A 131,168-nucleotide genomic window follows, 5' to 3' on the forward strand; every position below is an offset into this window, starting at 1 on the left:
ACTCCAGGCCTCAGGGTCACCCATTCCCAGGCTGTCGGGCTCCGGGCGTAACCTGGTTAGCTGAAGCACCCACCGACACGATCCCAATTCGTTGGGCTCTGGGGTATTTTTACTGCAGGCTTGTGGGACCTTCTACCAGTGACGGAGCCTTACAGAGCAATATCCTTATTCTCCTTTATTACCAGTTACCAGCCAGAACACACCCGCTCGGCAGCCAGAGCTCACCACTCCCAGCAAGGCAGACAAACTCCTCCCGGGTGGGGCCAGTCAGGATTAGACCATCTGGGGACTCCAGTCTGCCCATGCGGTGTGCAGGGTGCTGAGCTCTGGCAGATCTGACCTGGGCTGTGCCCTGGAGTTCGGGTCAAAGAACTCCCTTTGGACCCCAGTCATACACAGGAGTTAAATGTGGGGCCTGCTGCGCCGTGCCTTGGCCAGTCATTTTCAGCTGAAGTACCACAGAACACGGATCCTAGCCGTACAAAACAGTTCTTAACCAACCCTACCCCACCACCTTCGCTCATTGACATATTGCATCCTTAATTTGCAACAGACACAAGCAATCAACGAGCCAGACAGAAACCAACCGAGAAGTGGAAGCGTCAGAGCGAACAATCCAAAGTGCAGATTTTACACCCACAAGAGCTGATTCCTGGCCCGCCAGGTGCCAGCAAACCAGGTTTGCTAGAGATCTTTCTTCCCTGGTGGCGGCAGGTGCTGGGGGGCGGCAGCACCTTCGTAACAGCCCCATATTACAGTGTGTGATGTCATGCAGCTGTGCCCACCTGCAGCTGAGCTCCTGGCTGCTGCTGCTTAGCCGAAAAACCAAGGCCCCAAATCTTCCACATGTGGGGCAGCCCCGAATAACCTCAACACTCCGGTGCCCAGGGCAGCTTTTATTTATTTGCAGGGGAAGGGACAACGAGGGAGCCGGATTATTTTCCACTTCCCCAGAGTGTGCTGGGCATTACACAGACAGCCCTCCCCGCCATGTGCTGGGCATTACACAGACAGCCCTCCCCGCCATGTGCTGGGCGTTACACAGACCCTCCCTCCCCCATGTGCTGGGCATTACACAGGCAACCCTCCTCACCCAGTGTGCTGGGAATTACACAGACCCACCCCTCCCGTGTGCTGGGCAATACACAGACCTGACCCCCCCATGTGCTGGGCGTTACACAGACCCTCCCCTCCCGTGTGCTGTGCTGGGCACTACACAGCGCCGCCCCCTACACCAGCTCCAGGCGGGTGGAGAGTGATGCCCGGCGTCTGGGGCTGGGGCGCTGCCCATCCTGCGCCCGGCCCACACAGCCGGCGTCACTGGCCAGCAGCCGCAGCTCCCTCCGGAAGCGCACGCCCACGAAGGCGTAGAGCAGGGGGTTGAGGCAGCAGCGGGCGAAGGCCAAGGCGCTGGTAACCACCAGAGCCAGGTCCTTGCGGCGGCTCTGGGCGCAGCTCATCTCCCGGCTGCCCAGCAGGTCGGCCGTGTCCAACAGCACCACCAGGCTGTGGGGCAGCTGGAGAGCCACGAAGACGAGCACCAGGGCCAGGATCACCCGCAGGGCTTTGTGCCGCTGGAAGCTGCGGGCAGCCAGCAGGGTGCGGGCCACGGCCGCGTAGCAGGAGGCCATGACCAGGAAAGGCACCGCAAAGCCCAGCATGACCTGGGCCAGGTTGGTGGCTCCCCGGGCTGCCCTGGAGACGCTGGCAGGGAAGAGCACCCGGCAGAGCTGGAGGCCCTGGTGCTGCTGGGCCTGGCCGTAGACGAACTGGGGCAGCGCCAGCAAGGCGGAGAGCAGCCACGCCAGCCCGGCCGCTAGCCAGCCGTAGCAGCGGGCCCGGGGCCGCAGGCGGCAGGCAGCGGGCGCCCGGACGATGGCCACGTAGCGGTCGACGCTGATGCAGGTCAGGAAGAGGAAGCCGCTGTAGAAGTTGAGAGCGTAGAGACCCTGCAGGGTCCGGCAGGCGTCCGTGCCCAGCATCCAGCCCTGCAGCACCCCCGCCACGGCGAAGGGCAGCGTCAGCAGCAGCAGCAGGTCGGCCACGGCCAGGTGCAGCAGGCAGACGTCGGTCATGGAGTGGGCCTGGCGGTAGCGGGCATGGGTGAGCAGCACCAGCCCGTTGCCCACCACGCCCAGCAGCGAGAGCAGCAGGTAGGTGGCGGGCTGGTAGGTGCGGGCGAAGCCCTGGACCGACGCCTTCTCACACAGCTCGGGCAGGGCGCTGCCCTCCCCCGGGTACGGCCCATCCTCCCAGCTGTAGAAGTCGGTGGTGACCGGGGGCTCGGCCGCCCAGGGGCTGGGGCTCTGTGATGGGGAAACGTCGTCGTGAGCAAGGGGCCTCACAGCACAACACAGCACCGCAACACAACACAGCACAGCTACACCACACATAGCTCTCCCCGCGGCAGGTGTGAAAGGGTCCTGTGTTGCCCCATTGCCCTGCCCTGCACAGACACTTGAGAGACCAGCCCATTCTCTGTGGCCCGCTCAGCTTTGTCCTCTGCAGACGCTGCCAGCGCTAGGGGCAGACTAGTGCCGCTGGGTTGTGGGTTTGTGTGATGTGGGCACCTGTCCCACTAGGAGCTGGGCTGAGACCAGGCGCCCTGGACCAGCGGGGAGATGGAGCGCCCAGCACTCAGCACCCAGAACCGGAGCTGCCCGGCGCTCAGCACCCAGAACCGGAGCTGCCCGGTGCTCAGCACCCAGAACCGTCCGGAGCTGCTTGGTGCTCAGCACCCAGAACTGGAGCTGCCTGGCGCTCAGCACCCATGCAGACACTGACTCAAGCTGAGGGACTGCTAGAGCCTGAGCACCTGTAGACTGGGTGCCCGGGAGGGGCAGGGCGTCTGTCCCATGAGAGCGTCACATCAGGGCCCCACAGACAGGCATTGGGGGTTCCAAAGCCAAGTGGCCCAGCTAGTGATGCTGGGCTGACTGGCAGGAGGCATGGACACACGGACAGACACAGACATGGGGACCTTGCTCTTCTTCTCGGGGCAGGGCAGGGGGGTTTCCCAGCGGCTGTCTGATCTTCCCCCGGTTGGTGGCTACCTGAATTGCTAATACAGAAGTTTTGGGGGAAGAACTGTGTAAAAACCGTTGTGCTCAGCCTCCTTCCCCCGCACCCCAATGCCCAGGGATGTCTCCGGACGCCGGGGGCCAGCTCTGCCTGGAGACCCCGCTATGGCCCCGTTTCTGTCCCTTGCAGCCCAGACCTGTGGAGCCAGAGCCCAGCTGCTGGAAATTGGCAAATTCAGGGAAACTGCCGTGACGTGCAGCAGCAACCTGGCCCTGGCTGCAGTTTCCTTCTGACTGGGCCCCAGGATGAGTGGCTGCAAACCCCAGCGCTTGGGCTGGTTTCCCTTCCCCAGCCTCGCGCAGCCCAGGGGCCCGACTCAGCCGCCCAATTGCGGGGCTGCCCCGAGGTGGCTCGGAGCGGGACTGAACACAAGACCTGCATGGGGAGGTAGGATTTCTCAGTGCCCCTGAGACCCTGGACTGGAGCTTTACCCTGCCTCTGCCAGCACATGGGACCTGCAGCATCTGAGCCCGGTGGGCTGTGCAGACGCAGCTTTGGACCCCACGCCTGCAAGGAATGCTGTGCGGGTGCCGGGGTCAGTGCGGCGTTCACTGCTGGCTCGGGGCCCCGAGGCTCTGTGCGTGGACCCAGCCCAGATGGGATGGGCTGGGGGATCCCTGGTGGCCCACATGGGACCAGCTGCTCATGACTCAAACCCACACTCGGGAAAGCCAACCAGAAAAAATGGTTTTAACTCAAAATAAGCAAGAGCTGCTTCCCGGCCCCTGCCCAAAACGTCCCCGAGCCCCTCACCTGGTTGGGTGGGTCCAGCTCTTCCATGGTGCAGACTGACTCTTTCGAGGCTCTGCCGCGGCCCCTTCCTCCGTGCGACGCAGCCTGTGGTTTGACCACGTGGCCTGGCTGATACCAAGAGTGAGCTGAGCCTCCGAGACCCGGCCCCCGCGGGACCTGAACGCAGAAGGGACCACAGGCTGGGCCAGGCATTGAACAGAGCACAGCTGCTCCTGGGCACCTGCCGGGCCCTGGGTGCGTGGCCTCCGGGCCCTGCCATGGGGATGTGCAGGCCACAGAGCGCACAAGCTCCCTGCAGATTGACCCAACCCCCCCAGCGCATGTTTGGGCTGGGCCGAGGGAGAGACTCTGGCCAGCCCTGGGTATGCAGGGCCTGCCGGGCCCGGCTTCTCCAGCCAAAGGGAGGGGTGGCCATTTGTACCGGCTTCCTACTGGCCCATGGCCAGGGCTTGGGTGCTGGGGCTGAAACGAGCCGCTCATGAATCGGGGCCATTTACTGAGCATAACTTGCCTGGAGTCCCATGAGGAGCCCACAGACCCGTGCCATGGACAGACTGGGAGCTCGTGGGGCAGGGGCCACTTGGATGCTTTGAGCTCGTGCAGCGCCCAGCACAATGGGACCGTGCTCCAGGACAGGGCTCCTGAGTGCTACCGTAACGCACCTAATAACGTGCAGCGCCCAGCCCCAATGGGGTGCGGGGCCATGACAGGGCTCCTGTAGCACAAATAACACTAATCACGCCAGCCCTCGGCTGCTGTGAGTGTGAATCAATGGAGCTGGGCTCTGGCTCGCTGCTCCTGGCCACGTGACAGGGACTAACCGTCTGTAGCGCAGCCAGGACTGGCTCTTTCTCAGCACTCAACTCCACGGAAGAAACAGTTTGTTCTTGGCACACGGGGCAGCCGCTGTCATCACAGCCCCCCAGCTCCCTGGGGGCCCTTCAGAAGAACTCGCCTCTGGCGCTGCGTCGGCCCAGCAGGGAGGTCACCCCCAGATAGCCCCACAAGCGTTTATCGTTCGACAGCCCCCTACAAAAATTCATAAGCTTCTATTAACACGCAGAGCAGGGCATGGCCGGGGCGGGCGGAGGGGGGAACTGCTTTTCTCCCCATGCCGGGAGCAGATCGATTTCAGCCAGGAGTAGGCGTTCTGCCTTTTGCAGTTGTAATCCCACAATCCCCCCTTTCTCTGTGGCTAGTCATCTTTGCAATGACTTAGCCCTGCTTTGCCTTTCAGACCCACACGCCCCAGCTGCCAGCGCCTGTCCGCCAGCCGGCGTGGGGTGCAGAGGAACAGGGTGGCATCCCTTGAAATAGTTCGTGAACCCTCTACGGATGCTCACCGTGTTCTGAGTGTCCGAAACCTCTCGAACCCCTTCGGAGCAGCCTCGTGCATGTCGCCAGGCCTGGTGCAGCCAATGCACATGGGTCTTCGGGCCCCACCGGGCCTGTGGGGTTCCTTCATTTAGCTGTGTTGTGTAAGGAGCAAACAACACAACAGAGCAAATCAGCTGCTTGGCTTTCGAGCGGGGCAGTGGGTCTGCCCCCCCCCCCCCCCCGCACCAGTGCCAAGGGGTAGCTGCCCTGTCCTGGCAACAAAGGGGGGGGGGGTGCCTGACAGGGGCCGCGACCCTCCCCACCATGGGGGACTGCAAAGGGGCCTTTATTAGTTGGGGGGGCAGCCCAGCTCTACGTGGACCAGCCTGCACAATGACTCATTCTCTGCCCCCCATGGCTGCGTGCTGGGCTGGGGACAGCCCCCAGGCGCCATGGCGGGGCGGGGCTGCAGGCAGAGGGGCCACACCCGCTAGATCAGGAAGGGACGGGGGGCTGGGGGGTCGATGGGGCTGGATTCCAGCTGCAGAGATGGGGCCAGAGGGGAATGGGCTTCTGCACCGCCCAGAACGGCAGCTCCCTCGCCGATCGCCTCACGCCTCTGGGGGGGTCTGGAGCCCCCTCAGCACCAGGCTGGGGCTGCGGGGATTGTGGGCACCCCCCTGCCACTCAGACAGGGGCTGGGGCCCGGCCAGGTGGCTCCAGCGCCCCACACCCCCAACCCAGCCCACAAGCCAGGAGCTGCTTCGCGTCTGAGTAACTAACCGTGTCCTGCCCACGGGGCGGCTGCACCTGGGACTCTCTGTTCTCTCTTTCGACCACCCCGGCTTTGTGTCTCCGACCCGGCCCTGCTGACAGGAAGCAGCCACGTCGCCCACCGCCGAGAGGCCCCAGACACCCTCACTGCCCCAGGCACAACCCCGCCTGGTTCCAGTCCCGGCCCCGGCCCCCGTCCACCCCCGGGATACAGGGCTGAGCCCCTGACGGACAGGTGCATTCGGCTCCCGGGGCGCAGCCCAGCTGGGCTTGGATCCCTGGGGCTCCGTGGATGCAGGCAGCCAGTTGGGGCCGGGGCCAGGGCCCGCAGGAGGGTGGGTGGGGGCATGGCCAGAGCAAAGGGACTCAGCCAAACCTGGCGGCCCAGGGCAGACCCAGGGCAGAGAGAGCCTCAGGGGGCCGGTGAGGATCAGGGAGGCAGGGCCAGAGCTCAGGGCAGAGCCTGGGGTGGGGGCGCAACGGGGGGGGCCCCAGGGGTATTTCTGAGTGACAATCAGCCCGCGACTCCCCCAGGCGAATGCACTGAGCTGGGCCTATGTCCAGCCTGTCCCCCGCCTGCACTGCCTCCTTTCCCCTCCCTGCCCCCACCGAGGTGGGGCCCAAGGGCTGGCAGTTTGGGGTGCAGTGTCTGTTTCTCCTGCTGTCCCTGAAGCTGCTGTTGCTGGCCCGGAGGCTGGCCTAAACCCCTCACCCGCCGCCCGGGGCCTGAGAGCCGGGGTCCCCTCGCACTGAGGACCCGGCGGGGCCCCTCTCCGGATGTAGCCAGGGAGAGTGGCTGGCCCCGCGGTGGCCAGGGAAAGCCGGGCTGAGGATGCCACGGCCAGGGCGGGGGGTGGGGTTCTTATGTAGGCCATGCATCCTGCGTGCGCCAGCCCCCCCGGGAGCGCGCCCAGCCCCGGGAGCACAGATGACAGCGCATGGTTAGGAGCCAGCAGACTAAATCCCAGGTCTTTGTGCACCAGTGCAGAGAGACAGGCAGCCCCCAACCCCACAGGGTTTAATCCGCTTGTTGATTACAAGCCAGAGCCACATCTGTCACGCGGCTGCTTTGCGAAGGGTGCGTCCCCTCTCGCCTGCCTTCACTCCCACTCTGCCCCCCGAGCTCCCCGCTGGGAGCCAGGCCCGGGCCGGGGTCAGGGCATACGGCCACCCAGGCTGTTGCTTGTGGTGTCGCTGGAAACACCCCGAGCCCGGGCAGGCGAAGCTGCATCCCAAGGGCTGCCGGCTGTGGCGAGCGAGCACCCGCACGCCCCGCAGGGTCCCTGCAGCATGGCCTGTGGCAGGCCAGCTGGGCCAGGGGTGGCCGTCCGGGAGAGAAAGGGCCAAGCTCAGCCTGCAGCCTCCTAGGGCAAGTCAGCGTATCAAGGGTTAATCTGGGCACAGTTTTGGGGCTCTCCACAACACAAGCCCTCTCCCCGCGGTCTCTGAAGAGGGCGTTCCTGCTCTGGCCAGGGGCTCCCCATGCCTTCCTCGCAGGCTCCGGAGGAGGGAGGGGGCGATGGAGCTAGGCCGGAACAAAAGCCCAACGGAGCCTGGGACAAAGAATTGCTCATAAGTTGGGGGAGTTGGAGCCAACGCGCCAGGGGCCAGGGGGTTTGCTCAGACCTGGCCTCGGGTCTGCCGTGCTGCTGGGCAGGGAATGTCCCAGGCTGACGTGGCAACGGGCCGGGAGGGTCGAGAGACGGGAGGCAATCACCGCTGTGTGCGGTGACTCGGTACAGATAGTGGGATGCGGCTCCCTGACCCCCCCCGACTCCCCCCCGTGTTTATTGGGGGGAGTCATGGACAGGGGTAGACTGGAAAGGGCTTTACCACCACGCCTGCTACCCACCCCCTGAGCCCCACCAGGCCCCGGCTGGGCTTTCGGCAGCTGGTGCTGGGAGACACCCTGGCCAGACCAGGCCAGGCAGGCGCCGATGACGTCGCCACCTCCACCGCTCCAGCTGAGTCCTGACCAGCTCAGACGGGGGTTCCTCTGTCACCCCCTCGCGCCATCACCCTTCCCGCCTCCTGTCTCCCCTCTCCTGACCCTCCCTCTCCCGCTCCCCCTTTCGTAGCAGAACCGTAACCCTGCAGCCAGAGGCAGCGAAAAGCAATACCTTACGCAGCCCAGCGCTGGTACGAGTTTGCCAGGTCTCAGAGTGGCTGGTCAGACCATGTGATGTGCCGGCGTTTCTCCAGCACGGGTGCGAGGCGATGCTGCATTCCCTACCTGCGCCGGGCGCGTCTCTCCCCGTTCCCGTCTGCGTGTCTCATTTTCTAGGAAACAAGCGCCTAGAACCCGGCTCAGCTCCCCGCTGCGCTGCGGCCCCAGATGACATTTATTGCCATTTTTCACAGCATCCAAGAGACTGGCTGAAGGGTTTGCCTTGTAACCCTGCCCTGCTGCTACAGGGGAGAGATGGTCAGCACAAAACCCGCCCGTAACCCTTCCCCTTGCCAGTGTGCGGCCTGCTTGCCGTCAATTACCCTCTTGCTCTGTATCTGTAACAAAGGTTAGAAGGTGGCTGCCGGTGGCTCTTCTAGTGCCACAAAACGCCACACGGAGCTGGGCAGGCTTGAACCAGGGACCCACAAACGCCCGTCCCATCGGGCCTGAGCCACACACCAGGCTGTTGAGTCAAAGCACAAGTGCTGTGCAGTGTGGCCAGGCAGCGCTGGCTGGGAATGTGGGAAACGGCCCACTCCTGCTCTCTTCCCAGACAGCCCTGCTGACTCGCACCGTGGAGACGCTCCAAGGCCCCTTGGATTCTGGCAGCCTCCCACGCTGGCCTGGAGCACGCTGGCCTGGCAGGCGCGGCTCAGCTGAGAGCGCTGCCCCTGGTGCTGCATGCTCTGTCTCCGGAGTGGGGCTGATGCCACAGACGGGCCCTGCGTTACCGAGTGGGATGGCTCCTAGGCCCTGCCCCTGAGAAGGGGGGCGGGGGTGAGCCAAAGGGCTGTTCTCTGCATGAAAGAGCCGTTGGTCCCTTTGGTCCCTGACTGTAGCTGCAATGCAGGAGGGCGTGTGCATCTCCTCCGGGACAGGCTGTGCCACACAGGGCACGGCCTGGCGGCCAGTCTCAGCCAGCAGAGATTTAAGGGTGCAGCACCCAGAAGGGGGCCCACGGCTGAGCCTACCGCACCCAGGACGGGGCCTGAGCAAGATAACAGGGCAAAAGTTTTGCACTGCAGAGCTAAGACTGGGCAGGCCATCCTCACCTCGCCCCAACCCTTTGCCTATCCCCAGCAGCTTCCCTGCCGGGATCCCAGCACGCCGGGCAAATGCCTCGCCCAGGAGCAGGAGCAGGTGAAATGTTCCCTTTCACTAGGGCAGTACATAAAGCCTGGCTCCCCTCCCGCGGGGTGGGGCGCTGCCTGTGCTGAGCCACGCGGCGGGCTGCCCCAGCCGGTAGGAAGGGTCATGGGCATGGCCTGCCTTTGTTTCACTGCTGAGGTTTCCGGTTCCTGCTCAATCACTGCTTGGTGCTTGTCTGTCAGGCAGCGCCTGGGCCCATGAGTGCAATTGCCCTGTGAGTGGGGACCCCCGGGGCAAGGCAGGAGTGGGCACCAGGATCCAGTGAAGGCCGGCCCCAGGGCATTCTCAGATCCTTGCAATGGCATCTCGTCCATGCACGCTTTGTACCGAACCAGGGCCGGTCATGCCCAGTGCAGCCCCTGCCCGACCCCCACGTCCCCTGGGTCTGACCCTGATCCCTGCTGAGCAACAGGGGCGCGCCAGGCACCTGGCGCGTGTGCAGCACGGGAATGCGGCTGAGTCCTGCTACGGGCATTACCACCCAGGTCCCACCCTCGCCTGCTGCTGCGCCCGGCTTGGTCTCCCGCTCCTGCCCTGCAGAGCTGAGTTCTGCTCCCTGCACAGATTGCTCACAAGCTGGGTCTTCCCCAGCCTCTGGGGGCCATTCCCCACTGGTGTCTGGCTAACAAACGAAGCCAGAACAGAAGGCGGCTCTGAGTCGTTTCCTGCCGTGTGGGCGTGCGCCCAGCTCTGCCATTCCCTGTTGCTGTGAAGCCAGCAGAGGGTGCATGAGAGCACCAGGTACATCCAGCTGCCAGCCCCACACAAACCTGGAGCTCTCTGGGGGGTCATTGCCCATGACAGCGGCACTGATGCTGCCCAAACACAGAGGTTTCTCCCCGACGGTGCTCCAGGCAGACCCAGCTGCAGAGCTGTAACTAGGGCCGTTTAGCGCCCGGGGCGAGCAAGCAGATTTGTGTCCCCTACCATTTTTTCCCTTTATTTCTCCGCCCCCGCCGTGGCTTTGTGCCCTGGGCAGCGGCTCCGTTTGCCCCCCACCGGCAGGATGAGAGGCCAGGGCACCTCTGCCCAGCGCCATGCGGACCCCGACCGGCTCAGCCGCACAGCCTGGCTCTGGCATAACGCCCTGCCCAGCTGCAGTGCCCATCCGCCCTGCCCAGCCCCAGCAATGGGGCCCACTTGCCCTGCCCAGCTCAGGGCAGCACCAAGACCCCCAGCCGGGGGCTGAGAGTAATGGGAGGGGGAAGGAGGGAGTTGTTGCTGTGGGCAGCAGCATGCACAAAGGGGGACAAGCAGGGCACAGACCCCCCAATAATTGGCAGGGAGGGCGCACACTCCTCTGGGGCCCAGACAGGAACTAACAGCTCGGGGCGGGGGGGACACAGAACGGGCCCCTCCAAGAGCACAGACATTTCAATTCCTGCACACGCCTGTCTGTGGGGAAGAGACCCAGATGTCGGCACTCCTGGGCCACGTCCCTATGGAGGGATCCTCTTGCAGACCCGCCCCCTGCCATGGACTCCTGGGCCTCCCCTCCCACCTGCCGTGCCTGGCCTCACCAGTTACGTCCACATGGACCCCGTCCCCTGCCCTGCTTTCATCATCCGAGTCTGACACACCTGCAAGGGCCAGGCCCAGCCCTGCGCAACCCTCTGCGCCTCCCGCCTGACGTAGCACCGGGGGTGGGGGGCCAGTGGGGTTCTCTGGGAGAGGATCCCTGGCTTGGGGGCTCAGCCCCTCTGTGCCCTGACCCTCAGCTCTCCGGGCACATCGCTGGGCCCCCCGTCCAGACACAACTCCTATGAACCAGGCACACTTCCCTGCCTGCTCCCTGCGCCCCCATTGTGTCCGGAACAGAGGCAGCCCCCAGAACAGACTCCCCCAGATCCACCAACAAGGCGCCCTGTGCCTGGCCTCGTCCCCAGCCTGGCCTCAGCAGGCAGAGGGGGGGCAGCACCCCAGGGGGAGGCACAGCCAGGGGCAGGGGAGCTGCCAGGAAAAGCCTCTTGTTCCTCGGAGCCTAAATGTGCAGGGGGAGGAGCCATTTGGGGCAAGCTTGAGACCTGCGAAAGAGCTGGGCCCCCCCCAAAACCCAGCCCTTGGGGGGTCTCCTCCCGGGCACCCCAGTCATTGGCCACTTCTGAAAACAGGCTCAGCTGCATGGAAGTGGGAGCTCCCCACCCCCTGTGCCCCCCATCCCCCTGCTCCGTGTCCTCCGTGTCCATCCTCCTGTGCCCCCCATCCCCCTGCTCCGTGCCCCCCATCCTCCTGCTCCGTGCCCATCCCCCCGCGCACTCCTCCGCCCTCCCCGCCCGTCCCGCCCGAGACGCCGCTGCAGAGCGGAGCACGCGCGGGGCCCGGGGATCGGCGCGTGCAGCAGCTGCAGCGTCGGGCTCGGGCGGCAGGCGGGGGATGCGCCGCGCGCCCCGGGCTGAGCAGCGGCACCAAGACCGAGACCGAGCCCGAGCGCTCCCCGGCCCGGCTCCGGCTCCGGCTCCAGCATGGGCAGCCGCCTGCTCTGCCTTGTCCTCGCAGCCTGCGCGGGGGTCCTGCCGCTGGACAGGCGCTGCCCGGCACGTAAGTCCCGCGGCCGCGGGGATCTGCCCGGCTCCGGACCGCAATGCGGGGCGCCCTGCCGCAGCCAGCCCCGCCGCCGCCGCGCCGCGCCGCTCCCAGCCCCGAGCACACCCCGGCCTCCCTGGAACTGCCCTGGGAGCCGGCCCCCGCCGCTGTCTAGGCAGGGAAACTGAGGCACGGCCAGGGGACGGGACGGGACTGTCCCAAGGTCACCGAGCCGGGTGGTGGCAAGGTCGGGAATAGGAGCCAGGAGCCCTGGCCCCAGCGCCTGGTCCCCCACTGCGGAGGGCTGGGACCGGTCCCGTTCTCCTGCCGGGGATGCGGCGCAGCCGGCGGGTGGATGCTCAGCGGCCGGGCCCAGCCCAGTGCAGCACCTGCCTGTGCTCGCTGCAGCCCGGAGCCCAGCCTGGCTCTCCCCAGCTCCATCCCTGCAGCGCTGCCCAGCCCAGGGCGCCGGGCGGCCCACCAGCCCCTGCGGGCAGCTGTGAGCACGTTACTGCTCCCCGGCCGGCTCCCTGGAATCAGCCATTGCCTGGAGCTGAGATGCTGCGGGGCCGGGGGCACGGCGGCACGGCAGAGCCATGTGGCCCTGGCTGTCTCCGGCTGCCTGGCCCTCTCATTTTGCTGCCCCTGTGCAGTGGAGCCCGGCTGCAAGGTCATTGCCATGCTGGCTGGTGTGGGGCAGCTGGTGTGGGGTGCCAGGGCCTCTGCTCTCAAAGCGGCTCCCACACGCCCTGCCTTTGCGGTGGGTCGGGTGCTCAGCAGTGCCCCAGGGGGGAACCACCCCAGGCCGGTCCGGACAGTCTGGTGGGGCTTTTCCCTGCAGCTGCTCACAGTGTTTTGGGCCTGGGCTGAGCTGCCATTTGCCTGTGTCTGTGAGTTCCTGCCCTGTGGGCCTGGCACCCTGCTCCAGCCACAGCTCCGGGAGCAAGGGGAGCGGGCCAGGTCCCCGGGCAGCCCCAGGCTGGGGGCAGGAAGCATTGCTCTGGCCCTTCTACAGTAAAGAGTGGGCCAGTGACGGAGGGTGGGCAGGGGGAGTCGGCCCCATGCTGGCCCCGGGATCTCTCCCCTGCTGCTGCTGCAGGCAGCAGCTGAGCCGAGCCTGCAGGGCGTGGCGGCACTCTGCAGTGGGAAGGAAGAAGAGGGCGAGTAAGAGCAGATGGAAGCGGACCAGAGCCACGTGCGAAGCCGTGTGGGCACACTCCCCAGCTGAGCCCTGGGGCCCTGCCTGGGGCAGACCCACGGTCAAGGTCTCTGGGGCACGAGCTGCGCTGCCTAGTGCTAAACAGCCCCAGCGGGCACCATCCTGCCCTGCTGGCTGCCCTGGGACCATGGCGTCTCACAGCCCCCCACAGCTGGCCTTGCCCTCTCCTGCGTTTGGGGCAGCCTCCCCCTGCTGGCTCCAGGGGCCTGGAAGTGGCCGGAGTCTATAGCTCACTGTGGAACCCCTGTGAGAACATGGGGGGCGACACGGCACGTGGCATAGACTGGGGAAGGGCTCCAGGGTAGCAGCAGAGTTGGAGGGAGGGATGCACAAACGCTGGGTAATCAGTGCATAGATCATGGGGTTTGGTATGAAAATCTTCCTGGGCCCCGTGTTTCTCTCAGTCCCATTCAGCCTGCAGGGAGGCTGGCAGCACCAGGGGCTTCTCCCCCCCCCGCCCCCCCGGGCCCATTGGGAGTCAGGAGCCTTTCACACTTACTTTGCTGGCTATAGGAGCTGCCTGGCCCATCGCGTGTGCCCCTCATTCCACGGATCCCCGCGAGGCCTGCTCCCAACAGACGGCCTGCCCCGGGGCCTCTGGCACCTCCATCTCCAGGGCTTTGTAAGGGGCTGTCCCGAGCCGTAGCCAGGCTGCAGCCTGCCCCTGGGCCTGGTTCGGCATGCCTGCGGGCGCTGCATGGGGAAGGAAGGGGATGCATGGCATGACACGGGATGCTGGTGAACTGGGGGGGCTAAATGTGTTGGGAGCTTGGAGCAGACTCAGCCCACAGGTCCCACAGGGGGGCCAGGAGCCTGGCCCTGGGCTCTACTCTGACCCGGCACAGCCAGGGGCTGAGCTGTCACAGGGAGGTGCTGGGGGGAGCTATTGGGTTACCCTCCCCCTGCCAGGGGGGCATCTTAGCTACTTGCCTGCACTGGGCAGCTGCTGGGGTCGCAGAGACTATCAGCCGTTCCTGTCTCATGCTCTCCCGTGGCCCCAGTGAGTCCCTCCTGCCAGGGTGTCCAGACCTGCCCTGGCTGGCAGGCTCAGCCGAGGGCTGACGGGGGGTGAGGAAGGGAGGGTGCCCCACTGGAAGGACCAGGCTGTGTTGCTGCCCAGCCAGGGGGACAGACATGGGTCAGGCCCAGCGGCCTCAGGGCACCAGCGGCTGGTTTTCAGCTGGCGACAGGCAGCAGGGCCCAGGCCGGAGCCGGGCCAGGCCAGCAAAAGGCTTTAACGCAGCCTCTTCCCTACAGCGCACTGTTACGACGAGCTGGTCGCGCCCCTTTACTCCTCGTCCATCGGCGCTTCCTCCCGCTACAGCATCTTCTACTCGTCCAGCTTCGCCCGGCTGCACAGTGAGTCCTGCCCGCCTGGGCCCTGCTGGCATCTGGGGCCCAGCAAGCCTGTCCCCGCCACTGTGGAATCACTGGAGACCACCCCCCAGCAGTGGCCTGGATGCAGATGCTGATGGCGAAGGAGGGAGGGTCCCCGCATGCTCCAGAGCCGGGCCTGGGCAGAGGGGGGAAGTTAGCAGGGTTCCTATGGGACCCGCCCCTTATTTCCCCTCTTTCAAAGCCCAAACAAGCCTGGATCTGGCCACGCTGCTCTGGGGTCCTTGTGGCTGCTGCGATGGGTCCCCTGGGGCAGCCCGCAGATGCCCTTGTGCGGCTCTGGTCCCAGCACCCAGGTGCCTCTGGCTCCATGTCTGAGCTGAGCAGGGGGCAGAAAGGCAGAGCCAGGGGTGGCACCCGGCTCTAACCAGGCCCCTCGCGCAGGCAGCAGCGGCTGGTCTCCGGACCCCAGTGACAAGCAGCCCTGGCTCCAGATCGACCTGATGCAGAAGCACAAGATCAACGCGGTGGCCACGCAGGGGACGTACAACACGTACGACTGGGTGACGCGCTACATCGTGCTGTATGGGGACCACCCCAGCAGCTGGAAGCCCTTCTTCCAGCTAGGGAGTAACTGGGTAAGGCGCCACGGCTGCTGCATCGGGGGCGGGGGCTCCCGTGACCACCAGCGCCTTGCCGGGGTCCTGAGCCCCCCCGTCTGTACGTGGCTCTGAGGGGACGGGACAAACATCGGTGAAATCCTGCCCAGGCTAGAGGAGGGAATGGGAGCTGCTGACTTTCTCGCCCTGTGGCACAAGAACGAGAGGAGAGTCGCTGATAGGGGGACGTTCACAACTGATCCAGGGGGGAGCGCTCCCACCACTGGGGTATTGACCTGTGGAACTCCTTGCCACATGATGGCGGTGAGGCCAAGAACTCAGCAGGGCTTCAAAGGGGGGGGCTGGGCGGTTATAGGGTTACCACAGTTCATGCTAAGAGACGTGGGAGGGAGCGTCACTCCTGGCCCAGGCCTAGCGTGCGGGCCACTGTGGGGTTCTAACGCCTTCCTCTGAGGGGCTGGTGCTGGGCCCTGCCGGAAAGGGGACAAGCCAGGCTCGCAGCGGCTACAACCTAGCAAGGTCTGTGTCTGGCCCCGGGGGCTGGGTTACCCCTGGGTTACCCCTGGGGAGGGGTGGTGAGGCTGCGGGCTCTGTTTTGACGGGGGGTCTCTCTCCACCAGACGTTCTTTGGGAACGTGAATGAGAGCGGCGTGGTGCGCCACGACCTGCACTACCCCATCCTGGCTCGCTACATCCGCATCATCCCCCTGGCCTGGAACCCGCGCGGCAAGATCGGCCTGCGGCTGGGCCTCTACGGCTGCCCCTACCGTGAGTGAGCCGGGCTGGGGGAGCCACCGGCGCCAGGCGCCAGGGCCGGGCCGCACTGCAGGTTCTCGCTGAGAGCGTAAAGGCTCTGAGCAGGCAACTGGCTGGGCTGGCGCTGGGTCTCTTCCTCGCAGGCGGGCATGGGGCCCCCTGTCCAGCCCAGCGGCTCTCGGGGGATATGGAGGTGAAGTAAAATGGAGCCCGCCCAGCTCCCCAGGAATCCGGCCCCAACACCCCACTCCCGGGGCTCCGGGGGACCCACTCCCCGTCCTCCCACTGCCCCCTCCTGGCCTGTAAAACACCAACACAGCCCTGGGGGGATTAGACAGGGACCAGCCCAGGGCCCCCCTCGTGACCCAGGGTAGCTCTGCAGACTTCTGACCTCAGTTTCCCACGGAGTCCCCAGAATCATTCACCTTCACCAGAGCCTCTTAAACCATCGTCCCCTTCGCTGGGGTCCAATCGTCTCAGGTTTGCCAGCTCCCCTTCCGGATCCGAGGTGCTGGGCGCCCAGTGCCGGCTCCCTGGGCTGGAGACTCCCTCCGGGGCGGGGGTGCCCAGTCCTCCTTGCTGGGGCCCGGTCTGGGGCCAGGCTGCCTCTTCTCAGCAGCTCCCTCCTTGACTGGGCTGGAGCCGCCTGACCGCCCTGGGCCCTGCCCAGGGGATCTAATCGCCAAACCCAGCTGAGGGTGTGGGGAGCTTTTCCATGGCGCCTGGGCCTGGGCCTGGGCCCTCCAAGGAACAATGGCCTGGGCTCTCTCTCTACCTGCCCTGCCAGGCACCACCTCTTCTCTGGGCCCATCTTCCTCTGCCCCGGGTCTGGGGTCTGCTTTCCCTTACTCCAGACCCCTGGAACAGGATAACTGGCCCCTCCCGTCACTTTAAAGGTCCACTGCCTTGGTATAGACACCAGGAAACTCCCTGCTTGCTGGCACTTCTGGGCCAGGACTCCCGGCTCACAGCCCAGGAGCTGGCCCTTCCGTCAGCTGCGCCGTCTGCACTGCAGATCACACGCTATTTAAACCAGTTCGTTCTCAACCTTCCCAGACGACTGTCCCGCTCTCGGGAGCCTGATTTGTCTCACCTGCCCCAACTTCCCTCTCACTTAAAGACGACTTGCTTCCAAAATCAGACTGAAAAATCCAGGTGTCACAGCACCGGCTCAGGGAGCGATTTCGGACTCTCTCATTGCTAGCAGATCACTATGAAATGAACCAGCTGGAGTATAAATATTGCACTCCCGGTTCAGCCGGTAGTGTGCACACCACAGAGCAGTGTGAACAAGTCAGCCTCTGGATGAAAGCTGAGTTGGTACGGACTTCGCTCCTGCTTTTGACCTAGCCTGTTGTCAAACCAGGCAAGTCTCCAGCTGAGCTGATGCACCCGGGAAGCCCCCGTGTGCCCCGGGCTACATGTGCCCCTGGCTGAGAACCACTGTTTTAAACCCACACACGTTCATCCCAGCCACGGGGTGCGCGCACTAGCCAAGCCCACAGCCTCTGTGCCGGTTTAGTCCTGAGAATTGCTCTAGCGAGAGCAACACATGTGAGCAGGGCTCGGGGGGTCACCCCTGCAAGACCTTGTCTAGAATCCCCCGGCGCTAGGGCGGGTCTGACATCAGTGGAACCCGTACAGCCAGCTGGCAATAAAACAGTGGGAAATAATGACTGGGGGTGAGACGCAAAACCCGGCAGGGACCTTCAGGCTTTCTCGTGTGGCCAGCCAATCCTGACACTTCAGCACAAACTTGACACAAGTAGAAACCCCCCAGTAGCGGTTTACAGACATCGGGCGACACCTTTTCTTTCGCTGCCTCCTACAGTTGGGAAACCTGGCCTGGCCTGGCCTGGCTCCTGGGTTCGAGAGGCTGTGCTGTGCTCAGTGATTGGCACAGCCCCGTGGGAAGCGGGGCTGCACAACGCAGGCAATACTGAAGTGGCTCCTTCCTGCGTCCTTCGGGCTGCAGGGGCAGTTATGCCGCCCAGCTGCCTTCGTTCCCAGCAGGCCAGGTTTCCCCGGACAATATTTAGGCCTCTCAGCTGCTCCACTTCTCGGGGGGAGCGCAGGGGCAGGGTTGTGAATTCCGACTGGCGCCCTGGCCCTCTGCACCCAACCTCGCTCTGGCTGGGGCACCAGGAGCTTGTTCTCCGCAGGGCCGGGCCCCGTCTGGCTGGCTCCCTGCAGGGAGGCTGGACTGGTGGCGGGTGCAGGCGGGCTTGGCCCAGCATCCCTGGTGAGGCTGCATCTCGCCGCCCAGGCTCTGACGTGCTGTACTTCGACGGGGACGACACCATCGCCTACCGCTTCCGCGGCAAAACCGTCCGCACCCTCCAGGATGTCTTCACCTTCAGCTTCAAGACGCTGGAGCGGGACGGGCTGCTGATGCACGGGGAGAGCTCCCAGGGCGACTACATCACGGTGGAGCTGTCGCAGGCCCAGCTCCTGCTGCACATCAGCTTAGGTGAGGCTGGGCCGGGCGGAGGGCAGGGGCGGCTCCACGCTAAGGAGGGGCGTTGGGGATGGGGGTTAGGAGGAGCTGCGCAGTCCTGGGGCGGCAGGGCAGCGGGGCAGGATGGGGGGCAGCGGGGCGGGTCTGTAGGGCGAAGGGGGGTTGGGTGGCGCGAGAGGGGTTGGGATGACCCCTAGCAGCACGGGGCAGGCCTGGCGCCCCTCCCTGCCTACAGGAGGGTGACCGGCCGCCCTCCCCAGGCAGCAGCCCGCTGCTCTCCGGCCGGGGGCACACGACGGCGACGGTGGGCAGCCTCCTGGACGACCAGCACTGGCACTCACTGCGCATCGAGCGCTACGGGCAGCACGTCAACCTGAGCCTGGACGGGGAGCTGAAACACTTCCGCTGCAGCGGGGACTTCGAGCAGCTGGACCTGGACAGCGAGGTGAGCGCGGGGTCGGCCGGGCACTGCTGCACAGCTGGGCTGCAGAGTCGGGGGCGGGGGGCTCCTGGGGACGGCCCGGCTGGGCACTAGCTGGAGGGAAACGCCCAGCTCTGCCCAGTCTCCCGGCCCGGGGGCCAGCATCTCTGCCAGGAGCCGTGCCGAGGGGACAGAGGTGCCGTGCTGTCACCGTGGGCAGCGGGGCCCGGTGGGTCAAGCTGTGGCCGTGCAACGTGCTCAGTGCCGGGAGCAGGGGCTAAGCCACTGGCAGCTCATTACCAGGCCCCTCCCTGCCCCCCGGGGCTCTGTGCTGGGAGGGGGCTAATGGGGATACCCCCATCCCTGGGAGCCTGGCCCGTGGGGTCCTCTCCCTGCCTGGCGGTGCCGGCTCAGCCTGATCCCTGGGCCCCCACAGCTGTTCTTCGGCGGCGTGATCAGTCACAAGAACCAGAGCCTGCTCTACAGGCAGAACTTCCGGGGCTGCATGGAGAACATCGTCTTCAACGGCGTCCACCTCGCCGACCTGGTGCGCAGGAGAACGGCCAACGTCCGCTTCGAGGTGTGGGGCGCAGGCAGCCGGGGGGCAGAGGGAAAGGGGCCGGGGGGCGTCCTGGGGAGCAGGGGGAGCGCACGGGGGGTCCCCTTGGCCTCGACGGGCGCTGTCCCAGGACGTGCTGCGAGGCAGGCATCTCCGGCTGCCAGGATGAAGCCCAGTGACCCGAGCCCGGATAGGATTGCAGTGACCACGTGCCAGGAACTGGCTGCTCTGGCTCTCAGCCAGCCAGCCCCAGATCAATAGCAGCAGGTCAGCCTGGGCCTGGGGCCATCAGCTGCTGTCACCAGGCCGGGGCCAGTTCAGTGCGGAGGCCTGTCTGGCTCACGAGACGGGCCACAGGCTGAAATGTTCCCCAGCAGCCTCTCAGGGAGGGTCCTGCCAGGCAGCCGGTCTTCAGGGAGGTGCCCCAGGCCCTGCTCGGTCACCCCTGCCCACGGCGCCCTTGTGTGATGGAGATCGGGAGGCAGCCAGGGGATCCAGCCCCCAGTGGTGAGCGGCTTCTGGGAGCCAGCCCCACGTAGCGGCAGGTCGTTTGCAGGATTCTCCGCAATCCTCCTGATGCCCCAAATCCAGGAGGGGCCAAGGGGGCAGCGGGGTTCCCTGGGGAAGGGGGTGCTGCCTCTGGGCCCAGGGGAGGCCTTGGACTGGCCCCCCCATGCCCTGGCCTCGGATCCTGCCCTGGGCCATTCCCGGCTGTGTGGGAGTCGATGCTGGCACCAGCCCCTCCCTCCTGCACCGGGCCCAAGGCCCAGAGCCGGCAGCATCCTGCACAAGCCGGGGCTCTGCTGGGACATGGACTCACCCAGCAGGCAGCGGAGCCTCCCCCTGAGAGCAGCTCCCTGGCGAGGGGAGTCCCAGCTGGGCCCTGCCCTGCAGCGGGGTGCGTTACTGGCCAGCCCTGGGGATTCAGGCCCTGCCGGGATCCCCGAGAACCCCAGGGCAGGGCCCACTTCTGGCCCGGGCAGCAAGAGGGGAGGCGGCAGTGCCAGGGGGCTGGGCTCTCACCAACTCTTGTGGGGTCATGCCCAGGGCCACGTCAGCCACTACTGCCAGGACCAGCCCTACACGCCCATCACCTTCGCCGGCATCAACAACTACCTGCAGGTGCCGGGCATCCCGCGCCGGAACCGCCTCTCTGTCAGCTTCAAGTTCCGCTCCTGGGACACGGTGGGGCTGCTGCTGTACACCGGCTTCGCCGAGCACCTGGGCTCCCTTGAGATGGTGCTGAGCAACGGCCAGGTCAACGTCTCCATCGCCCAGCCTGGCCGGAAGAAGCTGGAGTTCGCCGCAGGTTCCTAGATTCCCCAAGTTAATCCCCAGAGCAGAAACACAGCCCCTTGTGAGACCAAAACTGCCCAAGAGAGACTCCGCCAGGACCCCCGGTTTCCTATTCCCGTGGTTCATTGCTCGCCCCGTGACAGTCTCTACCTTGTGTTCAGTCTGTCTACGCTCAGCTGCCAGCCTGGGACCGTCAGCCCTTCCTCTGCTAGCTGCAGAGCCCCTTAGCCAGCGTCTGTCCCCCTCTAGGCGCTTTCAGGCTGGGATCAAGGCACCCGCAACCGTCTGCTAAGCGAACCAAGCGGGTCCGGGGGAGGAGGGTGGATCGGCAGGGCCTGTCTCCCCCAAGCGACTTGCTGGGGTTTCAGGCCCCCCTCGGGTGCAGGGGGGATGGAACCAGCCGCCTGCGTGCCCACGCGCACCCCCTCTTCCCCTCCCCGCCCAGGGTACCGGCTGAACGACGGCTTCTGGCACCTGGTGGAGCTGGTGGCGCGGGACGGCTCGGCCGTGATCACCATCGACGACAATGACGGGGCCGAGTTCCGGGTGGCACACCCCTTCCAGCTGCGCACCGGGACCCAGTACTTCTTCGGAGGTGAGCAGCCCAGGCTGGGGGGAGCAGGATGGGGGGCGGACAGCAGGCAGCACTCACCCCACCCCACCCTACCCCACCCCTGTGTGTGCTCCAGGCTGCCCCAAACCCGCCGCCATCACCGGCTGTCGCTCCAACCAAACAGCCTTCCACGGCTGCCTGCAGACCATCAGCGTGGACAACCAGCTCGTGGACCTGGAGCTGCTGAAGCAGCAGCGGCTGGGGACGTTCTCCAACGTGCTCTTTGACATGTGCGGCATCTCCGACAGGTACCGTGCCCCACAGGTACCCAGCCGAGCCGAGCCCGGAGCCAGGCTGTGTCTGCGCTGGGCCATTGGAGCAGCTGCCCCAGAGCCAGCCCTAGCGCACATGTGGGGCAGGCGCATGGGGCTGGGCCTAAAGGGACCTGGGGTCGAGTCTCTGCCCTGCCACCGACTTTCAGCCACCCCATTTCTGCTGTGTTCAGACAGCGACCTCCTCGGGGCAGAGCCTGCCCGTGCAGCGCCCGGCCCGACGGGGCCCCCGCTTTCAGTCAGGGTCCTGGCCGGGCTGCGTGTTTAACACCAGCCTGAGTGCGACTTGTCCTGGGTCCGGCTGTGCTGAGACGGGTTTGCCAGGGCAGCTCTGCCGATGGCTGGAGTCAGGGCAGACGCCCTCGGCCGGGTGGCTGGAAACCCTGCGGTCCCTCCCCTGCGGTCTGTGCACCTGGCCCGCCTCAGCTGTCTGCGTCCCGCCAGGTGCACCCCCAATCTGTGCGAGCACGGTGGCCGCTGCCTGCAGTCCTGGGACGACTTCACCTGCGTCTGCGACCTGACGGGATACAAGGGAGAGACCTGCCACAAATGTGAGCCCGGCCCTGCAGCGGTTCCCCCGTGGCTGCCCCAGCCCCGCTCGCCGTGCTAATCGCAGCCTCTTGCTTTGCCCGTTCCAGCCCTGTACAAAGAGTCATGTGATGCATATCGGCTCAGTGGGAAAACGTCAGGGAACTTCACCATCGACCCGGACGGCAGCGGGCCCCTCAAACCCTTCACCGTCTACTGCGACATCCGAGGTAGCCGGCCGGGAAGGGGAGACAGCCAGGGGCCTGGGAACGGACCCCGGGAAGGGGAGACAGCCAGGGGCCTGGGAACGGACCCCAGCCTTTTCCCTCTGGGGGCACCAGCTCCCACCTCGCCCTAGGCAATGGTGACCAAGCGCCGTCCCCTCATGCAGCACCAGTGTGCTGGGGTCGCAGCCCAGCTCCTGGAGGAACTTGGCCCAAGAGCGACTGTCCCTGGCCTGCAGAGGGGCCCTCAGAGGGCCAGTGGTAGGGAAGGGGGCTGCCCCCATCCCCCCCCCCCCCCCGAGTGAGGCAGGACTGGGCTGGGGGGGGCTGTCTGGGGCAGAGGGGCTGTTCTCTCGCTGACTCCATCCTTTCTCCCCACGCCTCGGCCCCAGAGGATCGGGCCTGGACCATCATCCGGCACAACCGACACTATGCCACGCGGGTGACGGGCTCCAGCCTGGACCAGCCCTTCCTGGGCGCGGTGGAGTACTGGAACGCCTCCTGGGCCGAGGTGGAGGCCCTGGCCAACGGCTCCGAGTACTGCGAGCAGCGCCTCGAGTTCTCCTGCTACAGCTCCCGCCTGCTCAACACGCCCTGTGAGCATCGCCGGGGCCGGAGGGGGTGGCCCTGCCCTGCCGGGGGCTGCCCTGCCGGGGGCTGGAGGGGGTGTTTGTCTCTGCCCTGCCCTGTGGCGGGGGGCAGGTCATAGGGGAGTTTCCGGGTCACCGCCCTGCGCCCGGAAACGAGTGGGGGGCTTATGGTCCTTACCCCTCCCTCTCCACCTCCCCCGGGCAGGGGTCCGGGCAGGCGCCATCTAGGCCCTGGGGCTGCTTTCCAGCCAGTGGTACAGGCCAGCACCCCCAGGCTGGGCTCGCTGCCCCCGTTGCACCCCCAGCCCCACACCGGCAGGCTGCGCCCCTGCGCTCGCCTCACCCGCGACTCTGTCCTGTCCCCAGACGGGCTGCCCTTCAGCTTCTGGATGGGCCGCCACGCCCAGCGCCATTACTACTGGGGGGGCTCCCCGCCGGGCGTCCGGCGCTGCGCCTGCGGCCTGGACAAGAGCTGCGCCGACCCCCAGCACTTCTGCAACTGCGACGCTGACCACGCCCAGTGGTGAGCCCCGGGGGGGGACCGGCAGCAGGGGGTGGCTGTGAGGGACGTGTGGGGAGCAGGGCGGGGTGGCTGCGGTGATGTGGCAGCATGGGGCAGCGTGGGGGTCGGAGCAGCAGCGTGGGGCGGGGTGTGGGACAGTGCAGGGGGGGACAGAGCAGCACGACGCAGTGGGGCAGGGGGTGAGGAGGCAGCAGAAGTGGAGGGCAGGCAGGGGGCAGGGGAGGAGCAGCAGCGGAGGGTCTCCTGCCCCTCTGACCCGGGCTGTTTCGCCCCCCCGCCGGCTCCAGGAGGACGGACAAGGGGCTGCTGAACTTCGTGGACCACCTGCCCGTCACCCAGGTCGTGGTGGGAGACACCAACCGCTCCAGCTCCGAGGCCCAGTTCCTGCTGGGGCCGCTGCGCTGCTACGGGGACCGTGAGTGCCTGTGGGGGGCATGGGGGCGGCGGGTCTCTGCCCTGCGGGGCGCTGCAGCGGGGCTGGGCCCTGGATGCCCCCTTGCTGGCTGTGGGGCCCGGATCCCACCCTGGCCCTGCTCTCTTCCAGGGAACAGCTGGAACACCGTCTCCTTCAGCAGAGGCAGCTCCCTCCTCTTCCCCCCCTTCCAGGCCAACCACAGCCTGGACATCTCCTTCTACTTCAGAACCAGCGCCCCGGCCGGGGTCTTCCTGGAGAACTCGGGCTGCCGCAGCTACATCCGCATCGAGCTGAACAGTAGGGCCGGGGCGGGGCCGGGGCGGGGCGCGGGGCTGGATCTTCCAGAACTCACCTGGAGCCGCCTTGGGGCTGCGGGTCGGGATTGAGGGGCACCAGCAGAACCGCCGGGGGAGGGGGCAGGTGACCGGGGCCCAGGTGGGGGCGGTGGGTCGGGGTTGAGGGGTGATGGGGGCGCAGGGGTGGATGCTGCTGGCAGGGAGCCTCCCGGGCGCTGACATCACCTGCTCCCCAGCCACCACGGAGCTGGCCTTCGTCTACGACATCGGGAACGGGGACGAGAACCTGACGGTGAAATCCCCCGTCCCCTTCAGCGACGACGAGTGGCACCAGGTGAAGGCCGAGATCAACGTGAAGCTGGCGCGGCTGCGCGTGGACAAGCTGCCCTGGGTGGTGCGGGCGGCCCCGCCCCAGAGCTTCGTCCGGCTGGAGTTTGACAGGCCTCTCCACGTCGGTGAGCGCAGGGGTCGGCCCCGTGGGCTGGTCCCAGCACATGGCTCAGGGCCCCCCCCCAGCCCACCAAGCCAAGGGTGGACGGTCCCGCTCCTCCGCTCAGAGACCGGGCATGCCCCGCGTGAACCCAGGAGTCCTGCCCCTGGCATGGCTGGTTTCGAGCCAGGCTCACGGCCCCACTGGGCTGCCCCCAGCTGCTTTGCCACTCAGCCAATGAGGGGTGTCCCGGATTTAAAGGGGGTTCTGCTCAGGTCTTCGCACCAGCCTGGGACAAGGCCCCCTTTAGCATGCCAGGCCCTGGCTCCCGGGTTTGCAAGGGGAAGCCCCGCAGCTCCACTGCTCCAAGAGGGTCTTTGGGCTCCAGCCCCCCCGGCAGCTCCCCATGGGCCCAGCCCCTGGCAGAGGCGTAACCCCTTTGGGAGGCGGGGCAGCCCCGTTCAGAACCCGCTTGGTGCAGGGTCAGTGGGAATCCAGGAGCCAAGCGATGGAAAAGTGCCTGGCAGCACCCCTGCCCCGACCCTCGGGGGCCAAGCTCCCTTGTCCCGACACCTCAGCCTGGGTCTCCCCGGGGTTGGGCAGCTTCCCTCAGTGCCCGGGCTGTGCTCGCCCACTGCCTCTTGGAGAGCAGGGCAGCAAGACAGGCCAGCACCCACGCCCTGGCCCCGAGGGGATGGTGACCCCAGGGGGAGACGTGCATAGCACGAGGGGGGCCAGAGTCAGAAGAATGACCCGGGAGAGCAGCACCCAGCTCACAGCCGCCCAGGCTTCAGCTTCCCTCCGCCCCTGCAAGACCTCCCTGCAATCCCCCCACTGCAGCTCCCTCCTGCCAGTGGTTCTGTGCCCCCTTTCCACGCTCCTCTCTGACCATGGGGCTCCCCTTCTCCCACGCCAGGGGCCCTGCCTCTCTCCTTTTTCTCTCCCCAAAGTACCTTTCTCCTCTGGCTTGGCAGACGCAGGCTGGTGCCCGCCCATGGAGCAGACTCAATAGGGCTGGGCCGGGCCTCACCACCGCTCCTTGCTGGCTGAGCACCACCCACAGCTGTGGGGCAAGGATTGTTGTTACCAGCTGTTTGTGGTTTTGTTTGATGTGATCCACAGGGAGCTGCAAATCTGCTTGGCCCTTTGGCTGTGCTAGGCAGCTGGCAGGATCTCCAGGCCTCCCCCAGTGCCCCCTTTTCCCCCAATCCTCCTGTTCTCCTCACAGAGTCAGCGTGCGTGTAGCAGGGGCTAGTGGTGAGAGCAGGACTCCTAGGGTCTATCCCCAGCTCTGCGAAGGAAGTGGGGTGTAGTGGTGAGAACAGGGGGGGCTGGGAGCCAGGACTCCTGGGGTCTATCCCCAGCTGTGCCACTGACTCCCTCTGCGACACTGGTCATGTCCCTTCCTCTCTTAGTGCCTCAGTGTCCTCATCAGGTGAGAATCGGGGCCTCTCCTGGGGGCTGGGGTGTTCCCAGGCTCTGAGCTCCCAGCAGGGCCCCTAACGAGGGGCAATGGCCAATTGCCCCGGTGGAGGCAGAGCTGTGGGGCTGTGCCCATCCTGCCTCGGGGTCACTGGCCCTGTGACCAAGTCGACCCCAGCCTGGCAGTGCCGGCCTTCCCCATGCTGCGGCTGGTGTGCCCCAGGCCTGACGCGCTCTGCCTCCCGTCCCAGGCTCGGCCGAGCACCGGCTGCATCCCTTCCTGGGCTGCTTGCGGGCGCTGCGCATGAACGGGCTGACACTGAACCTGGAGGGCAAGGCCAACGAGACGGAGGGCGTGCGGGTGAACTGCACCGGCCACTGCCAGCACCCGCGGGTGCCCTGCCAGAACAGTGGGCTCTGCGTCGAGCGCTACAGCTACTACACCTGCAACTGCAGCCTCTCCGCCTTCGACGGGGACTTCTGCAACCGCGGTGAGCGCCACCGCGCCGTGCTGCACCGCCCGGGGACTGCGGGGGGGGGAGGGGCGTGTGGGGTCAGAGCCGCCTGCCTGCAGGCCAGAGTGAGTGGAGCTGTACAGCCCGGCTGTGGGGCAAGCTTGCTGGGGGCGCTGCGGGGTCCCAGGGGCTTGGGAGCAGGGTAGGTCCTGTAGCCTGGGGGGGGGCAGCTGTGGAATGCAGCCCCCCCACCTCGGGCCAGGTCCCCCTCACTCCCGCCGTGCTCCCCATGCAGACATTGGGGGCTACTTCGAGCCGGGCACCTGGGTGCGCTACACCATCCTGTCGGCCGCGCTCTCCGCCGCCCGCGAGTTCGCCAGCCTCGTGCACCAGCCGCTGCCGGGCTACAACCTGACCAGCGAGGAACTCAGCTTCAGCTTCCGCACCAGCGCCGCGCCCGCCGTGCTGCTCTACGTCAGCTCCTTCCGCAGGGACTACCTGGCCGTGCTCATCCAGGAGGACGGTGAGCGGGATGGGGAGCCCCTCCTCGCCCTCCTTCCCGGAGCCCTTCCCCCAGCGGCCGCCTCTCCCCGCCTTCCCGGGGCTTGGCCCAGAGCTGACGCCCCCTCCCCGTCAGGGATGCTCAGGCCTGGCGTGTTCCCGGGCGCATGGAACCACGGGGCGTCCCCCATCCCCGCCTCGCCCCTGGCCTGGGCACCATCACCCCTCGGGCCCGGCTCATTGCTCTGGGCCTTGCCTTGGCAGGGATCCTGCAGCTGCGGTACCAGCTGGGCACCAGCCCCTACGTCTTCCCGCTGAGCACCACGCCCGTGACGGATGGGAGACCCCACCGCGTCAACATCACCCGCCTGCACCGCACGCTCTACACCCAGGTACGGCCGGGGCGGCGGGGGCCCGTGGGTGCTGGCAGGGAGGTGGCTGCCAGGCGGGGTTGTCGGGGGGGGAGGGGGACTGGGGCTGTGGCCGGGACCCCGGATCACAGGGGGGCTGCGGCCGGCGGGAGCTGACGAGCGGGCTCGCTCTCCCCCCAGGTGGATTACTTCCCCGTCACAGAGCAGCAGTTCTCCTTGTTCGTGGACAGCAAACTGGACTCGCCCAAGAACCTGTACCTGGGGCGCGTGATGGGTAGGCAGGGCCCCGGGGCACTGCCCGTCTCCCCCTCACCCCCCAGGAACTGCCCTGCCTCTGTCCTTGCCCCCCAGGGTCTCCAGGGAACTCTCCTGCCCCCTCTGCCCTGGGGCTCTTCTTGGCCCCCTCCAGCCCCCTAGAGTTTCTAAGGAACTACCCCCCAACTTCATCCAGGGCCCTGGGGTCATGCTGGCTCCTGATGGGAACTCCCCATCCTCTGCCCCCCAGGGGAAGGGCCCTGCCCCCTGGCAGCTCTGGGGCCCCTGGCGATGGTCACGGTGGCCAGGCTGGGAACTCACCTGCCCCACGGCTCATGGAAGCTGAAACGCCCTAACCAGCCTGCTTCCCTCTCCCCCTTGGGGATATCCCTGGCCCCCCCCAGCTCTGGCCCCATGCATGGGGGAGACGTGGCCCCAGATCCCCATTAACCCCGTCTTGTCTGTGGCCCTGCAGAGACAGGCGTGATCGACCCCGAGATCCAGAAGTACAACACGCCCGGCTTCTCCGGCTGCCTGTCGGGGGTGAAGTTCAACAGCATCATGCCCCTCAAAGCCATCTTCCGCCCCGGCTCCGCGCTGGCCCCGTACCGCATCAACGGGGAGCTGGTGGAGTCCAACTGCGCCTCCATGCCCCTCAGCGGCATGCTCATCCCCCCCGAAATGGACCCCTGGTACCTTGGCACAGGTAAAGACCCCCACATGGGTGGGTTGGGGCCAGGACTCCTGGGTTCTATGCCCAGCCTCAGCTGCACCATGCACACGCTGTGGGAATGCAGCAGCCCTCTCGCCTCCTGTCTGCCCCATGGCTGGGCCCTGCAGCCCTGGGCAGCTGTGCTGGGCTGGCGGAGCAGGGCCCAGGGCAGGTCCTTGCATTCCCGCCCTATGGCTGGGGTGTCCTGGCCCCAACACCTCCCCCTGAGGATGGGCAGGATGCATGTGTGCTCGGGGGAGGGTGCTTGACCCCCCACCGAGCCTTTGCCCTGGTCCCTACCTGTCTGTCTTTGCTCCCTGGGGTCCCGCTGATCCCGCTGCTCCGTCTCCTGCAGAGTTCCCCCACGTGCACGACGACGGCTGGGTCGGGATCGTCATGGGCGGTGAGTGACTCGGCCGGGCGTTCGTGCTGCCCCACTGCTGCCCTCACCCCACGGGGCTCTTAGACACTCGGGGGGGGGGGGGGGGTGTGGGGGGCTGGTGCTGCCAGCTCAGTTCACGCGGGTGAGCTGAGAACTCGGTTCCGGCTGCGCTGGCCCCGCTTGGAGCAGCTGGGCTGGGCCCAGCCCCGTCTCTTGGGGACGCCCCGGGGCGGTGGGGGGAGAAGCCCCACCCAGCCTCGGGCTCAGGCCACAGCTGCCAGACGCACTCACCCTGGTTTCCTTCTCCCCAGTAGTTGTGACCTTCCTGGTGCTGCTCCTGGCCGGGCTGCTGCTGCTGTATCTCTACCACCACCGCTACAAGGGCTCGTACCACACCAACGAGCCCAAAGCCGTCCAGGACTACCACGGCCCCGCCAAGCCCCTGGCCCTGCACAAGGAACAGAACCTGCCCCAGATCCTGGAGGAGGCGAAAGGCGAATAGCCACTGGCTGGGGGGGAGGAAGGGGTTAATGCCTCCGGCGCTGGCACCAGTCCCCGGCTCTGCAAGGGTCTCCTGCATGGTGCTGGAGGGGACCGAGCGCTGCCGGACCAAAGGGCCAAGCAGCCCAGAACTGCCAGAACCCAGCCCCAGCCTGGGGCGGCAGCTCGTTCCCCCCCCTGCCCGCGCTGTTCTGACCGCTGCCCAGGCAGGGGCCACGTCTTCCTCCTCGAGTCACACGGCGCCCAGCGCCCGGCTCGCGCAGTCACACACCCCGTGCACCCCGCGGAAGGTAGGTGACGCCTGGCCACGCAGAGCAAACCCCTGCACTTGCCCCTTGGACCCAGCTGCTCACATCTCTCCTGGCCGCTTGGAGGGGATGGCAGCCCCGGTGATGATACAGGCTCAGGCACCCCGCCCGGCACCACCATCTCAGCCCAGGTCGGGGCGCGTTTGGGGGGCTGCCAACCCCCTGCCTTCTCAACGTCCCCTTGGAGGAGACACGGTTGAGGCCATCTCACACTTTGTAACAGGCACCTGGGCTGCCAGGCTGGTCTTCCACGGGTCCAGTTAGCGACGCTCCCCGCTAGCTTTCCCCTCGCGTACGCGCTTAGCAAAAGCCATGAACTGCCCCCAGCAATACAGCGCATCCGAAGGCGGCCCCGTTGTGCCTTCGGAGCCGCTCCCGTGCAATATCCCGGCTGCTACACGCACTGGCGCTCGCTGTCATGCACGCGCACCCCCACACCTTGCTCGGAGCTGGGGCGGCTCCTGCCATGGCTGGTGCCGGCCAGTCGATTACACACACTCATTTTTTTATTCTCTGTTTGTATAAAAACCAAAAAGAACCAGTGTCGCTGTTCCACGTGCGAGAGTGTCCTGGGCACGGGCCGCAGCCTGCCGCTTGGGGGCCGCGGTTCTAGCCCCGCTGAGAACAGCCCGCCCGGCGGAGCGCCAGGGCACCCGCTGCAGCGTGATGAGCCGGCGGTGCAGAAATGCACTGATTGACCCCAAGGCCTGGCTCCACTGGGCAATTTATTTTTAACCAATGTTTTGTTGACTGACAAATAAAGGCAGAATGACAGAGTTCAGCACACCCCAGCCTTGCGTTTGCTTGCGGGGCGGGAGGTTTTCCCTGCACGGGGGCGAGAAACGGGTCCTTTGCCGGCAGGAGGCAGGGGCCTAGCCCGGATGGCACAGTCCCCGTGTTTCCACTGCGGGCTAGATGGGGGAGGAGAGGGTCAGATCCAGGCCCAGAAACAGCCTTGGGGGGAACAGGGGCCAGTGGAGGCTACACAGCTACTTCCTTGACCCATGGAAAGCTCAGAGCTGGGGACCACACACCAGAGCCTCCCCCTCCAGTGCCTGGCCTCTGCCCCCAAGAGGCAGCGAGTCAACAGGGAGGCGTCTGGCTCAGCTGCAGCAACTGCCGGCCCCACCAGCGAGCGCCCGTGGAGCCAGTGCCTGTCCCCCTCAGCGGCTGCTGCGCGGGGCGAGTCACTGGAGCACCAGGAACCTCACATCCCCAGCAGGGCAGTCCCGGCAGGGCGCCCCACAGCCAGGCCCAGCTGCTAGAGATCAGCAGCTCCAGCTCGCTCCCGGCTCCCTCAGTGTAAAGCTCAGGCCAGGCCCCAGCTCTGAAGGCGACTCGCCCACCAACCCCCCCCCCGGCCCCAGCCGCTGCAGACAGGCCCAGCTGAGGCTCCAGCCCTGCCGCGCCCCCCCTTGGCAGCAGGCTGCGCGTGGCCAGCAGCCGGGGGCTGCGCCCGAGTCGCGGCACCCCCCGTTAGCTGCCATTAGCCCCACGGCAGTGCGGGAGCAGAACAATCCTGCAGCCAGGGGCCCACGGGGCACCTTTCGGGCAGGACCACAGAGGATGGTCCAGCGTCCTCCTGTCCGCACGCTTGGACGCTCGGTGGGCAGCAGCCGGGGGAGGCCGTGGTACGAGAACAGACGCTGGCGGCAGCCCCGGGGGACATTCACCATCACTTTATTAGGACAAAGGTTACAAGCCACATCATCGTTAAAGTGCTTCTAATTCACCAGCAGCAGGCCCCAGACCCAGCCTCTGGCCAGGCAGACAGCCAAGGCCAGGCGGGCACCAGTCACTGAGGGGGCGGGCGGGGGCGAGCAGCAGGGCCAAGGGGCGATGGGGAGGGGGTGGGTCTCACTCACCCCCACGGCGTACAGGGAAGGAGTTGTGTCTAACAGCCACACCCAGGGCCCACGCCCCCCCTCGCTCTGATTCCTGCTCGGGGACAAGGTCCTGCTGGATGAACTGACACCCCCACCCCCGCTGGCCGGCCGGCCGGGCTCTGGGAGGAGAGGGACAGCGCAACGCCCCAGCAACCTGCCACGGCAGGATGGTAGCGTGGGCTGGCAGGTGTGTCCCCAGAGCCGACCCGGGAACAGCCCCAGGAGGCTTACGTTAAAGTGCTCACTATTTCTTTGCATGGGGTGCTGAGAGCAGGCCGTGCCTTGCCCCCAGTCCAGGAACCACCTCCGGGGAGCCTCCCTCAGGTCTCCCCTGCTGGGGTGGGGTGGGGGGTGTCACTGTATTTACAGCAGGCAAAGCTCTCAGTGCTGCACACGCCAGGAAGAGACGAGCTCTGTGCAACGGCCGCAGCTCCAGCCCTACGTGGGGAGCCGGCCCAGGACTGGTAAAGTGCCTTATGTGTATTGAAGGCCCTGTATTACGTGTATTGAAGGGGCAAGGCCCTGGCCTGGGAACCTGCTGGCTTCATACGGGGATGCCCCCGCAGGGCTGGAGCAAGGAGCTCCCGTGCGGGGCGGGCCGGAAGCGTCGCAGGGCAAGGCAGGCTGCAGGCCGACAGCTCTCTGCTCCCACCGCGAGGCCGATGCTTGCACCCCTGCCCTGCATCACAGGAGGCTGCACTCACGCCACAGCCTGGAGCAGCCCAGCGGCACCCAAGGGCTGACAGGCTCTTGGCCTCCCTCCCGGGGAGGTTCCGGCACCGGGCTCTGAGGCAGGAAGAGACCCCCCCTCGCTCCGCAGAGCCTGGCCAGCAGCGACAGGGAAAGGGCCCCGTGCCTCTTGCCTCCGCACACCCACCGTCTCCTGTGGCAACACCACGATGAAACCGACTCAGCTCCTCCTAGCAGGACCCGCAGCGCAGCGGCTCTTCGCACAGGGCCCCCGAGCAGGCCCAGCCCCACACCTGCGCTGGGAGCTCAGAGCTGCCCCACAGGGAGGCAGGGCTGAGTCTCTGCAGGGTCTAACCAGGTGTGAACAGCGGAAGGCAATGGAGGGGTAGCACCGGAGACACACCAGGGACAAAAGCTCACTTCACTGGCTACACTTCAGCAGAATAGCATCAACCCCCCCACAGCTGCTCCCCGGCCACGCAGGGAGTTGCACGCAGGGCCCTGGGGCTGCAGATGCAGGTGGCAGCTCAGGTGGGTTTGTTCTTTCAGCAGCTGGTAGAAAGCAAAGACTGAGCATTTCTTGGCCACTCCTCTTCCTTCCAGTCCAGCGGCCTGTCTCTGGAGCCCTTCCAGGCCAGGAGCGCACAGACGCCAGGGCCCAGCCTGCCCAGCAATGGGACCAGATTCCTGCTGGGACCAGATTCCTGCTAGTCCCAGGCAGCGTCTGGCTCCTGTTCCTTCCCTGGGCATCTCCTCAAAGCTCTGCTGGCTGGAACACAACGCTCGTGACACAGCAATGGGAACTCAGCAGTGATGGAGGCATGGAACAAACACAGCAGCGCTTACAGGGAGCAGCGGCAGCGAGCGGGGGGGCTGCCGGGGGACTAGATGATGTCCGTTTCCCTTTCTATGCCGACGTACTTCAGGGCATCAGCCTGGCTGTACCTGCAAGAGAGACACTGGCACCTAGTCGCTTCCCATCACCCTCGGGAATCAGCCTGTCTTTACAGAGAAAGCTTCGACCGCAGGCCCGAGTCAGCCCGCCCCAGCTCACCTGTAATCAAAGAAGAGCTCCTCCCCCGCCTGGATGGCTCTCTTGGCAAAGATCCCTATCCGGTGGTCTCCGTTCACCATCACAACTGCGGCAGAGAAAGGCGTCAGGTGCTTGGCTCCCAGCCCGGCTCTCACCCGGCACCTCTGGCACCTGGCTGAGCGCCGAGGGAATCTCTCGGGGAGTGGCTGGCCAGCAGGCTCTCCTATGGCACGCATCTCCCACTGGGAAGCTGCGAAGTGCCTGGCTGAAGGGGAAATCCAACGCGTGGCCCCCCCAGAGCTCAGACACGGAGGATTCTCCCAAGAGGAGAACGGGGCGCAGCGCTCTTACCTTTGGCGTAGCAGTTGGGGTTCACCGAATGGTTGGCAAAGCGGATTTTGTTTCCTTTGCGGGTGGCATCAACAACAAAATCTACGAGGAACGGACAGGACAGAACGCTGCAATTCCCTTGCTGACCAAGATCTGACTGCCTCAGGGGCTCAGCTAGACATCCCCCCCCCCCCACGCTGTCAGCAAGTCAGGGCAGAACTGCCCCAGATCCAAGCCAGCACAATGGCGTCTCCACAGCAAGCCAGGCACGGAAATATCCCCGTCTCTGGAGGGCCTTGGCCATGAAGAATTTATTCCTCATGAGACGCCGCCTGGGGACACATCACCCTGCTCACCTGAAAGCCGGCAGTCCTGGAGTCACTTCCCTTGGCTCCATCTACACTGATCCCATCACCTCCGGAGTCTGATCACTTTTGCTGGCTGCTCACACAGCCGGGAGCCAACATGTACGCTCAGGAAGGGACAGTCCCTCAGGTCACGGCTGCTCTCCAGCCCTGGTTGTGTCAGTGCTTTGCCTGTCTACATTTTTATTCTGCCCTCAAGACCACTGAGCAGCAGCAGCTGCCCTGGCCCTGCTGAGTGCAGGTCCCAGGGAGCTTGGACAAAACAGCCTGGCCCAGGACTGCAGAGGAAGGAGTCCAGGAGCTGTGGCCTCCAGGGGAGGAGAAACTAAATCAGACAATGGGAAAGTTCACAAGTGATACCAAAACCACATCACCTGGACAAGCCTGGGGCAGACCATCCATGCTCTGCCGCCGTCTGCTCCTCCCTCCCCATGGCCTGCCAGCCCGGCGGCACTGCGCAGTGGGGCGACAAACAGGGAGGGCCATGTCCGTGGCACTGCCCTGTGCCCCACCCAGGAAGTTACCGTTGTTGAGGTTGAAGAGGAAGCTGGACATGTACTTGTCATAGACCTTTCCGCGCCGGTCAGCCTCGTCCTGAGAAATAAGCTGGAAAACGGGCCGGCATTACACACGAGATCCCCCTCAGTGTCCTGCAGGGGATGGTGCTCTCTCCAGGCCAGGGACCAGTCCCTCCACACCAGGGCAGAGGCTACTGGCCAGCTGGCGCAGGGAGAACCCCCGGGCACATGCAGCTCTGCACAGCTGGCCGGGCAGGAATCTATCGCAGCCTCCCTCTGGAGCTGGCGTCCAATGTCAGACGAGGCCTGGCTCACACGCAATGCCGCCTTGCACTCCTGCGACACGTGCCGTCCGAGTCTCTCTGTGCTTACCAGAGCCAGGAACAGCTTCCCCATTCACAGCCTTTGGGCTGGATCTGCAGAGGATCCCGGGCACCCAGAGCACCCAGCCGTGTCAATGGGTGGCTGATTGGCCCCCTGCAGACCGGGCCCCCCAGGGCTCAGGCTGGACTCCCCAAGCAGGGGCCATTTTCAGAGTCTTGGCTCAAGGTCACACGGTGAGTCTGGGGCAAAACTGAGCCCTGCTGAGCCCCAGGAGCGAGTGAAGGCTAATGGGTTTGTTTGTTTATTTCAGCCTGACTCGATGCACCTTTAAGGGGGGATAAGGTCTGAGAAGAGCCATAACTGCACCCCAAGCGGCAGGGGAGGGGACGCTCCGTGCTGTGAAGAGCGTGGGAATGCTGCCCCCCTGGAACGTGTCTGGTCTGCAGCACACCTGGCCCCCGCAGCAACAGCCCGCAACAGCTTCCCAGCAGGACACGCGCATTCCCCAGAAGCGTCTCCCTAGGGAGCAGAGGCACTAACCTCCCCACAGTATTCAGAGATAAACTCATTCTTCTGCACAGATTCCTTGATGAAAGTCCCCCAGCCAGCAACATCAGATGGCGCCAGCAGCAAATGCTAGAGGCAAGAGACGGAAGGTGTCAGTCTGCAGAGCCGCTGCCCAACGGCGTGTGCAAAGGAACGAAAACGAGCCCAGAGCCAGGCCCGCGGGGAATCAGCTCCCCGGCCCTTAGTGACAGTGCATGCATTCCTGGCGTTATCGTCGAGTCCATCGGGACCAGGCCCCATCACAGCTGGTGCTGCACGCAGGTAGGGGAACAACCCCAGCCCCGGGAGCTTACCATCCCAAACGACAACCCCGGGAGGGACGGGGAGCCAGATGCAGTCGCTATGAGCAGTGGCCCAGGGCTCCTTAGAGCCCCTTTCCTTGCAGCGTCATTTGTTCTGTTGAACCCTGGCCTGTTTTCTAATGATCTGACCCTCGCCCTTGAGGGGGATCTGTCCCTCCCTGTGCCCAGGTGCAGGTGATGTGCCCGTCCCCAGACCCTGCAGTCTCAGCGGCTCTTTTAACACTGGCCCTTCCCCGCGTTCACATTCGTTCAAACTTGCCTTTGAATTGAAAAGCAATTTGAGAACAAAAACCCGCCCCACCCTTAGCTTCACTTCAGCTCAGGCCTGGTCTCTGCAGAGGCTGCACCTTTGGAAGCCCGGATGGGACAGAGCAGCAGGGACGGATTTTCTCCAGCCACGCTGATCTGACGGCCGGCTGTCAGCAGCACCACGCCTGGGGAGGCAAATACCTTTTTGAGGCCGCGCTGGATGCTGCAGTTCTTGCAGGAAACCACCTTGCAATCCCAGTGCTCTGCTGCCCCGCAGGTCAGGCACAGGTCGGGATCGCACTCCCGCACGGCCAGGTAGCACGGGCACTGCTTGGTGTTGCACTGGGTCTTGCAGCGGCAGCCCGGGAAGCGGTTCTGACCTGCAGCAAGACAGACCCACATTACACAGGAGGTAACGGACGACAGGAGCTAGTGGTCTCTGTGGTGTACCGAGGGTCTCCAGTGCCCAGGGGTCGAGCCTACATTTGTGCCCCCCGCGCACAGGGCAGGAGGAGTCCTGGCACCGCCCCCCAGCTGCCCCTGGGAGTGGGAGTCTGTACCTGCAGGGGGGGGGCACAAATGCAGGCTTGGCTCTGCTGCCCACCCCTCCCCACACTCACCTGCCACGCGGCGCCAGGCTCTCCAGCTACAGCCCCACAGCCTATTCGCAAGTCCTTGAGTCTCTGTCCTTGGTTAATAAACGGATTCTAGGTTTTGTTAGAAATGCAGCTCAGTGCCGCGGTGTTAAGTCAAGTGTGAATCAAACAAGCTGGTGTGAATGCTGCTTCTTGGGACTCAGGACCCTGGTGATTACTGAGTGTCCAGTGACAGGGCTGGACACGGGAGGGGGCGGCAGCGTTTCGGAGGATCTTGGGGCGTGGGTGCATGAAGAATTAACATGCAAAGCAAAGTGGGGGCTGGCAGAGCCCTGGGGGGACTGTTTGGGTGGGTAAGAGACGGGGCGTATCTTAGAACCATAGAACCGCACGGGTCACCTAGTCTAACGCCCGCTACGGTGCGTCTAAACCAGCCAAGGAAGATGGCTGTGCAGCGAGCTGGCCACCCGTCCAGAACCAGCAAGGACCCTCACTGAGGCGGGGGGTAAGACGATGACTGGACATGCTGAGAAAGCAGCACATCGGCAAAGAGACAGGCCGGCTTGCCTCTGCCCAGAGCTGCCCTGCCAGCCGGGGAACAGAGAGAAGTGAGGCTGGGCTCTGCACATTACATTGTCACCAGGTTCTTCACCCAGAGGGACGTAGAGACACAGCCCTGCAACGGGGACAATGCAAACCCCGGATAGCACCACTGGCAGCCTCAGGCAGGCATGTTCCCTGCGCCACCCTCTCCACCTGCCAGCACATCCAGCCAGCTCGCTGGCGAGGCGAGAGAAGGAAGCACTCAGAGTTCTGCATGAGCACTGCAGGGTGTGGAGGAAACGCTGCAGGGCGCAGAGCCCTAGCGCAGCAGGACAGCCAGTGACACCCTCCTTCCCCCTGCCCCCCACCCCGAGATTCCAAATGCAGATACCTGGCCCCAGGAGGAGGAGAAGCACGTGCAACTCTTCAAATATAAACAGCCCTCTGAAAATATCGAGTGCCAAAGCCGCACTCGGCATACCGAGCTGCTCCTCAGAGCAGGGGGCTGTGGGGTGCTGGAGAGGACGGTGCGGATGGGAGTTTCATTACAGAAGTGTGCATCACCCACTGGCACCCCATGATTTACCGCGGAGCACACCACTTCCCCTCTGACGCGAGCAGACTGCTAGCCAGTCCTTGTGCGTTTACAGGTTCCAGCCACCCTGCGTAAGCTGCCTGGACATGGACCGCGATGGCCCTGCTGTGACGCCCCGTTAGTGCGCCTGCGCGGGTAGCGGGTGACTGGCTGTGCCCCGCCCGGCCCAGATGCGTCCTTACAGTCAGGGTTGCACTGGCAGAACTTCTCACAGAAATTCTGAGTCATGATGCAGGGGCAGGAGCTGTCGCAGGGGTGGTCGGGGTGGTCGCAGGGCTGATAGTTGTACACCTGGGTAGGTGAGTTATCTACAAGAAGAAGAGGGGAAATGCCATGGTTACTACCTGTGCCCTGCACACACATGGACGAGGCGTTACTGTGCACCAGGCTGGAGCATCAGAGCAGGCAATTCCCACTTCTGCCGGCGGAGAGCAGGCCCTGCAGCAGGTAAGCCTGCAGCTCGAGCAGAACGCCCTCCAGACCTGGCACGGGATGCGGCTCCTCTGCGGCTGACCAGCCTATGCCAAATCCCAGCCCCCCAGAAAAGAGACGGTGCTCCTTGCACTGACCCAGCCCCAGGATGCTGCCAGTGGGACCAGCCAGAGTCAGACATGACCCAGGCGGGGACCCAACAGCAGCCCTGGCTCCTATCAAGGCTGCTGGCTTGCCACTCTCGGGGCTCCTCTGCTGGGCCGTCAGGCTGGAGAGAGACTCAGCTCTCTCCACTGCGCACCGATGCTGTGCAAAGCCAGGGCCATGCCAGCAGCCCCAGATCGTGGCCATAGCACATGGTACCTTTCTTCAGCTGGATCTTCCTGCAGTGCGCCGCCCACAGCCTGAAAGAAACACAGAGAGGGCGTCTGTGGGAAACAGAGCTGGCTGCAGGAGCGTCCAGCGAGAGCGGCTGCGCCCGCATGCCTGAGGCGCCCAACTAGCTCAGCAACTGGAGACGCAGGAGCCCAGTGCCAGCCACGGTCAGCGTCATGCGCTGGTAGCTACTGGCCACAGGTGAAGAGAGAACAGCACCAGCCCTCCCCTGACATCTGGCTCAGCCCCACTAGAGACAACAGCTCGGCAGCTGCATTAGGAGCACGCGCACGAGAAGCGGATTAGAAGCCAGGGGCTCCCGGACTGACACTCTCCTGCAGCACCTGGAGCCGTCCCCAGTGCTGCCAAGCTGTTTCCACTGCCTCAGTTAACAGGGGCCACGGCTAAGGCAGCATGCAGCCTGCTAACTAGGATGGCGGCCAAGGGCCAATTCCAGCCCACAGCACAGGCGGCTGGGAGACAATGGGAAGCGTGTGCAGATGGGGATTAGCAGGAGAACTGGCAGGGCCAGCGGAGGCTTTTGCTGCATTTTAAGAACACGACAAGCTTGCTGAGCACTTGCCTGTGCTTCCTCTTCTTCTTCTGGGACGGGTTCATCAGCTCGCTGGCCGGCAGTTTCATTAGAAGGGATTCTTTCACTGCAAACTGGAAGACCTACAAGAAAGTTCAGCACATGCAAGTCATATAAAGTGCAAAGTGATGAAGGGAGCATGGCTGCCAGCCCCCCCGACCCTGCCCACGCTGAGCCAGTGGACACTGCTGCTGCGGTTCACTTGGAAAGCAAATCCCTCCGTCTTGCCAAAACACATCAGCTTCAAAGCTCGTACTCTGGGGAAGCTCAGAAGCACCAGCCTGCGAACAGCTCAAAGCTGCATGTGATGGCAGGGCAAGGACAGGGACAGCTCTGAGCAGTGACAGCTGCTGCTAACTGCTCCGAGGGCTGCAGTACGTTTCACCGCTCGGAGCGTGTGTGTCCAGCACTAAACTTCACAGGACCTTGATGTGCCCAGAGGAGCTGCGCAATGAAACCTCATTTTTACAAAGCCTGGGCTGGACCCTTCTGCTGCTGCTCCTCATTCCCAGGCCCCATCGCTCCTCATTTGTCACTGCAGCTGGTTCCAAGATGAGGTGTGAGCCCTGCCAAGACTGGTGGCTGATAGCGCGAGGTGCCTACGCAGCACATCCAGTGGAATCCAGCACAGGCCTTGGGCTCCCCTAATGCTTCGAAAGAGAGATGGGAAACGACAGACGGGCCAAAAGAGCAGCACAAGCGAGTCCAGGCTGGGGAGATCAGACAAGGAAGAAGCAACTTTGCAGGTGCTAAAGGGCATGAGCGGCATTTCCAAAGGCCCTCCAAAAAATGCACACACAGCTCCCTGCACATGCAAAAAAAAACCCTCAGGCAGGCTGGGGCATGAGCTGCTGGCAGGCCCTCCTCTACGCATGGCCTTCTGAAAACCTGGCCCTGGCTAGGAGAGAGAGGAGTTGGGGAAGCCCTGATCCAGGCCTCGCAAAGCCTTCTGAGTTTACTCCACAGCCAAAGGAAGCGAAGCACGCAGGCTGGGCTGGCGGCAGTGCCTGAAACCACAGCCAAGCAGTCAGAGCAGTGGGATGGTGGAGATGGGCCAAATGGTGTCATCACACATGAGTATGAAGCACAAAGTCCTCAGCTCTGCAGAGGACCAGGAGCAGGCTAGTGTCGGAGGCCGAGGCAGAATCCAGTGCCTTGTGGGGCTATCCTTCGTCCACGGCGCGCTCCTCCCTGTGACTGCCACATTAAATAGAAACAGCTAGCTGTGGCTGACACTACCAGAGCAAAGATGCAGCCTGTGTGCTCCGAGGCAGAGCGGAGGGGAGTTTCAGACAGCATGGCACATCAGACTACAGCACTGCGCCGAAGCAATTCCTCGGGGCACACGCAGCAGCCCTCCAGAGCCTGGGCGTATAAACTGCAGTTATCTCACTAGGACCCTCAACGTGTGTTTCGTCCCGTCTCTCTGTGGCACAGACGGCAAACCAAGAGAAAGCACCGGTCCCATGGCTTCCCTGCCCTCCCCGCAACGTGCATGCCTGCCCAGGGGCGATAGCGGCCACGTGAGGATGCCAGGCCGTACCTGCTTGCAGGTTTTCGTTCCCAGCAGCTTGGCTATTGAGCAGAAGTTGTTGAAGTAGGTGCCGTGGAGCACACGGAAAAGCGACTCCTCAGCTCCCGTCCACTCGACAGGTTCTTGCGGCGCCTCTGCCACAAAGAGCTGGGAGGAGGCAGGGCTGAGCTTCTGCTTGGTGGGGGTCTGGCTTCGGGAGTTGGCCTCTAACAAGACGCAGATGACAGGAAACAGCGGTTAGGGCAGTAACAAATTCAAGAGACAGCCATGCTGGGGAGCCCTACCATGCCCCCCATTAGCCCTGCCTCCAAGCCTCCCCACCCTTGGCAATCTTCCCTGGGGAGGAGCGCTGCAGAGCTCCCGCCTGCACCCAGCCCACCTCCTGCATGTCTGTCTGGGGGTGGCCTCAGAGAATAACGCAAGCTCCCTCCTTTCCATGGCCCCACCAGCCCCAGACCAAGCCATGTGGCCCAGCCGGCAGGGCAGCCCTCTGCCCCATTGCAGAGGAGGCCTGACTTGGGATGGCCACTGACACACAAGGCCGGAGCAGACATCTGTGGGTCGATGCATGGACAGTCTGATGAGCCCCATGCTAACAATCGCCCCATTTGCTCCTGCTCTCCATGGCTACTGGACCAAGCCAAGGAAGGGGAGGAGCTGGGCTAATAGGTACAGCTAGGAAAGCTGCCCTGGCACCTGTCCAGCGCCAGCTCTGCAGAGCCCGGACCCAACCAGCTACCCACCCGCAGAGGGGTGCTGCCAGCCCTCTGCTCACACAGCCACCATCTCAGTAAGGCCAAGAGCTGCGATTCCTCTGCTGCCGTCTGGGACCCACAGCTGCCTGCAACATGGGGCAGGGTACCGGCAGAGTTCCCCGGCACAGAACGGCATTGCTTTCCCAGGCTGCCCACCACCAAGGGAGCAAGGCAGGCAGCAACTCATACCACACGGGGGGCAGGGGCTTGAGTCCTTCAACTCCTGACCAGCCACAAACCCAAAGCACCAGCTGCAGGGGTCTGTGGAGGAGAGATGCGAGGAGCCGGCTGGAACGACTGGGCCTGCTCACCAGAACAGGGGGGCGACACCCACCCTTCCCATGTTGCTAAGGGGGCGGTCCCAGCACACTGGAAGTGGAGGGGTCTGTGGACATGCGAAGGCATCATACCTGAGGAACTCGAGGCCCAGTCATTGCCTGTGTCTCTGTCGCTGTCTCCCTCCCTTGTCTCAGTGACGGAGGAGGCCGAAGGGTTTGAGCTGGAAGCACTGACCACGTGGTGCCTACGGCGCCGCCGACCTGAGCATTTGGACCTGGGGTTGTGTAGCACTGCAAACTCCTTGGCTCCCTCCTGCAATCAGAAGAGTGCATGGCACACAAGGCAGGCGGCAACCGGGCTACGTTACACAGCCCAGGGACTGCAGCTCTTCAGACGAGGTGCCAAGGTGATAGGTGCCTACGGACGCCATGCAGCCTTCGACTCCTCCTGGTCAGCCTCTCACTCTGTAACCTTCCCCCTGCCCGGGAGGCCTGGAACCCCCCTCCCTGCTGGACAGCTCCTCTGCACCTCCAGCAGCGCACCATGTCTCTCAGCTAAGCGGTGAGCGCCCAGGAGCAAAGGCCATGCCCCCTGCATGCATGTACAGCGGCACTGTCCTTTCCAGAGCTGACTCCTCTCCTCTGCGCTGCTTGCCAGTGACCCTGGCTGTGCAGTGGAATTAAGGAACACAACTGGGCTGCACTTGTAAAGGTTATTTGAAATACGGCTTCCTCTCTGCAGAGGGAGGGGATGAGAAATTCCCCTGCTGAGCACTGCACAGTGCTGGGGGCCCACCCAGCATTGCAGGGTCTCACCTGTTTGTGACCAGGGCTGCTCTGCGAGTGCAGCTTTGTTAACGCTGGTCTCAAATGAGGTTTTCATTGGACCTGTGCTCACCAACCCATCTGCCTGACCCCAGAAACCCGGGAACGGTGCAGTCCTGCAGGCCAGGCGGGAGGATATCCCACAGACGTACCAGCCAGAGGAAACAGTCTGTCCCACAGGGATCTGCCTCGATCTTGATCTCTCTGCTCTTCCGTTTATAGACATTAGGAGTCGCATGGAAAGCTGAAAAATATAAAGTACCTTCATCATGTTAGCAACAGGCCCCTTCGTCCCCACAGCAGAGGAGGCAACAAACAGCCCAGCAGGCCTGGTGAAAGGAGCTGAGCTGCAATGCCGACTGGTGACCATGGGTCCTATACTACTAGGGAACTTCTCAGCTGTGCCCCTTGGCTCTCACAAGTCAAGGAAACCTAGTTCTGTGATGCTGGAACACCCAGGAATGGGAGGTGCTAGGAAAGAGAGAGGCTTTACTTTTAAACTGACACACAAATACCCAAGAGCTGCTGTACTGGAGTGTTTTATAACACAGTCTAGCTGAAGAAACTCCTGTAACTACACAGCAATCCCCAGGAACATGAAAGCTCCAGGTCTAACTGGAGAATCAAGGCTCACAAGACTTTGGCATGACAAACTGGGCCCAGCAACTAGTTACGACAAAGCAGAAAACCCAGTAAGGCAGCAAAGTGTGGGGGCAGGTGCAGACCACACAGTGTCTGAGTGGAACGTGTCAAGTCTGTGCCGACTAAGAGAAAACCCTGCCAGCTGTTAACGGGGAGGACTGGGACTCACCATCTACTTGGGTTAACCCTTCTGCCCGTGGAGATCAGTGGGGAAGATACAGACTAGAGGCCACTTCTCCAAAGTGCTCAATGATGCAGTGAGGTGCCTCGCTCCATCTGTAGGTGCCTAAATGCTTTTGTCAATCTGGCTCTGGGTCTCTAGGATTGCAACACCTACGCACTGCAAACATCAGGAAAAGGCCCAAGCACCCGCCCAGCAGTCTGGAGTGCGGTCAGCACACTCATTGGAGTGGGGCAAGGGAAAGAAAGGAGTAAAAAAATCATTGAGAAATGGTGGAACAGGCGCCAGAACCTCCGGGGGAGTTTCCAGGTGTTGCAACTTACGATGCAGAAAACAGTCGTATTTGAAGCAACGCCTGCAGAAGAGCGTGTGGAAAGAATGCAGAGACTGCTCCCGCTGGACTGACTTTGCACATGGCCCATCAATGTTGGGGGTGCACTGGGGGGGCAGCACATTCGGATCAGACTGTTCAGTGAGTTCCCTGTACCTGTTTTAAAAAAAGACTGCATGTGTATCTTCCCAGTGGCAGGACACGCTGCTCTATGCCACTGCTACTAGCCGCTCGGCTCTGGACGCTGATCAAACTAGGCATGACGGGGCTGAGTTCAGGGTGTTAAAACAGTCAGAACTTGGTTTTTCCTCCCAGCAAGCTCCCATTAGGCTACTTTCATTCTGCTCCCCGGAAGCCTTTGTATGGTGTTTCCCCTATTCCTGTAGAGGCTAAGTTCTGTGTGTGACAGATACGGCCATTTCTTGCAATATCCTTAGGAGACCTTACTGAATCCGTTTAAGCATCGTTGGGGCCCGCTGTATGAAATTAATGCTTTGTGATTATGAGGAGCCAGGCTCATACGTAACCTCTCGAGGGGCAGCTGAGGGACTCCAGGGACCATGCTGAACAATGGGTCAGACAAGAGTGGACTCTTGGAACCGTGTGACGTGCTTTTCCTGGGCAATAGCTAGGGGTGGTGAATGCAAATTCCCCACCTCTGGTTATGCAAAACCTCAGCCTTTGGAAGCTGCACCCTGAGGGGTGGGCTCTTGTCTGCTGATCACCTGGTACGTGCTGTACAGAGGAAAGACTGAACTAGTCCTGGTTGTTCTGGTTGAGAATCTGAGACTTGTAACCTGGGGAAAACCTAGCTCTGGGTTCTGAAGGTCTGACACTATCAGAGCCCGAGGCAGGAGTTAGGGTGGGCTCTGCTAAGCTTTTTAGCCTGTGTGTAGGTTCTTTTATTGTTTTTAATGTCTTCTCTGTAATGCTTTCACCTGAAGAATAAATGTGTTTGCCTAAAAGGCCAGCATCTGGCCTTTGCTTTCTCTTCAGAGGCAATGAGTACCTTAATTGCCACAGCTACAAATTCCCACACTCTTGTAAGCAATCTGTCTTACTGGGGAGAACATTATGGCATAGGCAGGGAACTGTGCAGCCTGGAAAAGCCATCAGGAGGGGCAGAGAGGCAGATCTCTGTCCAAGAGGGGTGATGACTGAGGAGCGGGGAGCCTAGCACAGATGCTCTGAAAGGACCATAGAGGGGGAGGTGCAGGTGTCTTGTCAAAAGCTGCAATGGGTTCTGCTGGACAATTTAAGCAGGGAACATCTCCTACCGCTCTTTCATATCTTCCGGGAAGCCGTTCTCAGGAAACATTGAAGAAATAGCACTGAAGATCATGTCATTTGGGAACTGCTTCTTCGAACATTTTTTGTTGCCTAAACCAAAACAACAGACAACTCCTGAGTTAAGCAGGCCTCAAAAGAGCCTTTCCCTTTAACGGATCTCTTCGGGAGAGGGTTATTCCAGCGGATGCTTTGGATCACATTTTAAAAGGCAGAGAGATAACCACACAGCATCCAACAGATAATCCTTCCTTAGTCCAGCAGCTAGGTTAAGGAACATACAGTTTCTGTGCAGCCTGCCCCTTCTACCGACTAGCAATACCATCAGCAAGTCTCAATGATGATTCGTAAGGGAAAATTACTACTCATTTGTAGTGCGAGGGGACTGTTATACATGGACCCTTCACCAAATGCTGGAGGGGATTTAGAGAACTAGGACTCTGCTTAGACAGTAGCTTTATTCTTGGATGTTTCACAAATGAACTAAAATATTAGAGAGAAGATGTTTTAATTGTGACCGTCAGGACCTTACAAACAATGCTTTCAAGCCTCTGCATCTAAGAGAGAAATTCCCTACTGCTGGTGCTGCTCAGATCACCACATACAACAGTCAGAGATGAAATCCGCTGCTAAATCGTCCTGAGATTATGCAGCACATGTGAAAATCCCACTGTTCCAACTTCCCTCCACTGCACCCCACACCCAGGAAACACTCCAGCTAGCATAAACATGCCCCAACGCTTTCTAACTGGCATGACCCTTTTTAACGTATTAACAATCACGGTGACTGCAGGAGGGCACTATGCCTGCCGGGTGGCATGGAGGCCCCCAGACTCTGTCCCAGCTTCTGCTCCACACCTACCTTCCATTGTGATTCGTTTTCTTTTTCTTGTGACTGGCAACTCCTCCTTCCCATCCTCTTGTTTACCCTCGACGTCATTGAGTCCTTCCTCCTCCTCATCCGAGTATTGATTCAGCGCGTCAACTAGCTCCAGGAATACAGCATCGCTGATGAGGACCGAACCTGTAATCATCTCTGAAACACAGCAATGTCAGCCACTTCGTGGGCAGGCTGCAATCGTCCAGCCCCGGGACACACTGCTTTGTTCGGAACAGCAGCACTTCCACAGCAGGATTTTGCGAAGACAGGGTGTGTACAGAAGCCAATTCTAATGCTTGAGGAAGTGGGGGGGAGATGCCGACTGTGCATCTCACTTAGCCACACCTGGCAGCCAGCCCCTCCTCCCAGCTGAGCAATAATTGCTATAGACCAGTGTTTCTTAACCTGGGGTTTTAGAGGGGTCGCAAGTGCAGAGCTGGTATTGGGGGTGGCAAGAAAGGCAATTGCCTGGAGCCACAGGGGCGCCATGAAACTAAGTTACATGCCTCAGCCCCGTGGGGGTGGGACTCAGGCTTCAGGGGTACAGTAGTTTGGAAAGGTTAAGAACCACTGCTATAGACATAGATACTCACTAATTAGGGGCATGGCATGGGAGCCGGCTTTCAGTGTCTCCTGCCTCCAGGCTGGGCCTTGTGATGGGCTAGGCAGCTCAGTGGCAAAACACACAGGCTTTTCACCACTGAAGAACTGGATCCAAGTCTTGGCTCAGGTCACAAGTGAAATGAGTTTGCTGATCTCCCCCTGCCATCATTACAAAGCCACCCCCATGTGGCAGCACAGATGGCAGTGTCTGCTCAAAAGAAGCCCAGGACCGGACCTGAATGGGGTGCTGAGGGCTGGGATTGATGTGAGGGCAGGGAAACAGGACCGCACCAGCAGGGTGCTTTGCTAGCTCCCTATTCTAGCATGTAAAGGGACCCGAGGCAGCGCTTGGTTATTGCTACAGTTCTTTGGCTCTTTCACTGCTCTGAAATCCTTTCGATGCTCCCTGCTTGCAAGACATTCAGTGGGAAATGGAGAGCAACCCTTTGCCCACGTTACCTTCCTCTCCGTGAACTTTCCCATCATAGTTATTAATCAACTCTTCAATGAAGGTTTCATCTTCCTCCTTCACCTCATCTCCCATGTAGGGGATATTGCACAGAACCGTCTCATCCTCCACCTGCAAACAGGTCAAAGCCAGTCAGTCAGCTAGCGCTCCCTGACATCCAGTCAGAAGGCAGCCTCGTGACTGCTCTTCCATTCACACACACTGCCAACACGCGGTTCTGCAAAGACTTGGCCTTCCAACATGATGCCACAGAGACTTCACTGATACCCTGCAAACCGGCCCAACTGCGAGATACTCCGTAACCATAACCCCAGCAGAAAACAGTACCCCCTGCTATAACAGAAGGGTCATGTCTCCAGGGCCTAGAGATGTTCAGAGACAGGAAAAAAGCCGAGCAAGTGGTCGAATAAATATCAGGGAGCTCATTCTGCCACAGCTGCCTTCCCACTGGTCTTAGGGAGTTACTGCAGCAGACAGATATATATATTCACACTCTTGCACCAAGCAAATGGGACGGTAGGGGGCAGGTTAGATGCACATTGACGTTTGTTTCATATATAATTTTAACCAAGCAGCCAAGAAGGTCACAGCATTCATGCTATGCCAAAAAATGCATTTCAATCATTCTGTGCGGCCCTGTTCTCTAGCAACTAACCCCATTAGGGAGGCTCAGTCACATAGTTAGAATCTGCCTAAATTAACTGTTGAATATTTAATATCTTTTTTTTTTTTTTTTTTTTAAACAGAAACAATTCTACAGTTAAACAAAAATCAGCCACTAAATTCAGGCACTGAATCCTGCAAAGGCAGCAGTCAGGCCCGTCCAGCCCTCAGGATTTAAGGGGGAGCTGGTAAACCAGCTCTCCTATTAGGGGATACAGCATAACACGAGACAAAAATATCCCTTTCCAACATCTCTGGAGCAATGGGAAACTCAAAGAGAGCAGGCTGCAGAAGGTATCTGCAACCTCAAGCGTGCAGAGACAACGTATCATCATCTCAAAGGTCTCACACCACAATGTGCTTTCACATACCATGAAATTCTGCTGAAGAGGGGACCAGGAATACATAATAGGCACCAACGCTACTGTGTTCAGGGATCTCATGAAGATAGTCTGGCTTGGGAATCCGGGGAAATTGCTCTCGACGGTACTCTGGAGAGCAAGCAAACATAGGGATGATAAGGAAAGGGCATCTCGGACACAGCGACTGCAGGACAGGAACATATCCTTTGAACTCATCCCATAGGTACAGCTACTGATGTGCTGAGATTTACCGTCACTCACATTCCTCCCTTGACATTAGCCGCAGTGTTTTCTTTTTGCCCCCACTTCTGCAGCCTGGGGAGGGTACAAGGCAGATCAGAGGCTGACAGGCAGCAGAGCAGAGAAAGGTAAGCTCTCTTCAGCCTTCCTTGCAAAGCCTCGGGGTGTAATCAGCACGTATGGCTCTCCAGCCATTTCCACCTCATCCTACTATACCTGTTTCAAGAAAGGGTGTCCACTGACTGGCTTCATTAGTGGGACTGGCTGAACTCGAAGCTTCTTCCAGTCTTCATTCAGAATCTGAATTTTCTCTTGAACCTTTGCAAAATTGGCCACAAACAGAGCCTGAAATTAGAGAGAGAAGTGCTTCAAATTCATAAAAGCAAGTTTAGATTCGGGTTGCTGAAATCCCTGCTAGGAATCTGTGATGCACAGCAGGCTGTAGAGTCAACACAGCTGCCACTTTCAACAAAGCCTCTGTGGAAGTTTGGATATTATCCCCATTTTACAGGCAGGGAACTGAGATTCATAGAGACTACTAAGTGACCTGCCCAAGGCCATACAGAAAGTCTGTGGCAGAGCAAGGACTGAACCTGGGGCTCCCCAGTACCAAGCTACTGCCCTAACCACCGGATCACTCTGTCACAAGGAACACCAAAGATGACTAAAAACAAAGATTCTCTACACTCTGCACAGACACCATCACAGTCTAATCTAATAGCAGAATGTGAACAGTTAAAAAAAAATCCACAGATTATAAAGCCTGAAAGGATCATTCTGGTGGCTCTTCTCTGAACCCTCTCGACTTTTTCAACATACTTCATGAATTGCAGACACCAGAACTGGACGCAGTATTCCAGCAGCTGTCACAACCGTGCCAAAGACACATCATCTCTCTACTCCTACTAGATGGTCCCCGGTTTATACCTGCGAGGATTGAAGGAGCCCCTTTGGCCACAGAGAATGCATCTACCTTCGCTCCCATGTTTGCCTGAAACCTCTTGAGTTGCCGCAGACGCATATATTCAGACTTGACTTTCCTTTTCCAATAAATAATGCACTTTGATGTTGGAGGAGCTGGGATTTCCATTTTCCTGTAAGACAGAAAAGAAAGGATAATACCCAGGCATCAGAGTGCTTCTTTTCAAGCTTCCTAACAAAAAACTGTGTGCTGGGATTCAAAATGCATCACAAGTTTATCTGGAAAAAAAAGTAACTGCGTCAGCAGGCCACATTGATTCTATTTGTTTATGGAATAATTATGGTGCAAACTGTACCTAAGAGAGGCACAGAAAGTTCTTAGAGCCAAGAGGGAACTGAGTGCTCAGGACAGAGCATACGCTGTGCAGGGGCCTCACCTCTCTGTGCCCCTAGGATGGCTGGTCCCAACAGCACAAGCCTGGGTGACCTCCTTTTCCACTAAACACTCTGAGCAGCTCCTCTGCTCCCAGGGCAGGAACATACGGAAGGCAAAGATGACACAGACTGGAATGATTGCTTGTACCGCCCAGTGACCCTCCTAGGTCAGCTGGGGTCTTTCCCCTCTACCGTTTTCCTCATGGCACAGAGCAGGCCAGAAGTGTTTACTTCTCCTTCTCCTCCTCCTCCTCCTCCTCCGCAGAAGTGCACAGTGAAGGGTTATTTGTTAAAGATGCTAAACGTTCTCTGAGGTAGCCAGAACCAAGAAACCAACAAAACCAAGAGCCAACAGCCCACACCAAGAAGAGGCTAAAGGGGCCGTCCCAGGGACTGCAGGCTTGCAAATCACACTGCTGCATGTTTAAATCACCTGAATGTTCACCCAATGCCAACTATGCACACTTCTTCTTGATCTAGTCTTGGGGGGGGGGGGGGGGTGTGTGTGTGTGTGTGTGTGCAAGATCTCAACACGTGACAAACCTGGCCGCAGCCCGGTGAACGAACCTGTTCTGCTATCTAATGGAAGGAGTGGTGTCTCTCTCTCACACACATGCAATGCAGCAACACTACACAGGGCTCTGATCTCATGAAAACTGTATGTGGAAGCCTGGTTCTCCCTCAAGCAGTATTGCTGTTCCAGTTCAGCCAAGATCCCAGAGACACATGTAGGGATCTGGCCATCTCACGTCCACGGCAGGCCCAGCAAACCGGAGCTCACGGTGACAAGGCGGAAGTCTGCGGACAGTTCGGATTCGGAGCACACGAGCAGGTTTTCAGGGTGATATTTTCGCTCTCCTTTAACCCGCTGGGATTTGACTGGGGTTTGACTGCCTGCTTGCCCTCGGGAGCAGCGCCAAAGCCACATCCCAGCGCTCCAGCATCTCTCACACCAGGCACTGCCACGCCGAAGGAAGCAGAGCCTCCTCGGGCAGCGTGTGCCCTTCCCTGCAGCCTGCAGCCAGCCTCCTGCGGGTGGGGCTGGTGACTGCCCGGCCCGGCCCGGCCCAGCCCAGCCCGGCCCAGCGCCGGCCCGAGGAGAAACACGGCTGTCACGGTGCACTGCCCCGGAGCTGGGAGCCGGCGGCAGAGTTACGTGCACCGGCAGAGCGGGGAGCCTCGCCCGGACCCGGACCCGGCCCCAGGCCGGGCCCAGCCCCACAGCCCCTGACCCCGCCGGCACCACACGCCTGGCTCGGCCCCACCTTGTCACACACCGTCCGAACGAGGGGACGCGGCGTGGGACGGAGCCGCCCCGCCAGGGGACGCGGCAACCCTGGCCCCCGCTCAGGGACACCCCAGCGCCCCCCCCCCCTGCACGGACACCCCCAGCCCAGCACCTGTCCGGCCCCGCCCCGCCGACCTGCCCCCCCCCGACGTGCCCCGCCCCAGGTGAAACCAGCCCGACAGACCTGTCCCCCCCCACACACACACACACACACACACACACACACACACACCCCGCCCCCCCGCGCTGAGCGCCCCTCCCCCCGGCCCCGCGACTCACGCCTCATCCATCGCGCTCTGGTGACCTGGAGAGGCCGCGGCCGCACCACCACCTCCGCCTGCTCTGCGCCTGCGCCAAGCGGCTCGCCCCGCCCCTTCCGCGAGGCTCCTCCCCGAGCCGTATCCGGGCTCAAAGCCCCGCCCACTTCCGGAGTCTCCGCCTCCGAGGCCGCGGCAACCCAGGGGCCCCGCCCATGTGAAGAGACTCCGCCCCCTGCGTCGACCGTCCCCACCCCGCCCGCCTTGGGATGTACCAAGTGGAGGGGAGGAGATCGTACCACTGGGGACAGTGCCACTTGGCTGGGGGGGCATGGGCTGTACCACCGCGGGCGGGAGGGGTCGTGAAGGACATTAGAAATAATCTGCCCAGGGCCCTCTTGTTGCGGTGTGTCCTGCGTGAGCGCGGTGCCTGCCAGCCCCTGGCTGTACCCCCCAGCCCGGGAGAGAGCCCAGGAGTCCTGACCCCCAGCCCCACCCAGCCAGGGGAGAGAGAACCCAGGAGTCCTGGCCCCCAGCCCTCCCCCAGCCAGGGGAGAGAGAACCCAGGAGTCCTGGTCCCCAGCCAGGGCGAGAACCCAGGAGTCCTGACCCCCAGCCCCCCCCAGCCAGGGCGAGAACCCAGGAGTCCTGACCCCCAGCCCCCCCCAGCCAGGGAGAGAACCCAGGAGTCCTGGCTCCCAACCCCTTCCCTGCTCCAAGTTCCTGGACCCCACACCCCTCCCAGAGCTTGGCATACAACAAAGGAGCTGGGGCTTCCAGTGGCTGGTCCATGTAGAGGATAGCAACCTACTACTGCTACCAGTTACTGCGTTTGCTCAAGAGGCAGAAGTCTATGTAGTGGAGCTCAAGGTCCCAACTTTGCTGATGACCCATGTGGGACCAATTAAGTTTCACAGGATGAAATTTGCTGTTCTTTTTTTTGTTTGTTCTTTTTTTAAACTTAGAAAATTACATACCAATAGTACACTGACAGAATGTTAGCCATGCTCTCACAATGCCAGAACTCAAGATTGCTCATGCAATTTTACCTCTGGCCCCATGTGCATATGCACTGCAATCTGTGTTACAGTCTTTAGTGACATGATCACATAGTATTTTTTCCAGTGCTTGACCTTGCAGCTATAGCTATTGGGGATGTAACGGAGTATGCCCAGCCTCGTACCATGCAGATCACAGGTTTCCAGGACACAATTTTTGGAACTGATGGGAGTTGTAGGAGATCTAGTTTAGATTTTAGAAACCCTGGTTTGGGTGGCTTTGGTATACAGTATTCTTTCCAATCCGAGGGGTGGTTTCCATGGGCCTGACCAATATCTCATGCTGCCTGGAAGATTCACAGGTGAAGAAGTCGCAGGGTTTTCTGCTCGTTATTAATTCCTGTAGAGCAAGTTCCTGTTGAGACAGAGGGGATTTAAAGCTGACTGTGAGAGACAGGCAGTCTCATGATGTTATGGTAACACCACATGCCTGGATTTACTCCAGTGACAACATGCACCTTTGTCAGAGTTCGCTCTGGCCCCTGCTCACAAGCTGTGGAGAATGGGGCTCATCTGATTTTGTAATTTGTGCTGCCCTTCTGGTTGGCAGCATTAGAGGGCACATGACACCAACTTGTTCCTGGCTCCCAGGTGCTGCTCTTTTGTCAACAAAGCATGACGTGTCTTGTGTGCTGGCCGCCTGAGAGACACCTCTGATTAGGAGCCAGATCAGCCCCCAGAATCAAGCAGCTGGGGGCTGGATGCAGGTTGTTCTTGTGGTAGCCAGGCTCGGCTCTGGAGTGCACTTCCTCCATGGGGCCGACAGAGCCTGAGTTTGTTGATCTTTTGGGCATGGTCAAGGGCCCATCTGTTTCCTTTGGCTCTTGTGGGAGGGGCGGGAGGGTTGGCTGGGCTGCTGTGTCTGAGATTCTTTTGTTTCTAAGCTTCTTTGCTGCATGTTGCCCTTGTGCCTGGAGATGAGGTATTGGGAGCATCCGACGTGCTCACGGTAATGCAATAACTATGCCAGGTAAAGGAGTTGCACATCACGTCCACAGGCCTCGGCCTCCACCCTTCAGGCCAGAGTCACAGCTCAGCTCCTGGGAATGAAGCTGAAGGCTGACCCCTCGTCTCCACGCTCCTCCTCATTCTGCTCCTTGCTCAGCCTCTGCCCTGGCAGGACCTGGATATTCTATCACTCCTGGCCTGTACTGATCTGTGCATTTCAAACCCCAGCCCTATGGCCCAGGCTTGGCTGCGCTCAGCACCCGCCATGCACCTGCCCTGCTACGCTTTCTGAAATCTAACCCTCAGGGTTGCAGCAGGGCACAAATCATGCCTAGGCCTCGTGCTGGGTCCTGCTCCGGGGTGAGGGGCTGGAGGGGGGCCTAGGCCTCATGCTGGGCCAGCCTGTGGTGAGGGGCTGGGGGGCCCCGTAGGCCTTGTACTGGGCCCTGGCCAGGGGTGAGTTTCCCCCCAAATTTGGAGTTGAGAGAACTGGGAACAGGGGTGGGCGGCAGGTCAGCCATTCAGTTGCTGTTTGTGTAATAAATTGTATTGCTTTGAACTGCATTCAATGATTGGTGGGTCAGGGAATCGCTCAGCACCCCGCAGTGGGGACACCCTAGCCCCTGCCTTAAGGGACCATGGCAAGATTGGGGGTTGAGCCCCAGGAATCCTGGGCCCAGCCTTGTCGGGGTTACAAGGACCCCAGCACACAGGAGAGTGGAAGGGGAGCCCTCGAGGTCAGGCGGGTCTCTGGGTAAAGAGTGGGAGCAAGGACTCAGATCCTTTTGCTAGCCAACTCCACCAGTGTAGTGTGTGAGCCGGGAAAGTTCCCCACAGCAGCGGGCCCATTGCCCGCTTACACAGAGCTGCCTTGAACTGTTACAGTTATTCCCCTCCCTGCATGCGACCAGCTGTACTGGAATCAGCATATTTATCGTGGTATCATTACATCCACAGTGGGGGCTGTAGTGTTCGCATGATCCCAGGGCGGTTCAAGTGGTACAACTTGCGTGTGGATAAGCCCCAAGAGAAGTCAGCCTGACTGACTTACCACAGAGTCAGAGACCACCCCCTGGCTCTAAAGCGTTGGTCTGAAGCTGTAGCCATCTATCTCCAGATGTGCTTACTTCCTAATTCCAGCAGCAGCAGCCGCCTCATACTGCAGAGACTTCTGCAGCTGTTTCTGGATGGTCTTCCAGTGCTCGTCCAGCTGCTGTCTCAGCGGGAATTGCCCTTCTCCCCTGGTCCCCACAGGGTGCCGTCAGCAACTGCCTCAAGTTTTACTTTAATTCTCTCACCAGTAAATCTGCCATGAAGAGTCCTGCTAGGAAATCTGAGCAGCCCATACTGAGCAAGCAGCCAGGATCCTCCGTCCTGGAGGAGCCCGCCCCAGCCCCCACTTAGAATAACAAACCCCTGCATTTCATTTGAAAAACTCTGTTTGCTTTGGTGTTGGGTTTCCAGCATGCCAGGCGAGGGACTGCGTTAGCAGCAGAACCAGCGCTGATTAATATCGGCTTGTATTGCTCTCCCAGGGAAACAGGAATTATTTGTGGTACGGTATCGCCTACAAAGATCTGCCTGTGTTTATATTTTGCTTTATCGGCTTCAAAGCCGTGTTTTTCTTCTGCCTGGTTGATATGGCTGAGCATGGAGGATGTTTGTGCCTTTGTGCCCTTAGCACGGTCACGCTTCCAGCGGAGAGCAGGAGCCAGGGCTAGCACTATTAACGCTGCCATTGTCCGTGCAGCTCCCCAGCCTGCACCGAAGGCAATGGGAGCTTTCTGCCTTTGGCTTTGGTGGGGGCAGGAGCACAATTCCTGTGTATCTCAGAGCCCTCCAAGCTTGCAGTCCTGCAGCACGCCCCCTCCCACAAACCAAACAAACCTCCCGGCTCTCGCTGTTCCCGAGGCTCCCAGCCTGGCTGGTGCCCTGTGACTTGCTATCCATCTGCACATCTGTTCCTCCTGTGAGGAAGCTGTGCATATAAATCATTCCTAGCTCCGAATTCTTGCAGCAGCAGGGATCTAAATGAGAACTGGCTAGAGGTTAAACCACCAGCAACTCAGCACTGCAGCAGCCTGCATGGCCGTCCCTGGCTTTGTTGGGGTGCCAGGGGTCTCTGGGGCACATCTCCAGCTGAGGAAGCACCAGCGCTTTGGGGACTCACATGGAAATGCCGGTTTGACAGTGCGAGACAAGCCTTTTGTGCTGCCAGGGCTGAAACGAAACACGTTGGGAAGGGCAGGGGGTAACAACGTCCCTCACCCTCCTGTATCTCAGGGGCTGCCTGCCCTGGGGAATTTACCAAAGTCGCTATTCTGGAATAAGCGCGTCCACACAAGGGCTCACTCCAAAATAGCTCTTTGGGTACATGTTCAGGTGTAGACACGCTCTCGATGCAGGTGATCAGTGAGCGCCGAGGGGGCTGGAGGAAAGTCTGCACTGCAGGGGGAGATCATTAGTATCACTGCTTTTTGCAGGGCCTCCCGGGGAAGAGACAAGGGTCCTCAAGGGCTTGGTGCATGGTTGGCTAGAACCTGCAAGCCAGAGTAAAGAATGGGGCTGTGCAGTGTCGTGTGGGCTGCAGGCTCAGAGGTGGCTTTCTTGCATCGCAGCGCTGCCTCCTGCCCCTCTGCAATTATGGGAGCACAGAACCCCGCTGGGGCTGGGACGGGCTGGCTGCACCGCCTGGCTATGGCTGTTGTCACATGAAACGAGCAGGAGGCTGGGCTGCAAGAGCAAACGCAGCCCTAAGGTTTGCTTTCGGCCTAGCAAGCGGCACTGGAGCAGGAAGTGCCGCATGTGTGCGGCTCCAGTCAGGGGACGCGATTCCTGCCTGGCGCGGCTGGGCTGGGCTGAAGGTCACAGGCATGCTGGGCTGAGATTTCAAGTACAGCAAGCTGGCTCGGCTAAGAGGCCTGGCCGCCTCGCTCAGGATGCACCCAGCGCCGAGAGGCAGCCAAGGCCCCGGGAGAGGGGCTCTGGAGAGCCTGGGGAAGTGGAATCCTTGGTGCCCGCACTTTAATAATGAGTCCAGCTTTGCATCTTCCCCCACCTTCCCCCCAGGATCTCCTCGCCCTCAGCCACCAGCTAACCCCGCCTCAGCGCGGTGGGGCGGGTGTAGAGAGGGGCCTCAGTTTCCCCAAGGTGCCAGACTGAATCACTAGACCCTGCTGCCCTCCCTCCCCGCTCCAAAGCTCCACAAGACAGCCGCTGCCACCCTCCACCAGCACCGGGCCAGGAGGGTGTCACTTCCATCCCAGGACGCCCTGGTAGAAAAACTCTCTGCGCTTTCACTCAGACTGCTCCTTCCTCACCCTGCAGCCAAGGTCTGGGCCACTGAGCGAGACCAGCCCTTCCCGTCGCCCCTGCGCAGGCTGTCAGCACGTCCCTGCGCTCCCTCCTTCCGGGGGGCACGCAGAGGGCCAGCTCCTTGTCCGCCGCGTGGATGTGTCCCTCTGGTGACTTGGATGGCGCTGAGCCCACTCACACAAGCCCAGGACCTGGTTTCCTCGCTCTCTCCCATGGGCCCCTCTGGCCCCTGAGCTGGGTTTTCATCACCCTCCTTTGTATGTTTTGTTTGGACTTTTCCTTCCTCTCGGGAGTGAACCCGAGCCCTGCTGACGGTCCCAGCTCTCACCCGCGGGAGCTGGTTGCTTCCTTTCACGCTGCCTGACACGGAGACACAGGGGAGGGCAGGCGCTCCCAGCTGCTGACGCGATGGAATTCTGCCCCATCCTCTCGTGCACCCTGATCTGAGCCGCTGGCCCTCTCCCTGCTCAGTGGCGCATGCAGACGCCCCGTCATCACTTTCAGGGCATAGCTGTGGGACACCGGGGGCTGCTTCTTGCAGGCAGGATTGTGATGTTTGCCCGCTGCTGGAGTGATCTCCCGTCCCACCGATCCCGACGTACTGGGACACCATCCTCAGGAGCCTGCAGAGATCTTGGCCTGCTCCAGTGCGGTTCTTGTGCCGCACACCACGGCAGCGTTAAACACCCCGCGTGATGCGTGTGGCGGGGGCTGGAGGGGTCGCAGGATCATTTTGAACTACCGGGAGCCCACTTCTCACCTGCCCTCCAGCCCTCGTACGCTGCTCTGGCAGTGCCCAGGGGTGTTAAAGTGCCTCCTTGACAATCCCTCCACGGGGGCCTCCTGGCTAGCAGACTCTGCGCTTCCCCTGCTCGCAGCCGATGGATGGGGATGGCCAGAGCGCACCACGTCAGGGCCAGTCGAGGGCATTCCATGGGGAGCTCTGAGGTCGTTCTAACTTATACCTGGGGGCTGGGCAGGACCCTGCCTGGCCCTGAATACAGACAGTGCAAATGGGCTGAACTGCTCCCCACCCCCACTCCAGGTGCAGGCACCTGGTCCCCAGACCCCTGATAATGACCAGCTGCAATCCCGGTAGGGCCAGCCCAGCTCTGTCTCTTCCCGCAGGAGATAGATTTGGTGCCCTGGGATTTTCCATGGGTGGATTTCTCACCCTCCCATTGTCTTTGCTCTGTGTAGCTCCTACAGACGTGGGGCCTCCCCTCAGCCAGCGTCCCAGCTCCCCAGAGGCCTGTGCTGGTTCCCTAACAAAATGCAGCACTAGGAAGAGATTGGCGTGGGTGACCAGAAATGCATCGTACCCACCACCCGGCAGCCTGTCCCGCAGAGCTTTCCTCTGCCACCCACCTGGCCCCCTGCCCCATCCCTAGCAGAGCAGGCTGGCTCCCTCAACTCCCCCCTGTAACGTTACCCACAGTCTTGAAATCTTACTCGACCTCTTATCTGATGACTTTCAAAGCTTCGCCCCCAGACTGGAAGAACCTGCCACTTGCTGAGCAGACGTTTGCTCTGCACTGCGCCCTCCCATTGGCTGTGCTGCAGGCACTAGACGGGTGATAAGGGGCTGGGATATCTGGGGAGGGCACTGCCCTGCCGCTAGTGGGAAACTGCTTCTGTGGAGCTCTGCACTCTTTGCCCTGGCCCCGGCAGGAGGGGAGAATGCTGCTCCAGCCACAGCAACACCTCCGCTTCTGTCTTCTCTTCCCTCTTCTGCAGTGGGGTAAGAGCAGCTGCCCCCTTGCCGGGTCCTGCCCTGCCCTTCAGTCGCAGCTGGAGAAAGTCAGCGTGGGGGTCAGATTTTCCAAAGAGCTCAGGGCCGGGCAACTCCTGCGGTCCCCTTACAGTCTGATTCCCTGCGCTGGGTGGCGGGGAGTCCTGGTGGCTGGCACAGGGCGCTGTGCTGCTTGGGGCTGGCCCCTGGGGCCCGTATCCAAAGCCCTTGCGAGCGCACGGGAATCCTTCCGTTGGCCTCCCGGCGGCATGCGTGTGCCACGGAGAGACACGTTCATTCATCCTGCGACACAGGCAGGCCCTGGGGGTTTCCATCCCCTGCATGATGCCTCAATCTCCACCCGGCTAGACCCGCACCCGGCTCCCACCCTCCCCCTCCTCAGAGCCCAGGCAGAGGCGATATTTGCTGCACGCCTTCCTCAGCAGGGAAAACATCTGTCTGCTCAGAAACCGGCCTGTCAGCTACAGCCATGGGGCTGCGTTGAGCTGAGTGCTTGGGCCCTGCCCCACGGCAGGACTGCCCCACGCATGGGGGCTCCTCCGGGCCCCAGGCGAAGCCCCAGCCTGTCTTCTTTGGCGTCTCCCTCCAAGGCAGAGCCGGGAACGGCCCTCACGGCAGGGGCCTCCGCGGGCTGATCTCAGCGGCAGCGGGTGACAGGGCTGGGCGTGAACCGGTCTGTGTGGGTCCCAGCACCAGGACCCACACGTCTCTTCCTGCTGCAGGGTGCGGGGAGCTGACCTACGGAGACCTCGAGGAGGAAGGTAAGACCCGTGTTCACCTCCCAAGGCCAGACCCCTGGGGACATCCTGGGGCCCTGCTCCTGGGCTCCCTCCTTCACCCTGCGCCACCCGTGGCCCCTCTACCCCCGGCCCGCCCGAGGCGGGCGCTGTCAGAGACGCTGCGCTGCAGGCGCGGGAGGGTCTCCTTCCCCGCCGTAACCAGCTCCCCCATGGCCTCCACTTGGGGCTGAGGGCACCTGGCTACATGGGGCCCCCTGCTCCTGCGGGCCCTTCCTGGAGGATTTCCCCCCGTCGTGCTCAGGGGTAGAGCAGCCTGGCCGGGATGGGGGAGACGGTGCCCACACCGGGCAATGGGAGTTGGACAGAGGCACCTGACCAGGCCCCGCTGGCTCACGCCCTCCCTCCCCCGCGGGCACTGACCCTTCCTCTCTGCTCTTCCAGGTCATTACCTGTATCTCGAGGAGGATGGTGAGTGATGCTGCACCCACCAACGCCCGGGTGTCCCACCCCCACCCGCAGCAGGACTGGGGGCCCCTGCGTGGGGTGGCACCGAGCACGTGCTGCACTCCGGCTTGGCCGCAGAGCCAGGCAGGGGTGCATGCCCCCGGGCTGGGTGGAGAGAGGGCACAGCTGGCCGTGTGCAGGGCGCCCACCCCGCTCACAGCGGCACAGGAGAGCAGCTGCGTGCCCCCGCTCAAGTGCTCACTGGTGGTGCCTCTAGCTGACGGACACCAGCCCCCTGGGCGCAGGCCCAGTAACCCACGAGCGGCTGTCACAGCCCCGGGCCAGCAGGTTGCTGACGCTGAGGCTCATTCTCCATGCCCCAGCCCTGGCTGGTGGCAATTTCGGATCCTGGATCTTCCCAGGCCAGCCAGCCCACGCCCGAATCTGCGCTGGGAGCTGATGTCTGGCCAGGCCTCTGGGCTGGCGCGCCCAGAACAGCGTCTCAGGCACATAAACCCCAGGAAGCTAGGGTCTGGGTTGGGCTGATTCTGACGCCACCTGCCTCCATGAACCATGGGCCGATGCAAGGGGCACTCTCGGATCCACTGGGCTGTGCGGAGGGGGTGGGAGCTGAGCTGCAGGGGAGGGAGGGTTTATGGAAGGAGCAGGCAGATGCAGGGTGGGGTCATTTATTCCCCCCAGCCTATGTGTCTTGTAAGTAGCTGGGGGCAAAGCGGGCTAGGCTGGTATGGCAGTGCCAGGGCCTCTGCCCAGGGCAGAATTCTGCAGACGGGCCCTGCCGTGTCTCCTCCAAGGTGACTAACAGCCAGATCTCTTCCCCTAGGCCCCTTTGCTGAGGCAGACGGGTCGGCCCACTGCAGGGACACCTACCTGGAGTGGATCTCCCTGTACTGCTGGACCACCTTCCATGCCGCAGTCATGGTCACGCCAGAGCGGAGCCGGTGTCAGTGGGACCAGATCAGCAGGTCTGGATGCCTGTCCGCCCCAAACAGATCCTTGCTTACGAGGCCCTCTGGGGCTGGGAGCTGCGTGCATGCAGTCCTGGGACAGGGCCAGGTGCCGGGGCAGAACATCGCCTCGCTGGGGTTTGCTCTTAGATGGGTTCCAGGACCCCCAGCAACTCGGCTCGGTAATGATCCCGCAGGAGAAGGGGATTTTCAACCGAGTCAGCGCTGCCTGGTGTCCCGTCTCCCTGCCCACAGCAGTCCGTGCATGGTGTGGTGCGCAGCTTGCTGAGCCCAGTGTCAGCACGCTGAGAGCAGGACGCATTGTGCACACTCTCCGGTGTGTGCAGCGCGCCGTGCGGGGCGCGGGCCGCATGCTGGTGGCTGCGTTGCAGCGGTGCTGAGTGCATGTGGTCTGAGGTGCATGGGGACCCCGCGGGTGCATGGCACCCATCGCTATCATAACCGGCTGCACGGTCAGTGCCCACTTTGGGGATTGTTTGTGTCACCTCGATGGCTGCCACTGAGTCCAGCCATGTGGCCACGAAGCCCCAAGCCCCACAGACCCAGCCATGCTCAGCCTCACGTCCTCTCCTCTCCCTCTCAGGATCTACAGCGACCTCTCCAACTGCACGGCGCTGATGGCCGAGGCTCTGTCCTGCCCCTGGCCCAGCCCTGCTCTTGACGCCTTCTTCCTGCAGATCCACATGGAGAATTTTACCAACTGCACCAGGCCTGCCGGCTCCCGGCCCAGTGAGCCACCCCTGGGGCCTGTCGTAACCATGGCCACCGTGCCCGTCTGCCTGACCCTTCTCCTGACTGCTCTGATGCTCCGGAAGGCCAGGAAGGCTGAGCCAAACCCATAGCCACACTGGCCGGCCCCTCCCTGCAGCACCAGCCGTACTCAGCAGACAAAGGGCTTCTTCTCACTCAGTCCTGGGAACCAACTGGACAGGGGGAGAGAGGGTCTAGTGGTTAGAGCGGGGGCTGGGCACCAGGACTCCTGGGTTCTATCCCTGGCTCCGGGAGGGGAGTGGTGTCTAGTGGTTAGAGCAGGGGAGTGGGTTGGAGCTGCATGGACATGCATGAAGCAGGCCCCAGGTTCAGTGGGGCAGCGATCACAGGCTTTGCCCACTCCCCCAAGCCGGCTTCCCGTCAGCCTCAGGCCGGCCCCTGACTCGAACCCCCCCCACCTCCCGGCAGGAGCCAGGGGATACTGGTTGGCTGGCAGGACGTGGGGGACAGAGGGGAGCTGGAGCCCCTCGCTGCCAGGCCGGGCGGAGGAGAATCACGTCAGCAAGTGGCCGCACAGCCCTGCCTAAACTCCAGCACTGCGGCTGACATCAGAGGGTGTTTCCTTGGCAAGGAAACTCTCTGCCGAACTTGAGCCACGGCTCCAGACAACAAAGAGCAGGATCCAGGGGCGCTAACCCCTGAACCCGCCCTGAGCAGCTTCATGCGCTGGGGCGTGATCCGTTCCAGATGCGGCGGCTTTCCAGTGAGTGGGCTCGGGGTGTCCTGGAATGAGTCCTATGGCGCAGCCCAGAGATAATTGGCCCCTTACTCAAGGCCATTTGCAATGAACGCACTGAGCGATAGTATCTTCCCAGAGCAGGGAGGTTCCTGTTAGCTGCGATCCGTTTGCCCTGTCGTTTACACACATTACAAGAGTTCCAGAGACTGACTTTTAAAGGGGAAACTTGGGATTCAAATTCTGTCTCAGGCCACAAGTGACATGAGTTTGGCTGGTCTCAATTTGATCCCTGCAGGAGCACATCACAGAACTACTAAACAGTTTCGTGTCATTCTGAATTGTTCATTTCTGCTTGGGGCTGGGATAGCGCGGGGGGGCCCAGGGTTGGGATTGGGGGGGGGGGGGGCGGAATGGCAGAGCTGAGGGGGGAGCCCAGGGCTGGGATAGTGGGGGTGCCAGGGCAGATTTGTCATCACAAGTAGCTGTTAGCACCTCACCCCCACTTTAGTGAATACTAACTTCCCTCGGGGGGGGGGGTGTTTCCCATGGTGCTGTGAGGCCTCCTGGCGCCCCGGGCAGGTGTCCCAGTGCTGCCATGTCACGCTCCTTTCCGCAGGGCTGGGGTGTGCCGGGGTCTTGTCCCGGCGGAGGGGGCGTGGGCAGGTGGTGTTTGCAAGGACGGGTGCAGTGCTGGGCCATGCAATTCCCTGAGCCTGCCCCGGCCCGCAGCTCGCTAATGGCAGTGCCCGGCCTGGGCTGTTACACTTTCCATGGCCGCTCCCTGGAGCCAATGGATTTCACAACCCAGCCCAGGCAGGATTAAAGGGAAATATACAAGTAAACAAACAGTGGGCCTCCTAAAAGCTGATGTGCCGTGAAGGGAGCGGAGCCTCTCCCTCCTGCCCCAGCTGCGAGGGGTGAGGCCAGGAGCTGCCCGGGGCCGGCCAAGGCTCGGTGCCCCGCGGAGCGATGCCAGCCTTCGGAGCACACACCTAGCAGCGCGGGGGCCCGCCAGTCGGGCTGTTCTGACCGGGGTCCCACTGGGAGATCTGGTTTAAGGCAGCACTGAGTAATCTCATTTTTCACACGTCTTCTGTAGCCACTACCACCCCTGTCAGAGGAAAGGAGTTGCTTCCTGTTATTTCCATTGAAATAGTTGTCCTGCCATTAGCAGGCAGCTTGTGCAGGATGGCACTCTGCAGAGGGACAGGCTCTGGCAGGCTCCCGCTGCTGCTGCTCTGGGGTAAGTGCGCGGCAGCTGAGCCCCCCGGCTGCAGGCAGGCTGGGTTCGCTCCAGCTCCAGGGGTTTGGGGCGGGGGCAGTTTGCACTTGACAAAGCCAGACCCCGGCTGTGCTGCACGGTGCTGTGTGTGCGCGGGGTGGAGGGGGGATCCTGAGGGCAGCAGTGATCCAGCTCCCTTTACCCAGGCTCTGGATCTAGTGCTCTGGGGCACAAGAGGTCCGGGCAGGAGCCCCCTGCATGGCGGCCCGGCTGGTGCTGGCTATTGGACTCACAGTGACCGTTCTGCACTGGGCTGTGTGAAGGGGGGGCTTGAAGGGCGGTGTCTGCAGCCCCCCACGCAGGGATCTGAGCAGCAGGGGTAATGCCTGTGCGGACGATAAGGCCTTCAAGACTCCTCCATCTCCTGCTGGGAGCCTGGGCTCCACTGCCAGCTCTGGCCCTGGCTGCCCCTGCCCCTCCTGTGCCTCAGTTTCCCCATGCATGTGGTGGAGGTTGGGGTCCAGGAGGGGCTGGGGGATTGAGAGCTGGGCTTCGTGCAGCGCTGTTATAATGCGTATGGCTGTGCCCGGGACCCTGCTCATGGCTGGAGGGGCAGCCACGCGTCTGCAAGGAGATACTGCTCCCAAGCGCTGCCTGGGATCTGCTGGGACGCCCCTCGCTGAGTCTGCTCCCATTGGCCATGTCAGCGCTGCCATGTGCCCCGGCTAGCAGGATCGCATCGCCACCGGCCAGTTCTCTTGGCTCGGGGCCGTTTGTTCTTCCCTGCTAAGTAGTGGCACAAACACAAACGTACCTGAGCGAAGCCCAGCCGGGCAGAATCCCTAGTAAAAGCTGAAGAGGCCCAGGAGAGACGAGCCGAACGGGTGGTGTGAACCGGCTGCCCGTGTCCTGGCCTGGGCGGTGCTGGAGACGATTCTCCTCAGTGGCCCTGCGCTTCAGGGGCCAGCTGCCTCCGCCCCGGGAGCCCAGAGCTGGCGCAGGGGGTTGGCTCGGCTCATGCACAGAAACGCAGACAGAACCAAGAGCCGATTCCTGTGAGCCCCTGCAGATGCAGGAACAGACGGAGAGCCAGCAAGGGGCCAGCCCCAGCCCCGCTGTGCCATGGACCAGAACCCCTCCTCTTGTGGTTGTCACCTCCCGGCAGGGCCCCCACATGGGGAGGAAAGGGTACACTTTACCGGGGCTCGGAGGCCCTGGGGGGCCCGGCCCAGGCTGCACCCCCATTACCACGAGGAAAAAAGTTTTCATGGCTTCTGAGCTTGTCTGTCTGGGCTGAGGGGTTGTGGGGTGTGTGTGGGAGGGGGCCCGTGTTACAAGGTTGTTCTGGGCCCGAAAAAATTATGCTGGGGCCCTGCCTGCTGGCCAGACTTGACCTCGCACTGGGGACATCCTAGGGTGGTTCCAGGTTCTCCCTGGGGGCCCCACGCTCCCAGCCTGGCCCCAGGCTTTGGGCTGTTGTTAGTCCCAGGCGCCACAGGCTCACAGAGCCCCTCTGAGACTGGGTATTTACTGCCTTGCCCACGGGCATGGAATCAGCCCCCAGTCCCTGTACCAGTAGGGAAAGTGTGCGGGGAGGGGGAGCAGCTGGGAAATTGGGGGGGGCCAAGAGGGAGCCAAGCAGGTCAGCCTACAGAGGGAAGACCCCTCTTTGGGGCCCCAGGCGCTTAGCACCCTCAGCTGAGCCCCCCCCAATGCCAAGGGACACGGAGACCCCAGCCATGGCCCGGCCCATTGGCATGGAAAAGCTGCTACCAAACTGGTCGCTGGGTCGTCCTTAGCTCACCCAAGAGGGGGGCCGTGGGGGCGGGGAGACAGGCTGCACCAACCCAGCCCCACTCCCTGACCCCAGACCAAGGGGGAGGCTCATCCGCTTCACTCCATGGCAGCCTCCACGGCATGGTGCCGGGTGTGACGGGCCGGGTAAACAGCCAAGCATGGCCCCCCGCTGTGTCGCCGGGCGCCGCAGTGTTCCCGCCCTTTGCTCAGCCACCCCCGAACGCGGCTGTGGGGCTCGAGGGGGGCGGGTGAGCCAGCAATTAGTCCGGGCCCCCGGGCGCATGGTGCTCCAGGGCGGCTGGGGCTGCTGGCTGGGACTTGGGGTGCCAGGGCCGCCCTGTTGGGACTCAGGGTGACCTGGCTCTGGAGTGGGGCTCCTCCAGCTGCAGTAGGGGGGCAGCGCCAGGACTGGGCAGTGTTCGTTGGGGAGGAGAAGGGGAGGGGGTGTGGCCTCAGGATGAAGGGGCGGGGCCATGGGGTAGCCTCCCCGAATGGGTGGTTCACCCAGTGCCCATCTGCCACGGAGAGGCCACGGGCTGCACAGGCCACTGAGGCCAGCCCCCCCCTTGCCCCAGAGGTCCCAGGGGAGGTCCTGATGGGGCAATGCAGGGGGAGCTGGCAGCCAGTGCAGAGAGCAGCGGGGCCAGACTGCAGCGGGGGGTCCCTGCTGTGCACAGAGGAGAGACGCCGGGTGGGCTTGGAGCTTCCCCTTGCTGCTGGTGGCTCTGGCCTGGCCCCCTTCCCTTGCTGCTCCCGCTCCACGCAGGGCATGCCCAGGGCAGTGTCCCTGACCTGACCTGGCCAGGGCTCTCGCTGTCCCTTCTAGCCGGCCCCAGGGCAGGCGGCTGAGAGGTGGCGCTGCCGTGGACGGGAGGGTTGGGCCCAGACCTGCCTCTCTAGCCCACCCAAATCATCCCCTGGCGCTGCCCCTCACCTGCGCACCCCCCTCTAGAACCTGCCCCGACAGGCTGTCTCCTGCCCTGCCGGCTGCACCCCCTCCACCTCCCGAGGTGCAGCGCACACCCCGCTCTAGCTTTGCCACAGACAAGCGGGGGCTCAGCTCCACCTGACAAGCAGGCCCCTGAGTACCAGCTGGGCCCCCAGAATCAGGGGCCACCTCTGCAAATCTTGGCCTAAATCCCCCCTGATTCCTGGTTAAAGAGACCCAGGGAACGGCCCCAGGATGTCCCTGCCCCCTGCAAACCCCAGCACCTGCCCCCAGCTCCAGCCGAGATGCAGGTCAGGGCCGGGCACCTGGACAAGCAGCAGCCAACCCAGCAGTGCGCGTCTCCCTGACTGTTTCCCCCCCTCCTCCAGCAGCTCTCGGGAGCGAGCTCTGTCCCACCGGCGCCGCCGCGCAGGGAGCCAACGAGTCTCTGGCCGGGCTCCAGAACTGGACAATGGCTGAGTTCGCACAGTTCTACAACAGCAGCCTGTTCTCCAGAATGGTGCTGGGTAAGTGCCGGGGCGGGTCAGCGAGGCCGGGCCTCGTGTGCTGGGACCAAGCCGGGACTGCAGGGGTTCTCCCCTTTCGCTGGCCAGCAAGTCTCCGCCCTGCACCCATCTCCCTCGTCAACGAATGGGCAGCCAGGCCCGTGCCCCGGGCGTCTCCGTCTGCGATGCGGGGCGGGGGCCTGAGGTGACCCACGCTGGGATGCAGCCGAATTTGGCAATTGACTGATCTTAGATGACAAGCAGTGAAGATGCCCATGGCCTGTGACGGGACGTTAGATGGGGGGTTCTGCGTTACGACAGAGAACTCTTTCTTGGGCTGGCTGGTGAGTCTTGCCCACATGCTCAGGGTTTAGCTGATCGCCATATTTGGGGTTGGGAAGGAATTTCCCCCAGGACAGATTGGCAAAGGCCTGGGGGTTTTTTTTGCCATCCTCTGCAGCACGGGGCACGGGTCACTTGCTGGTGGATTCTCTGTACCTTGAAGTCTTTAAATCATGATTTGAGAACTTCAGTAACGCAGTCTTAGGTTAGGAGTCTATTACAGGAGTGGGTGTGTGAAGTTCTGCGTCTTAAGTTTCAAAAGGTAATAGAAGCTTCTATAATAAGCAAACGCTCTATGTCCTTGAGGACTAACCAGGCTAAGCAGCTGAGGATCCATGGTTTATGCCTGGAAAACTTTTCCCCAGAGTCCAAGCAGCATGGAAATCCAGTTAATTCTTGATAGGGGATTTTATTCCCCTCTTTTCGTGTACTCTGAGTTGCAAACTCAGATGATGGGAGGAACCAGTTGCATGACACATCTCCATGGCGGGAGGGGGGAATGCAGAGCCACAAAGTCTTTTGTCCCCTTTAACATCCCGCAATAGTCTGTCTGGTGTCGCTGGACTTGCCCTGTAACACCTCCTGTTGCAGATCGGCACTTCACACTCGTTAATGTCTCTCTCCTGGATGGTGATTTACACAGCCAGAGAGGCTCACAATAAAACCCCTTGGCTGTTCTCTGGCAGCATGGGGTACAGAGGCTGTCAGTGAAATACTTTCTGATAGTTCCACCACCTCCTCTGACAGCGTAACAGCCAGGTGAGCCATCTGGTTTCAGCTAAGTACTTGTCAGTGTTCACTTGAGACATGGGGACCCTGGCATGAGCTGCACCGGGTCTGCCAGTGTCACAGAAGGGGGGCCCTGGGGCCTAGAGCCAGCCCGTGCTGGGAGTTGGGGTGTCAGCAATGGGGAGGGGTAGCTGGAAGGGAACTCCAGGCTTGGGCTGGGGCAAAGCTGCTCGGGTCAGTCCAAGACTCATTGCTCGTGCCCAGGGGTGAGCTCCCAGGCCTGCGCCAGCTGCAGCTGGCTCCTTGCTCAGAGCTTTGCTTTTCTTCTTTCCAGAGCACCATTACCTGGAGCTCGTGGAACTCTGCTGGAGCAATTTCACTCACTGGATGATGAATGTGACCAGGGTGCAGCTGTGTGAATGGAGAATCATCAGCAGGTACCATAGGGGCCGGGCCAGGGACCAGCCCAAGCCATGAAGCCACGCCAGGGAGTTTGCTCTTTGGCTCCCAGCAGAACCCTTCCACCATGCCCCAGCCAGCGAGCTGCAGAGATCCATGACCAGCCACGCACCCAGGGCTCTCAGAGCCAGGAGGCTGGGAACCCAACCAAGGGCAGCAGCTCTGGGGTGACTGCCTGGGCAGTAGGGGTGCTCTTCCCACTGACTGTAATGGGGTCCCCTTGAACCCGACACCCATCTGGGGCAGGGTGCACTGCGGGGCTTGTTTTCTGCCCCAAGGGAACTGTGAACGAAAGGAAAACAATTGTCTTGTTCACAATTTCCGGGCACTGTCCCTGATGCATCAACTCTGATCGAGTGGAACCGTTTGTCTCCCATCGCGTGGCCGGGAAATGCCAAATGGGGCACAAGGTGTTGGGGAAAAGGCCCGTCTGGTCTGAAAAGCCTGTAATCCCCACACGGCCCAGCCCGAGGATGCACGGTGCCGGAGCCCCTTTCGCCAGGCTGGGTCCAACTGCCCTGCCTCCTGCCTGGCGTCTGCGACCCATCCACCGCTTGGACCAGTGGGGTCGCCAAACATGCGGGCGTGTTCATGGACACTGACTTCCAGAGCCGCATCTGACATCTAGTTCCACAGGGGGACTCCAGCAGGGGCTGAACCTGGGTGGGCCAAGCTGAAACACAGGGTGGGTGTCCTTAGAGCCGGTTCACGAGGCGGGGAGAGCATCTGCTGTGTCTGGCTCAGAACAAGGCCAGCTCTGTGGAAGCCCAGAGCAGCCAAGTCTACCCTGGTTCCCAGTGGCCTGCTGGGGAACCCAAGCAGCCTGTTGCTTTCCTCTGCGCAGGCCTGGACTCAGCACAAGGTTTTGGAGAGCCAGGCGCGGCTGAAACACATTTCCCTGCCCCCTGCTGCCCCCCAGATCCTCTGCAGACCCCACGGCACAGTCTGAAGGCGAGCCTGGCTTTTGCATGACCTGCAGCTTGCGGGCAGGGTTGGGGTAGGGTGTGGTTCTAGTGGCCAGGGTACCACACTGGGACTCAGGATTCCCAGCTCTGCCATGGCTTTGCTGCATGACCTTGGGCAAGCCACGTCCCGCCCCGTGCCTCAGTTTCCCCCTCTGTACCACGGGGCTCATGGTACTGACCCCTTTCTGGAGCTCAGTGGGTGAAAAGAGCCAGGCAAGAGAATTATTACATATCACACCCTGCCCAGCCAGCCCCTTGCCCGCACGACCCAGCAGGCCAGTCAGGGAGTCTCCTGCTCACGCATGATGGGCCCGGTTCCCTGCTCCCCTGTCCCCATTTCCACCCATGCAAACTGGCTGCACAGAGCCGCCAGAGCAGGAGGCAGCGCCGGGTCCACATTGCCCTTGTGCCAATGGCTGTGCGAGGTGCAGGGCTGCGGGGAGTTGGGAACGATGCTGTTGTACGCTGGGGGCAGTTTCCCCCCACAGGGAGGCCTCTTTACACCGCTCCGGCAGGGCACAGGAGCCATGCAGCAGGAAGGGAGCGTCCTGGCCTGGAGAGCCGCCCCGGGCTCTTCAGCTGCAGTTCTGGCTGGTCCACAGGCAGTCTGCGGCACCAGATAATGCCTGTCAGTCCCGAAGCAAATTCTCCATCTTGTCCTGTGTCCCCAGGCCATACAGCTACCTCCAGTACTGCCTGGAGAGCTTCGCCGACCAGCTGAAATACGGCTACCCCAACAGCATTGCCGAGGCCTACATCTTCGAGAGCCACCACCTCTACTTTCTGAACTGCACCCAGGAGCACCCGGTGTTCCTCGACCCGCCCGAGGACATGCTGCTGGCCCTCATCTTCGCCCCCATCTGCCTCATCCCTTTCCTGGTCACCCTGGTGGTGTGGAGGAGCAAGGATGGCAAGACGCAGTCCTGAATGCCACAGGCCAGGGCGCTGGTGGCACGCGAGGCGTGTGTTCGAGAACCAGACCTGGATGGAACCTCTGGCCCAGCCTGCCCTCCCCCAGCCGCCCAAGTGACGCCAGCCCCTGCCCTTTGCCTGCTAGCTGAGCTCCAGTGCTGGAGAGAGTCTGCGAGGCCGGGAGCACCGTCTCCTACCCCTCCAGCACCTGCTCCTGGCTGCTTCTGACCTGGCCACACTCAGGAGCCGGTGGAGACTCCAGCCCGACTGCCAGCCCCAAAGATTCGGAGAAGCTCTGGAGAAACAGGCCAGTCCCCCCCTCTGAGCCCCCAGAGCATCGTCCATCTCTAGCTAAACACACGGGTTGGTACTGCACTGCACCCCTCAACCGAGGGTACAACGATGGGCTTCCAGTCCCAGGCCTGCTAGCGCTCACTGCAGCTCATGCAGACGCCTGCAGGAGGAGAACGCCCCGGGGCCAACCCGGCTCTGGATCTCATGCCTGCATAACCCCAGGCTGGGGTCCCATCCGCTGCTCGCAGCAGAATCTGGCCCAGCAGCTTTAGCCCGTGCAAACCACCTCCAGGGAAAGGGCTCGGATGAGTCCCTGCAGCCCCAGCGCAGGGAGAGGACACTGTCCAGGGTCTGCTGGTCTGCACTTAGCAGCTGGCGAGGGAAGCCCTGGGGGGACAGACTCACGGAGCAGCTCCAGTTACATCCGGAGAGGGGCACAGCTCAGGCCGCTCCAATGTACCTGAAATCCCCCTCGTCCCACGTCCTCAGGAGAAACCCCCTCTCCTCGCACGGCTGCATTGCCCTCAAGGCCCTGGCAGCACACAGAGGCAGCTGAGCGAGGGGCTGGCGTCACAGCTGCATGAAGGGGGCCCCTTGCCTTGCATTGCGGAGAAAGCTTTGTGTTTCTGGACAGGACGTCGTGCCATGGGGCTCTACTGCCTGGTGCACGCTCCCTCGCCATGTGAAGCTGGAGGCTGCACATCTCTTTTACTGGCTTTTCCCAAAATGTTTTCCGATCCCTTTGCAAACAGGCTCCCTGGTTAAACGTGTCGATTAAAGACCTTCCCTTCCTAAGCCTCGGGAGCTTCCTTTCACCGTTCGGTTTCCTGCCTTGGCTCCTGCAGACACACGGCAATTGGGAGAATGAGAGAGAAACCCCAGCGCTTCCCCCCTGCCAGCTGGGCAGTGCCCCCGCTTGGCGCCCAGGGCCACAATCCCACCGAGAGTTGGCTGGAACTTGTGGCTTCTTGATTCTGTCTCCCCTGCAATGTGTGGCACTGAGCAGGGACGCGGGGCCTTTCCCAGGATCCTCCAAGGCCAGTCGGTGGCCTACAGGCCAGGGAAGCTGGATCCAGTCGGGCCCTGACACAAGACAGACTCTGGTTGCCTGGGAGCAGTGCAGGGGGTCGGGGAAACGGCTGGGAGCAGAGACTCGGTGTGAGGCTGAGGCCCGCCCAGGTCACTGGTGGGGAGATCTGCGCTGGTCTCACTTGGCCACGCATGTGCCCTGCAGAGCTGGTTTACTTAGACTGGCCAGACTCTGGCAATCGCCATGTGCGTGTGTGGGCGTGCAAGCCTGGCCACTGAAGCACGTGTGTGCCAGGGGGGCCCAGCGTGGCGCGTGGCTGCCCTGTAGCTGGCTGTCCAGTCTGGGGAGCTGGGCCTCTTCCCTCCTGCCAGCCCTGCTGCTCTCCCTGGCCCGGTCGCTGGAAACGTTCCTTGTTTAAATGGCAGGGGCAGTGTCTCCTCCGTGACGAGCCAGGGTCGCGTGGGTCAACGGGCCCCTCCTGTCCGCCGGGCTGCTGCCAGTCTGGGTGGCACCCAGAGCCCAGAGCGGGAGGGGAGAATTCGCTCTCAGATCCAGTCACCGTCAGTTCCATTCCGGCGCGGCCTGGCCCCGCTTTGCCATGGGCACTGGAACCTGTGTGCGGTGGCTCCAGGAGCCTGGGAATCGCCCACTGGGGTCCTGCCCTACCCCTTATCCACCTGCAGCCACCCAGTGAGGGGGTGCTGCTGGGAAGTGCCCCCAGTCAGTTCCCTCCTGGGTTGGACCCCACATCCCTCCCCTTGTGGGCCCAGGAGATAGGTCACTCTTGCTGGATTGGCCTGTGAATCCCCAACGCTTTCTTCTTTAATGCTCCCCCTGCACCTTCCCTGACCCTCTCCAGGAACCTGTTACTCTCCCTTACTGCCCTGGGCTCGGGCAGCCCCCGAGGGCCCTGGGTGGCACTGGGTCGGCATCCTCCCCAAGACAGCAGCGCCTGTTCAGGAGGGAAACGCCTGCTGCCTCTGCAGTTTCCTTTCCTGCCCGGACAGTCAAACAAAGCCCCCGGCCCTGTCTCTTGGCTCCTTCCTTCCTCTTCTGGCCTGCTGGCCAGTCCCTCCCAATGAACAGACACGCCCAGGGAAGCCATGCCAGGGCCTGGCCGGGTCTCTGCAGCTCCCATGAATGCTCTGTGTGGTGCCCTTTTGGGAGAGTCCCTGCTCAGCTGACATCTGGGGCCCAAGCTGGCCTGAGCATGGCTGGCTGGGGGCCTGAGCCCTTGGGCAGGTGCAGGGGGAAGGACCCCAGTGGGCATCTCCAGAGAGCCCTCAGCAGCTTTGCCGCTCCGCAGGCAGGGCCCAGTCTGCCACGGGGATGCCTCCCGTGGGATGGAGGCAGCACTTGCTCTGCAGGAGCCGGGGACGTCCCTAAGCCCACCCCATTCTGATCTGAGATCAGGGCTCCCTGCTGGGACCTGGCCCCTCCCAGACCTCCAGCCAGCTGGTGACCTGCTCCCCTGGGGCAGGGAAGTAAATGCTGCTGCTGTCAGCCCCTGTGCTGACTGCCCTGCCCTCCTGGTCCGGCACGTGGACTGCCCCGTTCAGGAGGAGCCGGGGGCCTGAGTGCCGCCCGTGCAGCACTGCACTCAGGACAGGGCAGCCTCCTTCTCCGTCACTCCCAGGCACCTGGAGAGTCACCTCGGCCCAGCACAGCCCCAGGCCCTCAGACAGCGCGATGCACTGGCCAGTCTCCTTATCCTTCAGCCCGTCTGCCACTGCGCCACGCTCTGGCTAGGAGGGCAACACTGCCTCCTAGTGACCAGCACACACCAGTGCTACCAGCCTTCCCTGATGGCAGAGAGCAGCTCCCTGGATCCCTGCCCCACCCGGACTGCACAGATGCCCTGTGCTCCCTACCCCAGGTGTGATCTGGAGGCCTGGTGATGGCAGGAAAGGAGCCAGGTGGCAGGGAGAGGGCTGAGCGGCATGGGGCAGCGAGGGGTCAGAGGCTCTGGGGAAGAAGCAGGGTGACTCCAGGAGCACTAAGGGCTCCGTGCAGCAGACACTCGGTCTGGGATGAGGCCATACTGGGCTGGACATGCCAGGTGCAGGGAGCGTGGGGACTTGTCCCATTCTGAGCACCTGGAGGGGCCGCCCCACCCAGGGCCACTCACTGAGAGCAGCAGGTGCCCCTCCCGCAGGGGACTCTGAGAAGGAATGAAGCAGCTGTGGCTTCATGAGGGGAAGACTGGGAAGGAACCGTGAACAGGGCGCACCTGGGTGGGCGTGGGCAGGGCTGGTGGGATCAGTTTGAAAAGAGACCACCCACGGCCCTGCCCTGCCATTCCTCGTCCCCTTGATGGCAGCTGTCCCCACTGGGACAGGGCAGTTACACAGGGAGACCCAGCAGGCGTCAGGTGGAGAACAGGCTGCCAGTGTCCCCAAGAACAGAATCACTGTGCAGCTGGCCCCAGCGCTGCCCCTTCAGCCAGGCCTCTGTGATGGGGCTGGGAGCTGCTGCAGCTGCACTTCCAGCCTGGCCAGGACCAGAGAAAAACCTGAGATCTGATGAGAAACCCTCTTTCTGGGATATTCACCAGCCGCTTTCTAACCCCAAGAGACTCGGCTCCTGATGTGACAGGCCAAGGCCCACGTGCTGGATGCAGTTGCCGTGCCCAAGTTGTTAGACTGACACTCAGCACAGTCACCCCACATGGCCCACAGCGAGCCCCCTCTCCCTGCCTTTGGCTCTGGAGCACACCACTCCATTGATCTGATCAGTCAAATAATAAATAACAATAAAAATAAAAACCTAGATGAAACTGGCCTTCCTCCGCAACCACAGAGCTGTTCTCAACTGCGGGGAAATGCTTTGCCAAAGCAGATGAAAGCCTGCCCCTGTGGCTCCTAATCGGCTGCTCTCAAAGGGCCTTTCGGAGGGCAGGACTGGCAGCAAATCCCTAGGACTTAGGGGAAAGGTGACAGGCACAGAATAACCAGGGCATTAGAGGAGGGTTCCTGTTCTGCAAGCAGTAAAATAATGTCACTGGCAGGGCCCAAATCCTGGGTAAATCTCTGGTAATGAGTCCATGACCTCAGCCCAGCGCATCCACAGATTGGATAGCCTTGGGAGAGGTGTGTGTAAACGAGACTTCACCCCGGAGAAGGCAGCTCCTGGTTCTGGGTCCTTAGGGGTGTGGCTGGTCATGACAATTTTGCCTCTGAACCCGACTGAACCAGTGCGCTGATCATGTGCTGCAGCAGTCCCCTGGAAGTTGCAGGGAGATGGTTCTGAGAGGGCCAGGCCTTGCCCTCCATGACCAGGATACCGCAGTCTAGGGGGAAGGATCTCTGGAGGGTCATGAAGGCACCAGAGGGATGTCGGCAGAGTGGACCGTGCAGTGCGCATTGCTGTGTCTCTGGCTCGCTGCACGGTGCTAGATTGGAGAGCTCAGGCTACGTGGCTGCTTCGCTGTCAGGTCTCTGATGGCTGGTGCAGCCTCTACCCGTCTGCTCTGAACCCTCCGGCCCGCGCCCAAGTGCCCCGGGCCCAGCCGCTCCCTGGCCCATGCAGAGCAGCTTTCAGCCCGGCTCTCGACACACGGCCAAGCCGCCGGCCCGGCCCTGCTGCGCAGCGGGAAGCTGAGGCAGCGAGAGGGGCAGGGACGTGCCAGGGTGACAGAGCAGGACACAGAGCCCTGGCGTCCCAGCGGCCAGGCCGGGGCCTTCGTCACAGCTACCTAAACACAGCTCTGTACAGACCGGTCCGGCCCGGCCCGGCCCCTCCACCATGGCCCAGTGCGCCCCGGGCGGGCACTTGTCAGGCCGTGCAGCCCTCTGGCCCGGGGCCGCCCAGCCGGCCCGACTGACGGCGAGGCCTTGAGCCCCCCCATCACCCCAGGACGGGGGCGGAACGGACTCTGCCCGGAACCTTCCTGCGAGGCGGCGGGCGGGCCGGATTCCCTGACGCTGACCGGAAGCCGCTGCTGCGGGCCGGAAGCCGGCGGTCGGGTTGGTTCCGGGTTCGCTGCGTGGGCGGTGGCGATGAGTTTCGAGTGGCCCTGGCAGTACCGCTTCCCCCCTTCTTCACGTGAGTGAGCCGGGCCGGGCCGGGCCGGGCCGGGAGGAGCCCCCGGGGTTGGCGGGATCCCCCGGCCCGGCCCGGCCCGGCCCGGCCCTTCCCCCCACCAGGGGTCGGGGCTCTTGCACCGGCCGTGCCCCGCTTCCCCGGGTCATCCCAGGGCCGCTCCGCCCCCGACTCCGGGCCTGGCTGGGCTGCGGGGCCGAGTCCCGGCCCGTGGGGCGGCGGGTGAGACGGGCCCGGCCCGCCCCGGCAGCGAGCGTCGCAGGCCGGCCCAGCTCGGATTGCCGAGCCCGCCGCGCCGCAGCCTCTGTAGGCGGGAGGGGGCCGGGACCCCCGCACCGCACCGCACCGGGCCGGCCCAGGCCCAGGCCCAGGGGGTTCGTCTCCTGGGGGAGCTGCTGTTGGCTGAGGTTTCGGCCCCCCGCGGAGGCTACGGCGAGGTTGCACGTAGTACTGGCCTGTCTGGCCGCACCCGTCACCCCTTAAACGGCTTTAACTGCAGACCTGGGCTGGTACCAGGTGCTGACCCGGAGCACCTCTGTGCCCGTTTCTAGACTGCAGCCCAATGTGGACACCCGGCAGAAGCAGATGACAGCCTGGTGCTCCTTGGTGCTGTATTACTGTCGCCTCAACAAGCAGTACACGATGACGGTCATGGAGGCCCAAGAAAGCCCACTCTTCAACAACAGGAAGCTGCAGCGTATCCTTCGCTGTTCCATTGCCCAGTTTGCTCTGGTGGCTTGAATCCAAACCAATAGCTTGAGGTGGATTTGATTATCTCTGTAAAGCATGTCCGGTTAAAATCCAGTCTTGAATCACCGGAGGGGAATCCTGGAGAGCAGTTTGGGTTGGGACTAGGATATGCTGCGTTGCACAGTGCCCTATGGTAGATTGCTGCTGTGTCCAGGACTCCATGAATACAGTGCAGGGACTCCCAGTCACTTCTGGCAGTTACAGAGCAGAACGGTTTGCAAGATACACATTCGTCCAGGTCAACAGCTCTGCCCTTTGGCCCTGGACCAGCAGGCTCATTCCTTGTTCTTAGCACTGCAGCATTAGGCAGTAAATAACATTGTGTCAGCAGGGGCATGGTGTTCTGTATTGTAATCCCCCTTTGAGGTAGCTGTGTCTCTGTGCTTCTGTCTGCATGGACATTAAATATCACAGGCCCTTCATGTAAAAAGAGGGGGGTTTGCAAATGTCATTGGCCAAGATTCCCCCTTCCACCACTTTCATCCAGCCTGCTCTGTGTTCCTTGTGTTCTTCCATCCACTCCAGAGGTGGCTGCATTTTGGTAGGAATATGAGTTTTGGCTTGTACATGGTTTGTAAAGCGCAGTGGACTCCTCAGTGATGAAAGGTGCTGTGGAAACGTTACCTGGATTTATTATTGTAGAGCTTTACTTGTTTCAGTTACTTAGAACTGTCAGGGCATGCCTTACTTTCAGTTCCTTCCCCCAACCAGTTTGTGTTGTAAACAGTGTAAGAGAAGGTCATGTCACGTGTCTGACATCATCCTCTGAGCTTTGCCTGCGCTGCTAAATTGCAATGACAGTTTCCCTAACGCAGAAACAGGGAAACTCCCCATGGAATCCATACAAATTGTGTTAGAAGAACTCAGGAAAAAAGGTGGGTGAAAATCGCTGCTAAATTCTTTGTGTCTCTTCAAGTTGCCTGGGCTGTGTGTGTAAGCAAGGCCTGTGTCCAAGTTCCCTCCTGGTGCTGAGGGTCTCTGGATGTGCGTCTGTCCCAAAACACTTGGGGCATGGATTGTACCACTCCTCTTGGAATCTCCCTGAGTTCCGGTTGTTTTTCACTGTTGTCTTTGTTTTCAGAACTCCGTGTCCCTCTCCGTATTGCAAACCGCTGCACTGGGAGAGTCAGGCCCCAGAGGCAGGGAAGGTTTTGTGGAGAGATTTTTTTATTTGAATGTGGAGGTGGATAGGAAGCCAGTGTGGGTGACAGGATGGGGTGAAGATGGGGCTACATACACGCATAGTGTCCATTGTTTATTATAAAACCTGTAATGAGACGTGTCATTCTAGTTTGGTGCCCTGTGGTAAATACACCCGATCCATTGTGTTTCAGGGAACCTAGAATGGTTAGACAAGAACAAATCCAGTTTCCTGATCATGTGGCGAAGACCCGAAGAATGGGGAAAGCTCATCTATCAGTGGGTGAGGCCACAGGCGCTTCGGTACTACACAGAGCAAGGCTGCATATCTGTGTATGGGGAGGCAGATGTCATTTCAGACTCACCACAAACGGGACTGAAATGAATTGCTGATTTGACATCCCACCTGAAAATGGCCCTTTCTAACTACCAGTTCCACAGAGAGATGGGATGCTGCCAAAAGGCCTTGATTGTGATTTGTGATAAATGCAGCCATCAAATGTTGGTGTCCTGATTCTCGCCTTTCCCTTTGTGGATCCCATTTCCCTCTGCTGCAGGGATGTGTAGGGATCTCGCGGTGGGGCACACCTTACATTGTGTAACAAGGTGTCATTTGCAAGTGAATACACTGTTTGCATCCCTCTCCAGGGTGTGGTTGAGAGGTTAGCAGTTAGGATAAAGCTGTCATTGCATTCCCCTCCATGACACGAGTTCTACTGTAAAATGTTAGAATCTGAGAGAAGGAATAAAGAATGGTGGGACAGCGACAGGGGTTGGGCTACTCTCTCCAGAGTCAGATCTCCTTGTCTCTGAGGAGCTAGCTTGTTTGTCCAGTAAATACTGACTGGATTCCACTCCATTTAAATGAAGATCCAGCAGAGATCTGTGTTGGGAATATTAATTGTTTTTAAGACACATAAGTGAAGTTCTTTACATCGCTCTTGTTTTTCCAGGTGTCTAAGAATGGCCTGACCAACTCTGTATTCACACTATATGAGCTGTCCAATGGAGATGACACAGAGAATGAAGGTAACATCATGTCTTGTATGTTTTGGGGCTGCTTTCCAGAGCACAATAGTGCCGTAAGAATAAATATATATGCTGCCAGGTCACAATTTTAAAATATTTTAAAATTGCTTGAAGTCTCTACATGCTATCTCTGTATTTTGGTGCTCACACTGATCACCACTGAGAAGCGGGTGCGTAAGCCTTATTCACAGCCCAGCCCAAAATCTCTAACACATTTGTGTGTGTTTTCCCTGAGCCTCAGTCCCTTTCACCATACCAAAGCTCTGCCCTTTTGTTCATCTGGCTCCAGATGGATTGAGTTTTCTGCCTGGCTCCCTTGCTGCTTTCAGGTCTGTGTTGAAAGTTGTATCATCTATTCCTTCTCTGTTTAACAGCACCCAGCCGTGCCATTTCTGATGTGTCATATAGCGGGGGGATGGCAGTGGATTGTATTTATTGTGCTGTTTGTTATGCTTTTAGTGTCTGTGAAAGGTGCTCCGTAAAGCACCTCCTAGTTTGCCGTCATTACTCACAGACTGCTGTGAGTTGTGTTGCTTCTATTGACTGAGGGTGTTTCATCCTTCCCTAGAGTTCCATGGCTTGGAAGAGTCCATGTTGCTTCGTGCCCTGCAAGTCTTACAACAAGAGCACAGGGCTGAAATTATCACACTCGACGACGGCCGAGGTGTCAAGTTCTTTTAATAGGCATTCCCTCCCTGCCCGTCTCCTCTGACTGTTAAGTATTTCTAGCTTGAAAGGTTCAGTCTCCAGGCCTGGAATCGAGCAGTGACTGGAAGCAGTTGCATATTCTGGCTTTCTTGGGAGCAAGGAGAAGCTGTGAAGCCTTCCGAAGACATGACTTTTTCTTAGAAATCTTCAGAGACCTTCTGTCTATCTCGTCTCCCTGGTGATTCTGTTTATTTGAGGGATTAAAGCTGCTCTAGGTAGATTCAAGGGGACCCATTCCAGGAATGATGGGGAACCACTCCAGTTATTGATCCCAGTTCCTGTGAAAGTAACTGAAGAGCAGGCACTGGCAAGCCAGTCACATGGCTCTTCAGCTGATGGCTGGTTAGTTGAGTTTGGCTTTCAAAGGGCAGATCTCTCGCCCCTGTTCCGGTCACGGTGTGGGGTTCTGCAGCCCCCTACTGCCTTGCAGAGTGTGCTGAGCATTAGCACAGAACCGATTTATAAAATATCTCAACCAAGGAATGAGAGGCTCTCACTGCGAAACAGAGTGCACCGGCTGTGGTGGGGGTGGGTGCCCAGGAATTAATTTGGCATAATTAAAAGAAGGTGTATTTATAGAGCAGCACTGGTGGTTTTTTCCATTTCATCAGTAATGAAACTGAGGGTTTCTTTTCTGTCAGATTAGTGCCTTAAATAATTGTTAGGTGTTGAAAAGGATCTGAAAATGGCAACCTGATGGGGAGAGGGGAAGGATTCCCAGAGAATCTCTCTCTCTGATTCCAAATCAAATGGTCTGTCTTTCCAAGTAAAAAGATGTCTTTTCTAACTGCCAGCCCCATGGACAGTCTGGGCTCTTTTCAGCTGGTGTACTAGAGGGTGTGCAGGGCAAACCTTTCCTCCAGCTTCACCTGTTCCCCTCTGCGTGCGGCTAGTGGGATAGGGCTGAGTGACGGGGCGTGCTCTCTAGCAGTGCCAGGTAGCTTGAGGGCACATTTGATGTTCAGATCCTCTGCTCACGGGATGATGTGTGAAACAGCAAGAGCCCAGCTCGATTGTGCTGGACAAGTTTTCGCCGTGTTTTCTGAGACAGCAGGGAACAGTTTGCCCTTCCCTGCCCTTGATTAAGCAGTGTTCAGCTGCAGCCCAGGCTGACACCCGTTGTCAGCAGCAGGTAATTTTCAGTGCTGACAAGGTGCTAGAGCCCGTACTGAGTTTGTGGAGTGGTGGAGAGAAAACCTCTCTGTCTTGTAATGGAAACTCCTGTAACTTGGAATCAGGGTACATACGCCCTGGACTCAAATGCTGTCCTTCTCACAGGTGTGTCTGTGTCGATCCGCACTGGGGGGCTTTGGTGTGACACCTCAGCTTTGTGGGCCAGCCTGCTGTACCATACTGCTGTTCTGAGTGCTTCTTTGCTGGTAGGAGACCTGGCTCCTGCAACATAGGCTCAAACTTTCCTCAAAGGGAGTAGCTGTGACCTCATTCTGTTCCTGCGCCAAGCTGAGCACTTTACACACAGCTGATGTGGTCTCCAGTCCTGTCTGGAGCTGATTGTCTCTCCGCAAGGACTTTATTGGGCGATGAGAAAACAGCAGGATAGCACCATGCCCTGTGAACATCCCCCTCCCCCAGGAGCCAGGACTTCTTGTTTCTTGGACAGTTAAAGCCTTAAACAATTGGTTTTACGAGCCGTAAACTTAACCCTTTGTTTCCCAGTGCTGCTTCATTGTTCCTCCTTTATGTGGGGGGAGAATCCCCATTCCCCTCCCTTCCTAGTCAAGTGGCTATTTGACAAATCGGGTTGTGACTCCTTATTTAAGGCACTAATGAATTCTCCAGGCAGGCATGGCCGTGGTGCTCTCATGTGACTTGCCACCCACCCAATCCCATCTCCCCTGAAGCTGACGGACAGGCAGCTGAGACTAGGGAACTTCTTGGTCTGTTTCCCAAGTGCCCACAGTTTCCATGTCCCTGCAGCTGACGCACATACTGAACAAAAATAGTTAACCTGCAGCCAGAGCCTGGTAATGAATGGGTAAGAAAACAGCCAAGTGCCCGCCTGTCCTCTGCAAGCGGCAGCCCAGAGTGACTGTGCAGGGGGATGGCGCCCTGAGGGCGGCCGGTCTGGCTCCATCCTGGGTACAGCAGCGGTTGTGCGGAGCGTCAGCGTAACAAGTCTGGTTTGTTTAGCCCAGCAGAGGGCGTCAGTGCCCTCCCTGCAGAGCCTGAATCCTTCAGCCACGCACGCACGCCTGCCGGCCGTGCCCCAACTCACTATTCTCTGGTTAACCACATTGTCTTGTTGACTTCCAGCCCTCCCCGAGCTGTCTACGGACCAGAGGGGTGCCAGTGAAGATCTCTATTTCAGGGTCAGCTTTGATTCCTCCCTGTTCTCCCCTCATATCCAGGCTTCTGCCAGTTTCTGCTGTTTCCCCTCTCTGTCCTCACAGCTGTGCTCTCCCCTCTCCACACACTGAGCAAAGGTTCTCTTCCTTGCTGGCTGCTCTGTGCACGGACAGCCCAGGCTTCCCCACGCTCCTGTGGTGGGAATGGTACCAACAGGGTTATAAACCTTGTCTGTGACCCTGAGCCGTGAGTCTTTAACAAACAGACCCAGGGTGTTTGTGTGTCTTTCCTATTCACGTGGATCAGACCTGCCTCCGGGCCTTGCATTCCTGGTAGAGGTGCCTTCCCCTCTCTACCCTTGCTCTCCTTGACTGAGTCTGTGTTCTTAATTAAACATGCTGCTGCCTCAGGAAATAGCTGATGTGGCTTTAGATAACCCTGTAGCCAGCAAGATTACCCTCACAACAAACCTGACAATAACTCCCTGCCCTGCTCCAGTCTTCCAGCTAGTTCATTACTCTATGGGGGGAGGAAGAAGAACATCCCTTCCCCCCCCCCCTCACAGGATGCATACAGAGTAAATCAGGCCATCTCACAACCTCAGGGGAGTGGGAGCATCCCCACCATCACATCCAGTTAGATCTAACCTTGATGGCAAGTTCCTTGGGGCAGGGACTCTCTGTATGCTCTGCACAGCTTGGGGCTGTACAGAAATGTTAATATTGCGGTACTGAGGGCCTGAACGGCTGCCCTTCTTGTGGAGGAAGGACTGGACTGTCTGAAGGGCTCAGGTAGATAAGCAGCATTGGGCACGGTGCAGTCTTGTGACTGAAACAGCTGCTGCCAGCTGATATCACCATCTCCAGCAGAGCCCAAACATCCTTGCTGGCCACTCCCTGTCCTCGCAGGATCACAACAGGAGCAGCTTCTAGCCAATGGTAATGCAAACAAAGCTGCCAGCGGGATAATAACCAGGCTTTTTATTGTCATCTGGCACTGATTGTGTGGCGCACACGTCTGCGTGGTGTGCTTGACTTGGCAGTGTGTGTGTGTGATTGGGACATTAGAACCAGCCTGGCTTGCGTGGCTTGGAGCTGCTTGCACTAGAGCTGCTGTGCTGTGGAGGCTTCCAGGTGCTGCGTGAGCTGGAGGAGATACAACGCAAGTGTGACGAGGGAAGTAGCTGTGATTGCTGTGGAGCACCTTTCGCCCTTAGCTGTGTGATGACTGTCCCTTCCGCATGCCTCCCAAACAGCAAACGAGCCAGTCTGCCTTTGGAGGGAAGCAAGGGGCGAGACCAGGCACTTGTATTTCTGCTAAGGTCTGTTCGCTGGGCTTCCCCATCTGCCTCTTTTCTCCACCTGTTGTGCTGAGTCTGACACCTAGTCTGCAAGCTCCTTGCGGCAGGAACTGTCTGTACCACACCCCCTCAGTGGGGCCCTGAATCTTGAGCGGGGTTCTCGGGGCTCCCACAATCCACGTAACAGCCACCTGCCAGCTGGAGCGACGGGTTCTCTACCCTGGGTTATACAAGAGGTCAGACGAGATGGTCTAATGGTCCCTTCCGGCCTTAACGTCTATGGAAGCCTCATTGTCATTTACAGATGAGGCCCAGAGAACAGAGAGACTTGCCCATGATCACGCAGTGGGGGACAGAACCCAGGTGTCCTGCCTTTCAGTACCAGCTCTAACCACAAGACTGCACTCCTTTCCCTGGATGTTTCTTCACAGCGAAGGAAGAAATCCAATTATCTTATGTATGTAAAGCAAAGGAATTGGTACACCTTTAAAATACAACCTCCACCCTCAGCTCAGAGGAAGGAGAACCGCCATGTGTGTGCGGCAGGCCAGAGGTGGGGACAAAGCACAGGGCTTGGGCATGCTGTCAAAGGGAGAGGGAGAAGCAAAAAGCAAAGCTTTAAGAATCACAGCTCCTTCACATTGGTCTTGGCCAGAAAAGTGTCAGAAATTGCCCAAAGGGGCTTCTGCTTTCTTGGGACAGAAGAGAAACCAGGAGTGGGCAGAGAACACAGCCAGTTCCAACAGCCCTGCTGAGGAAACCCATGAGTAGTTGCTTCCAGGATGGAAAGGACTCTCCTAGCTGGTGGGGACTCAGCCTGCACATACAGGGGTTCAGCTGCTGCAACCCAGACAGGGCCACGCAGGGCCCTGGGGCGGGAGCAGGGAGGCAGCAGGAGCTGTGCAGAGCTGGCTGGGTGGGTGTGGGGCTGGCTGCTGCAGGGTGGAAGAAGCAGTAGGATCAGGTTTCACCCGTTCCCACTGTAATGACCCAGGAGTCTGGGCTTGCACTGTGCAGCAGATGCCTTGGATGGGGGAGGGGGACCCACACTGAGACTCAGCAGTCTGGGGGCTCCAGAACCCCGAATGCCTAGAAGTGCTGCATGGGGGCGGTGCACGTCTCTGCCCCCCAGAACAGCTCAGACCTGCTGCCGTTGGGTGCTGTGCCCAGCATGCAGCTTCTCCTTCCCTTGCGGGCTGGGCTGGGACATGGCCCGTCTCCCCCGGCACAGCCAGCAAGTGGTACTATGGACTTAGAGGAAGGCAGGGGTCATTGACCCCATGCCTGTTTCTTCTGGCCTGGGTGGATGGGCAATGTGCCCATGGGGCCTGAGCCCCTAGTTGTCACAGAGCGCCCCACGTCTGTTTGGAGCTGTGCTGCTCTCATCGTGGGGCACTGTCCCAGCCAGGAGGGTGCACTGCTCCCTTGCTGAGCCCATCGCTGGCTGGCCTTTTGGGCAGTGGCTTGTTAGTTTCCAGTGGAGGCTCTGCTGTGCCAGGAGTCTGGACCAGGGGCTGGTAGACATGGGATTAGGCAGGTCTCTGGGCCAATCAGGTGCCCTGCAGGCTCTGAGGTCACAGCTGCAGCTGGTCACACTGATTATAGGGGAAGGTGGAGTGCAAGGGGCCCCTGGGCTGAGATAAGGGCACTATCAGGCCGTGCATGCCCAGCTCAGACCTGCTCATGGGGAGGAAAGAGCCTTGAGGCTTTTTAAAAAAAATGCCATTGGTTATGATCAAGTGTCACTTCAGTGTGTTAAATTCTGACCCCTTGTCGCGGGGGATCCCTGGGTCTGCACTGGCCCCAGAGCTGTGCTCAGGGCTGGAAGGATGCTTCTGTCTCAACTCCAGGCTAAGGAAGAGTCCCAAGAAGTTGTCTGTCTGGGGCTGGGGCTGGGGCTGAGTGACCCATCCTTCCTCCCTGTGTGTGTGCGCTGAGAGTACATCAGATCAGGGCTGGAACTCCAGCAGGAAAGAGACCTGCATCACCCCAGGAACTGAGCATGGGAAGCTGAGAATGCCCCAGTACACTGGTGGCACATGGCTCCCTTAGTCACTCTCCTGGTCAGCAGTTCAGGGGCTGGGTCCCTCTCTAGCAGTGCGTGACATCGCTTCACCCCCAGAGCAGAGAGCACATCCCTGCCAGGAAGCAGCAGCATGAGGCAAGCATGACTCTGCACGTTGCCTGGGCCGTATGTGACTCTGCTGTGGACGTGCTGTGCAGCTGGGACCTGCCTGAATTTTTCTGATCACGCCCAGCTCTCCTGACACCCTGCGTCTTGTGCCATGCTGCTCCCTCAGCCTTGGAAAGGCTCAGATGAGCCTTGCGCCCTGGCTGCGCTCCTGGACCTCGGGCCCTTCTCAGTCAGGTGGTGAATGTCGAGTTTCTAATGGGATCTGTCCAACTCCAAGCTACCCCCATCAAGGCCCAAGTCCTTCCCCAGATTGCAGAGCTGGGGCAAGCCCAGGATGCTGCCGGCTCAGCCGGCTGTGCAGGTTCCCAGGGCGTGTAGTTGATTGAAATGTGCATCCAAGTCTTGTGCAGGCGTGAGCTGAGTTCAGTGGGTGCTCAGGATCTCCTTGGTCAGCCCCATCTCTGCCCCGCTGTTTCCCTGCCATGAACGCTGCGATCAGAGGAGATGGGTTCTGGCAGCATGGGCTGGAGCTGGTAAGTGAGACGCTGGAGCACTGAGCGGAGCAGCGTTCCCTTTGATTACTGACCTAATCCGCCCGCAGAGCAATTGCACAGTTGGCAGCTGAACACATAGGAAAATAAGTTCAGTTACTTGATTAGAGCGGGCCCTCAAAGAGCAGGGCTGGCACCAGCACCGGCACCAGGGGCCCACGGGAAACGTCACCCTGATAAGATCCCGAGTGTTGTGTACGATCCCGGAGCTCTGGAGACCAGCTCTTGATTAAGGGCTGGGAGTTTCTGTTCTCAGCCCATGTCTGACTCCCGTGTCGTGTCCCAGGATTAGGTCAGGAGGTGCTGGCTGGAAAGGTGCCCCGTCTCTTCTGGCCGTATTGTTCCTGGTGTGGGCATGGAGCAGCCACATGCCCCTTTTTGCTGTGGCGAGTTTGGGGCTGGAGTCTGAACATCTTGGTGTATCTCAGATGATGGGACAGCGCTAGAGCAAGTTCCCTTTGCCCCACCCCTCTGTCAGCATGACTCCCCGCACCTGCAATGCCCTCATCTGGTGCGGGAGGAGGGCTCCTTGTCCATGCTCGTTGGCCGTGGCCCTCTGCTGAGGCTGCTGGCAAGAGGCCTGAGGACAGAGGTGGCTGTTGTGATGGGGACACCAGTCTGCCAGAAACGAAGCTGAGGTCCCCACCCGATTCATGCCCACGGACCCCTGAGCCCCAGCAGACTGTGGGGCTCTCAGCCAGCTCTGGATATGGCCCAGTGAGCTGGAGGCAAAGAGTTCTTCCCTGCAGTGTTCACACTGATGTTCTGTTCGCTCTGGAGCTGACGATGTATCCCAGGAACTCTGGTGCCAGGTGAGCTCCCACTGGGCCGTCCAGCACAGACTTTGTGCAGCCCTCTAGATCCGCTCTGGATTTGGTCCCATTTCTGTGCAGTGGGCCCCTCCCCGGAGCTTATATAACAAGACGTACCCTTGCTTGGTGGCGGGGGTGTCAGTGCTGAGAAGAGGGAGCCTGGTTTTCCTCTGTCTGGGGGCTGCTGACATCTGTGCCAGAGCTAGGCGTGGGGATAATGGGCTCTGCTGTGCCTGCGCTGGTGGGAGGTGGCAGTAGTCCTGGCTCCAGGGCGGCAGGGTTCCTCTCACAGAGGATAGATCTGTTTCCCTGTGTTATTTTGGAAGCAGTTGGTTTGCACCAGTTGGTGCCAAGATCAATATCCTCCTCTCCCCTCCCATGAGCCGCATGTTCTAGTGTCCATGTCTCTGAGCTGCAGTTTGTTTTCACAGGGCAGCTGCAGAAAAAGACTCCCCCCACCCTACCTGTGTCCGTCAGGCTGAGGATTTGCCACTAGAAAGGGCCAAGATCCCTGGCTGTGCGGAAAGCCACGGCCAGCACAGGGTCAGAGTGAAAGCAATTGCTGGCCTTTCTAAGCAGGGAACTTTATAAACCTGACATATGCTGCACGAGCAGGAAAGCTGCAGCCTCATTCCCCACAGCTCTGCTGGGCCCTAAGGGGAAGGTAAAGCTTGCACCAGGCTGCTGCTTCCTCTGGCTGTCCTTGATTGCAGCCAAACACCTGGCTGGCTTTGTGCTCAGACCGCATCTGAACGGTGCACTATTGGCTGCTCCACTGAGCATCGCCTACCAGAGGGAGCTGTGTGAGGGGCAGGGACAACCTACCCCTTGAGATGGATCCCATGAAAAGCCATCTCGTATTCCCTCGCGTGCAGACATCTCTGCATAAAGCGCACGTTGTTCTGCAGAGCTGCGAGCCCCGGTGTATCGTCTGTCACAACGAGTCACCCTCTCTGCCATACGAACAGTGTGTTTGCCACACTGGATCACCCACTGGTCCAGGCAGCCCGTTGGTTCAGCCTGGCGCCCCGTCTCTGGCAGTGATCAATGCCTGATGCTTCCGAACACCGTGACATCCCTCCTCCCCTGAACTGTGCATTGCTGAGGGGGCAGTTATTACACACAGGCACGTGACTGTTCTCCTGGTAGCATGTGCCCTGCCCATGCTCTGGGGAGCGTGGGTGGCGGTGGGGGTGTGATTTCTTCTCCCAGCTAACCCACCCAAGCTACACACGAGTGATTTGCAAGCGAGGAGAGAGAGCTGGTCAAATTCTCCTCTCAGCAAAGGGGGTGCTGGTGGGAGAAGCCAGGCCCAATTCTTCTGCTCACTGACAGGGATGGATGGGGGCAGGGGAAGGTACCAGGAACCCACCAGTGTTCAGGGAATTTGCAGTTTGATCCCGGACCTATCCAGGGCTTCTACAGAAACAGCATTTCATGAAATGTTTCTCTCCCTCCCACCCCCCGGTTACAGGGATTTGCGGAGCTGCAGCTGTGCCAGCTTGTGAACTTCAGCTGCTGCTCCGCGGATCTGTCTCGATCATCCTGGAAACGTGGGTTTAGTGGCTGTAATCTGGGCAGAGGACACCCCCCCGGGCGTTTCTCTTATCGTTTAATAGAAACAATCTGACCTTAGGGAAAATAAACTAATCTCGGCTAGAATTGCTTTGTATTTTGTGTCAGCAGTTGCACAGGGAAGTTAAACAAAATGAGTGCAGCCCCTTAGTTTAACTGTAAAGACAACAGCTCTCTCATCTGTGTGTGAGAGAAAGGCTGCTGGTCTTGTCCATACATCAGTTAAGAGCACACACCTTAATGTCCTTATCACACGCTCGTTTTATATGTTAACCAGTAGCTAAAGCAGAGTTGGCGGCCACGCTCAGGCTGCAGCGACACACAGGGCCTGGTCCCGTGAGTCACAGCTGCAGAGAGCAGGAGTCGGTTCCGGCAACTAGCAAGAGAGGCAGCTGCTGCTTTCCAGTAAACATGATGCTCTGAAGCCTCAGGTTAAAAGCTGTAAGTAAATGACTAGGAAAGGCACTCTGCTGCCTGAGTCATTGCACACGTGCTGGAGAATGGACGGCAGGGAGCGGCTCAGGAGGGCATGGGCTAGCGGGGACCCAATCTGCCTTTCCCAGCTCTATAAGGAGAGGGGAGGCTGGTTCTGATCACTGTGCTGGGACAGTGCCTGGCTGCCTCTCTGCTCCCCTCACTAAGTACTGGAGACTTACAGCCTCAGCAGAATAACAGGCAGCCAACTCCGGGAAGATGTCTCGGGTGAATTCCCCCATTTCCCTACAGCATCAGCGTTGTGGGGGTGCTTGCTAGGTGCTGGGGTGGCTGGTTTGCATATCCAGAGTCTCCTCCAGCAGGAATGCCCTCCCCAAGTGCGCTGAAGAATAGACAGCTGAGAAAAGGGCCCTGCATAGCGGGTGGTTCAGCAGGGCACATAGGAAGGAACTGGTGCCATAGTAGGATAGAGCAGTGGGCCATGTATCAGAATTACAGCAGCACTTGTCACCCACAGATCTCAAAACACATCCCCATTGGACAGATGAGGAAACTGAGGCACAAAGAGAGATGAAGCAATTTGCCAGAGGTCAGTGCCAGTCCCAGGAGCAGATCTCCTGAGTCCCAGACCAGTACCCTGGACTCCCCAGGCTGGGCCAGGCTCCTGCCTCTCCCAGCTGTCAGAGCTGCATGTGTGGGAGGGAAGGACTTGCTAATCAGTTCTGCACCCTGGTCAGATGTCACCCCTTGACACGGGTCTGTCCTTTAGCTGGGGGCAGGAGGCAGCTGGCCCATGGGGCTCATTAGTCCACAGTGACCCTCACTGGCCAGAGGTCTTTGTGCCCAGGTGCCAGTGTTGTCTGGGTTGATGTTTCAGCAAAGAGGAGCCGTCTCTTTGGGATTTGCCATCGCAGTATCTGGGGCATTCCTTCTGTTAGAGCAGCGCCTCCGCAGCCCACTTGGGGATCAAGGCCCCGCTGTGCTAGGGGCTGTACAAAGAACTAAGCCAGAAGCAGGCCCTGCCCCAGACAGCTCACAGTCCAGGTTTAGACAGGCGGCCAGGTGAATAACGAGCCAAGGGGCAGCCAAGGCCATGCACAGAGGGGTGCGTGCCCCTCCTTTGGCTAAGCTGGCAGGGCGAGGGCTAGGACCGGAGCTGGGGTGCAGAAGTCAGGCTGGCCGGGCCCCTCCTCGGGCTGCACAAGGGGGGCCGTTGGCGGCGCTGACTTGCTGTTGCAGGGTGACCCCCCCCCCACGGCTCTGTCCTTTCCCAGACACCAACCCCTGAGCGCTCCCCTGGCCCCCGCACAGGGCTCCCCAGAGACACCTCGGCGGCCCCCGGCCGGGCTGCTCGTGGGGGCCCGAGGCGAGCCCGGGGCGGAGAATGGGGCGGGGGCTGGGGACGGCTCGGCTCTGCTCTGCTCTCCCGGCGGAGGCGGGGCAGGGGCGTGCGCGGCGCCGGGGCAGGGGGCGGAGCTGGGCTCCGGGCAGCGGCTCCCTCCCCGCGGTCCGGTCCAGTCCCACTCCGGCCCGGGCTCGGCGCGCTGCCGGCTGCGCCTCGGTCCAGGTGCGAAGCGGCGCGGGGAGCCCGCCAGGCCCCGGGCTGCGGCGCGGAGGGGAGCCGCCCCCGCCCCCATGCTGATGCTCCATGTGCCCGGGCCCCCCACGGCCGCCGGAGCCATGTCCCAGACCGAGGTGGATCTGTCCGGCTGCGGCATCGCCCTGGAGCCGGGGACCGCCGGCCGGGCAGCCCCGCTCCGCAGCCGGGCGCGCCGCAGCTCCTACAAGTTCAGCCGGCGCAGCTCGGCCGAGCTGGAGCTGCTGGGCTACGAGGGAGCCCGGCCGGAGGAGCCCGCGGCGCCGGGCTCTGCCCCGGCCGGGGCGCAAGGCGCACGGGGGGACCCCCGGGCTCTCCACGGCGCAGAGCCCGCGGCGCGCTCCGGCTCCGAGAGCGAGAGCAGCCGCCAGACGCCCTCGCCGCCGCCGCCCCAGCCCCCCGGCGCGGTCTCCCCGGCCCCGCGCGGCGCCCCCCCGGACGAGAGCCGCCGGGAGCAGGAGGAGATCGAGACCCGCGCCGTGGCCACCTCCCCGGACGGCAGGTTCCTCAAGTTCGACATCGAGATCGGCCGCGGCTCCTTCAAGACGGTGTACAAAGGGCTGGACACGGAGACCACCGTGGAGGTGGCCTGGTGCGAGCTGCAGGTGGGTGGTGCGTCCCTGCCCGGGCTGGGCGGGAGCCCGCCGGAGGGTGTCCCCTGCCCGGCCCCGCTCTCCGGTGCGGCAGAGGCGGAGGCGGGAGCCCCTTGGCGTTGGGGGCTGCAGCAGTCGGGGTGGGGGGAAGGTGTGTGGGGTAGAATGGGGCCTCCTGAGCTCTTAGCGGGGCGGACTTGGACTGGGACTGGGACTGGGTGCCTCCACCCCCGGAGGTGGCTGGGCAGGGCAGGGCAGGGCACCGTCCCTTGGGAGGGGGTCCTGGCTGGGCCCTGGTCTGCAGGTCAGGAGCCCAGGGTGCCTGAGAGCTGGGAGCTGCCCCGCTGTCAGCCTGGTGGACCTCGCTGTCTGACAGGTCCGAGAGCTTCTGTTCCGGATCCCGCTCCGGGGCTGGCAGGAAGGCAGGGGTAGGGGAGAACCCAGGCTGCTTAAAGAACTGGGGGTGGGGCACCTGGACTCCTCGGCCAGCCCAGCAGGCTGCAGGGCCCTGGCTCAGGACCATGTATGCCGCACCTCTGCTGAGCTGTCCCCTGCCCCCCGAGGTTCCCACATCGTTGGGGCTCTACTTCGGGTGCACAAGGCAGCCCCTGGCACTCAGGCCTCGGGGTGGGCTGGAGACGAGGGCTCGGGGTTTCCCCAGCCCCTGTGGCTGGGCTAGGCGGGATGAACTGGGCCGGTGCAGAAGGGACTGAGGTCTCCTGAGCTCGACCAGTCGGATGCGCCTGGCCCCTGGCCCTGTGCTTTGGCTCTGCCTGTGGCGGCTGGGGCAGGTCAGTGGCTCCTTTCACCGGAGGGACTCAACGACGTATGGGGTTTGTGGCTGGCAAGCGCTAGAGCTGACCCCGCGCCCCGGTGCTCCCAGAGCTGAGTTCAACACACACCTGTCAGACCAGCTGGGGTCACGTGTGGCATGCTTCCCCCAGGGCTCTGTCCTCTCCGCCTGCTTTGCCTTCTGCCTCTTTCTTATTCCTGGGACCTCCTTCCCAGGCACCTGCACTCATGGTGCTGCTCGGCCTGGGGCTCGGAGCTCAGAGGAGGAGGGGGAAGCTGTTCATTTCTCCATCTGTTCTCACTGGCCCCTGCAGCGCAAGGGCTCCCCCTTCCAGTGGCCGTGGCCTCCAGTGGCCGGCACGCTGGACCTGTGCCGCACAGGGTGATGTCAGCTACAGAGGAGGCTGGCTGGCAGCAGCCGCCCCAGACACTGAAGTACCCGTGCTAAGTGCCAGGCTCTGGGCTTCCTTTTCTACACCCACTGTCCCGCCCATCAGAGGGGCTGCATCAAATGCCAGCCTCCCCCCATTGCCATGCCAGTCCTGTGCCATGTCCTTTGGAGCTGGCTGCCTCAGGGTTCTGGGGTAGTGGGACAGGTGGCCGGTTTGGAGGCGTGTTTGAGTGTAGATGGTTGCTCTGTTCCAGGCTGCAGCGCGTCCCCTTTGGGGCTCAGGTTCTCCTGACTGGAGGCTAGCGTGTGGCAGAGACTTGTGGGGGGAGGGGGTTGTGTGATGCTGCCAGAAGCTCTGTGGCACCTTTAGGGGCTGGATGCAGGAGCTGATTTAATACACCTGGACCTGGCGCTTTCTGGTCTCCTGCCAGCTCTCCCATCCCTTCCTCCTCCTTCCCCCGTCTCTCTGCTGGGCCGGGAGCAGGACGTAGACACTGGTGCTGGTTTCTCCTCCCTGCTGCAGACTCTTCCTGCTGGAGGACCCCACCTCTCCACGCGGCCCCGGCTCGCAGTCTGAAATCTCTGACCACCTTCTTGGCCTTGGGGTGGCTGGCGCAGCTGCAAGTTCCAAGTCCTTGTTTACATAGAAAAACGTGTCTTGCGAGTTTGTCTCCCTGCCCCTAAAAGCTCTGTGGGGCGTTGCTGTGTGCACCGATGGTGGGAGGAGGGACGCGGGCAGGCTGGCGGGTGCTGCAGTGGGGAAGGGGCATCGAGGTCTGGGCAGCAGGCTGGCCCTGTGGTGTTCTAGGCCCTTCATGGCTGCCCACTGGAGGTTTTCTCTGTGCCGCAGCCCATGGACTGACCCTGATCCTGGTCCCAAAGTCGCTCACTTTCCATGCAAAGCTGCCGCCCCTGGTGTTAGTGGTGACAGGGAAGCGAGGTCCTTCGCCCCAGGGCGCAGTCGCTCTCCGTGGTCAGCCCCACCGCATCTGGCTTTTCCTGCGTGAATGATGGTTGTGTCCCTCTGTGGGTTTCTCACATGCTGCGTCCCATATTTGGGTCTCGCCAGGCTGACAGGTGTGCGCATGCCTGGCCCCCTCGCCGCGCCTGCAGCTAGCACGGCTGGGCCATCTGGCCGCCTTTCCGAGCCCCAGGCTTGGTCTCCATCCTGCCCTGCCTTTGCTGCTCCAAACTGAGTTGCCATGTGGATCCCAGGCGGTCTCCACAAAGCACAGGTCATGTCCAGGGAGTGTACATCAGGCTGAGGGCACGTGCTCTTTGGGAGGCTGGGTCGGAGGCACCCCGCAGCCCTCAGCCCTGGTGGGGCGGGGGCGCTGTGTGTGTTGGCAGCCTATGGGATGGCCAGGCCTGGTGTCCCGCTGAGGGTGCAGACAGCGTTCTGGTGTGCCTGGGAAATGCTGCTGCCTGGGGGGCCTGTCTGCAGTCAGTGTGGAGCAGCCCCAACCGCTCAGCACGCTCTCTGGCAGGTGAGCAGCTTGCACCTTCCCAGGAGGGTGCAGGGGTCAGTTGGGGGCAAAGTTCCTGCTGCCCCTCTGAGTGCCAGGAAAGCACAGGAACGGCCGCACTAGGCCAGACCCACGGTTCATCCAGCCCAGTGTCTTGCCTGCAGCAGGGCCGATGCCAGGTGCTGCAGAGGGAAGGAACAGAACAGGGCAATTATTGTGTGATCCATCCCCTGCCGTCCAGTCCCAGCTTCTCTGCCAGCCCCGTCAGCTGCTCCCCCAGCTCTGCTGAGACCCCTCGATCCTGATCTTCCACCTCCCGCTACCTCACCCCCCCAGGGCTTGACCAGTGCCCCCCAGTCCTGATTCACGCCACCCCCCCCCACTACCTCACCCCCCCCCGGGGCTCGACCAGTGCCCCCCCCCAGTTAGGATTTCCTCATTCAGTGTCTCTTGTCCCAAGAGCCCTGTGCCACAAGGAGCCGTGAAGGGTGTGAGCAGACTTAACCAGTCTGGTTTTGAGCCATAATCATGCAGAGAATCAGGCGCTGTGACACAAATAGAGGATTTTGTACCACAAATAAAAATGGTTGTGGTCCTGCCCTGTAAAAATAGCTCTGTCCTGCATTTGTCTCACAGTTGTCATTTATTGCCTTTAAAATATAAATGGTCACTTAACCTCAGCCCTGACCTGCTATTCCAGTTCTGAGCTCCTCACGCAGGTTTGCCGGCCCCCCTCGGTCCTGACACAGCCCCATTATCCCAACCTTGGACTGCCCCATTCACACGACGCTGCTGGGGCCCCTCAGCCCCCACGAGCCTCGCCCTGGGCTCCCCACACGCAGGAGTCTTGGCCTGCCCCGTTTCTGGTTTCTGAAGTTAGGTTTAAAACAGTATTTTTGTTGACAGACGCCTGGCGGATGCTGGGAGGGGTTTGGGAAACCAGAGGCCCAAAGTGGGACCAACCTGTAAATATTTGTTTATCGTGAGTGGTTTCCTGCAGGATCCCCGCACCTTGCCGTGGGCAGCGGCACAGAGCCCAGAGCTGGCGCTGTCTGGACTGGCCAGGGTGTGTCTGTGTTCTCTGCCCTCACGCACCGAGTGCCCGCCTGGAAAGCTTACTGCCTCCCCAAACCTCATCCTGTGCCGCCCGATAACGGGCGCAGCAGAGCAGAGCAGAGCTGAGGAAGGGGGGCTGGCTGTGCTCCCCAGGTACACTGCGTGGTGGGGGCACAGCTCGGGGCCCTTGAAGTTTCTCACTCCTGTTGGTTTGTGGACGCCCCCCACCCCCAGTGCAGGTCCAGACAGTGCCATTCCCTCCCTGGGGACAGACGGCCCATGAAGCCATGGCCGTGCCTGACGGGCAGGGCTGGCTGTGTCCGGAGGTGCCAGGTGCTGCTCCTTGGCTGCCTGCTGGCGAAGCAGCTGTCGTGCTGAACTAGGGGCCCCTTTCCCCCAGCCGTGATTAGGTTGGGGGGTTACTGCCCCCCCATCAGACTGATCTGGGAGCCTCTTGTTCCAGGCTGGTGGCTCCTGGTGCACATTGGGGCTGGTTTCTGGGCAGCCATTGAGCTTCTCTGGGGCTGAGAGCCTGTGGCCTGCCTCCTGGAGGGGGGGTGCCCTGGGCTCTGTCCCCGTGCGGGTCACTGCCCTGGCCGGATGCCGTGCTCCCTGCTGGGTGATCAGTGCTGGGGGCTCCTCCCACCCTCCCCAGGACACCAGAGATGGGGCTGCAGAGGGCTGCACCTCCCCCATGGCTCCGGTAACCCTGGAGGGTGAACCCTGCCGGACCCTCCCTCCCTGCAGCTGTGGGATGACGAGGACTGTGATGGGACCCTGGACCCAGCATGGCTGAGTCCAGACAGAAATCCCAGCTGGCCCGGAGCAGCCAGCCAACCCAGCAAGCCATGATGGGAGGGCACCGCAGGCGGTACCAGCGCAGGGCCAGGGAAGCGAGGGAACAGGTGCTAGGCATCGGACTGATTTCCCGAGCAAAGAGCAGACCCCTGGAATGGGTTCAATCCTGCCCCGCCCTGTGGGTGGCAGGCACCTAAGGGCCTGTGCTGCACTTGGCACATGGGGAAGAGCCTCGTTCTGAGGTCTGTGAGCCCGTGGGATTCCCGCTGCTGGCTGTGCTCTGGTGTTTGTCTGGGATCTGCCCTGGCTCCGATGGGGCCAGATGTGAGGGGTCGCAGACCCGGCTGCCTGGCTCCCCTGCTGGTTTGTCACAGGACCCCACTGCGCCGCATCGAAACTGCTGGAGGCCAGTGGGGTGCATGCCAGAGTCAGAACGAATGAGAGGCTTACGTGGGGCCGAGGGCAGCTATGTGGGGGCCCACCCAACTAGCTGAGCAGCTGGGGAGGACTCAGCCCGGTGCGCCTGGGGCCCTCGGAGTGTAGATGGGCTGGGGCAAGCGAGGAAGTGACTGGAGGAGCCGGGCTGTTTTCGGGGGCGTGCTGTGTGTACCCAGAATCGCTGCACACATGGACATGGAGGCTGCTGTCTGCTCCCGCCCGAGGGGAGGCGACAGGAAGGAGGGAGGCTAAGGGGGAGCTGCTGGTGCTGGTGGCAGTTTGGGGTCTGCGGCGCGGGCGGGGCTGACGAGCTGGCTTCCCAGCGAGCGCTCTCCAGCTGGAGAGGTCTTCGGGGCTGGCCAGGCTGCGATGTATGGCCCGGGGCTATGTCAGGGCTGGGCCGTGGTGCTGCACTTGCTGGAGTGACCTGCAGAGGCTGTTGCTATAAATGCACCGTCATTATGTAAATTGGTCCCCACGCAGGGCCCAGATCTCAGCTCTGCACAATGGAGCTTTCAGAGCCCGCGGCTCGGCTCTGCTGCCCAGGGCACCACAGAGCTGAGCCTGTAGCCAGAGCCTTGTAAACACCCTCGGAGAGGAGTAAACGTGTGCAGATACCGCACTGCCTCCCCAGCTCCACCTCGGCAGGGGCCAATGAGCGCAGCGGTGCCGGCGTGCACACGTGTGGGTAGCAGTGAGTGCCGGGCCCGGGGCCAGCTGATCCCAGCCCTGGCACTTGAGACCGCGCGGCTTTGGGTTGCTGAACTGCTGTGTCTCGGATCCCGCAGCTGTGAGCTGGGCGGGAGGCGGAGCCCTGGGGGAGCTCAGCGCCGCTCTCGGGGGCTCTGTGTGCGCTCCAGCACTGCGAGCCCCCGGCTTTGGGCTTGAATTCCAAATGCTCGTGGCTCGCTCCGGCTGCTGTCCCTCGTGCCCAGGGCACGCCGTTACTGCAGCCTTTCTCCTGGTCTCTCTCCCCCTTCCCACGGTGACTGGCTGGAGGTCCCTGGGCTCAGCCTCACGGGAGGAGCCAGCCCTGCCTTGGCAAGCAGGGAGGCTGGGTGGCTTCTATCCCGGCGTGTTCGACAGCTCCAGTGGCTGTGACTGAGCGTCCTGCTGGCCCGAGGCGGCTATTAGAGAGGCACGTTGCGTCCCCGTCGGCTGGGCTGAGCCAGGCTGCCCCACCTGTGGAGCTGGCGATGCATCACCTGCCCCTGCGTGGCTGAGTGGGCTCCTTCGTGGCCCTTTGCAGCGAGCGGAGCCGGGGTGGGCTGGTGCTGGCATGGGCATGGCCGCAGCCTCCTGAGCTTTGTTCGTCTTGGCCTGCGTGGAGCTGCCGGGTGCATCTGGGGCACTTTTACCCAATGTGGTGCTGACCGAAAGGTGCCAGGACAGAACCCAGGAGTCCTGGCTCCCAGCCCCGTCCCTCGCTCCGTCACTAGGCCCCACTTCTCAGCAGTGATGTATCAGGGACACTGAGCGGCATGGGTTATTGCCCGCCCAGCATGGGGGGTACAGGGCTGGAGGGCAGGCTCATGTGCTCTCTCCAGGCATGGCGAAGCCTTGGTGGCAGCGGCCAGCCTCTGGCTCTTCTCTGTTGTCTCAGCAGCAGCTCGGGGGCCGGATTCCAGGTAACGGGCCTGAGGTCTCCAGATCTAGCTGGGAGATGTGTGGCTTCCCGGAGCCCAGCCCTGTGCCTGGCCTGCCACCTTTCCTCAGCACACCCCTCCCCTCCTGCCATCCTCTGGGCCCTGGGATGGGGAGCTGCACGGGGACTGCTGGGGGCCGGCTTGTTCTCGGGTGACTCCTCCAAGTGTGGAAGGACCAAGCATGTCTGTGGCTTCCATCTCGCCACTGTTTGTAATTAGCTGGTCCGTAATGAGTTTGCTGGGGCTTAGCTTGGTGCCCGCTGCACGTCCTGTGCAGAAATGCCGTGTGGCTTGTTGCCGTTCGGGAGAAGCCGAGGATGGACTGGGGGAAGGCTGCAGGTCAGGACCAAGGGCCATTGCCAAAGCCGGTGGCCCCCCTCTGCTGTAATAGCAGGGGCTGCTGCAGGCCAGGACTGGAAGAGTGAGGGGGGGGCTTTGAGATGCGTTTGCTTGCCCTGGATCTGAATGGTCCCATTCGTCAGTCTTGCTGGGTCCGTGCTCTGCTCTGGGCTGGGCCCGGGCCCTGACCGTGCATTTAAAAAAGAGGGGATTGTGCAGCAGCCCCACGTGGGCGCTTGGCAGCTGCAGCCCAGCCCCGGGGCCAGGTATGATGCAAGGAAAACATTACGAAAGATCCCAGGCTGATTTACGGCGGCTGTGAGCCAAGGGGCCGAGCGCACGGCTCCCCGGAGCCAACGGCTTCCCGTGTTCAGGAACGCGGCAGCCGCGAGGCGTTGGTTTCTGTGGCTGTGAGCGCAGCGCAGCCTTTGAGTGCAGGCTCTGCAGAGCCTGTCCCAACCGGGTAGCTCCAGATCCCGCCTGCGCTGTCCCTGCCCGCTGCCTGGCACTGGGTCGTGGGGTCAGCTCTCCCACGGCGTCTCCTTGTCCCGGTGTCCCCTTGGCCTCAGCTCACCGGGGCCCTGGCCTGAGCGGGGGGGCAGAGGTGGGATGCTGGCTGGAGGATACAGGCTGCAGCCCCCCCAGGAGCCACTGACTGACCCCCAGGAGCCGCATTCCCACAGGACATAGCCCCTGCAGCTCTGCCCTTCTCACTCCCGGCAGGCAGGGCCGTGCCAGGAAACGCCCCCTGCGCTGCCCTGCTGGTGGGGGAGCAGGAGCTCTGGCCCCGGCTGGGCAATGCTGGTTTCTCCAGACATCGGTGGGTTCTGCGAGGGAGGGGCCGGGCAGTGACTAGCCCCAGGCTGCTCCAGGGCCCTGGGCTGCGACTTGGCATAGTGGCCAGACCTCGCTCATGGCTGGACATGGCTCCGGGGGACAGTTGGTTTCTGTGAAGCATGTGTCAGGAATGCGCTGGCGCTCCAGAGCCGGGGGTGGGCAGCGTGGGGGGTGCCACAGATCGTGGGAGCTGGGGCAGGGGTGGGGGGCAGTGCTGGATTTGGGTGGCTGGTTTTACTGTGTTTCACGTTCTGGAATTGTTGGGCTGCAGCGAATCAGTTTCCTTTGGACAGGTGCCCCAGGGGAGGGCCCCTTCCATGCCCTGGCCCCCGAGGCAGCTGGTGTGAGCCTGGCCTGGGGACTGACCCACAGGGCATCTGCAGGATTAGAGCGTTTGTCTCCGTGGGTACCAGCGAGGGCTTTGGGAGCCTGCCAGGACCCCTGCTCTGCCGGGAGGCCCCTGCCCTGCTCTGCTCCTGGGAGAGTCCCCCGCCCCCTGTGTGTGTGCTGGGCAGGGGATAGCTCATTCCTGGGGTCACTGGCGGGCAGCCCTGCTGGTCCCCAGGGCGTTTGTGTGGGCAGAGGGAGGCTGCCGGTCTGGCGAGGGGATGGTGCTGTCAGGCTGTCCCAGGGACCGGTGTCCGTGCCCTCCCTGCTGACCTCACGGTGCTTTAAGCCTCTGTGAAAGCTCAACTTTTGCTTCCACTTTAATTAAGTTGAGCAGGAGGAACATGGAAAAACTGGGCCTGGAGCCTGGCGCGCCCTGTGCTGCCGACAAAGGCCGCATTGAGGCTCGTGTGGCCCCCTGCCATAAAGGTGCCGTGTCTGCCAGCTTGCGGAGCCCCCTGCGCGGGCCGGCCGGCCGCTCGCTTAGTGAGCAGTGGGAGAGGTGGTGGATTGCTGGTGTGATGGGTGCGAGCCTGGCCCGAGGGACCGGGCTGGCTGGGCAGCGCTGCCCCGTGGCACACAAGTTGTCTGTTGGCTGGGGCATGTCCTCCTGGTCCTCTCTCCGTGTCACTAGTTCCCAGGGCTGCTACCTGGGCCCAGCTGAGCTCAGCGGGGGTTAGCAGCGGGGGGTCACCAGGCCTCGGGGCCCCCTTGTGCAGGGCTGGCGGTTGATGCCCCAGAACAGCTATGGAAACGAACCCCGGCTCTCTTCCGTCCCATCCCCATCCAAGCGCGGATGCGTGCCCGGAGCTGAGCGCACTTAGGCAGGCTGCTGGGCTGCGGCAGGCGGTGCAGACCCCGGGGTCTCTGGCTGTGTCACTCCAAGTCCATGTGGGCACATGCCCAGCGTCGTGCGAGCGGGCAGCGCCCTCCGGCTGGGCACACGGGGCGCGGGAGGGACCGTGGCCCCGGGCAGCCAGTAATCTGCGTCCTTGCTGGATAATCTCAGCGCTGGGAGCCGGGCCGGGGGCTGCTTGTTTGTATGTCGCTAACGCCCCATCCTGCCTCCCTCCAGGCCAGCCGCTGGGGAGCAAATGCTGGGCCCTGCCCCCTCCCCCCAGCCAGCAAGTCACTTAACTGGGAAGCAGCAAATCTAAATGAAGCCAAAAAGCCTGGCCCCTGCCCTGCCCTGCCCTGCCCTGCCGGGCCCCTCTGCTCCCTGGGGGCACCTCATTCTGCTCTGGGGCTGGCACACGGGGGCTCGGTTTTGTGACTGAGCCCAGCTGCCCCTTCTCCCTGATGCAGCAGCCCAGCTACTTGCTGGGCAAAGGGTCCTGCAGTCCTGCCTGCTCTCGGTGCTGGGAAGCCCTTCCCCGAGGTGGGAGGGGAGTGAACTTCTGCTCTTGTGGGCCCTTGTGTGAGGGGCCAGAGCCTCCTGCAGCCCTGGGCTCTGCCAGCGCTGCCCCGTCCTCCCCCGGAGCGCCATGTACGTCCTGACCCAGGGACAGGCTGTCTCTGGTGCTGATAAGCTGGGCCGGGCCGTTCTGGGGGAGTCTGGCAGCTGGGCCGCACAGTGCGTCCGTCCGGCACGATTAGCTGCTGCCAGCTGCCCAGCCCTGCCAGGGCTCCAGGTCCCGGGGGCAGCGGCTGGCGGGGGCGGGGAGAGGCCGTGCTGTGCCTGGCTCTGCTGGTCTCTGCTGCCCTGTACAGCAGCCAGCAGCGTGCTCCAGGGCTGCTGTCTGTGGGCGAGCCGGTGCCCACGGGGCCACAGGCTGGGCTCCATGCTGGGGCTTGGCCTGGCCTCGCTGCCATGTACAGGGCCGGGGCGCAGGGAGGATGCAGGCTCCGTGGCTGGCTGGGGGCAGTGACGGGGGGCTCCATCGCTGGGCGGGGCTGGGGCGTTTCGAGGGGCTCGGAGCAGGGTGGCGGGCTCCGGGGCTGGGGTGCAGGGGGTGGCTCCAGCCAGGACTGGTCGGTTGCGCTACCAGTGCCAGAGGGCGCCCCCGTGGCCCCTGACGCCTCTCCCCTGGCTGCCCGCAGACGCGGAAGCTGTCGAAGGCTGAGCGGCAGCGCTTCAGTGAGGAGGTGGAGATGCTGAAGGGCCTGCAGCACCCCAACATCGTCCGCTTCTACGACTCCTGGAAGTCGGCCAGCAAGGGCCAGATCTGCATCGTGCTGGTCACTGAGCTCATGACCTCCGGCACCCTGAAAACGTGAGCGGGGCGGGGGGCGGGGGGGGGGGGAGGCACAGGCACCGGTGGGGGGAGCGGGAGTGGGTCCTAGTGGGGGGCTGGGGGAGCCTGGCGTGTGTGAGATGGACAGACACACGGACGGCTCCAGCAGCGCAGGATGTGTGCAGGGGCGGGCTGGAGAACGGGTGGGGGATGCCGGGGGAGAGCCCATGGGGCTGCCAGGTGCTCTGTGATCCCCGGCCCCCCTCCCCCCCCCCAGTCACCTGCTGGCTTGGGCAGCAGCTGTCCATTGCTAGACTCTTGCTTGGCCCTGGGGACCCGCGGCTCTGCCCAGCCTGCGGAACGTGGAGCCGGCCGTGTGCGCCGCCGGGAAGAGAAGAGTTCCCACGCAGCCTGCGCCGTGACCCTGCTGCGCGGACCGGGGGCAGCATCTTGGGCAGCAGCCGCAGGGGGGCGATGGGCAGCCAGGCTCTGGAGACAGGCAGCGATTCGCCCGGTGCCTGGGGCTGGCTCATTGGGCCCTGTCCTCTCCCGAGGCACCTCTGTGCTCGGGCGGGGGCAGGTGGCAGCTGGAGCGGCCCCCCCCTCACGTCCCCCGTGTCGCCCGTCTAGCTACCTGAAGCGGTTCAAGGAGATGAAGCTGAAGGTCCTGCAGCGCTGGAGCCGGCAGATCCTCAAGGGGCTGCATTTCCTGCACACGCGCTCGCCCCCCATCATCCATCGCGACCTCAAGTGCGACAACATCTTCATCACGGGCCCCACCGGCTCCGTCAAGATCGGGGACCTGGGCCTGGCCACGCTCAAGCGCGCCTCCTTTGCCAAGAGCGTCATAGGTGTGGGGTGCTGGGGGGTGAGCGGCCAGGCCCCGGGACAGACTCCTGGGGGGGGGAGGGGAGCAGAGCCAGGTCTCTGGGCCAGGCTGAGGGGCCATGGGAACCTGGGGTGATCCACACTAGCCTGGCCCCCCGTGAGAGCCAGGGAGCGCAGCCCCGCTACCCTGCAGCACTAGGGGGGACGGCTGTCGGCAGTCGCCCTGAGTCACGTCCCATGCGCCCCCAGGCACCCCGGAGTTCATGGCCCCCGAGATGTACGAGGAGAAGTACGACGAGGCGGTGGATGTCTACGCCTTCGGCATGTGCATGCTGGAGATGGCCACCTCGGAGTATCCCTACGCCGAGTGCCAGAACGCCGCCCAGATCTACCGCAAGGTCACCTCGGTGAGTGCCCGGGGGTGCGCCTCCCCCCTGAGCCTGACCCACGGACCCCCTCCCCCGCTGGCCCCGCTGAACCCGGCCTGACCCACGGACCCCCTCCCCCGCCGGCCCCGCTGAACCCGGCCTGACCCACGGACCCCCTCCCCCACCAGCCCCACTGAACCCGACCTGACCCATGGCCCCCGGAGCCCCCCTTCTTCCCATTAACCCTGCCCTGACCTGCAGCCCCAGGGCTAGCCCTGCTCAGCCCCGACTCGCAGCCCCTGCCACCCCAGCCTGGGCTCCCTCCACCCCCGGATCTAGGGCAGGTCACATCCCAGCACGGCTTTCCCAGCACGGCCTGTCACCTCGAGGCCTCTGGCCCCCTCCCAGGCTCTGCCCAGCCCTCATCCAGCCTGGCCCAGCTGAGACGCTTCCTCCTTCCTGCTCCAGGGGCAGCTCCACGCCCAGACACCCGGGCGAGCCGCGAGTGTCACGCAGGGGCTGTGGGGTCCCTTGGCTGAGCCGTGGGGCTGGGCACAGGAGGCCTGGGGGCTTGCTCTGGATTCCCTGGCTCCAGGCTCGTCCTGTCCCCTTCCCTCCCCTCTGTCCTGGGGCCTCGCGGGCCGGTCCCATTCCCCCACAGCTCTTCTCCAGCCAGCCAGGCTGATCTCCTCCCCCCAGCTGGCCCTGCTCTGCTCCTGGCAGCAGGTGTGTCTGTCTGTCTGTCTGGCGGAAGCCACGTGGCTGTCCACGCGCTGCTCCCCGTGTGCCAGGCCAGCAGCCCCCGTCTTAATGGAGCGGAACCAGGAAGCAGCTTGTGAGCCTGGTCAGACCCGCTGCCCTGAGCCGGCCAGCTCCGGCCTGGTGCCGGTTTGCTCCATCACCTCCCGTGCCCCATGGGGCTGCTGCCCCCCTGGCCCCACGGCTGCCCTGCCCCCTGCCCGGGCACACGACTCTGCCGCTCGCTCACGCGGGGCCGGGAGGCAGCGGGGAAGCTGGGCTCTGCCTGGTGCTGGGTGGCTCCACTGCCCCCTCTCGCCTGCCCGACGTAGGGTCTCCATCCCCTGGGGAGGGGGGTGGGTGTTTCCTCCCTGGGGGGTCCCCTCCACACTCAGCTTGTGGGAGCCAGAGGGGCAGAACCAGATGTGTCGCTTGCCCCAGTCCGGCCCCGTGCGCGTTCCGGGGACGCCTGCTCCAGGGCACTGCCAGAGCCAGCGCTGCACAGAGGACCCGGGCTTGACTGTCGGCGTCTCCCTGCAGGGCATGAAACCCAACAGCTTCTACAAGGTGAAGGTGCCGGAGCTGAAGGAAATCATCGAGGGCTGCATCCGCATGAACAAGGCCGAGAGGTGGGCGCAGCAGGGCAGGAGCATGGGCGGGGGGGCAGGGCTGTGGCGCTTGGGGGCCCCTGGGGTGGGGCGGGGCGGGGCGGGGCAGGGCTGTGGGGTGCCTGGGGTGGGGCAGGACAGGGCTGTGGGGCTCAGGGGGCCTTGAGGGCACAGGGGTTGGGGGCCCCTGGGGTGGGGCGGGGCGGGGCTTCGGGGCCCCTGGGGTGGGGCGGGGCAGGGCTATGGGGCGCCTGGGTTGGGGCGGGGTGGGGCAGGGCTGGGGGCTTTGAGGGCGCTGGGGCGGAGGCGGCTGGTGGCCGCGGTTCGCGCTGGGCTGGTTGCCCTGGCGGCTGGTCGGGCCGTGTGCCGGGCTCTGTCCCTTGGGGCCATTTGGGCTGCTGTGGGGTGCTGTTGGTTTGCAGGGAGCCGAGCTCTGTGGGGCGGCCCCTTCCCGTGCTGAGCCCTGTGCTAGGACCCCGGGCGCCGGCTCTGGCTGTGCTGAGCGCCCCTCCTGGCGGAGCCCGGCCCGTGTGGGGCATCGCTGACCCCGGCCCGCCGGCAGGTACACCATCCAGGACCTGCTGGAGCACTCCTTCTTCCAGGAGGACACGGGGGTGCACGTGGAGCTGGCCGAGGAGGACGACGGCGTCAAGTCCGGCCTCAAGCTCTGGCTGCGCATGGACGACACCAAGAAGCTGCACGGCAAGTACAAGGACAACAACGCCCTGGAGTTCCTCTTCGAGCTCTACAAGGACGTGGCCGAGGAGGTGGCCCAGGAGATGGTAGGTGCCAGCGGGGCTGGGGGGGGGGGGGGGAGCAGACTCTGCCCCCACCCTGGGCGAGGGGAAGACCGTGGTCTGGGCCCACCCCCCTGCTCCCCGAGCTCCGTGCACGGGGCTGTGCCCTGCGCCCCCACCCCTCTGCGTGCCCGCCCTGGGATGTGTGCAGCTGGCTTGTGGCTGCCCAGCGCCTCTCCTGTCCTGCCTGTCGCGGGCGGGGGGCAGGGGCCCCTTACTCTGTGCCTGGGCTGCCCTGGCCTCTCCTGTGCCTGGCTGGCTGCCTCCCGGGTGCCCTGACCGTCTGCCAGACGGGGTGCCCCACGCTGCCATGTGGGGCTGGGCGGCGAGCCGTGGCAGGGCCATGCTGCCTGACCGCCCCTGCGCCTCCCGCAGGTGGTCCTGGGCTTCGTGTGCGAGGCGGACTACAAGCTGGTGGCCAAGGCGGTGCGGGACCGCGTGGTCGCCATCAAGCGCAAGCGGGAGAAGGTGAAGCGGGCGCAGGACGAGCTGCAGTGCCAGGAGCAGGAGAAGCAAGCGGGCGTCCTGCACCTGCTGGAGGAGCTGAAATGCCCCCCGGCGCCTAGCACCCCCCAGCCCTCGCCCGCCAACCTTGGGTCCGGGGACTGCGTCTTCGGGGGCGCCTTCTCTCCGGAGCCGGAGGAGCCTGAGGCGGATCAGCACCAGCACTTCCTGTACCGGCACACCAGCTACTCCTCCACCACGTGTGCGTACCCTGCCCTGGGCACGGCCCAGCCTGGGCCGGGGGGAGAGGCTGCGGCTGGCTGTGGTCGGGTGGGGCCGCAGGGATGGCATGGCCTGCATCTCCCAGCCTCTCGGTGCTCAGAGCCCGGCAAGCGCCGTCCTCTCGCCCAGGCATCCATTGTGTGAGAGCTGCTCGTGTCTGCCTTGTTCTGCTGGGGAAGGGGGTGAGAAATGGGGTCCTGGAGGGGGAGGGATTGGGGAGTGCGAGAGCTGGGGGGCGGGGGGGAGCCTCCCCTGGCCCTCCCCCATGGCAGCTGGGAGCCAGGAGTCCTACGGGGTGAATTTGGCGGGATGAGGCTGGTCGCTCACCCTGCTCTCTCCTCCCCAGCCGACTGCGAGACGGACGGGTACCTGAGCTCCTCTGGCTTCGTGGACTCCCCAGACCTGTCCCACTGCCACTCAGGCAGCTTCTCCACTGGGGACCCCTCCAGCCCCCCAGCTGCCCAGGCAGAGAGCGAGGGCTGCTTCCCTGTGGTGAGTGGGGCCTCGGGCTGCCCCCGGAGCCCCTGCAGACCCCTTTGGGGAGGAGGGGGGGTGCTGTGGATGCTGTGTTGCCCCCTCACTCTGGCTTCTCCCCTGCAGAGCATCGCGGTGAGCCTGCCATCTACCCCGGCTGGCGACTTCTCTTCCCCGGTGGACAGGTGGGTCTGGGCCCTGCTCCAGCATGGGGGCACTGGGGTGGCTGAGTGGACACGCTGGGATAGTGGGTGCCCCCATCGGGGGCTGTGGTGAGAGGGGGCAGGACCCCACCCGGGAGGGTTGAGGAGCTGGGGCCATGGCTGGGCCTGGTCACTGAGAGATGGGGATGGGGGGGGAGCTGGGGGCAGCTGGGACCGGCCATTTGTAACACTCGCCCCTGCGCTGTGGTGCTGCCTGGTTCGGGGGCCTCCCCCCCCAGCTACGCGTCCGACGTGGCGTCCGGCCTGAGCGACGGCTGCGAGGGGCCAGCCAGCGAGGGCATCGCCAAGCTGCCAGCCAAGCGGGCGTCGGGGAAGCTGCTGCGGCGCCGAGCCAGGTCGAGGCTGCGCATCACCAATGTAAGTGCCACGGGGCCCCTGCCCGGCCACCAGCTCCTGTGGACGGCGGGTGTCGGGGGCAGGGGGTGCCCGGGGAGCAACTGCTCCTGGCCCGATCTCCCTGGTTCCGGCCCGCTCTGGGCACACCAGCGGCTCCGGGTCCCGTTCTTGTGCCCCCCGTGGGGACGCGCCGTTTACAGGGAATGAGGTGTGGGGGTGGAAGCACAGAGCAGCCCCCTCCTATTTCCACTGCGAGGGCATTAGAGCCCCCCCAGTTCTGCCCATCTGCACAGGCTGAGAAGTGGGGGTGGCCCAGGGCTGGGACCACAAGTGCCGGCCCCTCCCTGGTGTGCGAGCTGCCCTCCTGCGGCTGCCCGTGCGAGCTGCCTCTGCCCTCCAGATCTCGGACAAGAGCGACCGGGTGGTGGAGTGCCAGCTGCAGACCTACAACAACAAGATGGTGACCTTCAAGTTCGACCTGGACGGGGATAACCCCGAGGAGATCGCGGCTGTCATGGTGAGCGCGAGGGGCCAGCTGGGGCAGGCGGAGCTCGGGGTGCCTGAGCCCCGCTTCCGTCCCCAGGCCTGACCTGCCTTCTGGGCCCTGCAGGTCAACAGCGAGTTCATCCTCGCGTCCGAGCAGGACGGCTTCATCCACCGCATCCGGGACATCATCCAGCGCGTGGAGACCCTGCTGCGCAAGGATGGGCAGGGAGCCGCCGGGGCGGCTGGTAGCCCTGAGAGCCTGTCGCCCGGCGCCACCATCAATGGCCTCCCGGTGAGCCCCCCTCGGCCCCCCACAGCTGGCCCAGCCCAGCCTGCGCGGAACTGGCCTGCCTGCAGAGACGACGGCTGCTTTCCCCAGTGCTCAACGCCGGCAGGGGAGTGCGTGGGTGGCCCCCGCCGGCCATGCCCCGAGTGAGGGGAGCCCCCAGCAGGCGGCCAGGCCTTGGCTGAGCCCCGGCTGGAGCTGCTGGGTCCCTGTGGGGCGTCTCCTCTCCTAGGGCTGCCCTCGAGTGGGAATCGCACCCCCCCTTCCAGCCCCACTTGTCTGGCTCCTGATGACTCCCCGTGCCCCGGGCATGTGTGCACACGTGTGAATTCCTGGCGTGCGTTTGTGTCCCTGCATCGCTCCGGAGGGCACGTTCTAGCTTTCCAGGCTCTGCCTGGCACGTCCCTGTGTTCGATCCCCCAGCGTGGGAGGCGTGTGCTGGGCCGGAGCCTGCCACCCCTTCGGCCTGGCCCGTCACAGGCCCTGTCTCTCGTTGGCAGGCGGAGCTGCAGCCGCAGGATCTCTCGCACTCCATCTCGTCCTCGTCCTCGCTCAGCGGTACGTGCCGGCCGCGCTGGCCCCTCGCCCGCACGCAGTGACCCTTGCGCTGAGTGCTCCGGTTCGCAGTGCGGGCGTGTCTGCCGTCACCGCCTGGCCTGGCCAGCGGTCGCCGTGTGGCATTGCCGCCCCCTGCCCACCCCCTGCCGGCAGTCACGCGGGGAGGCCGCCTGCTTGGGGGTGCTGGGGCTGCGCGTGCCGGGAGTGACTCTCTCTCTGTCCCAGACCTGGGCTGCAGCAGCCCTGGCCAGGTGGAGCTGTCTCCGGTCCAGCCCTCGCTCAGCGGCTCCCCTTCTGAGAAGGACCTCGGCAGCCGCCCGGACGCCCCGCCCGCGGCCCTGCAGCCCCCTGTGCCAGCAGCAGCAACAGGTACCGGCTGGGAACTGCTCTGCCCCCACCTTCCCAGGCCGCTCACAGCCCCCCTCTGCCATAGAGCTTCCCACCGCAGCCGGCGGGTGCTAGTGCAGGCGGCGAGGGGCTCTGGGACCCCCCCGCGGTGCTACTGGGGGAGGCCGTGTCGGGGGTGTGAGGGAGGGAAGTTGGGCAGGGATGTGGCGTTTCTGGGGGGAGAGGAGTGAAGTGGGGGACGGGGTGACACTAGGTGGGGGGAGGGGTTTGGAGGAGATGCACCCCGTTGTGGAGTGGGGACATGATTAACCTCCCCCGCCCCCCGGCTGTGCTTACCACTTTCTGCCCCGCAGGTTCCCCCGCGTGGAGCTGGCCGTCCTTCCTAACGGCGCCTGGCCTGGCCCCGTCCCAGCCATTCCCGCAGCCTGCCCCGACGCACACCCCGCTGTCCGCCACGCTCCCCAGGGGAGGGCTGAGCAGCCCCAGCCCCCTGAGCCCACCGCTGAACAATACCACGGCTCCTGCGTCCCCCTGGTCTCCCGCCACCGCCCCCTTGTTCTCGCTGGCGGAGATGTTCTCCCTGGCAATGATGAGCATGGCCCAGACGCTGCTGCCGTCCGTCTCCTCGGCTGCCACCCCTCCGGGCGGGCACCTCGCCCCTGCACAGAGACCTCGCCCGCAGGCGCTGTACCTGGGGCCTGCGCATTTCACCTACCCTGACCCCGCTGCCCTGGTGGAGCCAGTGCCACGCTGCAATGGGACCCAGGAGCCAAACCGCGCCCCCGCCATGGGCACCGGGGGGCCAGCTTCTCCCTGGGCCCCAGCACCCAGCCCTGGCCCACTGGGCCTGGAAAGAAGCGGCACCATGGAGAGTCCACTGCCATCGCTGAGCGCTGCTGCTGCGGGGAGGCTGGGCAGCGGCTCGGTAAGCGCATCCCCCCAGAAGGGGTGTGGGCTCTGCCCTGGCAGGGCGGGAGGCCCCCCAGCTGGACCATCCGCTGGGGCCTGGGTGATGGCAGGGAAAACCGCTCCCCAGGCCAGGAGCCGGCCCTACCTCCGGGGCTGTGGGAGAGTGAGAGCTGGGTTGGTGCTGCCCCCGCCCATGAGGTGCTGCAGAGTGAGGGGGGGTTCAACAGCTGCCAGAGGGGGCTAGGCTGGTCTGGGGGTGCTGGGACAGCCCCAGGAATGTGGGAAGCAGGGGAGCTGCCAGGTGAGGTGAGGCTGCAGGGCGGGCTCTCTGCTGCGCTGGAGCTGGGGGCGGTTCCTGCTGCCATCAGTTAGAGCAGCCCTGGGGCTGCTCTTGCTGTGGGCGATGAGCTGCTGCCCCTGGCTAGGGCTGTGCTGCTGGCTCAGAGCGAGGCCGGGGCAGCCTTTAATCCAAGTCCCTGCCCAAGGGTTTGGGCCTGAGCCAAGAGCCGCAGCTCAGTCCCTGGCCACTCTCCTGCGGGAGGCCAGGACCCTGCCGGGGGGGCAGCTCAGCACTTGCTGACCTGGCTTGCCGACTTCTCTCCTAGGTCTCGCCCTGCTCCCCAAAACCCAGCAGCCACCTGATCGTCTCGGAGTCGCCCGCCCCCACCACGCCCAGGGCCCGGCTGTCCCCCATCAGTGAAGGTAGAGGCCTGACGCAGGCGGGGCTGTGGGGTGGCAGCTGCTGGCTGAGCTGAGGGGCAGCCTGCCAGGGGTGGGACAGGGCGGGCATTGCGGTGACGGCTCTGCTCCGTGGGGGTTCCCCAGCCCCTAAAAGCCTGTGCCTGGTGCCAACTGTCCTGCCAGTGCAGGGAAGCCAGGCCCCGCGCTCAGACCTGCCCTTCCCCCTTCATTCCCAGAGGCCAAGCCCCAGATTCTGGGCCGGTTCCAGGTGACCACGTCCAAGGACCCAGCCACGGGGCGGCAGAGCCAGAATGGCAGTGAGCAGAGCGGCCCAGAGCTCGGGGAGGGCGCGGCTGGCGGCTCCTCCCAGCCCTCGGTGACCAGCTCCTCGGACACGGAGTGCAGCACGAGCCACGACTCGGACTCTGTCCCTGAGACCCCGGTGCAGGACCTGGACGAGCTGGCCGAGGAGGGGACGCCGGTGGCGCTGGCAGAGAGCGACCAGGAGGGAGCTGGGGGGGACGGTGCCGAGAGCCCTCAGCAGGCCGTGGTGAGCCAGGTGTGGATGAGCTACGCGCGCAGCTCCTCCTACCTGAGCAGCGACGACAGCGAGAGCGAGGACGAGGAGATCTGGGAGGAGCTGCAGAGCCTGCGCCAGAAGTGAGTGGGGGGGGGGGGGCCCGGCCGTGCCCCCCCGGGGCCCTGTGCTAGGTCTTTGCCGCGCTGCCTGGGGAGAGCTGGGCTCTGCAGGTGCCTCTGGCTCCAGGGAGTGGGGCAGGCTCGTGCACTCCGCCCCATCAGGGCGTCTCTCAAGGGGGTCCCAGGCCAGTGCTGGCGGGAGCATCGCCCCCAAGTGCTGCCCAGGGCCGGGCTGCCCCCCACCGGGCAGGGTAAGGGCCGTCTCCTCCCTAGGGGCAGCTGGCCACACCCACCTCCCGCTCTGCCCAGGCACCTGTGTGAAGTGCAGTCGCTGCAGGCCGTGCAGAAGAAGGAGATCGAGGAGCTGTACTTCCGCATGGGGAAGCAGCCCCCCCCCGGCATTGTCTCCCCCGCTGCCATGCTCTCCAGCCGCCAGAGACGCCTCTCCAAGGGCAGCTTCAACCCAGCCCGGCGCAACAGCCTCCAGCGCCTGGAGCTCTCTCAGCCCACAGGTACCGGCTGCTGCCTGCTGGCACCTGATCGCCCCCAGCCCCACCCCGCTGTCCTCACTCACTCTGCCTGGGGTCCCCGTGTGGCTGCAGTGCCCAGGGGCATGTGCTGTGCGGAGCTCTGGGGCCGCGCCCTGGGCTGCATGGAGGGGATCCTCATCTCTCTGCCCCAGGGGAGGTGGCGTTAACCTGTGTTGCACAGACAGGAGAGATGTTCATCCCCCCCATGCCAGGCTGTGCAGCAGGCCCCGGCGGGGGGCTGCTCCATGGGGGGAGGTTCAGGCCCCCCAGCCCGGTGTCCCCCTGGCTCCTCACCCCCTCTGGCCCCCAGCAGGGATCATGCGCAGGAACTCGCTGAGTGGCAGCAGTACCGGCTCGCAGGAGCAGCGGCCGAGCAAAGGGGTGACGTTCGCCGGAGACCACAGCCGCATGGTGAGAGCCAGGGCGGGGGCGCGCCGGGGCCCTTGGGTCCCAGGGACTGGCACCTCCCCATTGAGCCACGCTCCGTCTGGCCCGGAAGCGCTTCTGTTCCAGCATGTGCGATGGAGGCACCAGGCACCCCAAAGCGTCGTGCCTTGGGCCCCCCTCTGTGGGGCTGGGCACATGGCTCTGAGCCCCCGAGTGTGCACGGGTGGTTCCTGCCCATGGGCCCCCTCGGGGTGCATGCCCCTTGCTGGGTGCTCGTGCCGGCTCAGCCCCCATCTCCTTCTCTCTGCAGTAACCAGCCTGCCAGCTCCGATTCTCATGGACTACCTCAGACACGCACCAGCGGCTGCTGCCTTGGAGCACTGGCCGGAGGCCCTGCTGTGAGCTGACCAGGCAGCGCCGGAGACAGCACTGGCCCCGTGGGGCAGCGTCAGCCCCTCCCAGCTTTGTCCCTGCAGAGCCGGGCCCTGGGCCTCGTGGCGTGTCTGTGCAGGTGCCTACGGCCCAGAGCGGGACCAGCAGGGAATCCTGGCTTGGTCCGACAGCCCCAGGAGGATCTGCCCTGCCCTGGGCCCAGGAGCCTGCTGCAGTCTGTGGTGGTGGAAGCACAGGGTACAGCTGGACAGGTTTGGGGGCAGGGAAGGAGAGCGACAGGGGCAGCACACGTGACAGGGGCCCCCCACTGAGCCAGGGGAGCCATGCTGCAGAGCACCCCATGTCGGGCCCCATGAGATGCTCCCTGGTTAGCTGGGACCAGCCTTTTGCTGACCCCTCGCCCCCATTCAGTCCCTCACGTCAGATGCACTCCCAGAATCCTTTGCACCACGCACTTCAGCGACAGCAGTGGGGCCACCCGACACTGACGGCTGATTTGAGAGCAGCCCCCCCTCTCCCCCCGCGAGTGCCACAGCATGGGTGTGCCTTGCCTCTGCCTGGGCTCATAGCCCTTGGCCTTAGCCACGGGGCAGCCTGCGCTGGGTCCCTGGTCGTGTCTGCCGAAGGCAGGGCCTGGCCCTCCCCTCCCCTGTATGGCAACTCTCACCTCTGTGCTTTACTCCTCGCCCGGAGCCGCCAGCCCCACTGCAGTGAGGGGAGCTGTCCCCCTGCAGGGCCTGGGTTCTCAGTGCCTCTTTGCCCCAGAACTGGAGACCAGTGGCATAAGCCCAAGTGCATTTGCACCCCTGCCAAGGCGACAGGTGTCAGGCCTGTCCTTCATGGGCCTCAGCCAGCAGTGCGTCTGGGAGCCCAGCTTCCTCCGCCCAGCAACAGGCTCTGCACGGCTGCAGCGTGACGCACCGCCCTTGCCCAGGACACAGAATAACTTTCTCCTAAAAGGCTTTTGAGAGACTCTCTGTACAGTGGTTGTGAATAAAACTGATCAAGCAGGATCCTGCTGAATGCACAGTGCTGGCTGGGTGTGAGTAGAGCAGCTGGTGCGTTTTGTAACTAAATCAATTTTCCTTTCTGTAGAATGGGTGTGGGTGGGAGGTCTTTGGAGGAAATCCCCCCCCCGGGGTGTGTGTGTCGGGGCAGGGCAGGAGTGGGAAGGTGGACAGCAGCTAAGATGGCTGCTCCCTGATGCAGGCTGCAGCATGCGCCAGGCCAGTCCTGGTGTGAATTCAGGACTGAGTAGAATGATGGAAAACCTCCCCCCCCCCCCCTTTCACTTTTAAGCCTCTTAAGCAAGTGTGTGCTGCACAGAGCAGTCCCTGAGGCACTGAGCTGGACTCTTGCCACCAGCTGCCTTAATAATCAACTTGGAAGCACAATTTCCATAGAGGCATTTATTAGAACACGACAAAGGTGAAGACGAGGGTCTGCTGGAGCCTGAGCTCTGCCGTTTGCAGGGCAAAGGAAGGAGTTTCTGCTGCAGGCTGGGCCACTGGCAGTAAGAGCCGCCCTTTCCTTGGGCGTCTTCCCCCCCCAGTGCGGTGTGTGTGGTTTGTACCTTTCCCCCGGCAGGGTCACCTTTGTATCTAATGCAGTGGGCCCTGCAGGCAGCATGCAGGTGCCCTCCCCTCCATTACTTCCCTTACAGCCTTTTTCCTCTCAAAGCATCTGAGCAGCAGCCCTGGCTGGCCTCATGCTGGGGGCAGCTCTCAGCACAAACATCTTTTAAGAATGTGACTTCTAAGGGGATGCCCTCTTCTTCCTCGCTGTAGGGTCAATGCCTCAAGCAGCCTGCGCTGGGAAATGACTGCAGTGTAGGGAACGTGGCTTGGGCAATTTCAGTCCTGGCCAGCAGGCTGGGTCGGGTTGCACTGCAGAGTAGCGCTGCAGGCTGAACGGTGAGATCATTGCTCAGCCCGAGGTTACGCACAACTCAGCAGTGAGCAAGCACTGCCTTGGCAGAGCTCGGTGAGAGGCCCTGCTGGCAGGGGCCCAGCTCTCAGCCTCACCCAGGCCTCTACTCTTCCCCCAGGAGGGCACCTTGAGATAAGTGGATCACGGGGTTCCTCACAGCCTGGGGCAGAAGAGTGCTGCCGTGCTGTATCCTCCTCTCTTCGTGGAGGTGATAAACAGGCTGTGGGGCACTCCCAGGCCAGGGCACCTCCCCTCGCTTCCTTCTAGCAGCAGGAAACAAGGCTCCAGTTAGGTAGATTCAGCCCAGGAACCAGGCACCTCCCCTGCTCCAGACCCAGGCACCTGCCATTCTACCACCTTTCCCCCTTTGTTCTTAAACAGCTGCACCCCCCTCACTCAGTGCTGCTGGGACAGGCCTGCCAGCTCCACCCACAGCTGTGTTCCCCCCCCCCCAGATATTACAGGGATGTTGCACTTATCCCACGTTCTCCTTCCAGGCAGCAGACCCGCCTCGGACGCAGGGCAGGCATTGTGCACACAAACTGGGGAATCATTCAGAGAGGTTTATTGAGGCCCTGGCCCAGCTGCTGCAGGGGAGGGACAGCCGCTGAGCAGCGCAGGGAACAGGCCTGGCCAGGTCCCAGGGCAGAGTCCGGTGCAGGCAACAAGAGCCTGGTCCCCCCAGGGCACAGAGGAGAGGGAGACGCCCAGGCCTCAGCCCCCCGCAGGGAGCCCCCAGTATCAGTGACGTGTCCGAGGCCGGTGCAGCCGAGGAGTCCGCTTGCTGGGGGTCCTGCTGGCTCCATCCCACGAGCGGAGCAGCCCCAGCCGGCCCAGGCTCTCAGTTCGCGGGGGTCTTTGCCGACCGGGCCCGGGCAGCCTCGACCTCCTGCTCCAGCTCGTCAAGGAATCGCTCCTGGGAGATCCTGTAGAAGGTGTAGCCGTCTGCGAGCGGCGCTCAGGAAAACGGAGGGGACGGGCGAGACCCACCCACCCAGCAACCCGCCGCCCCCCCCGGGGCAGGGCCTGCAACCCCCCCGGGCCTGCTCCCCCCGGCCCTCCGCCCGCGGCAGGGCCTGCCCCCACCTGCTCCCCCCCACCCCTCCTTCTCCCACCTGTCCCCCCCCGGGCCTGCTCCCTCCGCCCGTGGCAGGGCCTGCTCGCAACACCCCCCGCCTTCTCCCACCCACCCCCCCCCCGGCCCGCCCCGCGCCCGCCCCGCCCCGGCCCGGCCGGCCCGGCCGGATACAGATGCCCACCGCCAGCGCGCCGATGCCCAGCCCCGTCAGCGCGATGCGGGCCCGCAGATGCGGAGGCCGCTGCAGGAGCCGCCGCTGCAGGCCCGGGTCGCTGCGCCCCGCCGAGTCCCCCGGCTTCTGCGGCGCCGCCATCCCCGCTCGCGCCCGACACCGCCACGTGACGTCAGTGAGTGGCGCGAGGAGGCTGCCGTCATATCCGCAGCGGGCAGCCGCTGCGTGTCTCCGCCAGCGTGACGCACGGGCCGCCATGTTCGATGAGGGCAGGAGCCCGGTCCGCACCGCGTCACGTGCCCGGTAGACGTGCTGATTCTGGCCAATCACCGCTAGAGGACCAATTGTTCTCGCCCGATTGGTTACAGGCCCCACGTGGTACGAAGCACGTCCGGTTTGATTGGTGATTAGAGGTCTCATGTGACCCGGAGATTTCAGGCGGGAGAAAGTGTGAATGACTGAGGCGCGTCGCAAGAATGTCACGTGATCAGATAACGACGGGCCATGCCGTCCTGTGATTGGCTGAGAGACGGCATGTGACCAGGTGAGGCGCGAAGGGTGGGGGGGGAAATAAACGAAGCCTCCGGAGTCCATCGTCCCGGTCCCGCGAGGCGCGCCGCGCCGCGCCGGTTGGTGCCGCTTCGAGCTGCCGCCATCGGCCCAGTGCCTCGGCCTCCTGCGAGCGCTCCCCTCCCGCTGGCCCCCCCGACACCCCCCCGGGGCTAGGCCCCCCCCCCAGAACCTCCCTTCTACCCCTACCCTGGGCTGCCCCCCCGACACCCCCTTCCAACCCCCCCCCCGGGGCTGGGCTCCCCCAGAACCCTCCCTTCTACCCCTGCCCTGGGCTGCCCCCCCCGACACCCCCTTCCAACCCCCCCCCCGGGGCTGGGCTCCCCCAGAACCCTCCCTTCTACCCCTGCCCTGGGCTGCCCCCCCCCGACACCCCCTTCCAACCCCGCATGGGCTGGCCCCCCCCAGCACCCTCCTTCTAGTTCCTGCCTGGGCTGGGCCCCCCCCCCCCCCCAAACCCCGCTTCCAGCCCCCTGCCCTGGGCTGGCTTCCTCCAACAACCCCCTGGGCAGCCCCCTCCCCCGACACCCCCCTTCCAACCTCCCGGGGCGGGGCCCTCTCTGACCTCCCCGCCAACCCCACCCTCTGAGGCATGGCCACACAGGCCTCCCGCCTGCTCGGACACAGGACAGCACCAGCAGGTTCCCCAGCCCACCTCAGGCCCTTTCCGCTGAGGCTGAGGCTCCAGGAAGAAAGGCCCTGGACGCAGCAGCCAATCTGCGGTGTAGCAGTGGGTGTTTAACCCTGCGGGCCTGGGTGCACTGGGAGCTAGCAGACAGTGAGCCACCAGTCCTGTAGGCTGGCTGTCAAGCCGGGCTCCCTCTGACTCCAGCTTCCTCACTGGGGACAGTTCGTTCTGCTCTCCATCATGCAACTATATCCCGTTGGTGTCAGTGGTGTAGCCAATGAATTCATTTGATCACTGACAACCCAAGTGGGCATCAGTGATCAATGGTGGTAAAGCCGCTTGGGGCGTGGATCAAGATCACTGAGTGTCCCTGGGGTTGGAATGAAGCTAACAATTCTGTTGAAGCACCAGGCTGATTGAAATCCACTTCTCCTGCCTGTAGCTGTGATGGCCCTTGCAGTGCTGACAGAAGTGAGCATTTGTACAAGTGTACTAGTTAATTGTTATAACTCCAGCATCATTCTGAATACACTCAGGGAGCACGTCCATTGAGTAAGGAGGTTTAATTTTTCCATAGCAAAGTTTTTGATTATACCACTGTTTTATTCCATGCACTATCTAGTGCCCTCTCTAATAATTACTGTAGTGGGAACAGCTGCAGTGCTATAAAAATAATACCGTTGTTATTTTACTGTTTGAGGACTGGCCAGAAGTGCTGAGATGAGCTCAGAGGCACAGGCAGTGTCCAGGTTTTGCACCCCGGAACCAGTCTTTGGCGTTGTTGCTCCTGAGATCATTGAAGATACTTTAATCTATTTAGCTACAGAAAACGAACGATACTTGAATGAGCTGTCAGATCAGGCAGGATGCTTCAAAGAGACCCAGATAGTGGGTAAGATGCAGATCTCTGTCAGCCTTTGTATGTGTGTGCATATTTGTTTATCTGTGTCCACATGCCATTCATGCCTTGTGTATGTGTTTGTGTGCACCTGTGCTTCCAAATGCTTATTACCCTTCAATGAGTATTTTGTGATATTCTGGAGACCACAGTACTGATCTGTATAAAAATCAACTTTGCGCTAAAGGTTTGGGATTTGCACTGATTCTCACCTTGCTTTACCCTAAAACAGGAGTTTCTGACTCATTTAGTGTGAAGGGCCAAATTACATAAGGTGTATTACAGATTATGAAAATACCTTGACAGCATCCTATTACAGAAGGAGCAAAACTAGAGCTAAAAATAAAATACAAATTAATTACACTGAGCCTCTGCTGCCAGATTGCAGGCTGTTTTCTGTGTGCATGTGGCTCATTCTTGAGCTCCCAGAAGTACAAGGATTACTACAATTTTTTTTAATAGGAAAACTAAGTTGGCCGTAAGCAAGCGTTTGCTGTTCACTTGTGTAGTTATAAACCACAACAGGGAAGTTTCTTTATGATCAGCCATTATGTAATCTACAGGAAATTAATGGCTTTACAAAAATATTAGTAAATTATACAGACATAAGGGGTTATAGCAGCTGCTGCAAATGTGAGAACTCTTCAGAGTGGGGGTTCTAAACAACCAAAATCTCCAATAAAACATGAAATTGAGCTAACATCTTCTGAGCAAAGGTAGAAACAAATGTTAAAAAGCATAAAAGCAAATATGGGATTAAATCAGAAAGTATGGAAAAGGGAGAGTTCCTGCTGATATATTCACAGCTGCACAGAAGCAGCTGCACCTTTTACCACAACTAAAAACATTTGTATGCTGTTTGTTTTTTTTACACTTCCACCCGAAAACATGCTCTGTCCATTCAGGCAGTGACATTCAAGGGGCTTGGTAAAGTGAGCATGATAGCTGTTATGTGGGCTAACAGCAGTTTTGTCTTGCTATGATGGGAGTCTCTGTTGCCTGTTATGAATGGTAACAGAAATCAAATGAGGTCTAGTTAATTTCTGGTCTCAGCTAGAGGATGCTGCTTTATTAGTAACATCCTCTGCCTAAACTCCCATTAGTGGCCTGTCTGCAAAGGTTGATTTGATTTTCATTTCTGATTCTTTATTGTCTTGCTTAGTTTAGTTACTTTTACTTGTTGATAAAGTGTGTCCAACTTATCCATCAGTTCCAGTTAAGATTGTTAATTGCACTTTTTTTTGCAGAATTTGTATTTCTTTTGTGCGAAAAATGGTGCCTGGATCAATCTGCACGATATCAAGCAATTGAAATATTTGAAAGGTAACCTCCCAACCAAAGACTACATGGAATTCCTATACCCATAGCGCAGTTATACTCCATATTTTCTGCCTGACAGTATCTTTATAGCTGCAGCTTTGTCTTTTTTGTCATTTAATTACATATAATTGATATGTATATTAAGAGTAAAGTATTCTAAATACATGAAGAAAGTACTTTTCCTTTTGTTAACAAAAGGCAACTGTTCTGAAAGCTGATCTTATACATCAGAATGTATACTGGGTCAGACCAATGGTCCATCTAGCCCAATATCCTCTCTCTGACAGTGGCCAATGCTAGATGCTTCAGAGGGAATGAACAGAACAGGGCAGTTATCAAGTGATCTATCCCCTGTGTCCAGTCCCAGCTTCTGGCAGTTGGTGGTTTGGGGACACGCAGAGCATGGGGTTCAGTCCCTGACCATCTTGGCAAACAGCCATTGATGGACTGATCCTCCACGAACTTGTCTAATTCTCTTTTTAATCTAGTTATACTTTTGGCCTTCACAGCATTCCCTGGCAACAAGTTCCACAGGTTGGTTGTGCGTTGTGTGAAAATGTACTTCCTTTTGTTTGTTTTAAACCTGCTGCCAATTAATTTAATCAGGTAACCCCTAGTTCTTGTGTTATGTGAAGGGATATACACTTCCTTCTTCTCTTTCTCTACACCATTCTTGATTTTATAGACCTCTATCATATTCCTCCTTAATCTTCTCTTTTCTAAGCTGAACAGTCCCAGTCTTTTTAGTCTCTCCTCGTATGGAAGCTGTTCCAGACTCCAAATGATTTTTGTTATTCTTTTCTGTTCCTTTTCCAATTCTAATACACCTTCTTTGAGATGAGGTGATGAGAACTGCATGCATTATTCAAGGTGTGGGCGTACCATGGATTTATATAGTGGCATTATATTTACTGTCTTATTATCTATCCTTTTCCTAATGGTTCTTAACATAGTTAGCTTTTTTTTCCTTGCAGGTTTATGATTAAACATGTAGAAGAGATCTACAGCTCTACCAGAGAGGCAAGGACAAACAATGAACAAGGAAAGGGCAACAGCTGGGGCACTTTGAAAGCACAGATGTGTGACACATTAGTGCTGCGGCTTGTGTCCTGCATTCAGCTTGCAAGCAAACTCTCTTTTCACTACAAGGTGAGCAAACTAACCACTTTCTTATGCCAGATGTTTAGCAGTACACCATGTTCTTGTTTATTTAGATTTTGGTTTTATTTAAACTCCACACCAAATGAGTTATTGTTTCAAAGGACAGCAGTACTATGTTCAGGGTTACTTGGGCATGGGAGATATAGATCCCCTTGCATTGGGACAGTACTTGTTACTCATCTGGAAATTGCACACTGCACCTTCACAGTGAAAGAACTTAACACATTTTTATTACTTAGAGTAACCATGACCTGTACCATTTGGTTGTTAACACACCACAATATCAAAACCAGCATTGTTATGGTGGGAGTTGCCAGATGCTGCTGCTATGTAGCTTTAGAAGTTCATTTTCTTAGTGTGTGATGCCCTATTCAGTCTGAAGAAATCCTGTCTTGTTGTTAGTATTGTGATGTTTATTATTTTCTTTTTGACGAGAATATTGCAAGCTAGAGAGTTTGCTCTCTGCTTAATCTAACTAGAGTCAACCCTTGGGACAAGGTTGTTTCTTGGGAAGTGGGCAGTGGTATTAGGGCTGAGATCTCAGGGAGAGAGCTTTGCCAGTCTGCCATGTTTGATCGCTTTTGTTCCAGGACATGTGTATATAGTGTAAACAAAACAAGTTACACTGATAAAATACCTAAACTCAGCATTTCTGATTTCTGCTCCAGTGGGACACAGACCTGCAAAACCCCAATCTGCTACCACCAGGCAAAGGGTAATGGTTTCAGCTTGCATTTTCTATTTTTAGCTTAGCAGACAATTTAAAAAGAATTCTATTAGTCTGCAACTCAGATAGGAACTATTAACAGCATATCATAATGTAGGTGAACTTCTGGGGTCTTGAGAGAACACCTGTTACTCACAGCAGCAATTTTATGGTTTTAAAAATAACCCATCACTGTTTTTTTCCAGCTAATTAACAATAACACAGTTCTGAAATTTCTGCAGTCCTTAGACTATTCATACACAAAACAGGAATTGGTGGAGTCAGAACTTGCCATTCTGAAGGTTCTATGCTTCCAGATCAATGTGCCAACTCCTTTTGCCTATGTTGAGTTGCTTCTGGAAGTGTTAGGTAAGAGTATTAATAAGAAACTGTGTAGAAATTAAAGGCTAAACGTAGTTACCACTAAAATCTGAAACAAACCACTTCAGACTAACCATTTGTTGTAGAGGTAAAATCAAGCATGAAGTGACAGAGAGAAACTCACCAGTGTAGTTATTTCTAATGGAAAGTCCAAAGCTTCAAAGTGTTTTCCCTACTATGGGGTGTTTCCTAGGGTGAGTCCTGGGCCTTATTTTACTTGTCAAATGATAGAAATCTGCCCAAGAGCCTTCTTTCATTGATTGACACAAGCAAGAAGCTTTACACATAGATTGTGGAGTCCTGAAGTTAGTCTAAGAAGAAATGCAGCTGGGTGACTGGTCTTTTCCCTCTTTGGCAAGACGCTGTTATGAGATTAATAATTAAAAAAATATATATATATAGGGCCACAATTTTTTTAAAGTGAATTGTGACTTTTGGGTATCCTACTTGAGATCCCTTAAAGGGGCCTGATAGAAATTGCTGAGCAAAAACTCCTTTTCTGGAGTCTCAAGTTTGGGTGCCTCACCTTGACATAGGTACTACTGAAAATCTTAGCCAGAAATGACTCAAGACACAAAACTGCCTTGGTCAGAATGGCTCATGTTTTTCAGAATCTGGTTTTATGGATCATAAAATATAGCTGACTATGCCTACTATCCACTTTAGGACATAATGGCTGCTTACTTCCCATGAAACAGTTGCATAAGATGTGCATGCAACTACTGGATGTAATTTATCTCATGCGGAACATAATCTATGATACTTTACTGAAGACTTCTATTGAGAATTCAACCCCGAGTGAACTGCAGATGTAAGTATCACCTGTTCCCCAGGGGCATATTTGAACTAGTATTGATTTTATGTTCAGAAGGGAGGGAAAAAGCTTGTGAGGGTCACACATGCTTGTGCATTTACCATCTATCTGCTGCAGTTCCATAGTGGTCTGTTTGACACATTATGACACAGCAGATACAGATTGGAGAAAGTGCTTAGCATACCAAGAAAACAGGAGTCAGTTATTTGCACTACAACTCAACAGAGCATTCTTTGTGAGCTAAGAATCTGGGACTGAGGTTTCCGGATTTAAGTTGTTAATTCTATGAAATGTCAAGAATTGTACAAAATGTCCACCCATGGTTTCCTTTCCATGGTATTTGGGGATAATCGGTTCTAAGTAAGACTATTTTAATTTGCCAAGTTTTGGTCCCAGCTCTGACAGTGACTGTTTGTCACCCTGGGTGCACTGCATCTTTTTCCATCTGCAGAACAGTGATATTTACCTGGTTCCTAGGCTGGCATTTTTTTTTTAAATAGATCAAAACTTTAGGTGTTATCAATCAACCTGTTTTCAAAACGATTTGAAGACAAAGTACTACTGAAGTACCAAGTATAAATTATGAGCATACTCCTCTAAAGTAATACCAGTTTATAGCATTTTCAATTTGTGTTCAGTTTTTCCATATGCTTGTAAAAGTCAAAATGCTTTAGCAACATTGCTGTAGAGGCAGACTCTTACCTCATTTGTTTGGCTATGTTTTTCTTAAAGATAAGTAGTGGGGGATTGGACTCTAAGTTGAAGCTCTTAATATCAGCCTCAAGTGGCTTTTAAATGTGTTAATTTGTACATGTGTATTGTACATTAAAATGCTACTAAAATTGTTTACCTCAAATACCCAGTATCAATGCTACAACTCAATTGTTCAAATATAGAACAGCTTCATTTTAAAGCAGATATTACTACTGTTTTAATTACACAGAGCCAAATTTCTGTCAGTAAAGGAAGACTTCATGCTCTTGGCAGTTGGGGTCATCAGCACAAGTGCTTTCATACTAAACCCTGAATACTGGAATCAGGTACTGCTAGACAGTGTAGTTATTATATGAACTACATTTTTTGTATCTTTTACTGCTTACATAGTACAGGGAGACAGGTGTGTTGCACTGGAAGTACCTTAAAGATGGAGTCCTTTAATATATTAATACTGCAGGGCAAAGTAGAGGGAGGCTAGGAATTTAACACGAGTGTCTGGTTACTTTGCAAACTTATTCTGAGAAGCCTGCAGCTTTTTTACTCCTAGAACATGCTGTATCCAAAGGCTTCCACTAACAGAAGCAGAGGGAGAAGTAGCCTCACAAGGCACCAACCTCCTGCTCCCCCCAAACAGCCAGCCTGTTTTATAATGTAAAAGAGAGGGCTATTTAAAATTGTCCTCTCACAGCAGAGGCAGTTGTGTTTAAAAAAAATTTCCTCCCTTCTAATGGAGAAAGCTTCCACTAACAAGATCCTCAACTGGCTAATTGCAGAGGGCTGGCATTTATTATTTGTATTCAGTTAGATAGCACAGTACTGCAGCCATAAGGTGGATTATAATCAGGGTTTTCTTTTCCTTTACAAATAGTCAAAGATTTAAGATATAGAACTATTGCTCTGTTGCCTAAAATAAGGCAGCCTCTTAAAGAGATTTTTTTTTAAGGTTGTGCAGCATTTAAACTGCATCACTGGCATTACCACACAAAGCATTTTAGAGTTTTCATATGCAATACTGAAGCACAGTGTTGGCACCACTACAAGGAAGAACAAAGGAACTAGAACTTCAGAGAACTTTGGTGTACCTCCTACAAAGTAAACTTGGCTTTGCCATTGCAACCTCTCCCATCGTTCAGTGCCATCAAAGCCAGCAGGGCACTGTTCCATCCACCAACCTTTTGTAACAGATGCAGGTGGTTCTGACTGGTAACTCAAGTAGGATAAACTTGTTTAGTTGCTGTGTAACAGGTGTCAAAGATGGAAATTAAAACACAATTTGCCTTTGCAAACTATCCTTTATACTCAATCAGAAGTAGTGATGGGGAAGTGAAATGGTGTCATTGGGCAGGAGTGCTTCTTTTGGTATTACAAAAATTTAGATGTCACAAGTGGGGGCTTAAGTCTTCATTGAAGAAAGGTATAACTACACCAGTTCTAGATTGTTTTTCTTCCCTAGAAGAGGCTGTTACTGTGAAGTGTTTTGGTTTTGGAATAATGGTTATAGAAATGGCTTTCATAAGTCTACACATTGTTCTATAGTGTACAAGTGTTACACCCCAGGCCATGTTTTCCTTCTGCCCAGTTGTTGTCATGCAGAAGCAATGACTGTCTTGAACAGTCTACAGTATCAAAGCTTTTCCTGTCTATATATTCTTTTCCTTCTGCCTTCCAGCTCTAGTTATCCACCCCCCAAAAAAGAAAGTTAAGTAATCTGCCAGTGTTAACAGGGGAGGGAAGTGCAAGTCAAATCAAGCACCACCTGATTTGAAAGCTTGATTTAAATCTCACTTGGGTGGAAAGCTATTCAGGATCAACATCTTGGTAGTTAGTATACACTGAATGGAAGCACTCACTTTGTCCAGAATACAAAGTATTTTATTATAGTATTATTCAGTGCACCTTTGTGCAGTAACAGACTGCAGGAAATATTCATTACAAACAGTATCAAACCCCCGTAAAGCTCAATGGCACCAAGTTGTAAGTGCTCATCAGTTCTGATTTAAAGAGAAGATATTAAGTTTCAAGCGTTAATCACCCTTTAAAGATGATCAGGCAGCGCTTTCATAGTCTTTGCCCACAACACAGTATTCACTGTGTCACTAATATTTCATTTTTTAAACTGCGTTCTCTGTTAAGTTGTAATGAGATTACATCAAATAGCCACTGGTGCTGTACATCAAGTTTCTGGTTTGTTTATAAAACTTCCAGATACTTGCTAGCCCGCTATTTCATAAAGAGCTGAATTATAGTCTGTTCTGCTCAACAACATAATTTTACATATTGCTTTTCTATGTACTACTTGTAAAATGAAATTTTAAAGTGTCTTGTGGATTTTTGGTATTGTAAACATGTGGAACTGGTTAATATTAAGTGACAATTTGTGACATTCTCAAAAAATATCCAGACACTCCACAGCCCTCAGGACAAATTCTTCACACACCCATGCATACACTCAGTCATTTATTATAAAATTGGGATGAAACCCAGGCAAGACCCCATTTCAGGTTCGTTAACATGAATTTGAGTGCTTTTGTCCATTGCTCCTCAGAGTTAAACTGTGTTTTAATAGAGTAAGAGCCACCACTGCCACCTGTATCTTCAATCTTGCCTTTCTCCACATCCATTCTGTATCATACAAACAGAGGTTTATTAACACATTTACATTTCAACTTAAATTGTTCTCTAAGTTGCTAATGGATAAATCTTGTCGCTTCATTTAAATTAGCTTCATTACACTGCTGTCGAAGCAGGTATTTCCAGTAGTTGGGTTTGACATTTGAAGTATCCAAATACTGTATTTTCCGACCCTTTAATCTCAGATTTACGAATCTTATATTAGCACTAAACGTTTTGTCTAAGACATGGTCTGATCCCGTATTTTAACAAAGGTTAAAAATACAGCTTTAAAAAATATGCAGAGGCCTTTCATCTCCGAGGAACTAGCTTTAACTCCCATTTAGGTCAAAAGGGACAAAGCCAGGGACATGGTTCTGTGCTGCTCCCCACTCATGCACATCACAGAACCATCAGATGATTTGAGGGTTCACTGAAAATAAGGAAGGCCTGGAACAGCAAAGAATGCTGTGGGTCGGGATGCAGGAGCAGGGTAGAGCTGAATACGCTAGCATGCACTATGTTACAGAAGTAGGTTAGATGGTGACATTTACCTGTAAGGCAAACAAAAGCGAGTTTCGCCTTTCTCAACCTCCTCTTTGAATTGCTGCACGCAGTCCAGGAATGCCACCATGGCATGATCAAATTTATTGTCCCAAAAGAACCTTAAACCTCCAGAACAATACAAGGGCAACTCCTGCAAGAGAGAAGTTACTTGTAAGCACCCTGGAGAGACTCCATTTTAGAGATTCTCACCCCAGTGTAGCACATGGCCCTAGGGATCCTCTGACTTCAAGAGCCAAGCCACACTGCTTTCCAGTCCTTAAACTACTCATAATAGCCATCATTCACCAGACGAATGGCTTTTATATAAGGCCAAGCACCTCCTCTGCTTCCTTGCGCACACCCCCGCCCCCTCTCCCAGTGAAGTACAAAATACCGGAGGTAAGGCAGTTACAGCAACAACTGTATTAAGCCGGTAATAAGATTTAATCGTGAATGGTAGGATTTACATTTTCTGCTCACTCCTATTAGCATGAATGGAGGGAATTTAGCATTCCAGGCAGATTCCTCTTGGATTTTCTTACCTTTGATTTATCTGTGAGGGACTCTAAATATGAATGGTTTCCATAGGGAACGAGGCGGTATCTAAAAGAAAAGGCCCGTAAGTCTGAGTACCTTTGCCCATAGCATGAGAACCAGTACGAGGTGTATAAAGTATTGCTCTTACCTTTGAAATTTCAGGCCCATCTTGTTAGCAAGGGCATGAAGCAGTAGCACAGTCTGTCCCCAAGCTGCGTTGATCTCATTCCATTCTACAGGGACGCTGGGGAGGCGGCCAAGCCTGAAGTTATTAATTGTCCCAAATTGCCCACTGTGCCTGTGTTAAGAGGAAAAGGTGTAAATAAGCTCTGTGGGGCAGGGACTGGGTCTGTGGCACCCAGCACAACAGGGCTCTAAGCCCACTGGTACTGTAATGCAAGGTGATAATCCTGCAAGCCATCGAGTCTCTAAGGAGCTCAAAGACACAAGTGAAAAGCTTGTATTATCTCTGAAATTTGGGATTCAACAAGGCAAATGCAAGAGCTCAAGCAGAGCTGTTCAGTTAGGGCTCAGCACTGGGGTGCATGGGGTCCTGGGTCTGGAAGCCTATGTGAAAGCATCTGCCAGCTGCTCTCACGTTTGCAAATCTCCACACATAGGCTGGGTAGGGCATGTTTCCTTTACTGCCCTTTCAGCTGCCACCATGAGATCTGATTGCCTACTCTCAGCTGAGAGGTAGAGTTCAGCCCTAGTTAGCACTTAAGTTGCCAAAAACCAGGCTACTGTTTTGGCAATGATGCTGTAATGCAGATTCCTGAAAGCTGATCTTTCAGCAGCTCTACCCCTGTAGCCCAGAGCGTACATTACCAGATGTGGAAAGTTGCATTGAACACATTGGTTTTCTTCAGTTTATCCAGCTGGATCTGGGCATAGCGCATCTGGTTATCAACACTTTTCAGTTCATCATCCAGCTCCAGTTGCTGTCTCTTGAATTCACTGTATTCCTTCTGATACCTTCAAACAGCAACAATTAGAAAGCTACCAACAGCACAGGACAACAAGAGATTAACTTCTACACACACCATTACCCCAGAGCAACCCTCTCTATGGAGAGAGGAGAGTTCAGGTTCTGTGGCTCATTCAAACCTAGGTCAAAACTAACTAAACGGTTCCAGACCTCCAATTTGTAATAGAGGAAGCCACTTGTACCCAGACAGTATTTGTGGGTCATTAGCAGTACAATACATGTTTACCACAACCCAGTCCGATACACCCACTGGTTCATATTTGTCACTGCTAGTGTGAAATAGAATTTGGCTAAGACTCACTGGGCTTCCTCCTGATCCAGTCTCTCTGCTTCTGCCCTGACTTTCTCAAAGTTTTCTGCCACCATCTTGCGGTTCTTTTCTACTTCCTCCAGCTCCTGGATCAGTCTCTCCTCTTCCAAAGCAAGTTCTTTCAGCTCCATCTGCAGCTTCTCCTTATCATCCTCATTCATTTGTTCCAAAATTTCCAGACATCGTCTACAGATGGTTACAAAAGGATATTTAAGGCAATTCTAAAAGGATATTTAAGGCAATTCTCAAAGGATGAGATTTGGAGAATTACCAAATGCTCAGTTCAGGGACTTCTTTATATGGATGATTAAGTGATCAAGTGCCCTTCAGACTAAGGCTACTGGAAGTGACAATGGAGTGCACCAGCAGTTCAGTAATGAATCACTTACTTATAATTCTGGCATTCATTCTCTGTGATATTGAGTTGTGTATCTAACTGGTCTAGAAGGGTATCCGTGCATTCCTCACACAGAGGATGGTCAACGTCTGTCTGTCCTGACATAATGTCAAAAAGGTCACCAGTCACCTAGAGAAAGAGTTCACTCTTAGTATAGAAAATAGAGTCTGCTCCAGGTTCTGCTGAACATTAAATGAAAAACCAAGTCTTCAATGGACAGATTTGTGTCCCCTAAGAGAACGTGCCATTTTTCACAGCTCAAGCTTGGTAAAGTGAACAGACTTTAAGCTTGTTTATCTTTATTCTTCTACACAAATATTTGAAAGCTAGAAATAAGAATTACAACTCCAACTTGCAAAGCTCCCCAAAGAACTTGAATGTAGTATAAGAGTACATCTAGTCAGTCAGCAAAGGACTTGCCTTCAGTCTTCTGCTGAGATTTTCCATGGTTCCCCCATCAGAAGCTTCTCCAATCAGAGTGAAACTGTTGGCACTTTCTGTTGACATCATTCTTAAAGAGAAAGGGATTTTATTGTTGTAAACTGATGAATGTCAGGACATCACTGAAGTTCTCACTGTGGGACACTGTCCCAAAGCTTCCTCACAGGGACACCTCCAGTGCACTTTTAAATCTGATGTCTTGTTCAAGAATCAGAGGGAAAGGACTGCACAAAGGTTCATCTATCTATATACGCTGAGCTTACATGGACGTCAAGGGGAGGTTGGCACAGTCTTAATGGCAGTGCACAGGTGTTAGTTTGTGGCACCCCTTAGTTGGTAAATAATGTCCCAAGAGCAACAGAATGCAGAAGTTAGAACTGCTACATGAAAGGGGAGGTGGGGTGGAGTGAGAATGGCAAAGCCCTGAACAGAATGGATTGAAAAAAGGCTTTGGGACCCACTTGATCAACTGTGTACCCCAAGTGCCAAAAGAAACTCAAGATCTCAGCATAAGCCCTGGTGAGGTTCACCGCGGGAGAATCTGTGCTTAATGCATGACTTCTATGGTCAACCACCTGCACCCAAAACATCCAAGACACAGGGATCCCTCCCCATATGGGAGTTCTTTGGGCTTTCATGTACTCCAGTGGAGTGTGTGATACATAAAGAATGAGTTCAGAATAAATGTTAATGAACACCAGCAGTCACAATGCCTTTCATTGTGGTGGTCTACTAGAGATGGATCCATGTAGAAGCATGAGACTCCTCAGTGTTTCAGAAAATTTACTGCAAACACACTGGGATGGGGAACAAACCCCAAGTGATACCTGGCTGGAGGAATGAATCTTCTGGATACACCATCCTGACGGTTTTCTGTGAAGGCTTCCTGGAAATTAAGGCAACACAGCATTAGGCAATCAAATGGCAGTCATGACATGAAATAATTGAATTAGCTTCCTTTGGGGTTCTCTTTCAAAAGAAGAATTATTCCCACAGGACAATTATTCCCACTTGAAGCTCAGGCTAACCTGTAGCCTCCGAAAGACAAACTAGCTTTATTACAGGACCTTTGATAAAGGAATGAAGAGATTCAATCCAACCCAAACCTTTTACCTCTGTTAAGTTGGTCTCTTCTTCATGAAGATCTCCTGGTGTTGCCACAGCTGTGGTAAGTAAGGGAGCTGAACAAAGAACAACCATTACTAGAGGACTGAAGAAATCCTGCACATTAAACAATGAAGCTTTCTGAATGAACTGAGTGCTAATGTCGAGGTCCCAGTTGGGGGCATCCCAGCCGTTTTCTTCCACAAAGAGTTGAGCGCTAACCCCCGTCCTACTGAATTCCAGACAGCCCCTCCCCGGTCATTCCACGCTGCCTCCCTAAACACCCCCCAGGAATCTTCCGAACTGCCCGATAAGCTCAGACAAGCTGTGCCGAGAGCAGCCCTTGTGGGGAACCAGGCTGCTCGGCATTGCGATCCCCAGGACCATCCCGACCAGGGTCCTTGCCCTGTTACCCCCTCGCCCAGCCCAGCCCAGCCCGGGTCCTTGCCCAGGCAATGAAGCCCGCCCCCCCGGGCTCGCAGACCCGCTGGCCCCGTACCTGTCAGCTCCTGGATGGTGACCCTGTCGAGGATCTTGAAGGACGTGTCCAGTTTGAGCGGCTGGCTGCAGCGCTGGCACACGAAGCTCACCTGCATGGTGCACGCCAGGGACTTGGAGCCCTCCATGCCCGCGGGCAGCGCCCCGGGCCCCGCTTCCTCCAGCCCGGGCTGCCGGGCCAGGGGGCTCCGCTCTCCCCCGCCGCTCCGAGGCCGCCCAGCCGGCTCCTAGCGCGGAAACGGGCTCGCGGCCCGCTCGGCTCGCCCGCCGAGCCCGGACCCAAACATCGTCTACGCCACTTCCGGGCCTGCGCAGTGCATGCGGGAAGTGACGCGGGTGACCGCACCGAGGCAGGAAACGTCCTTTCCGCGGCCGGCAGCGCCCCTAGCGGGGAGGGGGAAGGGCGATGTGGGGAGGCGGGCGGGGGTTAACGGAGTACGCCCCGGGTGAAGCGGAGCCGGTGTGGACTCGGAGGCGGAGTGTGCGCCGCAGTGGGTGGGCCCGCACCAGCAGGCCGGGCCCGGGGACACGTGGCTCGGCTGCGAGGCGGTTGATGATGCGCTCCACGGCCACGGCCACGGCCACTTAGGAGAGCGATGGGCCTGGCCCAGCCCAGCCCCTTCCTAGAGCAGCAGAACCCGAGTCAGGGCCGTAGCACGCCCTGTGGAGGAGCGGAGCCCAGCCCACGGCCAGGAGGGGCCGTTCCCAGCAGGCCCAGCCCTAAGTAAAACATCCTCCCACGGGGAGCGAGACAGGCTGTCTGTACCGCGTCAGGGCACTGCCGCCGCCGGGACAGGACGGAGCTGCCCTAGGCGCTCTGTGCACGGACGCTGGGGGTGGCAGAGCAGCGAGCCCGGCGCTGCGGGTCGCACCGCGGCACTCACAGCGCTGCGCGAGCCACAGGAGCTTCCTAGGGCGGATGTTTTGCTAGTACCCGAATCTCCCGCACACCCGCCCTGAGCTGTGCGCGCTGCGCTAGGCCTGTGGGGCTGCGCTGCGCTGCACGCACGGGCTGGCGGGCGCAGGGCGCGTTACTCGCTGCTCGGGGGTCCCTCCCAGCCCGCGCTGCCCATCGCCGGGGCAACGCACAGCCCGGCCCGCGCCAGGGCCTTGCAAGCGGCCGAGGGGCTGCGGCAGGTGCTGGGCGCTCAGCGCACTGATGCTGCCCATCGCCAGCGCCGCGCCCCTGCTCCCGGCCCCGGCCCCACGGGCAGCGCTGCTGCGGGCGGCCAAGGACCCACCCGGGGGGCGGAGGCTGGGCCTGGCTGATCCCTTTGCGGTAGGTCCTGGAAGATAATAAAACGCAGCCTTTAAAAGGGAGAATTAAAGCTCCTGCGCTTCACTAACCAAGCAGGACCTGCGGCTTCCGCGTGGGGCGTCGGCGCCAGGGTATGACGTCATAAGAACGCCGGAAGTCCGAGCAGGCAGGGGAAGGGTCGAGGTGGCCATCTTTATTCGCTCCCTCGCGGCTGTCTGAAGACCGGGGAGGGGGCGGGACTTCCCAGCGACTGGTGACTGATTCTGCGCATGCGCGCCTGGGACAATGGTCACGTGGGGGCAGGGAGACCTCGGCGATTGGCGGGGGCTATTGTGAGGTCAGTTCCGGCGGCGGCGAAGCCGGTGGTTCGGGCGCGAGCGAGCGAGCGAGTGAGACGGAACCCGAAGGAGAGCGAGACCCGGGGGCGCCCGGCCCGAGATCCCGCCCCGCCGCGGCCCAGCCCCGCCATGGCCTCGCTGCTCAAGGTGGACCCGGAAGTGAAGCTGAAGGTAGCGACGCCGCCGGGTCCCCGCCCCCCGCCCGTGCGGCCGCCGCACCCCCCCCCGCTGAGGGGTTTCCGCGTAGCCCCGCCCCGCCCTCGTGCGGCCCCTGACCCCCCCCACGTGCTCCTCTCTCGAGCCCGGCCCGCGGGGCGGAAGGAGGCTGCGGCCCCCAGGAGCGGGCGGGCGCGCGGGCGCTGGCTTAGTGCGGCCGGCGGCGTTTACTCTGAAGCCTACCGATGGCCAGTCCAACCTGCTCCCTGCCCTCGTGCGGCCCCGGCCCCGCAGCACGAACCCCGCTGCGTCTGCAGATCCAGCCTGCCTGCTAGGGGCGGAGGACCCTCTCCCGTCCCGCCGCCAGCGCCCTGGCCACAGCTGGCCCTAGGGGGAAGGGACCAAGCCATTGCTTAGGACCCGGAGCAAGTCAAGGAGGCCCCTCTTTGCTCTGTAGAATTTGTTGTGGGGAGCCCCCGAAGTACAGTTTTGTTGGTGGCCAAATGACTAGCCCCGGGGGAGGGGCTGATTCACTGGCTGCCTCCTTTTTGCTGTATCTAATTCAACGCTGACCTTTGCTTTACTAGCCCTGACCCTGCCTGAGAATTTCCAGCCTGCTGCACCTGCCCGCGTCCCACAGAGCTTGGGTCCTGCTTGCCCTGGAGTGCAAAGAGGCCTGAGGGGTCTACACTTAAAAATTAGGTTGTGAAATTGTGCTCACTGAGTGCTGCAGTTAGGTCCATCTAACCTCCGCTGTAGGAGCTGCGAGGTCAACAGATGAATTCTTGCAGGATTGACTAGCTACCACCTCTCAGAGAGCTGGATTAATAGCATCAACAGAAAAACCGATTAAAGTAGAGAAAGTGTCTACACCACAGCAATGCACTGACACAGCTGAGCGCAGATAGACCCTGAAATGTCTGGGCAGGCTGCCCTGTTGCTCAGGATGGGGAACCATGTGCACTTGCTTGCTACTTTTTGTTTTTATTCGATAGATAATGGCAGCCAATGTTAAATATTTTGCTGCTTTGTCAAGGAATTCACTTCTCTGGGCCGTTTAGGTGGGGGCATCTACAGTATGGGAATGCTGGCCTAAGCCTGAGGATTTGGGGAGAATGCCGAAGGGGATTGTCACTGGGGTTAGATGAGCGACCCAGTTATTGTTCAGTGCACTCCTCGGATTGTAGATTTGGGTGCTCTAGAATAGATCTGAGCCTGCAAAACCCCTTACCCGCTCCAAGTCACCCCCTCTTCTGTATTCAGAGGGCCTCTAGATTGTTCTCTGAAATACTCGTAAGGACACAGTCAACTTCAAATTTCACTGTGACTGCAATGTATCGCACCTTCTATTGTCAGAGCAACACCTCAGATTATGAAAATGGAAAGCCTGGCATTTGTCCTGTTTTGTTTCCTTTGCTCGTTTGTGCTTTGCGCATGGTTGGTACCACTGTTCCCTGCTATAGTCAATCAGTTTGCCTGTGTGTAGGGTTGGTCATGCAGCAACAGGAAAGTAAAATGTTCTTTTTAAAAATAATGAAAGT

At 60.4% G+C, this 131,168-nt stretch overlaps 12 protein-coding genes and 1 long non-coding RNA gene across 24 annotated transcripts in view; 7 read left to right on the forward strand and 6 right to left on the reverse strand.

The window, feature by feature from the left end:
• Window positions 1-1,098: 1,098 nt before the first annotated feature.
• CCR10 (C-C motif chemokine receptor 10) lies at window positions 1,099-4,043 on the reverse strand. Its single transcript, XM_067541385.1, has 2 exons — window positions 3,835-4,043; window positions 1,099-2,306 (listed from the first exon to the last, which is right to left on the reverse strand). The coding sequence occupies exons 1-2, from the start codon at window positions 4,024-4,026 to the stop codon at window positions 1,230-1,232; spliced, it is 1,269 nt and encodes a 422-aa protein (XP_067397486.1). The 5' UTR covers window positions 4,027-4,043; the 3' UTR covers window positions 1,099-1,229.
• A 496-nt stretch (window positions 4,044-4,539) lies between these two features.
• LOC137148514 (uncharacterized) lies at window positions 4,540-8,363 on the reverse strand. Its single transcript, XR_010918527.1, has 4 exons — window positions 8,046-8,363; window positions 5,935-6,017; window positions 5,178-5,303; window positions 4,540-4,863 (listed from the first exon to the last, which is right to left on the reverse strand). It is a non-coding gene; the product is annotated as an uncharacterized lncRNA (long non-coding RNA).
• Window positions 8,364-11,695: 3,332 nt separating this feature from the next.
• CNTNAP1 (contactin associated protein 1) lies at window positions 11,696-30,015 on the forward strand. Of its 2 annotated transcripts, none has more exons than XM_067541380.1 (24): window positions 11,696-11,782; window positions 14,244-14,345; window positions 14,766-14,959; window positions 15,562-15,709; window positions 17,964-18,167; window positions 18,416-18,600; window positions 19,013-19,156; window positions 20,183-20,444; window positions 20,877-21,026; window positions 21,121-21,292; window positions 21,761-21,867; window positions 21,955-22,074; window positions 22,461-22,664; window positions 23,025-23,181; window positions 23,469-23,596; window positions 23,726-23,893; window positions 24,129-24,347; window positions 25,996-26,235; window positions 26,495-26,722; window positions 26,965-27,092; window positions 27,252-27,345; window positions 27,802-28,032; window positions 28,394-28,441; window positions 28,732-30,015. In XM_067541380.1, exons 1-24 carry the CDS (start codon window positions 11,707-11,709, stop codon window positions 28,920-28,922), a joined length of 3,900 nt encoding a protein of 1,299 aa, XP_067397481.1. In that variant the 5' UTR covers window positions 11,696-11,706; the 3' UTR covers window positions 28,923-30,015. The 2 variants fall into 2 exon arrangements, with proteins under 2 accessions (XP_067397481.1, XP_067397482.1); XM_067541381.1 differs by having other exon boundaries at window positions 28,735-30,015.
• Window positions 11,821-25,346, reverse strand: LOC137148513 (uncharacterized). 3 transcript variants are annotated; one of them, XM_067541388.1, is made up of 3 exons: window positions 25,276-25,346; window positions 13,486-13,679; window positions 11,821-12,904 (listed from the first exon to the last, which is right to left on the reverse strand). In XM_067541388.1, exons 2-3 carry the CDS (start codon window positions 13,513-13,515, stop codon window positions 11,939-11,941), a joined length of 996 nt encoding a protein of 331 aa, XP_067397489.1. In that variant the 5' UTR covers window positions 13,516-13,679; window positions 25,276-25,346; the 3' UTR covers window positions 11,821-11,938. The 3 variants fall into 3 exon arrangements, with proteins under 3 accessions (XP_067397489.1, XP_067397487.1, XP_067397490.1); XM_067541386.1 differs by lacking the exon at window positions 25,276-25,346 and adding an exon at window positions 20,252-20,458; XM_067541389.1 differs by lacking the exon at window positions 25,276-25,346 and adding an exon at window positions 16,123-16,137.
• Window positions 30,016-30,600: 585 nt separating the features above from the next.
• EZH1 (enhancer of zeste 1 polycomb repressive complex 2 subunit) lies at window positions 30,601-50,683 on the reverse strand. Of its 3 annotated transcripts, none has more exons than XM_067541384.1 (20): window positions 50,600-50,683; window positions 48,650-48,770; window positions 47,893-48,021; window positions 47,446-47,565; window positions 46,402-46,522; window positions 45,322-45,495; window positions 44,450-44,552; window positions 43,165-43,328; window positions 42,171-42,262; window positions 41,326-41,506; window positions 40,170-40,366; window positions 38,618-38,709; window positions 38,023-38,063; window positions 37,410-37,535; window positions 35,695-35,873; window positions 34,916-35,011; window positions 34,058-34,139; window positions 33,190-33,270; window positions 32,860-32,944; window positions 30,601-32,750 (listed from the first exon to the last, which is right to left on the reverse strand). In XM_067541384.1, exons 1-20 carry the CDS (start codon window positions 50,608-50,610, stop codon window positions 32,690-32,692), a joined length of 2,256 nt encoding a protein of 751 aa, XP_067397485.1. In that variant the 5' UTR covers window positions 50,611-50,683; the 3' UTR covers window positions 30,601-32,689. The 3 variants fall into 3 exon arrangements, with proteins under 3 accessions (XP_067397485.1, XP_067397484.1, XP_067397483.1); XM_067541383.1 differs by lacking the exon at window positions 50,600-50,683 and adding an exon at window positions 49,035-49,280 and having other exon boundaries at window positions 47,893-47,994; XM_067541382.1 differs by lacking the exon at window positions 50,600-50,683 and adding an exon at window positions 49,035-49,280.
• Window positions 50,684-56,974: 6,291 nt separating this feature from the next.
• Window positions 56,975-60,666, forward strand: LOC137148317 (receptor activity-modifying protein 1-like). The gene is made up of 5 exons (XM_067540963.1): window positions 56,975-56,993; window positions 58,374-58,412; window positions 58,833-58,859; window positions 59,680-59,821; window positions 60,408-60,666. Exons 1-5 carry the CDS (start codon window positions 56,975-56,977, stop codon window positions 60,664-60,666), a joined length of 486 nt encoding a protein of 161 aa, XP_067397064.1.
• Window positions 60,667-62,440: 1,774 nt separating this feature from the next.
• RAMP2 (receptor activity modifying protein 2) lies at window positions 62,441-70,223 on the forward strand. The gene is made up of 4 exons (XM_067541390.1): window positions 62,441-62,517; window positions 65,611-65,748; window positions 67,133-67,235; window positions 68,894-70,223. The coding sequence occupies exons 1-4, from the start codon at window positions 62,463-62,465 to the stop codon at window positions 69,147-69,149; spliced, it is 552 nt and encodes a 183-aa protein (XP_067397491.1). The 5' UTR covers window positions 62,441-62,462; the 3' UTR covers window positions 69,150-70,223.
• Window positions 70,224-74,202: 3,979 nt separating this feature from the next.
• On the forward strand, window positions 74,203-79,592 carry VPS25 (vacuolar protein sorting 25 homolog). Its single transcript, XM_067540964.1, has 7 exons — window positions 74,203-74,231; window positions 74,314-74,502; window positions 75,051-75,196; window positions 76,071-76,124; window positions 76,584-76,672; window positions 77,343-77,418; window positions 77,987-79,592. The coding sequence occupies exons 1-7, from the start codon at window positions 74,203-74,205 to the stop codon at window positions 78,097-78,099; spliced, it is 696 nt and encodes a 231-aa protein (XP_067397065.1). The 3' UTR covers window positions 78,100-79,592.
• Window positions 79,593-88,626: 9,034 nt separating this feature from the next.
• WNK4 (WNK lysine deficient protein kinase 4) lies at window positions 88,627-112,177 on the forward strand. 5 transcript variants are annotated; one of them, XM_067541391.1, is made up of 20 exons: window positions 88,627-89,442; window positions 99,621-99,793; window positions 100,385-100,605; window positions 100,832-100,989; window positions 102,229-102,317; window positions 102,859-103,078; window positions 103,469-103,799; window positions 104,166-104,311; window positions 104,420-104,478; window positions 104,736-104,874; window positions 105,254-105,370; window positions 105,464-105,631; window positions 106,126-106,183; window positions 106,409-106,552; window positions 106,885-107,456; window positions 108,046-108,142; window positions 108,358-108,781; window positions 109,034-109,272; window positions 109,601-109,701; window positions 109,988-112,177. In XM_067541391.1, exons 1-20 carry the CDS (start codon window positions 88,876-88,878, stop codon window positions 109,988-109,990), a joined length of 4,026 nt encoding a protein of 1,341 aa, XP_067397492.1. In that variant the 5' UTR covers window positions 88,627-88,875; the 3' UTR covers window positions 109,991-112,177. The 5 variants fall into 5 exon arrangements, with proteins under 5 accessions (XP_067397492.1, XP_067397493.1, XP_067397494.1 ...); XM_067541392.1 differs by having other exon boundaries at window positions 109,604-109,701; XM_067541393.1 differs by having other exon boundaries at window positions 109,070-109,272.
• CNTD1 (cyclin N-terminal domain containing 1) lies at window positions 110,411-122,009 on the forward strand. 2 transcript variants are annotated; one of them, XM_067541398.1, is made up of 8 exons: window positions 110,411-110,445; window positions 115,206-115,339; window positions 116,593-116,668; window positions 117,640-117,814; window positions 118,739-118,901; window positions 119,580-119,724; window positions 120,671-120,767; window positions 121,388-122,009. In XM_067541398.1, the coding sequence occupies exons 1-8, from the start codon at window positions 110,411-110,413 to the stop codon at window positions 121,538-121,540; spliced, it is 978 nt and encodes a 325-aa protein (XP_067397499.1). In that variant the 3' UTR covers window positions 121,541-122,009. The 2 variants fall into 2 exon arrangements, with proteins under 2 accessions (XP_067397499.1, XP_067397498.1); XM_067541397.1 differs by lacking the exon at window positions 110,411-110,445 and having other exon boundaries at window positions 115,168-115,339.
• On the reverse strand, window positions 112,548-113,843 carry COA3 (cytochrome c oxidase assembly factor 3). Its single transcript, XM_067541439.1, has 2 exons — window positions 113,249-113,843; window positions 112,548-112,944 (listed from the first exon to the last, which is right to left on the reverse strand). The coding sequence occupies exons 1-2, from the start codon at window positions 113,841-113,843 to the stop codon at window positions 112,841-112,843; spliced, it is 699 nt and encodes a 232-aa protein (XP_067397540.1). The 3' UTR covers window positions 112,548-112,840.
• A 332-nt stretch (window positions 122,010-122,341) lies between the features above and the next one.
• BECN1 (beclin 1) lies at window positions 122,342-128,197 on the reverse strand. Its single transcript, XM_067541399.1, has 11 exons — window positions 127,877-128,197; window positions 127,387-127,454; window positions 127,101-127,159; window positions 126,253-126,343; window positions 125,825-125,961; window positions 125,427-125,621; window positions 124,966-125,112; window positions 124,286-124,435; window positions 124,143-124,203; window positions 123,609-123,751; window positions 122,342-123,066 (listed from the first exon to the last, which is right to left on the reverse strand). The coding sequence occupies exons 1-11, from the start codon at window positions 128,001-128,003 to the stop codon at window positions 122,898-122,900; spliced, it is 1,347 nt and encodes a 448-aa protein (XP_067397500.1). The 5' UTR covers window positions 128,004-128,197; the 3' UTR covers window positions 122,342-122,897.
• Window positions 128,198-128,320: 123 nt separating this feature from the next.
• PSME3 (proteasome activator subunit 3) overlaps window positions 128,321-131,168 on the forward strand; it is a 14,307-nt gene continuing 11,459 nt past the window's right edge. The window contains exon 1 of one of the 2 annotated variants that reach the window (XR_010918528.1): window positions 128,321-129,642. Coding sequence is in view for 1 of the 2 variants with exons in the window: in XM_067541400.1 (XP_067397501.1) it covers window positions 129,403-129,642 (240 nt within the window). In the remaining variant the exon portion in view is untranslated. The remainder of the gene's footprint in view (window positions 129,643-131,168) is intronic. The other variant, XM_067541400.1, reaches the window with a different exon arrangement.

The sequence above is a fragment of the Emydura macquarii genome, unplaced genomic scaffold, assembly GCF_026122565.2.
Source record: "Emydura macquarii macquarii isolate MOO-44397 ecotype Brisbane River unplaced genomic scaffold, CSIRO-AGI_Emac_v2 contig_629, whole genome shotgun sequence".
NCBI classification, from domain to species: Eukaryota; Metazoa; Chordata; order Testudines; family Chelidae; genus Emydura; species Emydura macquarii.

What these genes read in the sequence shown, in the direction of transcription:
- CCR10 (XM_067541385.1), bottom strand. Translation starts at nt 4,026, where the DNA reads ATGCCTGGCCCAGCCTGTGGTCCCTTCTGCGTTCAGGTCCCGCGGGGG. An exon ending in AGCTGGACCCACCCAACCAG is followed by an intron (nt 2,307 to 3,834) that starts GTGAGGGGCTCG and finishes TCCCCATCACAG; the next exon opens with AGCCCCAGCCCCTGGGCGGC.
- CNTNAP1 (XM_067541380.1), top strand. Translation starts at nt 11,707, where the DNA reads ATGGGCAGCCGCCTGCTCTGCCTTGTCCTCGCAGCCTGCGCGGGGGTC. An exon ending in GACCCAGTACTTCTTCGGAG is followed by an intron (nt 21,027 to 21,120) that starts GTGAGCAGCCCA and finishes TGTGTGCTCCAG; the next exon opens with GCTGCCCCAAACCCGCCGCC. An exon ending in CGTCTACTGCGACATCCGAG is followed by an intron (nt 22,075 to 22,460) that starts GTAGCCGGCCGG and finishes CCTCGGCCCCAG; the next exon opens with AGGATCGGGCCTGGACCATC.
- LOC137148513 (XM_067541388.1), bottom strand. Translation starts at nt 13,515, where the DNA reads ATGGGCCAGGCAGCTCCTATAGCCAGCAAA. An exon ending in CAGCTCCTATAGCCAGCAAA is followed by an intron (nt 12,905 to 13,485) that starts GTAAGTGTGAAA and finishes TTCCCACTGCAG; the next exon opens with AGTGCCGCCACGCCCTGCAG.
- EZH1 (XM_067541382.1), bottom strand. Translation starts at nt 49,138, where the DNA reads ATGTTCCTGCCCTGGGAGCAGAGGAGCTGCTCAGAGTGTTTAGTGGAA. An exon ending in CTCTTCAGCAGAATTTCATG is followed by an intron (nt 46,523 to 47,445) that starts GTATGTGAAAGC and finishes ACCTGTTTGCAG; the next exon opens with GTGGAGGATGAGACGGTTCT. An exon ending in GAACGAAAACCTGCAAGCAG is followed by an intron (nt 38,710 to 40,169) that starts GTACGGCCTGGC and finishes ACTTTCTTGTAG; the next exon opens with GTCTTCCAGTTTGCAGTGAA.
- LOC137148317 (XM_067540963.1), top strand. An exon ending in CGGAGACCTCGAGGAGGAAG is followed by an intron (nt 58,413 to 58,832) that starts GTAAGACCCGTG and finishes CTGCTCTTCCAG; the next exon opens with GTCATTACCTGTATCTCGAG. An exon ending in CCTGTATCTCGAGGAGGATG is followed by an intron (nt 58,860 to 59,679) that starts GTGAGTGATGCT and finishes CTCTTCCCCTAG; the next exon opens with GCCCCTTTGCTGAGGCAGAC.
- RAMP2 (XM_067541390.1), top strand. Translation starts at nt 62,463, where the DNA reads ATGGCACTCTGCAGAGGGACAGGCTCTGGCAGGCTCCCGCTGCTGCTG. An exon ending in CCCGCTGCTGCTGCTCTGGG is followed by an intron (nt 62,518 to 65,610) that starts GTAAGTGCGCGG and finishes CCCCTCCTCCAG; the next exon opens with CAGCTCTCGGGAGCGAGCTC. An exon ending in GTTCTCCAGAATGGTGCTGG is followed by an intron (nt 65,749 to 67,132) that starts GTAAGTGCCGGG and finishes TCTTCTTTCCAG; the next exon opens with AGCACCATTACCTGGAGCTC.
- VPS25 (XM_067540964.1), top strand. Translation starts at nt 74,203, where the DNA reads ATGGCCCAGTGCGCCCCGGGCGGGCACTT. An exon ending in TGCGCCCCGGGCGGGCACTT is followed by an intron (nt 74,232 to 74,313) that starts GTCAGGCCGTGC and finishes CCATCACCCCAG; the next exon opens with GACGGGGGCGGAACGGACTC. An exon ending in GAAAGCTCATCTATCAGTGG is followed by an intron (nt 76,673 to 77,342) that starts GTGAGGCCACAG and finishes TTGTTTTTCCAG; the next exon opens with GTGTCTAAGAATGGCCTGAC.
- WNK4 (XM_067541391.1), top strand. Translation starts at nt 88,876, where the DNA reads ATGCTGATGCTCCATGTGCCCGGGCCCCCCACGGCCGCCGGAGCCATG. An exon ending in ACCTCCGGCACCCTGAAAAC is followed by an intron (nt 99,794 to 100,384) that starts GTGAGCGGGGCG and finishes TCGCCCGTCTAG; the next exon opens with CTACCTGAAGCGGTTCAAGG. An exon ending in GTCCTCGTCCTCGCTCAGCG is followed by an intron (nt 106,184 to 106,408) that starts GTACGTGCCGGC and finishes TCTCTGTCCCAG; the next exon opens with ACCTGGGCTGCAGCAGCCCT.
- COA3 (XM_067541439.1), bottom strand. Translation starts at nt 113,843, where the DNA reads ATGGACTCCGGAGGCTTCGTTTATTTCCCCCCCCACCCTTCGCGCCTC. An exon ending in CGCGCTGGCGGTGGGCATCT is followed by an intron (nt 112,945 to 113,248) that starts GTATCCGGCCGG and finishes CGCCGCTCGCAG; the next exon opens with ACGGCTACACCTTCTACAGG.
- CNTD1 (XM_067541397.1), top strand. Translation starts at nt 115,168, where the DNA reads ATGAGCTCAGAGGCACAGGCAGTGTCCAGGTTTTGCACCCCGGAACCA. An exon ending in GCAATTGAAATATTTGAAAG is followed by an intron (nt 116,669 to 117,639) that starts GTAACCTCCCAA and finishes TTTTCCTTGCAG; the next exon opens with GTTTATGATTAAACATGTAG. An exon ending in ACCCCGAGTGAACTGCAGAT is followed by an intron (nt 119,725 to 120,670) that starts GTAAGTATCACC and finishes TTAATTACACAG; the next exon opens with AGCCAAATTTCTGTCAGTAA.
- BECN1 (XM_067541399.1), bottom strand. Translation starts at nt 128,003, where the DNA reads ATGGAGGGCTCCAAGTCCCTGGCGTGCACCATGCAGGTGAGCTTCGTG. An exon ending in CACCATCCAGGAGCTGACAG is followed by an intron (nt 127,455 to 127,876) that starts GTACGGGGCCAG and finishes TTCTTTGTTCAG; the next exon opens with CTCCCTTACTTACCACAGCT. An exon ending in AATGCAACTTTCCACATCTG is followed by an intron (nt 124,436 to 124,965) that starts GTAATGTACGCT and finishes CTCTTAACACAG; the next exon opens with GCACAGTGGGCAATTTGGGA.